At 39.6% G+C, this 139376-nt stretch overlaps 1 protein-coding gene and 1 pseudogene across 9 annotated transcripts; one reads left to right on the top strand and one right to left on the bottom strand.

The window, feature by feature from the left end:
- Positions 1-16361: 16361 nt before the first annotated feature.
- On the top strand, positions 16362-83484 carry TOPBP1 (DNA topoisomerase II binding protein 1). Of its 9 annotated transcripts, none has more exons than XM_034661982.1 (29): positions 16362-16535; positions 17156-17246; positions 19009-19143; positions 20882-21025; positions 24752-24933; positions 26022-26218; positions 27572-27751; positions 28458-28612; positions 30758-30921; positions 31071-31318; positions 43282-43598; positions 44229-44401; positions 48849-49060; positions 50538-50824; positions 57379-57552; positions 57643-57752; positions 61683-61806; positions 62379-62525; positions 62641-62743; positions 64933-65125; positions 66727-66947; positions 67777-67943; positions 68180-68291; positions 70330-70493; positions 71390-71527; positions 73370-73459; positions 73634-73795; positions 79204-79251; positions 82506-83484. In XM_034661982.1, the coding sequence occupies exons 2-29, from the start codon at positions 17163-17165 to the stop codon at positions 82647-82649; spliced, it is 4575 nt and encodes a 1524-aa protein (XP_034517873.1). In that variant the 5' UTR covers positions 16362-16535; positions 17156-17162; the 3' UTR covers positions 82650-83484. The 9 variants fall into 9 exon arrangements, 8 of the variants coding, with proteins under 8 accessions (XP_034517873.1, XP_034517872.1, XP_034517874.1 ...); XM_034661981.1 differs by having other exon boundaries at positions 16363-16535; positions 28443-28612; XM_034661983.1 differs by lacking the exon at positions 82506-83484 and adding an exon at positions 79712-79804 and having other exon boundaries at positions 16363-16535; positions 28443-28612.
- A 42659-nt stretch (positions 83485-126143) lies between these two features.
- Positions 126144-127320, bottom strand: LOC109490360 (annotated as a pseudogene).
- Between the last annotated feature and the right edge of the window lie 12056 nt (positions 127321-139376).

Genomic DNA, 139376 nt, shown 5'->3' on the forward strand with positions numbered 1-139376 from the left:
GCCCCCCCTCCCCCGTCCAAAAGACACGGTTCCCTCAACCCTTTGCCGAAGACTAAGGTCAGGTGAAACGGTGAATCCCAAAGGGCTGCTTCTGCTTGGTCCTGCAGCCTGCAGCGCAGTCCTCCCGAAGTCTGTGAGTTCCACGTGGGGAAAAATTAGGTGAAGTTTTAATGACTTTTGTTGAAGTGTATTAAATATACCTAAAACTTCACACATGTACACTTAGGTGTACACCTTGATGAATTATCAACAGGTGAACACAGCCATATAACCAGCACCCACATCACGGAGCAGAACACTAACAGAGCCGGGATGGCCCCCTGGTGCCTTCTTCCAGTTGCTTCCCATCTCCCCCGCAAAGATACGTATTGTCTTGACTTCTAACAACATAGGCAAATTCTCATTTTTTAACATTATAGAGATGGAATCATACAATATGTACAATTTTGTGTGTCTCTTTTTTCACTCAAGGTTGTATTTGTAAGGTTCCTCTATGTTGTTGTGTATCCCTGTCCTTCATGTGTTCTCAGTGTTGCATATCATTCCATACTTTATCTTTCCTGATGGTGATAGTTTCTACTCTGGGCTCTTATAAAGAGCCAATGAGTGCTGCTATGAACATTCTAGCACATGCATTTAGTACATGTAGGTATGCATTTCGGCAGGGTATTTCCTGGGAAGAGTAATCGGTTGGTCATCAAGTAGAAGTATGTCTAATGCGTACTACCAAACAGTTTTCCAAAGTGGTTGACCCAGTTTATACACCCAACTTAAGAGTGTGAGAGTTTGGTTGCTCCATATTTTGACTGTTTGGGTGGGAGTGTTACTGGTTTTGCACCATAATTTTGAGTTTCTCTGATGACTAATGAGGTTGAGCGTCTTTTTATATGCATATTGGCTATTTGGGTGCCCTCTTGTATAAAGTATTGGTTCAAGTCTCTTGCACTAAATACATTTTAAGTACACTTTCGTTGAATTAAGTTTGGGGACTGGCAATATGATTATTCAAACTACACACCAAGGCTTGTCTAATAAAGCATCCACGTAATTGGGTCTTAAGAATGTAAGACTGTGCTGTATTATTTTAACCCATCATAACTCTTTATTCTGCATCCTCCGCTTGTGTGCAAAGGATGAATCTTTGCTAAGTAAATATTGTTGTTTGTTTCAGCTCCAATGAAGATTGTGACAAATTCTTCCCTCTAGCAGAGACTAACCCTGCCTTCCACTGAGGCCAGAGACAGTCCTGAAGGAGTTAGAAGAGATTGTAAATCACAGAATTCACAAGGTCAAGGGCATGAGACCATGATATACAAACCTGGGCTCTTGTCTTTCTGTAGAACACATGCACATGGGTGCATGTGCACATGCGCACACACACCTCAAACAGCTTATCCTCTTCCTTCTGTACCTTACAGACATCACCATCCTTTGACAACCTGATGGGAGATTGTCCTCATTCCTCTCCCCCTTCACACTGCCTCTAGCCAACCAAGTTTTCAATTTAAGGCACGTACACTGTCCCTCTCTATGTGCTGGATGACTAGGGACAGGGTGGAGTGGGGAGAGGACCTCTCATATCTGGTGACCCTCTGGGCTTTGGAGCAAAGACCAGCTGGAGCCCACTGAGAAAAGCATATGAGCCTCAGTTACACAGGGTCTGCGCTTTGCAGAGAGGCAGTCAGTGTCCCTGCTGACCACAGCCCATCTGCTCTTGAGCTGGAAATAGCTACATCTTTCTGGTCAGAGATTAAAGAAATCTCTAGACCAGTGATCCCAGCTGAAGAGCATCCCAAAGAAAAAAATGAACAAGTTCTCACTTTGGTGAGACGCTCATCAGGATGTCCCTGGCATGGGATTTGTCCCAGGGACTAAGAGGTAAACCCTTACTCTGGACCTGCCGTGATGACGACATACAAAACCTGAAAGCTCCCTGCTTCATCCACCCCATGCTGAAGACACTAGAGGGCAGAGATTCCAAGACAGGTTCCAGCTACTTCTACTTGGAGCCAGGAGTCCTTGGACCTTCAGAATTTCTGAAAATGAGAATAGGAGTCCCTTCTTTTGTCTAAGCTAGAGGAAAAGGAATTTATATAGTTTTAATGAAACCCTTTTATTGAAATTAAACCTACACATAGATAGTGTACAAATCATAAGTGAGCAGCCTATCGATTGGCACAACATGAGTACAACCCACGTGGCCAGGATTCAGATGGAGAGAGAGCATATTACCAGTATCCTACAAACCTTTCCCTCCTCTGCCTTATAGTCACCAATGACCAAAGGTAATTGTTATTCTGACTTTGAACACCATCGATGAGCTGCACCTGCTTTTGTGTTTTATAGAAATGGAATCATACAGTAAGCACTGTTTACTGTCTAGCTTTTCTGAACATAAGAGTTGTGAGCATCGACTCTGCTGTGTCACATACATTCTGAGGCAGACATATTGCAGGTTTGGCTCCATACCACCGCAATAAGCATCATGGTGAAGAGATTCAAGTGAATTTTTGGTCTCCCAGGGCATATAAAAGTTATGTTCACAGTATTCTGTAGTCTATGAAGCATGCAATGGCATCAGGTCTATCAAAATGTACATACTTTAATTAAAAATACTTAATTGCTAAAAAATGCTCTCCATCATCTGCGCTTTCAGTGAGTCATAATCACTGATCCCAGACGACTTTCACAAATATGATAATAATGAACAAGTTTGAAATACTGTGGGAATTACCAAACGAGATACAGAGACACATTGCAAGCAAATGTTGTTGGAAAAAAATGGCATCTGCTGACTTGTTTGACGTGAGGTTACCACAAACCTTCCATTTGTGAAATATGACACAAAGTATCTGTGAAACACTATAAAGCAAAGTGCAGTAAAATGAGGCATGGCTTTATTATAATTCTCATTGCTCTGTGGTATTCCAATGGTGAACATATCATTGAGTATTGATGGAAATTTTTTTCAATTTAAGGCTATTATGAAGTAATACTGCTGTAAAAATTCTTGTATATGTCTGTTGGTGAACATGTGTATGCATTTCTGTTGATATATAAACAGGGTGCAATTGCTGGATTACAGGGTACACCTGTATTCTGCTTTAATAACTGCCAAACAGTTTTTTAACGTGGTTGTACAATTTCCACTCTCTTTCTACGTCCAACAGTGTATGAAAGTTCCAGTTGCCCCGTATCCTTGTTAACACTCAGTTTGGGATGAAGTGTAAATTTATAAATTTAAATCTTATTTAAATGTTAGCTATTCTGGAGTCATTATAGTTTTAATATTGATCAAGTTCATTATAGTTTTAATATTAATTACCCTGAAATAATAAAGCTGAATACTCTTTCATGTTTATTGGCAAATTAGGTAAACTTTTCTGTGATGTGCCCATTTTTCTATTGGATTGTTTGCTTACATTTTTATTGAGTTGTAGAAGTTTTTTTATATATTATAGCTATGAGAACTTTGTTGGATGTATTTCAAATACTTTCTCCCATTTTGTGGCTTACCTATCACTGTCTTAATGGTGTCTTTTGGTAAACAGAAATTTTAAATATTGTCTGTACCAAGTTCAAGAAAACATTGTTTCCTTCTGAAAGCTTCATAGATTTTACCCTCACATTTAGATCTAGAATCCACCTGGAAATGATTTTTTTTAAATAAATAGATTTATTTTCCAGTCAGGTTAAAGAAAAATTAGGTTAAAAGAAGCAGACGACTTCTCTTATTGTGACTTTTTCCTCCCAAAATATTCACTCATTAGGTCTCCTCAGATTTTATTTATTTTTTTTAAAGATTTTATTTATTTGTAGGGGAGAGAGAACACAAGCAGAGGGAGCTGCAGGCAAAGGGAGAAGCAGTCTCCCCACTGAGCAAGGCACTGGATGCAGGACTTGAGCCAAAGGCAGATGCTTAACCAACTGAGCCACCCAGGCACTGAGGTCTCCTCGAATATAACAAATGATTTATAAGCCCTTTAATTTGTGCTGTATAACTATAGTTATAAACTGAATAACTTGGTGAGCTAGCATAATGTCATAGAAGACAAAGCTAAGCCACATGGCCTAGATTTTTTTGGAATTGGTTTCTGAATGGTGTGAGATAGGAGCCTATATCCATTTTTTCTCCCATGCATATGTCCAATGGACCCAACACCATTACTGGAAAGATAATTCTTTCTTCACTGTACTTCAGTATAAACTTTGTTAAAAGTCAGGCAATTGTATATGTGTTTCAGGACTCTCCATTCTGTTCTACTGATCCGTATAGCAATCCTTCCATTTATACCTCACTGTCTCAATTTCTATAGCTTTATTGTAAGTCTCAATATCTCATAACGTAAGTCCTTGGTTTTTTCTTCTTCAAGATGGTCTTGGACTTATTTGTTGTTACTGTTTTGGCTTTTGCAGGCCCATGTAAATTTTAGAATTGACATGTTGATTTCCAGAAAAAAAATACCTGCAGATACTTGATTGGAATTATACAAAAATATAGATTTTGGAGGGATTTGATAGCTCCACAATATTAACCCTTGGAATTCATGAATATGGGATATCCCTGTAATTATTTAGGCCTTCTTTACTCGCTCTTCTCTTGATAATATTTTGTAGTGTTCAGTTTAGAGTCCTTGAACATCCTGACTAGATTTGTTCCTAGAAAGCAACTGGGTTTTGGTGCTATTAAAAATAGGGCCATGATTTTAGTTCATTTCCCATTTGCTTGTTGCTGGTATATGAAAAAACAATTGGTTTTTGTATATCGACCTTGAATCCAATGACCTTAATAAATTATGTTGTTAATGACAAGTTCTTTTGGATTTTCTGTGTAAATCTTTGTGCCTTTGTGAATAATGTTTTTGTTTCTTCTTTTTCAATTTTTATAATTTTATTTCTTTTTCTTGATTTACTGCAATACTAGAACTTCCAGTACATCACTACAGAGAAGTAGTGATAAAGGAGGAAGTTTTCAATAATTCACCATTGGGTAAAATATTTGCTGGTGCTTTGTTTCATTTTAAATACTATTTATCAGATTAAGGAAGCTTCCTTCCCGGTTTGCCTATTTTTTTTTTCTTTAAATCATGAATGAATGCTGAATTTTTATCAACTTTTTTTCTGTACCTATGGAGATAATAATATGATTTCTCCTTTTTCTGTTGATGTGGTGAACTACTCTAACTGACTTTTAAATGTTAATCCATTATTACATTCCTGGAATAATGCCCACTTGGTTGTTATGTATAATGCTTTTAATATACAGCTGTACTTGAATTTCCAACATTTTCTTCAGGATATTTTGCATCTATCTCATCTTTTTTCATGAGAGAAACTATTCTTCAATTTTACCCTTATTTTAATATCCCTGTGTGTTTGGTTTTAAGGTTATGTTAGCTTATAAAATATATTGGGAAATGTCATTTTTCTTATTCTTTGGAATATGTTATGTAAGAGTATGTTATATTCTTCTTAAATCTTTGGAACAGTCCACCAGTGAAGCCACTCATGTCTAGAGTTTTATTAGTGGAAAGATTCTCAGTTCCAGATTAAATGTCTTTAATAGCTAGAAAAATGTTCAGATTTTCTGGTTCTTCAAGTTTTTTCAAGTACTGGTAATTTTGTTTTTCAAAAAATGTGTCCATTTCATCTAAATTTCAAACTTACTGATGTAAAGTTTTTCTCAGTATTATCTTATTATGTTTACCAGTTTATTACAAAAAATATTACAAAGGGTACAGATAAACAGCCAGATGAAGAGCTCATAGGTGAGGTCTGGAAGGATTTCAAACACAGGAACTTCTCTCCTTGAGGAACTGGAGTGCATCACCCTCCCAATACATGGATGCATTCACCAACCTGAAAGCTCTTACACATTTTTAATGTGGGGGGATTTTTGCTACAATCCTCTTTTTCATTGCTGGTATTGGTAATTCATGTTTTCTCCTTTTTCTTGATTCTTACTGCCAGGGTTTTATCTATTTTATTAATCTTCATAAAGAGCCAACTTTTGGCTATATTGATTTTCTCCATTGTAAATTCATTTATTATTTCATTAATTTCTGTTCTTTTGACTTTCTTTTGGTTTTGTTCTTTTTCTAGTTTTTATAAAAGGAACTTAAAATCATTGATTTTCAGGCTCTATTCCACTCTAATACGTGCACTGAAGGCTATAAGTTTCCCTATAAGCAGTCTTTTTCTTGATACATCTTTATGATTATCCAAAATATTTTTAAATATGTATTCTAATTCAATATATATTCTAATTTTCATTGTGTTTTCTTACTGGACTCATAATTTATTTAGAAGTGTATTGCTCGATTTCCAGTGTTTGTCATTTCCAAGCTATCTTTTGCTGTTTATGTCTAGTGTAGTTCCATTATGGTAAGATAACATGCTCTGAATGAGTTGTCTTTTTCCAAAGTGTTGAAGATTGTTTGGTGGCCCAGCATACAGTTACTTTTTGCTGTTTATTGTGCATTTAAAAATAATGAGGATTCTGGGGCTCCTGGGTGGCTCAGTCGTTACGCGTCTGCCTTCCGCTCAGGGCGTGATCCCAGCATTCTGGGATCGAGCCCCACATCAGGCTCCTCTGCTGGGAGCCTGCTTCTTCCTTTCCCACTCCTCCCACTCTCTCACTGGCTGTCTCTCTCTTGTCAAGTAAATAAATAAAATCTTTGAAAAAAAATAATGAGTATTCTATAGTTGTTGGGTACTTTATTTGTATATATAATATAAACATTAATTTACATATAATGTATATTACATATAAATAAAATACATACATATGTGTATGTATCTATATATATGAATATTGTGTTGCTGTTTCCTCTTTGATTTTTTTTACCTGATTTTTCTATTAGCACCAGAGAAAGGTGTGTTAAAGTTCCCTAATATGATTATGGATTTGTCAACTGATTCTTTTAATTCTCATAACTTTTGCTTTGTATATTTTAAAAAACTGTATTTTTGAGTGCCTACCTATTTGGGATTATGATATCTTCCTGGTGGGTTAGTCCCTTTATAACTATGATCCTTATGAAAAGCCTCTTTTTATAGCTAGTAATGTTTCTGCCTTAAAGTCTTGTCTAATATTGGTATAGTTACACTAGCTTTTTTTGGGCTATTGTATGCATGGCATATACATTTTTTTTTAAGATTTTATTTATTTATGTGACAAAGAGACAGCCAGCGAGAGAGGGAACACAGCAGGGGAGCGGGAGAGGAAGAAGCCGGCTCCCAGCGAAGGAGCCTTTGTGGGACTTAATCCCGGAATGCCGGGATCACGCCCAGAGCCGAAGGCAGACGCTTAACGACTGTGCTACCCAGGCACCCCGAATGGTATATATTTTAATCCTTTTGTGTTCAGTGCTGTGTCCTTATATTTAAAGTGTGTCTTCTATGAACAGCAAATATTTTTTAAAATTCTGTCTGACAATCTTAGTAATTGGCATATATGATTTGTTGGCATTTAATGTAATTACTGATATATTTGGGTGTTATCTACCACCTTACTATTTGTTTTCTATTTGGCTAACCTGCTTTATGATCCTTTTTCTCTCTTTTCTCTTCTTTTTTTAATCAATTTTTTTCAAAGATCTTATTTATTTGAGAGAGAGACAGAGCAGGAGCTGGACTGGGGGTGGGGATCTCTGGGGCAGGGGAAAGGGAGAAGCAGACTCCCCACTGAGCAGGGAGCCTGTCTTGAGGCTAGATTCCAGGACTCTGAGATCAACCTGAGCCAAAAGCAGACGCTTAACCTACTGAGCCACCCAGGTGCCCCTAGAATAGTCAATTTTTTAAATTACTCCATCATTTCCTCTCTATTCACTTGTTAGTTATATATTCTTCTCCTATTCTTTTGTGAGTACCCAATAGGTTACAATACTTATGATAGTGTAAGGAACATTATCACTTCCGTAACTTCCTTGCTAATAGTAAGAACTTTATAACATTTAAGTTCATTTACTCCCTTTTGTCTATTGTATTATTGTTACATACTTTTAATTACATTTATCGTTTCAAATGTCATAAAATCAATGTCAATATTTATAAATATTAAGTCAATATTTATTTATATTTAACCACATATTTACTCTCCTCATGGCTCTTTACTCCATCCTCAATTTCTATCTTTCCATTTGGGATCATTTTTATTGTCTAAATAGTTTCTTTCCCTTAGTACAAATCTTCTGGCAAAGAATTTTCTCAGAGTTTTAAATGTTTTTAACTAACAGTTTTGTAGGATTATTTTTCCCACTGAGTATGTTTTACTCTGTTGTTTTCTTCCACATATTTAATAATGTCACTTTACTGTTTTCTTTTACCCATAATTTCTGTTGAGAAGTCAACTGAAGTCAACTGTTGTTCCTTTGAAGGTAACATGTCTTTCTTCTCTGGCTGCTTTTAAAATAGACTCCTTATCTTCTTTATGCTCTTTGGTTTGACTATGGTATGCCTAATTATGATTTTACCCTAGCTATGGGCTATTTTTCATCATTTTTGGAAAATTCTCATTGTTTGTTTAAATATTCCTCCTGTCTGTTCTCTGTTGATTCTTTTATACTTCTATAATTGTGTATGTAGTAATGTTTTAAAACTGTGCACATGTATCATGCTTTTTCTCTGTATTTCCAATCTTTTTTTCTCTCTGTGCTTTGGTTGGCTATTTTATACTGACCTGCCTTCCAGTTTACTGATCCTCTCTTCTTATGCATCTATCATACTGCTAGATCAATTTATTGAGAAATTGCCATCAATTATTGCCTTTTCATGTAAAATCACATAGATTGTTTTTTGGAATAAAAGAGTCTTTTGCCATTTACAAGGCTGTTTCCAAGTTGTAAAAATTTTCTTTCTGTATTTTTGTAATTTCTGTGTTCTGCCATGCAATCTTGGCTGCTCCAATTAGACAGAAAGCATGAGGACGCCTTTTCTTGCATCTATAGTAGATAACTGCCTGCCTCTTTCACTTCTAGAATTTCCACTTGATTTCTTCTTCATAGATTCCAGTTCTCCAATGAAATTTTCAATCTTTTCCAATATTTTCACCATCTTTTCCTCTGTTGTCATCACATTTTTCTCTATTATCTTGGCTCTTTTGATCATAGTTTTTAAAGGTCTGTGTCTGTCTGCTAACTACAATATTTGGCTTATTTGTAGATGTATTTATATGGTTGCTTTTCTGTTAGTTTCTGGACATCTAGTTCTCTTGGCATGCCATTTAATTTTTGTTGGAAGAACTAGACATGTTTATCAGTTTTTTTAGAGGCTCCAGATGATACACCATCATTTCCAAAGCGTGTTCACTCCTTTATACTATTAAGAAGACAGAATGGGGACTGATGACTTTCAACCAATTGCAGTTGGGCTGAATCAAGACAAGATTGTAGTTTTGGTAGGTTTCCATGCCTTCCACTTGAAAACCTGGTACAGTAGGCATAAAAATGCCCCCACAAAGATATGTACTAACCCCATAAACTGTGAATATGTTATGTTACATGGCAAGGGAAGATTAAGTTGTAGATACAATTAAAATTGCTAATCAGGCAACTTCAGGAGAAAGTGATTATCCTTGATTATCTAGCTGGGTGAGACAAAGTAATCACAGGGTCCTTTAAATGTGGAAGAGGGAAGGGAAGAGTTAGTGTCTGAGTGATGTGATGTAAGAGAGTCTCTACTATCACTGGCTTTGAAGATGGAAGGGGATGGAGCCATGAGCCAAGAAATGTAAGCAGCTCTGCTACTGGAAAAAGCAAGAAAATGGATTCTTCTGTCAAGCATTCAGAAAGCAGCACAGCCCTGTTGACACCTTGGGTTTAGTCCAGCAAGACTCACTTTAGACTTCTGACCTATAGAACTGTAAGATAATAAACATATGTTGTTTAAAGCCACTAAATTTGTGGCAATGGGGAACAATCAGCAATAGGAAACAAGCAATCTAGTGTATTCTTTGGGCCCACTCTAAGGTGTGGGATTGTCTTCTTTGCCTCTCATTACACGGAGCTTCAACTTTTGCCAAATATCTTAAGGGGAAAACTGGTCATTTGTCAGAATTAGCTCTCTGCACCAACCTTCTCATTGGGAGCTTGCCTCTATTTCTGTTTCTTCAGCTCTGAGACTGCCATAAATTCTGCCAGCAGTGGCCCTCTGCTCAGGCAAATCCAGAAACCTCTTGCTTTGTGCTAGAAGTGGCAAACTCCCCTGAGGAAATGTGTTTGTAAATGTCATCTCATCTCTCTGTTATCCCTTCCCTTTTCTAGAAATTTGGCACCTCTAGGTCTCTAATGCTCTTAAATATATGTTTTATGGTGCTTTATTCACATCTTCTGATGTACTCAACAAGAGCACAATTCCTGCATTATTAGCTACTTCTTCATGAAAGCGGTACAAGAGAGGACTATGTTAGCTACTAATTTTTAATATTTATTTTAAGATTCTAGTACATTACTACTGGATTTTAATGTGTTTTATGGGTTATTATGCTCATTTATAACTGCTCCAGCTCTTCATTTATTCATAACTTTGTAAGGAAATAGGGTCTATAAGAGCAGACGTCACATTTTTGTCGTTCAACACACTAATCCTAAGGTTGGGAAACAGTGCCTGGTGGGGCGCCTGGGTGGCTCAGTCAGTTCAGTTTCTGACTTCGGCTCAGATCATGATCTCAGGGTCCTGGGATGGAGCTCCATTTCAGGCTCCTTGTTCAGTGGGGAGTGTGCTTGTCCCTTTGCCCATCCCCCTGCTCGTATTCTCTCTCTCTCTCTCAAATAAAATCTTAAAAAAAAAAAGAAAAAAAAATAGAGCCTGATATTATATAGGGCTCAAAACAATTATCAAATAGATGAATAAATGCACATGTGTGTTTGTCTCAAATGGTGGGTTAAGCAATCTTCCCTGCAGGCCTGTGGACAAAAACCAAATAGGGTCAAGAGATGAACATTTCTCCTAAGGTTAATGATCTAACTAAAGCTAACACAGCCTGAATCCAATCGGGCAGAAGCGCCCTCTGACCTCTGAGTGGAGCAAACTCTGAAAATGTCCTATGTACAGGAAAAAAGTCATATTGCAAAGGAAGAATATCCAAAGTGCTAAAACGATCTCTATTGCTTTGGCACAATCTCTCACAATAGCAGAGCAGAAAGTTAGGAAATTATATTGTGGGAAACAATTTAAAGACTTCATGATGACCTTTGGAAAATCAGGAATTTGTAAATTTATCATCAACTGTGTACCAGGCACTGAGATAAGTGCTTTTTTAATATTAATTTATAGGAACCCTATGAGTAGATGCTATTATTATCCCTATTTCATAGACGAAGAAAGTGAAGCAAGGAGAGATTAAGTAACTTGTCCAAGGTCAGGCAATAGTACCTGTCAGAGCCAGCATTCAAACCAGGCAGCCCACTTCCATAGTCTATGCTTTTCCCCATGTGGCCTCTGGCATTTGTCTCTAGAGCAATTTTACTCTTTCTTCTTTCCAAGGGCCTTCGTGGTAATAAAGACAATTTTTGAAGTGGACACACATTTGTTTAAACCTTGCCAAGTTTAGATTGATTAGGTTGGTACCAGTTGCCATAAAAGATGAAGCTCCAAATCTCAGTGACTTGACATAATAGAATAAAGCCCAATTGGCAGCAGTGGTGGTGATTTGTTAGAGAGGCAGGGGTGGAGAGCTCACCTGCACAGCTCTGGTCAGTCATTCAGAGATCAAGACCAAGAGAGGCTTTGCCATTTTCAACATGTGGCTTCCAAGATTACCCTGTGTGATGACATCCAGAGTAAGGAAGTGTGGAAGATAGTACAAGAGGTTTTCTTGGACCACTTCTACCTATATTCTGTTGGCCATAACTCAGTCACATGACTTTGCCTAGATGCAAAGAGGATGGGAACTGCAATCCCTCGCTGGACAACTTCCCAGCAACAACACACACTATGAAAGGGAAACACATGTCTTGCGTCTTTTGTGTCAGTTTGAGTTTCCCCAGAAAACAGACTCTTCAATAAGACTTTTCAAGTGTCTTATTTGATAAGTAAAGAAACACAGGTAAGAGGATGAGAAAGTGGAACAGGGAAAAGAAAAGCACCTACTAACAAGTCAGTTACCCTTGGGAAGCAGGGTAGGGTATCCTAATCAAGAAGCTTGCAAACAAGAGTCTGTGTACAACTGTCAGTCATGGGTCATAATCTCACCCTCTAGCCTACTGTGTAGGTGGTAAAGCAGACTCCTGGCATCAGAGAATGCCTTTATGCAAAGAAACAGAGATGCTGGCAGTTGCAAGTTTTCCAGTGTGCTTTTTCATTGAAGGGATATGTCCGGAACACTAAAGGTCTGCTACAGTCTCTGTCAGAATCTACTTTATGGTCCAGTGACATACGGACTAAAAAGACAAGTTGCTTCCCCCTCCTCACCCCTGCCCAATCACATACTTGATATACAGTGGTGGAGCAGGAACAGAATAACTATAATAAAACTCTCAGAAAGGGGAGGAGTAGAGACCCATAGCTGTTGCTAGTCAGTATCAACTTTGAAGTCCTACTAGGCAGGTATTAGGTGGTTCCTCTGCCTGATTAGATTCAGATTCTGCTCTCTGACAGATTTTTTGTTCATTGTCCTCCAAGGTCTTTGGCATCTCCCTCCGGGAGGGTCTTCCTTCTCCAATATCCTCTCTAGCCACATCTGAATTGGGTATTGAGGCGTTTGTGCTCCTTGGGGGCTGTATGACTTTTCGCCCATTTCCTATTGTGCAAGCTTGAACAATGTGTCAAAGTTTGATTACTCCAGATTTCTGGCTGCCTTCACAAACAATTATCTCAAAACCTTAGCATCCTTCATATCTATTTGCTTCCAATCAGTTTCATGTGTTAGTCATCAACCTCATGCATACAGGGCAAGAGGAAGCCCTGACTGATTAGCCCGGTGAGGATACACGAGACACGTTTAGATAATTTATTACTTCCACAGAGAGTAAAAAAGAATAAGCCAAAGGTGCTAGCTCCTCAGGTCCTTGTCCCACACACCAAAAGGGATGACACTGAAATAAAAGGGCTGAGGACCACAATCTGAGTTGTGGGGAACCCCATCCACAAGAAGCCAAATCTAGGCAGCAGCCAAGTGGTTCTGTTCTGAGGGGGTGGTGCAGAAAGCCCCATACATCATCGGAATCTGGGAGGCCGTGAGAAACTCTCTGATCACAGCCTGCTAAGGGAGGCAGGAAGACAAGTGGGAGGTGGCCTCTGAGCTAGCAGCTCCTTAGAGGCCTCCCATCCTCTCATGTTCTAGCAGGATCACAAGGTGTTTAGATGAGGCACCACCACATATGCTGAAATTCCAAACCCTTCCCTATATGCATACGTGCAAGCTTGCCAGGAAGTCATGGCAGTGCTGTCCCCCCACAGTAGTAGCCACACACAGAGTTCTCCCCTAGACTAACTTTCAAGCCTGATTGCTATCTTGGCCACATCTCTCTCTCTCTCTTTCTCTCTCGGTTGATGGTGCCTATCCAGCTTGGGTGGGACAACCATACTCTCAACTAGATCTTTCCCACATGGATAGGTTGTAATGGACATTTGTGGTGCAAAACCTCTCTCAGGTTTATCTCTTGTTTTTAAGGCCTGCATGTAGGCAGCTTTTCCAAACTTGTAAAACTCTACATTTTTGGATTTTTTAAATTCCCTTTTATTTTTTGCATACAAACAAGCCAATTCTTCTGAGTTTATATCTTTCTTATACCTAATTAAATGCAGCCATTGCAATACATGCCACTGACATTCCATTTTATGTCCTTTTCCCTGCACCTCAGTAGACTCAATATGCTTATGCTTTACTTTCTAGGTTACCGAATACAACTTAAACAAATGTTTTGCCATTGCAAAGATGATTTCTGCAGCAATAAAGATCATTTACTAATCTCATTTTAAAGTTATAATCCCTACATTTATCTATTTACGGCACTAGAAACTTGAATATAAAACCCTATCACTCAAAAAATACAAACTTTTAGTTTATTTTTTAATTTTCAGAAATCTTATCTATGTAGCAAAATATAACAAGAAATACTCACATTCCCTCATCCATATTTTACAAGTAACTTAACTATTCTGTCATATTTGTTTCTTGTGTTTTTTCATTCTACAGTTAAATACCAAGTTCCCTTTAATCCTACTCCAAGCAGAGTTTGAAGTGTCTGACTGTAGATGACAGAAGTGCCAAAGAACGGCTCGGGGTGTGATCCCGGTGTTATGGGATCGAGCCCCACATCAGGCTCCTCCGCCATAAGCCTGCTTCTTCCTCTCCCACTCCCCCTGCTTGTGTTCCCTCTCTCACTGGCTGTCTCTATCTCTGTCGAATGAATAAATAAAATCTTTAAAAAAAAAAAAAAAGAAGTGCCGAAGAAACCTGAAGGTGACCCTGAATGCCAGGGAAGTGAAGGGAAAGTTAATTCTGAACCCCATCTTCTGAGGGAGCTGCCTGTGGGGAAATCACAGTTATTCCCCATTTTCACCAAAACCTTCATGGACCACAACCCATATCACCACTTTCATCCTTTCCTCAGAGATGCTGTTCAGCCAAACTTTTATGTGCGCCAGAATCAGCTGGAGGGCATATTAAAATAGAATGCCAGGACCCACACGCAGAGTTCCTGACTCAGCAGGTCTGAGATTAGGCCCAGGAATTTTCATTTCCAACAAATTCCTAGTTGATCCTTATGCAGCCAGTCCAGGCACTACACTAGATTGAGAAACACTGCCCTGTTTTCCAAGATTAGGTACTTCAGGAACAGATATAGACCCGCCCTGCCTAAGTGGAGACACAGATGGGAGAACTTGTCAGCTGGTCTATTCTAAAGACAAGATCGTCTCCCCTGTTATTAAAATCAGCTGGCCAAAAGCTAAAAGGTTGAGTTCATTCCCCCCCTCCTCTTCGTCTGAGCATCTGTGATTCTCCTTCTCTCGTGAGGCCTCCGCTCGGCCCAGAAGCGCCAGGAATGGGCTCCTGCCTCCTGGGGCAGAGAAGGGCAGGCAAGGAGTAGGGTGGTATGTCAGGAAGGGCAAGGGGTTTCCAGTCACACCGCCTCTTCTCAAGCCCAGGTGCAGCTACTCCCTGGCTGTGTGGCCCTGGGCCTCACTTTCCCCATCTACACAACAGGGGATAATGATGCCCACATCCCAGAGGATTGCTGAGGAGAGTAAACAGGAATCGCGCAAGCAGGAGTCCTTTGTGGCCTGGAAAGAAGCCCACAGACAGTAGTTATCACCACAACTTCAGGACGGATTGGCTCCTTCACAATAACCTGTAGTGGTGGTAGCTCATCCTCCTTCTTGTTTTTATTTTTTTACAGCTCTAGTAACTTTGCTTCATTTTTAAGGCTTTCCTCACCCTCTCCCCAATGATGGCCTTCACCTTTGAGCCCCAGTGTTACTGATTCTGACTCACCTTCCGCGGGTGTATTTACACACATAGACCCATCCTTAGGCACTAAAAAGAAAAACAATCGGGATACACGGCATTAAACTCTCATATTACCCAATCCAAAGTCATGAGCTTCTCAATCTCAAGAGTGAGGAATAAAGTAAGAAGCACTGGCTAAGCCGCTTGTCACTGGTTATCAACAAGCCAAGATTCTGCAGCCCCATTTAACCCCTCTCCCCTGACCTGCCACTTGAATATGAGGTTCCACTCCAGAATCTCCCAACACTCAGGGAGTTACAGAGAAAGAAAATGAGATGCCCTTTGAAGAGGGGCAGAGACCACTGAAGATCTTGACAAAGATCCTTATGCATTGGCTATGTGATTCAAATCATCCTGATATCTTTCTTCGATTCAGACCGTTTGACTATGGTAGGTGTTCACATTCCTACTACATAGGAGGGGAAAAGACCCTGACCGTGGAGTCTGAAAGACTTGGAGGCAGTTCTAATTCTACCACTCACCGTGTGACATCACATCATTTAATTTTTCGAAGCCTCCGTTTTCACATCTGTAAAACGGAGATACTACTATTTGCCTCACAGAGTTGTTTGGGCGATAACATATGGTTTCTCATAGACTGCCTGCCATATGGCAAGTATAAAATACTGATTACGAAAACCTAATTTTCCCCGGGGCTTTATTTTTCGATGTGTTAGGGCCTCCTCTAAGGTACCCCTGGCCTGCTGCCCCATCAGCTGAGCCGTGAGCACTTGGCCAACTCCCAGCGCCCAGGCATCCCCTTCAAAGCCCTAAACCCTGGCAACCCCTAAACCGGCTGGGAATAACGCCACTCCCACCGCCGCCACCACCACCTTTGATATCTCCGCCCTCCTCCCGCACCTGCGAATGGCGTCACTTCCGCAGGAAGAGGCGGGCGCGTCCGCGCACTTGGCGCGAAAGTCGGTTCGCCGCCTGGGCAATTTCCGGGTTCGGCGTTCGCTTCGGGTCCGGGGCGCCGCCGGCTGCGGCGGGTGTGCGCCAGGGTGGCGCCCGACCCCAGCCACCGTCCTGCAGGCCGCGCGCCCCTCCAATCACCTCCGGAAGATCCCCAGGCTCCACCGAGGTGAGTGAGGCACGGAGAGAGGACCCAGCTCCCCCCCCAACCCACTTGGGGGGTGGCGACACCTCCCCTGACCTTTGGGGCCCTTGTTTCCCGCCCGTGTAACCGGCCCTCGGATCGGCGGGTGAGACTTTGACGCCAGAGAGGACGTGGCTGCGGTTGGACCGAGAGCCGGGCCTTTCTGTGGCAGCTGACAAGAGCATTCGGCCTTCTGGGGGCATGACCTTGCTTACCGGCTTCCATTTTTATATTAAAGTCCGTTTACTGAGGGGTGGACAAACGTCAAGGGCCGCGGACAGTTTCGTTCTGTGTATCCTTAAGCTAAGTGCAGTTGAGTGCCCATTGGCTTAGGGCTCTTAGAGCCCCATAACAAAGGCCCTGAACGTATTCAGTTTAGGGACATTAAATTCGTTGTCTGATTTGCGAGGATTGGTGTTGTCACCTTTTTCCTTGACTTTGCCCACATTCCAGCGTTTCTTAGGAACTAACGAACGAATTCATGGGCAAGGCCAGAATGTCTATCTTTGGGCATTATCGTCTGCACAGAAAAATAGCTGCTTTTAACATTTAACTTCATACATGGTGTGTTTTTGTCCTTGTTAATGGTTCCTTTATTTTTACAGTTCAAAAATGTCCAGAAATGACAAAGAGCCGTTTCTTGTGAAGTTTTTAAAGTCTTCAGAGAATTCCGAATGTTTTTTTAAAGCTCTTGAGGTAAGAATAGTTGAAAATGCCTTGTTTGGTGATGTGAATTCATGTTCTCGTTTTTAGTATTTTTGATTTGTTGGACTTTTTATGTCTTAATTTATTTTCGTACTAGTTTTATTGTAACGTACATTAATATAGATGTGTTGTTACATATTTTTGGACTGATGTAAATATATCATTATGTATTTTGGGGAGCATGAAATATATTACATTTTTTTAAAAAGATTTTATTTATTTGACAGAGTGAGAGAGAGAGGGAAGAGAGAGCACAGGCAGGGAGAGTGGCAGGCAGCTTCTCCCTGCTGAGCAGAAAGCCTGACGTTGGGCTCTATCCCAGGACCCTGAGATCATGATCTGAGCCAAAGGCAGATGCTTAACTGACTGAGCCACCCAGTTGCCCTATTATGACATTTATATTGAAAGTAGCAGACTAGCTATTCTTGGAAATTACATTGCTTTCTAGGTCTTCTAACCAGAGTAGACCTTTGTATGTTGAAGAAATTTGAGTCTGTTGTGTATTTTTTACACTTCATTTTTTGGTAATTAAAAGTATGTTTCACTGTGTACAGTGTAATATGGGAAGATGTGGGGTTGTTGTAGAGCCTTTCAGCAGCATCAGTAGAGTTGAAAATGCAGAACCGTGGGCCCAACTCAGGCCGACCAATTAGAATCTACATTTTAACAAGATCATTAGTGTAATTCCTATGTATATTAAAGTTTAAGAAACACTCTTATAGCAGGTTTTTCTTTAAAGTTCATTCAGCAAATAATTATTGAGTGTCATGACCTGTTAAGCACTGTTGTGGTACTTGGGATACATCAGTGATCACAGCAGGCAGAGATCCATACTTTCTCAGAGCTTACATTCTATTTTAGTGGGAAGACCTAGACATAAATTAGGATAAATGAGTAAACTGTATGATATGTTACAGGGTGCTATGGGAAGAGAAAAGAGCAAAAGAGGTTAAGGAGTTCTAGAGGATGTTTGTTGGCAGAGAAGGAAAGGTTACAATCTTAAGTAGAGTGTACTTGGCGAAGGCTTTATGGAGAAGATAATTAAGTACACTTGAAGGAGGTGAGATGGTTAGAGGTGGATGTCTGGGAAGAAGCTTTTAGGCAGAGAGAACAGCCATACACAGGCCCCTGAGAAAGTACTTAAAGTGTCTCTCCAACATTAGTGTGTCTATAGTATTGTGAACAAGGGTTAGGGGAAGAACATTAACAGGTGCTTTAGAGCGTAAGAGTAAAGAGGTCATGTAAAGGGCCTTAAGGGCCATCGTAAGGACTTTGACTTTTTTTTTTTTTTTCATTTGAGCAAATCTGATTGAAGTGAGGGATCAGGTCAGGTGAAGACTGGGAAAATATTTCAGGTAGTGGGAACAAGAGCAGGGCCTCTAATGAGAGTTTGTTCAGAGAACTAATGAATTCATGATTGGCTTGTTCCTGGCCTAGCAAGAAAGTGGGAGTCGCTAGAGAATAGTAAGGAGAGATGAGACGTGAAGGGCTGGGGGGGAGATAGGCAGGGGTCAGACTCATGACCTGATTTGTATCATTAAAGGGATTATTAGTTGCAGTACGGAGAACATTTAGGGCAAGGAAAGGAAGAGGAACCACTTTGTAGACTTCTACAGAGGTCTAGGTGAGAGATGATGGTAGCTTTCAATGTGGAAAAGAGATTGGATTGGAGGTGGATTTTTGAAGATAGAGTTCATAGGACTTAAATACAGGTGAAAAATTTCAGGTGCATTCTTTGATTTTTTTCTTTCAGTCAATAAAAGAGTTCCAATCAGAAGAATATCTTCAGATTATTACAGAAGAAGAGGCATTGAAGATAAAGGAAAATGATAAGTCACTTTACATCTGTGACCCTTTTAGTGGCATTGTCTTTGATCACCTCAAAAAGGTTTGCTAACTTTGCATGTGTTCCTTCTGTAGTCTGATTTTTGTTTTGTTTTTGTTTCACTGTACATAAGTTCTTTACTGACCATGAAGTATTATACAGATTATGAATATAGAGGAATCTTCTGATTTTGGGAGACCAGCATTATATTCTTAAACGCTAATCATGTTACAATAATCTTTTGTTATATGTAATTTTTATATTTCAGGAGATTTAACTTCGCTTAGCTTAAGTGAATGATACAGTAATGAAACATTTTAGTGACAGAATTCTACCGTACTTAAACTCAGTTTGATTGCAAGATTTTCAATAAAGAGTCAGAAAAGATCTCAACATAATGCTTGGTTATTTACTGTCTTTCCTATGTGCTCTTGCACGTAGAATTTTTGCACCTGTACCTTGTAAAGAGGGTCTGAAACATTATATGCCTAAAGTAAGCATTTTGGGAATGAATGTTGCTAATATACCAATGAGCCATCTTATTTTTTTTTGTTGATTCCAGAGTCTACTGACTCATTACTTTTTTGGTGTCTGGACAAGAGAGAAGCATTGAAATAAAAGTAAACTGACTGTAATTCCATCCAGGTTACAAAGAAGTGATTCTTGTTTGAAGGAGAAGAAAACATAGAAGAGTAGGTAGATGCAGTATCTGCACAATTTTTGGAAGGTCTGTGCCCACCTTTGCCAAAAGCATTGTTGGTCTTACCCTCCTTTTGGAAATAACACTCCTTGTCAGATAGAATCAGTAGCATTAAAAACTCAAATTTCCCTATGACTGGACAAAAAGATAGCAATGATTATTTACCGTGTAGATCTTTAAATCAGTCATGCCTTAGTGACCTTGGCAACCATATGCTTTTTAGATCTGGCTTGAATGTACTGATGTTGAGCAAGACTGTCAGCTTTTCTTAACTCAGTTATCAATGAAAATAAAAGGTCATATTTTGAATAACCTGTAATATCTTTGAGAAATACTTACGTAGAAAAACATTGAGTTGAAGACAAAGTATTTAAAGCACAAATGTAGAAACTGCCTAGGATGTGTGTGTGTGTGTGTGTGTGTGTGTGTGTGTGTGTGTGTGAGAGACAGAATAGGTATTTTAGAAGGGGTTAATTAGGCTCTTAACTTTTAAACTGCTTGGTTGGCTGGATACTTCAATTAAAAGTATATATGGATGTTTCCTAATTATTATAGCATAAGACTGTTATTCCTGTAGCTTAGCATTAAGACTGTGTTTGTTTCAGATATTAAAATTTGGTGGCAGATTTGACTAAACGTGGCTCTTGAAGCTTTTTTCTTTTGATAGACTGCATTGTTTAATTTGCATGTGTGTTTAATGTATAGTGTCTCTGAAAAATTATATAATGGTCCTTATTTTTTTCTTATAACAATTTAGTGATTTTTCTGCAGTGGCCATCAACTTCTGTAAAGAATTGCTAAATATTGAGGCGCCTGACTGGCTCAGTAGGTTAAGCGTCTGGCTTTGGCTCAGGTCATGATCCCAGGGTCCTGGGATTGAGCCCTACATCGAGGTCTCTACTCGGTGGGGAGCTTGTTTCTACCTCCCCCTTTACCTGCTGCTCCCCCTGCTTGTGTTCTCTCTCTCTCTCTCCCCCTTTCTTTCTCTGTCAAATAAATAAAATCTTAAAAAAAAAAAAAGATTGCTAAATATTACAAAATGTAATTTTATAAGCGGGAGGTCTTTTCCTACATACTAAACTTTCTCCCCCTTTTTTGTAGCTTGGCTGCAGAATCGTTGGACCTCAAGTAGTCATATTTTGTATGCACCACCAGCAGTGCGTCCCAAGAGCTGAACATCCAGTTTATAATATGGTTATGTCTGATGTAACTGTATCTTGTACAAGCCTGGAAAAAGACAAAAGGGTAGGTGCTAAGAGGAATATCATGATCAATATATTTATCTCCACACTTAATCTTTTTTTTATTATGTTCAATTAGCCAGCATATAGTACATCATTAGTTTTTGATGTAGTGTTCAGCAATTCATTAGTTGCATATAATACCCAGTGCTCATCACCACACGTGCCCTCCTTAATACCCATCACCCAGTTACCCCATTCCCCCACCGCCCTCCCTTCTGTAACCCTCAGTTTGGTTCCTGGAGTCCAGAGTCTCTCATGGTTTGTCTCCCTGTCTGATTTCTTCCCATTCAGTTTTCCCTCCCATCCCTTGTGGTCCTCCAAGCCATTCCTTATGTTCCACATATGAGTGAAACCATATGATAATTGTCTTTCTCTGCTTGAGTTATTTCACTTAGCATGACCCCCTCCAGTTCCATCCATGTCGATGCAAATGGTGGGTATTCATCCTTTCCGATGGCTGAGTAATGTTCCATTGTATATATGAACTACATCTTCTGTATCCATTTATCTGTTGCAGGGTATCTCAGCTCCTTCCACAGTTTGGCTATCGTAGACATTGCTGCTGTGAACATTAGGGTGCATGTGCCTCTTCTTTTCACTACATCTGTATCTTTGGGGTAAATACTTAGTAGTGCAATTGCTGGTCGTAGGGTAGCTCTATTTTCAACTTTTTGAGGAACCTCCGTACTGTTTCCCAGAGCAGCTGCATCAGCTTGCATTCCCACCAACAGTGTAGGAGGGTTCCCCTTTCTCTGCACCCTCACCAACATCTGTCATTTCCTGACTTGTTAATTTTAGCCGTTCTGACTCGTGTGAGGTGGTATCTCATTGTGGTTTTGATTTGTGTTTCCCTGGTGCTGAGAGATGTTGAGCACTTTTTCATGTGTCTTTTGGCCATTTGGATGTCGTCTTTGCAGAAATGTCTGTTCATGTCTTTTGTCCATTTTTGACTGGATTATTTGTTTTTTGGGGTCTTAAGTTTGAGAAGTTCTTTACAGATCTTGGATACCAGCCCTTTATCCATTATGTCATTTGCAGATATCTTCTCCCATTCCTTGGGTTGCCTTTTAGTTTTGTTGTCTGTCTCCTTTGCTGCGCAAAAGCTTTTTATCTGATAAAGTCCCAGAAGTTCATTTTTGCTTTTGTTTCCCTTGCCTTTAGAGACGTGTCTTGAAAGAGATCACTGTGGCCAGTGTCGAAGAGGTTACTGCCTATGTTCTCCTCTAGGATTTTGATGGATTCCTGTCTCACATTTAGGTCTTTCGTCCATTTTGAATTTGTGTATGGTGTAAGAGAGTGGTTCAGTTTCATTCTTCTGCATGTGGTTGTCCGGTTTTCCCAGGACCGTTTATTGAAAAGACTGTCTTTACCGTTGGTTATTCTTTCCTGATTTGTCAAATATTAGTTGACCGTAGAGTTCAGGGTCCATTTCTGAGGTCTCTGTTCTGTTCCATTGATCTGTGTATCTGTTTTTGTGCCAATACCATGCTGTCTTGATGATCACAGCTTTGTAATATAGCTTGAAGTCAGGCATTGTAATGCCCCCAGCTTTGGTTTTCTTTTTCTACAGTCCCTTGGTGATTTGCGGTCTTTTCTTGTTCCATACAAATTTTAGAATTGTTTGTTTCAGCTCTGTGAAAAATGTCGATGGTATTTTGATAGGGATTAAGTTGAAAATATAGATTGCCCTGGGCAGCATAGACATTTTCTTTTTTTATATATATATAATAATTTTTTATTATGTTAGTCACCATACAGTACATCCTAAGTTTTTGATGTAAAGTTCCATGACTCATTACTTGCATGTAACACCCAGTGCACCATGCAATACATGCCCTCCTTAATACCCATCGCCGGCCTATCCCAGTCCCCCACCCCCCTCCCCTCTAAAGCCCTCAGCATAGACATTTTCACAATGTTTATTCTTCCAATCCATGAGCATGGAATGTTTTTCTATCTCATTGTATCTTCCTCAATTTCTTTCATAAGTGTTCTGTAGTTTCTAGAGTATAGATCCTTTACCTCTTTGGTTAGGTTTATTCCTAGGTTATCTTATGGTTTTTTGGTGCTACTGTAAATGGAAATGATTCCTTAATTTCTCTTTCTTCAGTCACATTGTTAGTGTATAGAAATGCAACTGATTTCTGTGCATTGATTTTGTATCCTGCCATGCTGCTTAATTGCTGTATGAGTTCTAATAATTTGGGGGTGGAGTCTTTTGGGTTTTCCACATAGAATATCATGTCATCTGCAAAGAGAGTTTGACTTCTTTGCCAGTTTGAATGCCTTTTATTCCTTTTTGTTGTCTGATTGCTGAGGCTAGGATATCTAGTACTATGTTGAACAAAAGTGGTGAGCGTGGGCATCCCTGTCGTGTTCCTGACCTTAAAGATAAAGCTTTCAGGTTTTCCCCATTGAGAATGATACTCGCTTTGGGCTTTTTACAGATGGCTTTTATGATATCGAGGTATGTTCCCTCTATACCTATATTTTGAAGTGTTTTAATCAGGAAAGAATGCTGTATTTTGTCAAATGCTTTTTCTGCATCAGCTGAGAGGATCATATGGTTCTTGTCTCTTCTTTTATTTTTTTTTTTTTAAAGATTTTATTTATTTATTTGACAGAGATAGAGACAGCTAGCTAGAGAGGGAACACAATCAGGGGGAGTGGGAGAGGAAGACGCAGGCTCATAGCAGAGGAGCTTGATGTGGGGCTCAATCCCATAACGCCGGGATCACGCCCTGAGCCGAAGGCAGACGCTTAACCACTGTGCCACCCAGGCACCCCTTGTCTCTTCTTTTATTAATGTGATCCATCACTGTTGATTGATTTGTGAATGTTGAACCACCGTTCCATCCTAGGAATAAACCCCACTTGGTCGTGGTGAATAATCCTTTTAATCCACACTTAATCTTTCACTGCATAGGAGACACTTTGAAAGACCTTGTACTTGGTGTTCATGACTTAAAGTCATTGTATACACCAACGTATGTCTTTTCTATTTTAACGAATATAGTGGAATCTGTTTTATTGAGAACTGACTACTTGAAAGAAAACTCCCTTTTTCCCCTCTGCAGTTGATGAGTTAGAGTTTGAGTCACATTTTTCCACTACAGATGGTTAATCTTTTTTAAAAAAATGTTGATGGGGTGCTTGGGTGGCTCAGTTGGTTAAGCCTCTGACTTTGGCTCAGGTCATGATCTCAGTGTCCTTGGGTTGTCAGCCTCTGAGCTAAGCAGGGAGTTTTCTTCTCCCTCTCCTCCCACTTGTGCTCACACTCCCTCTCTTTCTCTCTCTAATAAATAAAATCTTCAAAAATTATTTTAAAAAATGTTGATAGGTAGAATGGGCTGTGGATATAGCATTTGCTTCAAGGCAAGAAATGCTTTAATAATGCTATTTAAGAAAGATAAAACACATTTTGTATATAATGTATACAATTTATACTTTTATGTATGCACAGTATATCATAGAAGCAACATGTTAAACTCATGGAGTTGAAAGAAACAACTATAGGGAATAATATATAAAGGTAATTATTTTTAAATTTGTTTATAATTCATATTTATCTTTACCCAAAAAGTAAATTGATCATTTAACTTTATAGTTGTGAGAAATATTTGTGCCTTCAATCTAACAACAACAAAAGATATTTGAGTTTTTGTATAAAAAAATGGAAGAGATATTGTTTGCTTTCGTATTAATGTATTTTCTTTTGTGTTTACAGGAAGAAGTTCATAAATATGTACAAATGATGGGTGGTCGTGTATATAGAGATCTTAATGTATCAGTAACTCACCTTATTGCAGGAGAAGTTGGCAGCAAAAAATATTTAGTTGCTGCAAACCTAAAGAAACCTATTTTGCTTCCTTCTTGGATTAAAACACTTTGGGAAAAGTCACAAGAGAAGTAAGACATTTATGTGTTTTCTAGATTTGAAAAAATGATACGTCAATCATTTTGGCATATTGTGGGTTATTACAGGGGAGGTTTTATGTTGCCCTCTTGGGATTTGTTATTCAGGAACAAAAAATGGGGTTTTTACTCTTCACTGAAAATAAGCACAATCTGCAAGCTCTTATCAAAGTATACGTTGATAGATCGAATAGGCTAGTAATTTAATATTAGCTACAAGGTAGGAAATGCTTTGACAATAAAAATTGTTTGCAGCAGTAAATGCTTGTAAAATAGTTGAGAAGATCACTTGTGAGCTGCATTATTCTTCCACTACTGTGCTTAAGATAGAGAGTAAATTAGCCGTTTTGACAGTAGTATTCCCTCTCAAAGGTGTCTATGTAAAGTTGAATGTAAACGTATGTAAGCCATTAACTAAGATGTGGTCATTCAGTAAATGCTAATCAAGTTCATTTTATGTAATCAAGTTCATTTTATGTACCTGGCCTGAGCGAGGCATTAGACATGCATATTAAGCAAAGCGGAATAGCATTCCTGCCATTGTGGACCTTAGAAATGGGCGTTTTTCCAGTCTTCCTTTCAACACCATCCAGCACATTCTGAACCTGTCTCCTTATTGGTACCTTCGTTCCTAGCACATCTGCCTTACATGGAAAAAGAATGATGATATTTTTGTTAGTATTCTGCCAAAAATCATTGCTTATTATTTATATAGTATAATGGAAGGATACGAAGTCCATTTTTCTAATAAGCAACCAAGATCCTTTGAGTTTTTAAGTAAACTCACACTTAAAATTTTGGAAAATACACCATTTGACCAGCATGAACTCAGAGAGCTAATGAAATAACATTTTCCCTTAAAACAGTTTTATTTGAGAAAGTCTATCTGAAATACTACTTTTTAGTAGTGACATTGTTGAACTAGACGAGCAGTTAGTGCAATTTTGAGTGTCAGTGCCCCTTTTCTAAAAAATGAGGAAAGCATTAGTGATTTCTGTTGTTTGTCATTATTCTTCTGGTAAATTTTAAACCATCTGGTATATTAATGTGTTAATTTTTTCCTTGTTACTTATTTTCCCCAGAAAAATTGCTAGGTATACTGATGTAAACATGGAAGACTTCAAGTGTCCTATTTTTCTTGGTTGCATAATCTGTGTGACTGGCTTGTGTAGCTTAGACAGGAAGGCAGTTCAGCAACTCACAATTAAGCATGGAGGTCAATACATGGGACAACTGAAAATGAATGAATGTACACACCTCATTGTGCAAGAACCAAAAGGTAAAACTATGTTTCCCAAGTGGAAAAATGCAAAATTTTCTCTAGTATTTAACATTTTAAGATCTTTACAGAATAGCTTTGCTTCTGATGTGTTATAAATCTGGTATTTTTTTCCCCCTAAAATCTTACAAAGGTAGTTCTGTTCACAATCTGTAGAAAAATTACATGACTATCCAGGTTTATCCAGATCGTTGAAAAAATATTTTTTTCAATATACAGTGGTTTTTATTGTTGTTTTTTTTTTAAAGTTTCCTGCATAGTTACCAAATACTTAGGAAGCAAGAAATTTGGATGAATAACAAAAAAGCTAATAGATGTAGCTAAATTGCATTTCTTTCTAATGATAAACTTTAAAGGCATGGCTTAGTTTTTAATTGAATGAATCAGCTTTATTGGATGAACTACAAGTTGTAACTTGAAGATACACCTTGCAGAACATGAGGCAGTTAAAAGAAGAAAAATACATAACCAATAAGAATTCCTTAAAATTGTGTTTAATTTTGGTGTCCTGTAACCTTTGTATCTATTTTGGAAGATTTTTTTTTTCTTTACAAATACCCTTAAAATACAAATTGGTGAGAAAAGAATTTTGTTAATGTTTTTGTTATTTCTTTATACTATGTTTTATTAAGCTACCTAGATAACAAAATTAGGGGAAAAAACCTGTTAAAATTAATTAGTAATTGTTCTTAAATCAGAACTTTGCGTATGGCCAATTATGATACTATAATTGTGAGTAGTGTTGGTAACTGCTATTGAATTTCTGAATCTGAAGGCAGTTCATCTTTTAGCTCTTAAGAATGTCCAAAAATATTCTTTTCATGTTATTGTTTACTACATGTTGACCTCAGTTTCTCTATGACATGGTTTCAAAATACATTGTGTTAAAAGTTGTTTTTTAAGGCAATAAAAAGATATATTTCTTATAATATGCCTGTCTATTTGGACTTCAAGTCAAATCCTATTGACATTAAAGTAGTCTATTCAAAGTTGGTATTTCTTATATTACAGACATTTATAATCTTCACAGTGGTTTTATGCAGTCTTACTAAAGCCACATAATTCTGTGAATTATTCCCATGTTACAGATTAAGAAACTGGTTTAAAGAAATTAAGCAGTGGAGGCTATACTCAAACCAAGTCTAATAGTTCAGTTACCCCACATAAATTATGCAATTTTAAGAGATAAACCCTCTTGCATACACTATATAGCTTACTGTTTGTATAAGAATAATTACTGATAACTTGGATTTTGTTTAGGTGAGTTTTTTCCCATAACCTGTCGTACTTTAAATATTTCTACAGAGATAGCTTTTAATGATTTACATTTCTCTCTCTTAATGAATATGATAGGTCAAAAGTACGAATGTGCCAAGAGATGGAATGTACACTGTGTGACCACACAGTGGTTTTTTGACAGTGTTGACAAAGGTTTTTGTCAGGATGAATCCATCTACAAGACAGAGCCTAGACCAGAAACAAAGACTGTGCCTGATACTTCAACTCCTACTGGCCAGATCAACACAGTTGATAGTAAGTTTCAGTGGGATTAAAGTAAACAGTTGTTTTTAACAGTTTTCCACGTAAGAATTGATTTGTAAGTAGGATCAGTGAGATACAGTAGGGAATTCTATCATTTCTTGCTATGCTTCCAGGCATAATTGTGTAATAACTAAATTGTATGAAAATTAGTACAGAACTCTAGATATTTCTTTTTATAATGGATGTATGTTTTCTTTCATACCTTGATTTAATGCAAAAGATGATTAAAGAAATCAAGAGTACTTATAGTAAGAGTAAATAAAAGAGTTTTTCCAAACTTGACTGGTGGGCAAATGTAATACATTTTTATTAGTTTGCTACAATTACAGACCATCTGTATTCATATAAAATTGAAAAACATTTCTATTTTGTAGGTGCCACGTTGGCACTTTAGCAGATGTTACACTTTTTTCTTTCCTGGACCCTACAGCCAGCAACTTCAGATTTTTAATGGAAGCAAGCCACTATTAAAATATATTAAGTATGTTTTATTTGAATAAGATATGAACCTTAGTTTCATTTTCATTTCTCATACTTGGCCACCAAGATTTCAATAAAAACATTTGAAGCTTACTTTGGAAATTATTCACAGCCCTTTGTGTATAAGAAAAATTAATCTGTAGGAAAATAGGTAATCACAATTTTATCTCCATAAATTTCTACATCTTTATTTGATATGTAGGTCGTACTCTTTCAGATGTCAGCCATATTTCCAACATCAATGCAAGTTGCATAAATGAATCAATGTGTAATTCAGTTCTTAATAGCAAAGTGGAGCCTACACTGGAAAATCTGGAAAATCTGGATGTCAGTGCATTTCAAGCACCTGAAGATTTATTAGATGGTTGTCGGGTATGTCTTTATTATGTAATTATGCAGTGATAATGTATATCAATACTTCCTACCCTGACTTTGAAGACCCCTCAGAGTTGGGCTTGTTTCTTATCCATACAAACCCTTCACTCTAGCTAAGCAGATGCAAACATCAGGCCACATCTGTCTACAACTGTCATTTATTAAGTATTTCTAATATCCTAGACTGCACTAATCAGTTCATATATACTGTTAATATGTTGTATATAATCTCATTTAATTCCCACAAATAACTAAAATGGAATTACCCTGAGGCTGAGCAGATTAAAATTCTTGTTCAGGTTCACACAGACATTAAGTAGACAGCCATCTACTCCAAATTCCATGTTCCTAACCATTTAAACCACTACTTTGTTTAATGTCTCTTGGGCTACTCAATTTTTTAGTGTATGAATAAACTATTTTATAAGGTGTCTTGAGAGAAACATCATATGCTATAGATCTCCTAGAGCTGAATACTTACTATATTTCTACTTGAGCGTGAATAGGCTATATATTAGTTGATAAAACATCAGTTTATCGGCAGAACAGAAAGTCTTATATAATCTTTTATCCTAGACTCTACTAATTATGGATATGATTTTTAGTTGTTTTTTTTTTTTAAGATTTATTTACTTTAGAGAGAGAGCACAAGAGGGAGGGGCAGAGGGGAAGGAGAAAGCATCTCAAGCAGACTTTGCGCTTAACGTGGAGCTTGACCTCAGTACCCTCATGACCTGCGCCAAAACCAAGAGTTGGGACTCCCAACTAACAGTGCTATCTAGATGCCCGTGACTTTGTTATTCTTATAGGAAGTTTATGATCCTGATTTTTGTTACAATATCTTCTAATAATAGAGGTTATTTAGTTTGGGATATAAATGCATTTAGGAATATTTTTGCCATTCTTAAGAAATTTTTTTAAAGTCATGTAAAATACAGATGAAGAATCTTTTTATATTTATTAAATTGGCTTAAATACATGCATATGATAGTTAAAAATAAATTACTGCATATGTATTATCCTCAAAGCACTGTCCTCAGCTCAACTCAGATTTTCTTGTGTAATCAACTGTGTAAAAGTATCTCAATTTATAGGTAAGAAAATTGGTTTAAAGAGCCTAAGTAACTAGTTAACCTAAGACTAACTAAGTAAGTCTAAGTAATTTAAATATTAAATATGTAAGAGCCTAAGCCTTACATAACTTATCATAGTCATGTAATTAATTATTGGCCTCTGAACCAAAATTTATCTTTTTATTTATTTATTTATTTATTTATTTATTTATTTATTTATTTTTAAAGATTTTGTTTATTTATTCGACAGAGATAGAAACAGCCAGCGAGAGAGGGAACACAGCAAGGGGAGTGGGAGAGGAAGAAGCAGGCTCATAACGGAGGAGCCTGACGCTGGGCTCGATCCCATAACGCCGGGATCACGCCCTGAGCCGAAGGCAGACGCCTAACCGCTGTGTCACCCAGGCGCCCCTGAACCAAAATTTAAACCCAAGTTTTCTGAATTCAGGTATATAAACTCCAGTTTATTTCTATAATTTAAATTTACAAGTAGTTAAGATCTTTAGAATTTAAGAAGCTACCTACATTTCAGACATTGCTATGCACTAGTATCCAAAAGAGAACTGAATTCTAGCTTCTATTTTATTTAAAGTCTCAAAGTACTTACCCACAGTCTACTGTGATTAATAATGCTATGGGATTGTGAAGAAGTACTTTAAAAATAAAAATTTCAGAATTGTTGGGGCACCTGGGTGGGTCAGTTGTTTAAGCGTCTGCCTTCGGCTCAGGTCATGATCTCGGGGTCCTGGGATTGAGCCCTGTGTCGGGCTCCCTGCTCAGTAGGGAGTCTGCTTCTCCCTTCCCTCTGACCCTTTCCCCAGCTCGTGCTCTCACCTGGTCCCGCTCTCTCTCTCTCAAATGAATTTAAAAAATCTTTTTTTTAAAAAACTCAGAATTGTTAAAAAAAAAAAAAATCAAAGTTTCAGAATATACTCCATTCTTAATGTATTTTAAATATACACAGAGGTGTCTTATTTACACTCAATGCATTTAAATATATATTTTTAATGTTTCTCTTGAGAGAAACCATCTTAACTGCATTAATCTAAAATATTCTTTTTCTTTGCAGATCTATCTTTGCGGTTTTAGTGGCAGAAAGCTAGATAAACTGAGAAGGCTTATTAACAGTGGAGGTGGAGTTCGTTTTAATCAGCTCAATGAAGATGTATCTCATGTTATTGTGGGAGATTATGATGATGAATTGAAGCAGTTTTGGGATAAATCGGCCCACAGGTTTTGTCAGTTTTTAATTCAAAGCAATTTCTACTCTGTAATGATTTTTCTTAAAATCACATATCCATGCAATTATGGAATTTGCATGGCAAGTGGGATGATGGTCTTTATAGTTTAAACTAATATATAATTATGTACTATTTTTGTAGGCCTCATGTAGTGGGAGCAAAATGGTTGCTGGAGTGTTTTAGTAAAGGTTATATGCTTCCTGAAGAGCCATATATTCATGCTAACTACCAGCCAGTGGAAATTCCAGTTTCAGATCAACCTGAGAGTAAAACAGCCCTTTTAAAAAAGAATAACAGCTTCTCTAAGAAAGACTTGGCTTCTGATGAAAAGCATGAACAAGCTGACGAAGATCTGCTCTCTCAGTATGTAAATAATAACCCAACAGTAGGTAAGAAATAGTTGATTAGTATTTATAGTCACTAAGAAATGTTTTAGTAGCAGAATACATACGCATGTGATTTCTGCCAGTTTTTCTAGATTTTAAGTTAAACTTTTTTCTTACCTTAATGTTTTATGTTTGTTAAACTTTTTCTGAATAGGCAAGGCCAGGGGGTGCTGAACCCTCTGAGCCCCTTGTCTCTCTTCAACTCACTGGCTGCTCTTTGATCTGTTTATATGCCAGCATCAGTTTGTTAGTGTGAATTTGTAACAGCATGAACTTTTTTTTTTTAGTTTTTTTTTTTTTTAAGATTTTATTTATTCATTAGAGCGAGCACACGAGGGTGGGGTGGGGGGCAAAGGGAGAAGGAAAAGCAGATTCCCTGCTGAGCATGGAACCCAACACGGGACTCGATCCCAGGACCCTGAGATCATGACCTGAGCTGAAGGCATATGCTTAATTGACTGAGCCAGGCACCCCATGTAACAGCATGAACTTTTATTTTAACCTTGTAATTACCTCTTACTTGGTTATTGTGATCTTTAATGCATGCAGTGCTGCACTGTGTACCACAACCTCTGTATTTAGGCTTCTCATTGTGGGAAGGAAAGTTGCCAGTGAAGGAAGAGTTGTGAGCAGAATTTCTTCTTATTTAAGAAAAAGTTTTTGTGAAATATTTAATACATTGAAAAAGATGTCAAGAATAATGTGATGAGTAACCATATACTACTACATAGGTATAAAATAGAATATTCCTCTGGGGCGCCTGGGTGGCACAGCGGTTAAGCGTCTGCCTTCGGCTCAGGGCATGATCCCGGCGTTATGGGATCGAGCCCCACATCAGGCTCCTCTGCTGTGAGCCTGCTTCTTCCTCTCCCACTCGCCCTGCTTGTGTTCCCTCTCACTGGCTGTCTCTATCTCAATAAATAAATAAAGTCTTTAAAAAAAAAAAAAAGAATATTCCTCTGTACCAAAAGCCTCCTGTGAGTCTCCATTTTCCTTATAGTTTACATGTATATATATCTATATGCAATATAGATACTCTCATTTTGTGTGTATTTTAGCTTATATAGATGACATACGGTATGTACTCTTCTGCTGTTCTCCTCCAACCATGAGAGATATTTATTAATCCAAGTAACTGGTTCAATATACCACAGTTTATCTGTTTTCCCACCTATAGGCATTTTTATTATGTCGTTTTTTTTTGCCAGTGCAAACTGTACTGCGGAGATTGTTCTTTTCCATGTCTCTGTGATTGCTTGGAGGTTTCTTTACACGTGCATGATACCAAGTTTGGTCTGCTCTGTGTGAATTAATGAAACAGGTGTGTTAAACTCCTTCACTGTAATGGTGGCTTTGACAGTTTCTCCATGTAGCTCTATCAGATTTAGTTTTTTAATATATTTTGATGTTTTATTACATGATGATCTTCATTTTCCTAATTTTTTTCCTTAAAATCTGTTTTGTCTGATATTAATAGAACTGTCCCTGCCTCATGTGTTATGGTATTTATCTGATATGACTGACTTTTTCTTTAAAACTGCAAATTTGGTCGATTTACATTTGTTACTTGTGATACATTGTTATTATTTTATACCATCTTATTTTGTGCTGTTTGCCCCAGTTTTCTGTGCTTCCTTGTTTAACATTTTTGCTTCCTTTTGGATAGCTTGGGCTTGTCCCCTCTCACTCCAATCTCCCATCTTCCTATCTTCCCTCTACTGATGTGGAAATTACATCTATTTATATTTTCAGTGATTACTTAGAACTTGAATGTGCATCATAACTTGAAATTTAAAGTTAATCAGAACTTTTATCTTCATCTTCAATAATACAAGAACTTAATAACACTATCTTCAACAGCACTGTTAATCATCCCCCCCTGCATATACTAATACACTCAATTTATGTGATTTGGGCTAGTATTTTCATTATCTTTTTTAATCTGACAATTAGACACTTATTGTTTTATATGGTTCATACTTGTTTTGATTTACCAACGTGTTTAGAGATTTCTTTGCTTCCCATTCCTTATTGTATCTGAGAACTCTCTTCTGGAATAATTTTCTTTTCTCCTGTAAAATATATCCTTTAGAAATTCCTTCAGTTTCTGTTAATCTCTTTATTTTTGCCCTTGTTCTTAAAAAATAGTTATGCTAGGAATACAGTCCTAGACAGTAACTTTGAGGTCCCTGAGATGTTATTTCATTGTCCATCGCTGCTGGGTGAGAAATCATTCAGTCTAATTGTTATTCTTTTGTAGGAAATCTTTTTTTTTCTTGGTGTTTTTAGTATCTCCTTTTTATTGCTGATGTCCTAAAGTATTACCGTGTGCTTGTCCTACTTGGAATTCATTGTGCTTTCTTTTCTTTATTTATTTATTTATTTATTTATTTTAATTTTTTAAAGATTTTATTTATTTATTTGACAGAGATAGAGACAGCCAGTGAGAGAGGGAACACAAGCAGGGGGGGTGGGAGAGGAAGAAGCAGGCTCATAGCAGAAGAGCCTGATGTGGGGCTCGATCCCATAACGCCGGGATCACGCCCTGAGCCGAAGGCAGACGCTTAACCGCTGTGCCACCCAGGCGCCCCATCATTGTGCTTTCTGAATCTATGGGCTAGTGAGGGGTTTTGTTTTTTGTTTTTCATTCTAAAAAATTTTCATCTATTATCTCTGAATATTGCTTCTTCCCCACTCTCTATATTCTCTAACTCCCATTAGCTCTGTGTGTGGATCACTTAACCCACCCTTCTGATTTCATCTTTGTGTCTTTTTGTGATTTATTATGTGTAATTTCTTCAGGATTTCCTTCCATATTACTGTTTCTCTGTTCAGCTGTTGCCTACTGTGGTTAACCTAGCCATTAAATTTTTTATTTCAATAATTATTTTTTCAATTCCTAGAAGTTCTAGTTCACTTAATAATCTGTTATTCTGTATTCTGTATTATTTCTTGAAACACATTAAACATACTGTAACATCTGAGTGGAAGGGAGGGGTAATTATTGTTCATGGTGCCTAGATTGTTGTTTTTGTGATATTGTAAACTCATTCGTATTAGGACTGTGGCAAGTCTATAAGTCTATAAGAAGCTTGAGGTGAAGCTTGAGGGTTTGTTTCTTTAGAAACGGTTCATGTTTAAATCTGCCAGAAGTCTAGTTTGAGTTTTCCAACTCCAGACACTTCTCGGTTTGTTGGCTGGATTGTTTTTGGACCATCAGGTTAGTGTAAATTTGTACCCTAACCTACTTTCAGGACCAGCCTATGAGGACAAATTCTCAGGAGAGATGTTTTTCCCCCTTGACCCATTTTTAACTTTTTGTTATTTCCTTTATAGGGTAGATTTTTGTTGTTGTTTGGTTGATTTGGGACTATATTGTAACTAAAGGCATTTATTTCCCTTTAGGATTTCTGGGTTTGTTTCCTCAGCATATACTCTGCCCCACGTCTAATTTGTGTGAGACCAAAGACTTGACTCTGTTTCCCTCCATGTGATGTCCTTAAATTCTGAGGGTCTAAGTTTCTGCCAAAATAGTTTCAGATTCAGGGTAACCATTAGTTTTAGTGACCACATAACGCTCTGCATTCATTACTACTACTTCATTTGTACTGATGCCTTTAGTATTTTATCCTATCAAGTACTTGATAGTGAGAGGGTTTCAAATGTCTAGCTACCATATTTCTAGAAGGGAATTTCCAGTATTTCTTTATGTTTTTACTTTAATTCCAGTTAGTTAACACACAGTGCTATATTAGTTTCAGGTGTACAATGCAATGATTGAACAGTTCCATACATCACTTGGTGCTTATCATGGCAAGTGCACTCCTTAATCCATATCACCTGTTGAACCCATTCCCCTCACCCTTGTGCATTAGATTGTTCTCTATAATTAAGAGTCTGTTTCTTGCTTTGTCTGTCTCTTTTTTCCCCTTTGCCTATTTGTTTTCTTTCTTAAATTCCACATATGAGTGAAATCATTTGGTATTTGTCTTTCTCTGACTGATTTATTTTGCTTAGCATTATGCTCTCTACCTCCATCCATGTCATTGCAGATGGCAAGGTCTCATTCTTTCTTATGGCTAAATAATATTCGTGTGTGTGTGTGTGTGTGTGTGTGTCTGTACACATACACTACATCTTCTTTATCCATTCATCAGTCATTAAATACTTGGGCTGCTTCCATAACTTAGCTATTGTAAATAATGCTGCTATAAACATAGGGGTGAATGTATCCCTTTAAATTAGTGTTCTTGTGTTTTTTGGGTAAATACCTAGTAGTGCGATTGCTGAAGCACAGGGTAGTTCCATTTTTAACTTTTTGAGGAACCTCCATACTGTTTTCTACGGTGGCTCCACCAGTTTGCATTCCTGCCAACAGTGCATAAGGGTTCCTTTTTCTCCACATCCTTACCAACACCTGTTGTTTCTAGTGTTTTTTATTTTAGTCATTATGACGTGTGAGGTGATACCGCATAGCAATTTTGATCTGCATTTTCCTGAGGATGAGTGATGTTGAGCATCTTTTCATATATCTGTTAGCAATCTGTGTCTTCTTTGGAGAAATGACTGTTCCTGTCTTCTGCCCATATTTTAACTGGATTATTTGGTTTTTGGATGTTGAATTGTATAAGTTCTTTATATATTTTGGATACTAACCCTTTATCAGATATGTCATTTGGAAATATCTCCTCCCATTCCATAGGTTGCCTTTTAGTTTTGTTGATTGTTTCCTTCACTGTGCAGAAGCTTTTAATTTTGAAGTCCCAGTAGTTTATTTTTGCTTTTGTTTCCCTTGCCTCCAAAGACCAATCTAGAAAAAAGTTGCTATGGCCTATGTTAAAGAGGTTACTGCCTGTATTCTCTTCTAGGATTTTTATGGTTTCAGGTCTGAAATTTGGGTCTTTTATCCTTTTTGTGTATGGCATAAGGAAGTGGTCCAGTTTCATTCTTTTGCATGTTGCTGTCCAGTTTTCCCAACACCATTTGTTAAAGAGACTGTCCTTTTCCCATTGCATATTTTTTCCTGCTTTGTGGAAGATTAATTGACTGTATAGTTAATGGTTTATTTCTGGGTTCTCTGTTCTGTTGCATTGATCTGTGTGTCTGTTTTTGTAACAGTACCATACTGTTTTGATTACTACAACTTTGTAAAATAACTTGAAGTCTGGAATTGTGATGCCTCCAGCTCTGCTTTTCTTTCTCAAGATGTTTTGGCTACGGGGGGTCTTTTGTGGTTCCATACAAATTTTAGGATTGTTTGTTCTAGTTCTGTGAAAAATGCTGTTGATATTTTGGTAGGGATTGCATTAAATGTGTAGATTACTTTGGGCAGTGCAGACATTTTAACAGCATTTGCTCTTCCAGTCCGTGAGCATGGTATGTCTTTCCATTTGTTTGTGTCGTCTTCAATTTTTCTCATCAGTGTTTTATAGTTTTCAGAGTACAGGTCTTTCATCACTTTGGTTAGGTTTATTCCTAGGTATCTTATTTTGGGTGCAATTGTAAATGGAATTGTCTTTTAATTTCTCTTTCTGCTGCTTCATTATTGGTGTATAGAAATGGAACAGATTTCTTTACATTGATTTTGCTTTTGTTGTTGGTTTTTGTTTTGTTCTGTACTTTGATTTTTGTTTTGTTGTTGTTTTGGGGTTTTTAATATTTTACTTTCCTTTTATGTAGGTTCTACACCCAACGTTGGGCTTGAACTCATGACCTTGAGCTTAAGAGTCGTATGCTCTACTGACTGAGCCAGCCAGGCACCTTGTATGTTGATTTTGTATCCTGTGACATTACTGAATTTGTTTATCAGTTCTAGCAGTTTTTTGGTGGAGTCTTTAGGGTTTTCTGTATATAGTATATCATCTGCAAATAGTGAAAGTTTTACTCGTTCCTTAGCCGATTTGGACGACTTTTCTTTTTGTTGTCTGATTGCTATGGCTAGGACTTCTAGTACTGTGTTGAATAAAAGTGGTAAGAGTGAGCATCCATGTCTTGTTCCTGATCTTAGGGGAAAAGCTCAGGTTTTCCCTACTGAGTATGATGTCTGCTGTGGTTTTTTCATATAGGGCCTTTATTATGTTGAGGTATGTTCCCTCTAAACCTACTTTGTTGAGGGTTTTTCTCATGAATGAATGTTGTGCTTTGTCAAATGCTTTTTCTGCATCTGTTGAAATGATCGTATGGTTTTTATCCTTTCTCTTATTGATGTGATGCATCACGTTGATCTGCGAATATTGAACCACCCTTGCATCCCAGGAGTAGATCCCACTTGATTGTGGTGAATGATGTTTTTAATGTATTGTTGAATTCGGTTTGCTAATATTTTATTGAGGATTTTTGCATCTGTGTTCATCAGGGATATTGGCTTGTAGTTCTCTTTTTTAGTGGGTGTCTTTATCAGGTTTTGGGATCAGAGTAATGCTGGCCTCGTAGAATGAATTTGGAAGTTTTCCTTCCTTTTCTATTTTTTTTGAGTGGTTTGAGAAAACTAGGTATTAACTCTTCTTTAAATGTTTGGTAGAATTTACCTGTGAAGCCACCTGGTCCTGGACTTAATGTTCGTTGGGAGTTGATTACGGACTCAGTTTCTTTCCTGGTTACCCATCCGGTATTTCCTTTTTTTACCCACACTATTTCTGTTAATGGTATACTGAAAAATGGATTTTTGTGAGATGATTTGCTTATGCTTTAGTAGTACATTATGTCAGGAGATTCTCATAATTTTCCAGGATGTTCTGATATAGAAAAGCCACACATTGACTCAAAGCAGTTTTATGCACTATCCTTTAGCAGGGGTACTTGGTAGAAGCAAGTGATTAGTTTCTCAAACCTTCCTTTCTCCAGTAGCTAGTGGTCTTTGAAAGGGTTTAGTGACCATGAATCTCAGGGAATCCCCAGAGAATATAGTCACGTGTTCTGCAGGTCTTAAAGCAAAATTATTTTTGAGAGAGCTTAATCAATACTAGACTTATCTTATGTTGGACTTAGACTTATGTTGGGCTTCTAAATAAGAGCTGTTTGCAAAGGGGGTTTTATTCAAATAAAAGAAAGGACTGCTGTAGAACATCTAATTTATTCTGAGCCTCTTAATAACTTCAGGGTTTTATGACAGTCTTGACTCTGGGAAACACTGAGGATTGCAGAAGGGGAGATGGGAGGAATGGGGTAACTGGGTGATGGGCATTAAGGAGGACACATGATGTGCTGAGCCCTGGGTGTTATATGCAACTAATGAATCATTGAACACTACATCAGAAACTAATGATGTAATCTACGTTGGCTAATTGAATTGAAATAAATAAAATTGTCAAAGAAATTAAAAAAATAACCAGGGCTTTACTTGCAGTTTGTAAGAACTTAGTATTGCTAGTTTGTTTTTATAGTACTAGTTTAAAATTCCACATGGTTTCCATCTTCCCTCTCACCAGCTGTATATAGGCATTAAACAAAATTGTTTTCCTTTGCCTTCTGGGTGTGATTACAAAGTAATTATAAAGGGAAAAAAACTGTTTTTGCTTTTTATATTAAGAATAGCTATTTTATTTTTAAAGATTTTATTTATTAGAGAGAGAGTACACGAGCAGTTGGGGGGGGTTGGGAGAGGGAGAAGCAGACTCCCCGCTGAGCAGGGAGCCCAGTGTGGGGCTCGATCCCAGGACCCCAAGATCATGACCTGAGCCAAAGGCAGCTACTTAACCAACTCAGCGAACCAGGTGCCCCAAGAATAGCTATTTTAAAAACTACCTTCCAGGATATTTTATATTATCACCTTTGTGTATCATATCACCTTTGTTTCCATCTAAGCTTATTCATCCTCACATATCTCTAAAATTATAAATACAATATTGTCCCTAATTCTTTATAGTATGAAACTGAGGTCAAAGAGTCTCCTGACCTACAGACCAGTAAATGCTTTAGATAAAACTGTGCTTCTTCAGAGTGTCAGTAAGAGTGATCTGAATACTTGTATGAAGTAGGAAAGTTTTGTTCATGAGGTTTTATAAGTTTTTTTAATGTGGCAAGAATTAGTTTAAAATTTTAAGTGTTAATGTCTGTTGGAGATGAGGACAGAAATAAGGTGGCACTTACATAACATAATGTTATGGGCTCTGAAGTCAGACAGCCTTTGGTTCATATCTCATTTCTACCACTTTAACTATTATGGCTTTAGGCAAGTTACTTAACCTCTTTAAGCCTAAGATTCCTTTTGAAGAAGGGGTATAGGTATACCAAAATGGCGCGCCTGGGTGACTCAGTTGGTTAAGCATCTGACTCTTGATTTCAGCTCAGGTCATGATGTCAGGGGCTTCAGGTCGAGCCCTACGTCAGACTCTGCACTCATCGGGGAGTCTGCTTCTCTTCCTCTTTCCTCTGCCCCTCCCCCCTCTCGTGTGCGTGCGCTCTCTCTCTCTCTCTCAAATAAGGTTAAATAAATCTTTAAAAAAAAAAAAAGATAAACCAGTAGTATCATTATAGTATCACGAGCACTAATCACATGCATGTAAAGTACCTCAGCACACTGCCTGTGTAGGTGAATAAATGAAGAATCCTTGAATAGCTTCCAGGCTTGCTGAGATCTCATAAAGCAGGGCTTGGCAAACTTATTTTGTGAAGGACCAGACAGTAAATATTTTAGTCTTTGTCATACACATTCTGTCTCTGTACATATTCTATTTTGTTTGCGTTCTGCTTTTTACTACCATTTAAAAACATAAAAAAACATTCTTTTTTTTTTTCTTAAAGATTTTATTTGTTAGAGAGGAGGGGTTTGCAGAGGAAGAGGGAAAAGTAGACTCCCTGCTGAGCAGGGAGCCCAACTCTAGCCTCAGTCGCTGGACTCCAGGATCATGACTTGAGCCAAAGACAGACGTTTAACTGACTGAGCCAGCCAGATGCCTCATAAAACCTTTTTTTTTTTTTTTAAGATTTTATTTATTTATTTGTCAGAGAGAGAGCACAAGCAGGGGAAACAGCAGGCAGAGGGAGAAGCAGGCTCCCCGCTGAGCAAGGAGCCCAATGCAGGACTTGATCCCAGGACCCTGGGGTCATGACCTGAGCCGAAGGCAGATGCTTAACTGACTGAGACATCCATGCATCCCCCATAAAAACCATGTTTAACTCAGGGCTGCAGGCCCAGTTTGGCCCCTAGGCTGTAGTTAGCCAGTCCCTGTACACAGCACCACTAGAGCTTTCAAGAACTAAGTTTTTACCTTTTTTTTAAATTTAAATTTTAGTTAGTGAACATACAGTGCAGTATTGGTTTCAGGAGTAGAAGTCAGTGATTCATCACTTACAACACCCCATGCTCATCACAAGTGTCCTCTTTAATACCCATCTAGCCCATCTCCCACCCATCTCCCTCCATCAACTCTCAGTTTGTTCTCCGTCCTTAAGAGTCTCTTATGGTTTATTTCCTTTTCTTCTTTTTAACTTTTCCCTGTTCCCATATGTTCATTTGTTTTCTTTCTTAAATTTCACATACAAGTGAGATCATGTGGTATTTGTCTTTCTCTGACTGACTTATTTCACTTAGCGTAATATGCTCTAGCGCCATCCACATCTTTGCAAATGGCAAGATTTTGTTTTTTTGATGGCTGGATAATATTCTATTGTATATATATACACCACATCTTTATCCATTCATCTGTCGATAGACATCTGGGCTCTTTCCATAGTTTGGCTATTGTGGACGTTGCTGCTATAAACATTGGGGTACAGGTGCCCCTTCGAATCACTACATTTGTATCTTTGGGGTAAATGCCCAGTAGTGCAATTGCTGGGTCATAGGGTAGCTCTATTTTCAACTTTTTGAGGAACCTCCATACTGTTTTCCAGAGTGGCTGCACCAGTTTCCATTCCCAAAAATGTAAGAGTGTTCCCCTTTCTGTGCATCCTTGACAACACCTGTCGTTTCTTGGTTTGTTAATTTTAGCCATTCTGACAGGTGTGAGGTGTCTGATTGCAGTTTTGATTTGTATTTCTCTGATGATGAGTGATGTTGAGCATCTTTTCGTGTGTCTGTTAGCCATCTGGATGTCTTCTTTGGAAAAGTGTATTCATGTCTTCTTCCCATTTCATTACTGGATTATTTGGTTTTTTGGGTGTTGAGTTTGATAAGTTCTTTATAGATTTTGCATACTAATGCTTTATCTGATATGTCATTTGCATATATTTTCTCCCATTCCATAGGCTGCCTTTCAGTTTTGTTGATTGTTTCCTCCGCTGTGCAAAAGCTTTTTTATCTTGATGAAGTCCCAGTAGTTCATTTTTGCTTTTGCTTCCCTTGCCTACAGCAGTGTGTCTAGTAAGAAGTTGCTAGGCAAAGGTCAAAGAGGATGCTGCCTGTGTTCCCCTCTAGGATTTTGCTTGTTTCCTGTCTCAACATTTAGGTCTTTCATCTATTTTGAATTTATTTTTGTGTATGGTGTAAGAAAGTGGTCCAGTTTCATTTTTCTGCACGTTACTGTCCAGTTTTCTTTTCCAAACACCGTTTGTTGAAGAGACTTTTTTCCATTGCATATTCTTTCCTGCTTTGTCAAATATTAGTTGACCATATAGTTGTGGGTCCATTTCTGGGTTCTCTGTTCTGTTCCATTGATCTATATGTCTGTTTTTGTGCCAGTACCATACTGTCTTGATGACTACAGCTCTGTAATACAGCTTAAGATCCAGAATTGTGATGCCCCCAGTTTTGTTTTTCTTTTTCAGAATTGCTTTGGCTGTTTGGGGTCTTTTGTGGTTCCATACAAATATTAGGATTGTTTGTTCTAGCTCTGTGAAAAATCTGGTGGTATTTTGATAGGGATTGCATTAAATACATAGATTCCTTTGGGTAGTGTGGACATTTTCACAATGTTTATTCTTCCAATTCATGAGCGTGGAATGTTTTCCATTTCTTTGTGTGCTCTTCAACTTCTCTCATAAATGATCTCGTTTTCGGAGTACAGATCTTTTACCTCCTTAGTTAGGTTTATTCCTAGGTATCTTATTGCTTTTGGTGCAATTGCAAATGAGAGAGATTCCTTGATTTCTTTTTCTGCTCCTTCATTGTTGGTGTATAGGCATGCAACAGATTTCTGCACATTGGTTTTGTATCCTGTAACTTTGCTGAATTCACGTATTAGTTCTAGCAAGTTTTTGGTGGTCTTTCAGGTTTTCTGCATATTGTGTCATGTCATCTGCAAATAGTGAAAGTTTGACTTTTTCCTTGCCATTTTGGAGCCTTTTATTTCTTTTTGTTGTGTGATTGCTGAGGCTAAGACTTCCAGTGGTATGTTAAATAGTACTAAGTTTTTACCTTTTAAACTTTTACCCTTGATTTGCCAGTGTTTATTGCATATTCGGGATTATATATGTGTTACTGACATTTATGGGTTTTTTTCTGCCTATCAGCCAACTTGACTCGGAAATCCAATAGTTGAGACTATTTGTTTGGGTCCTTTATCATTTCTCTTAAATCCATATTTGTGGTAGCTAAGCAGCTGTAATCTCAATATGAAAATTGTAGGAGTTTTTGAAAGATAAGGAACCACAAAAAGCAATAACCTTAATTCTCTTATTATATTTATATGGTTATTTCCATGTGAAGGGCTTGACCACTTGGGCTATTCTCTTTTCTTCCTTAATGATATTTTCTCAATTCTGTTGTGAATTACCAAAACCGATTTTGGGACTGAGATAGGTCTAGGGGAGTTATTGGAGCTTCTTAATTTTCAATTAATTGGAGTTTCCAGTGTACTAGGAATACCTAGAACAGTGACATGATTGCTGTTGTCATTCCTAATGGAAGGTGGGAATAATGACAGTACTCTTCGTAGCCAAGAAGATGGGATGGGTTCGTATCCTTTCCTCATTGTGTACTTACTGAGCCTTAGTTTTTGTGAGTGTAGTCACAGTTCTCAGGCTTCATGTTACTTTTAAGTATAAGATAAATTACCTGCTAGAAAACATTTCTTTTTCTCTTTCAGTTGAAGCTGTGAAGTCTGAAGTTGAGCCCTTTAATGACTCCACTCGTATTTCTCTGCAAGAAGAAAACCAGTCTTCTGTCACTTGTTGCCTCCCTGATGCTTCTACAATTACTGAAGAAGGTTTATTTAGCCAAAAGAGTTTCCTTGTTTTGGGGTTTAGTAATGAAAATGAATCTAATATTGCAAATATTATAAGAGAAAACGCTGGAAAAATCGTGTCCCTTCAGAGCAGAATTGTTGCTGACTATGCTGTGGTTCCTCTGCTCGGGTGTGAAGTAGAGGCAACAGTGGGAGAAGTTGTCACAAATACATGGCTGGTAAGAAAACCCTGGAGCAGTTGAAAGATGGTGTTGAAGGATCTCGGATGCTGAGAGTGTTAATGTTTGTTTCATTTTAGGTAAATTGGTGTTTGAGCAAGGTTTAGATTTTGCCTTTAGCAAAGGGAATTGTAAGATAGGAAAATGGTCAAGCTTCTTGACCCTGATCCTGGCCGAGTAGCGCTTATTTTTTCCCTGGGGTCACAGCCGCAGAAGTTACCCCAGGTCATCTCATACTATTTCAGGCCTCCCTGTTTTCTCACAACCAAAGCATGCGTGCACTTTTGTATTGTTCTTTTTTATTGGCTGAACACTGGTAATTTCACCATTTTTTTTTAATTTTCCAAGAGTTAAGAGGAAAATTTATAAATAAATACTTGGGAAGAAATTAAATTTACAGCAGTATTTAGTAAGTTAAATGCTAAACCTGCCTGATCTTAATATCCTGTATAATGAATTGATTTTTTAAATATAATATGAAATGTATTGAGAATGAGCATACACACAAGGTTATATTGAAATAAATTTGCTTTTCCTGTAAACTAAAATTACTGCTCCTGTAAGTAAACCAGTGTTAACCACTGGTTGCTTATTTCAGGTTGCTGTTCTTGTGTCTCTTTTTTTTAAAAGGTAACTTGTATAGACTATCAGACTTTAATTGATCCAAAGTCAAATCCTCTCTTCATGCCAGTCCCAGTAATGGCAGGAATGACTCCGTTAGAGGATTGTGTTATTTCATTCAGCCAGTGTGCAGGAGCAGAAAAAGATTCTTTGACATTCTTAGCAAATCGCCTTGGAGCAAGGTACGTAGTATTTTTCGTGCAGCTGCTATCATGGTGTACTTTTATCTGTTTTGACTTATTGGTGAACATTCAAACTGGAATTGGGCTGGGTGTCTTTATAATATTTACAGGTAGTGTGTAGTGTACCTTAATGATGGCTCAGTACTACTAGATGGATACCTGGCAAAGGTTCAGACCACGGGCATTAGTGCTTACCTACCAGGAGAGGGAATACGTAAGGCTGATATGAGGGCCATTATTGAATTTTGCACATTCCCTTGTATGGGCCATATGGGCGATTTATTCTTTTTTCAGTAATGAATACTTGCAAAGGAAAAAAAAATGAACTTGAAAGTTAATTCCAAAATCCAAATTAGCCCAGCCCCTAAGTGAACCTTAGGTGGTGATTGTTTTAAAAGGAAGTATGTGACTATTATATCAGTAAATGTAAATGAACTAGGCTTTTATATTTAAAAAAAAAGTTCTTTTAGATTCGATCTTGCAGCAACACTTAAAATGACTTTAAAGAGACAAACCTAAAACAAATTGATTCAGAACATCTGAAAAAAAAAATGGGCAAAGGTAAGTCAAAGAAATGACAAACAAAAGGAAAGGAGGGGTTGCAGTTCTAATGTCAGAGAAGTTTGGATTCAAATGAAAAGGCATTAAGTAAGAAAAAGAAGAGTGCTGTAAATAGCTATTCACACTGAAGTTAAGATATATATATATCTATCTTATCAAAAAGAACATGACTGTCGTTCATAAGACAAAAACAATAGGAGATACAAGATGCAATCAACAAAAATGCGTTACTTGTAGGAGACTTTAATTCCCATCTTTTACTTCATAAGGAATCACATAGAAAACAGGGAAGGATCTAGATTTCAGTAGTGTGATCTACCTTGAAACAGTAAAATACTTTTTTGAGTGCCTGTAGAACACTTATAAACATTGCCTATAAAGAAATTAGCCACAAAGAAAACCTCAGTAAATTCCCTAAAGTAGAAAGAGTGCAGTCCATACTCTCTAATCATGCAAAAAGACTAGAAGTGAATAGTATAAATAGAAAATGAAAAGACCTTATAAACTGGACATTTTAAAACTATTTCATAACTCTTGGTTCCAAGAGGAATTCAAACCCATTTATAAGCCTAGAAATCATCAACACAATGGTAATAAGCAATCCCAGTGCCCAGATTTTGATCCTAAAATACCATTTCCTGCTAAAACAAACTAAAATGTAAAGAAATGATTAATTCCAGGGGCACCTGGGTTGTTCAGCCTGTTAGGCGTCTGCCTTTGGCTCAGGTCATGATCCCAGTGCGCTGGGATCAAGCCCCACATCATGCTCCCTGCTCAGTGGGGAGCCTGCTTCTCCCTCTCCCCCCTCCCCCCACTCGTGCTCATGCTCACTTGCTCTCTCTCTCGCTCTCTACTCTCTCTCTCAAATAAAGTCTTTTAAAAAATATATTCCAGATCTGGGGCAGAAAATGTGCCCGTGAGCCTGGAACATTTTGTCAGGCCGGATAGCAAGGACTACTAAGGAAGTTGTGTCAAAAGGACCTCCACTGGCCAAAGACAGGAAAATTTAAATATTACTAGGGAGAGTGATGGCAGTAGATCCAAACACATCAAATAATGTTTAAATCATGATTTCGTAATGACACCAAACAAAGCTAATTGGTCACATTTGAAAGATGCTGGAAAACCAGCCCATTATTTTGAAAGCTGTCAGATAAGACGAAAGGATCAAGTATTTATCCTGCCTTTCCTATATAATCTGTATCAGAGTACCATAATAATGGGTAAGACAAAGTTTCCCTTTAAGAGGTATTCCAACAAATAAATTAAAAAGGATAGGGCTATAATTCCTAATGAATGAAAAACATCTAGGCCCTGAAAATCAGTGGTCACGTAATAAAGAGGAAAACAGACATTATATGTCTCCTGCTGAAGAACACAGTACCGCCTTAAAGTGGCCTTACCCAAATGATAAAACCTCAATCTGATGAAGCCTCTAGATTCAAATACTAATTTATACGAAGTAGGAGAATAACATGTTAAACTATAGCACAGAAATGCAGTTAGCAAAATCCAGACTCTGAGATAACTTTTGTTATAAACAATACAGTGTCTTCAACAAATATATATGAAGGGGATAGGACGGAGGACAGAGCCTATAAGCTAAAAGACAAAAAAAAAAAAAAAAAAAACCTGTATAAGAATGCACTGTCTGATAAAACTAAAGAAAGGTAAGGAGATGATTGCCAGAAATATCCAAATAGTGGCTACTACTAAGAAGGGAGTTAAGGAGGGGTTGAGTAAGGGACACATTGGAGAGGTTCTAGAGTGGCTGGCAAGATTCTGTCATCTGATGTAGGTGGTAGATACAAAGGTTTTCACTTTATAATAATTCACTGAGTTTTGTATTCCCTTTTTTGCATGTTCTGTATTTGAATTATGCTAAACAATAAAAAGCTTTTTGGAAAAAACTGAAGTTGCAGAAAATCTAGAAAGTAACAATAGCAAAAGTATGACACCAAGTTCCATGGGGTAAACTAAAGCAATGCCTGGAGGAAAGTTCAGTGAAGTGGCTAGGTAGCAAATTAATACACAGAAATCATTGACCTTCATACAACCAGTTAGAAAAGCTAATGAAAGCCAAGTTTACAGTGAGAGAGAAAATACCTACCAACAGGTTTAATGTGAAACTTGGAAGAGCTACAGAAGCTTATAAAATACTATTAAGATAACAGTAGAAAAGATACCCGTGTTCTTGGAAAAATTATAAAGAAGTTTCTTTTGTCTCTACATTAATGTATAAATTTAACATCCCAGTTAAAATGCCATCCAAATATTTTCGGGAGGGAAAAAGCAAACTAAATTCTTGAGTTCATAAGAAAAGTTTAGCAACTAGGAAAATCATGAAAATTCTGAAACAGAATAGTTATTTAAATCTATTTTGTAAAACCTCACTAAATAATAGTGTGCCTTTAATAAGTTGCAGAAAATTCTGTGAATGAACAGAAAGTCTAGAAATAGACCCAAATACAAACAGGAATTTAGTGTATGATAAAAGTGATATCCTGGGGCGCCTGGGTGGTGGTTCAGTCAGTTAAGCATCTTCCTTCAACTCAGGTCATGATCTCAGGGTCCTAGGATTGAGCCCACATCAGGCTCCACACTCAGTGGGGAATCTGCTTCTCCCTCTCCCCTTCCCCCCTGCTCGTGCTCTCTCTCTCAAATAAATAAACAAAATCTTTATTTAAAAAAAAAGAAGTGGGGGCCTGGGTGGCTCCATCAGTTAAGCTTCTTCCTTCAGCTCAGGTCAAGATCCTAGGGTCCTGGGATCGAGCCTGGCATTAAGCTCCCTGCTCAGTGGGGTGCTTGCTTCTCCCTCTGCCTCTCCCCCTGCTTGTGCTTTCTCTCTTGCTCTCTCTCTCTCTCTGTCAAATAAATAAATAAAATCTTTTTAAAAAAAGTGATATTCCAAGTCATCGAAGAAGAGAGATGGCTTATTCAGTAAATAGGATTCAATCAAGTTAGAGCCACATCTCGTACCAAAATACGTACCAAATGGATCAGTGAGTTAAATGTGAAAAATGAAACCATGAAAGTGCTAGGAAAAATGTGGGAGATTTAAAGAATCTTAAAAGTGGAACTAGAGCGTAAAACCCAGAAGTTGTTAACAAAAAAAATCTGTTCATACGTCAAGTGGCAGACTTCTCTTTCTGCCCCCATGGTCTGTGTGCTTAATATTCTGTGATCTTGCGCAAGTCACTTAATTGTATCTTTTCCCAGGTTGTATCTTTACAATATTTTGTAAAAGAGACACCTGGGTGGCTCAGTCTGTTAAGCGTCTGCCTTTGGCTCAAGTCATGATCCCGTGGTCCTGGGATCAAGTCCTGCATTGGGCTCCCTGCTCAGCGGAGAGCCTGCTTCTCCCTCCGCCTGCTGCTCCCTCTGCTTGGTGCACACGCGCGCACACTCTCTCTCTGACAAATAAATAAAATCTTTGAGAAAAAAACCCAATATTTTGTAAAATACTGGTATTTCACAAATATTAAGGGTATCAAGTGAGATTATGTCTGAAAATGCCTTGGGAAGACAGCAGACTAGAAAGATACAGTATGTTATTCATACTCTTTCTGTGCTCCCTAGCTATTCCACACCTCCTCTTGGGAAGAAGGGCCAAGGTGGGTAGGTAATGACTAATTAAGGAGGTAATTTACCTGGTTACTTCTTGAGAGTCTAGTTTAATTTGCTTATTTTTTTATTAAAGGTTTACTGCAGTAATACATTTTTATCTTAGAGTAAGCATTTGTAAGAGAATTAGTAAATACATCAACTTTTCATCAGCGAGTATTGTACATAGAACTCTAACAGCAGTTGTATTAGAAACTTCCTTCTTAGCTTGCTCGCTAGTTGTGTATATGACCATTTACTTCTATTTAAATATAATTTTCAGCGTTCAAGAATTCTTTGTTCGCAAATCCAATGCAAAGAAAGGCATGTTTGCCAGTACACATCTTATATTGAAAGAACCAGGTGGTTCTAAATATGAAGCTGCCAAGAAGTGGAATTTACCAGCAGTCACCATATCGTGGCTGTTGGAGACTGCTAGAATGGGAAAGAGAGCAAATGAAAGCCATTTTCTGATTGAAAAGTCAACTAAAGAAGGTTAATACTTTTATTTTGTTCTTTTATATGTATTTTTACAATTTGATGGTTTCTGGAATACAAATGTGTCAAAGCTTATCTTTAGAAAAGGTCATTGATTTCTACTTTTCACATTGAGTGTCGTGCACATCTGCTGAGCATTCCTTATTAGGTGGCAATATAAATGTGTTCATAGCACAGGTATTTAATTTGTATCTGCTCTCTACTGCAGGCACTGTCCAAAAGCTGGAAGATAGAAAACAGTCTAGAAGCATACTGGGGTCTCAGTGTTTGAAGTCTTAAAATGTGGGCTAGGATCTGGTTTACTGTTCCTTCTGTGGCTCACACTGACGCACCATTTCATTTGTGTGCTCTCTCTTCCTCTCATCTTTGGACTGCTGTGTCTTTTGTCCAGCCCACCTCATACTTGCCTCTTTGTCCTTATCTTTCAGTTCTCAGCTTGGATGTCACTTTCCCTGGGAAGCTTTCCTTGACCTACCAAGTATGGCCTTTGTCTTGCCAAAACTCCCTTCATATTATCCCCTTTAAACCTTTGATCCCAGTGTTCTAGTTCTAGTTTGTTTTCACATCTCCCTACTCAGTTACAAGCTCTGAAAGGGCAAAGAATATGCATGTCTTGTGCATTATATATTTCCGTTGTCTAGCATTGGACCTGGCATGGCATAGCCATCTAATAAGTGTTTTTGTTAAATGTTGAAAAAAAGGCTGGTGGGAGGACACAGTACCCCCTCTTCTAAGATGATGGCATCCCTAGGCAAACTTCAGGGACAAGTTAGTAGCTTGGGGACAGCTCTCAGAGCCATTATTGCTTACCCAAAGGAAATTTTATAACTGAGGCAAAGTGACATTTAGATCATATTAAAATTTCACTAAGAACTTTGTAAAAACTTCACTGTGGTTGTTAACTCAGAGTACATGTAATTGGGTTTTGTGTTTTGTTTTGTTTTGTTTTTTGTTTTTTTTTAACTCTGCCGTTGACTAAGATGACACATATAATATTTGGCAAATCATGAGGTTTATTATAAATATTTCAAATTAGGGGCACCTGGGTGGCTTAGTCAGTTAAGTGTCTGCCTTTGGCTCAGGTCATGATCCCAGGGTCCTAGAATCAAGCTCCTCATTGGGCTTCCTGCTCAGCAGAAAGCCTGCTTCTCCCTCTCCCTCTGCTGCTCCTCCTGCTTGTATGCTCTATCAAATAATGAAATCTTTAAAAAAAAAATATTTCAGGTTACAATAAGATGAAACAGGAAATCTAATTTCATTAATTGTTTCAGTTGATGTGCTTTGTCTAACTCAACATATATTTTAATACATCATTTGGTTTCTTGGAAAGTAGGTCTATAACTTTGTGCTTTAAAGTATATTTGAGAATTCACATGAAAACTAACAAGATATAAAAATATCACTTTGTGTATGCTTCTGGAGATAAAAGATGACCTCAGTGGCTCACATTTGTGTCTTTTCATTTTAAATTTAGAGCAAAGTTTGGAAACTGAAATAACCAACAGGGTGAATCTAAATCCAGATACTCCGGAGCATCCTGTTGCACACCTGGAAACTCACAGGAAAACAGCCATTACACCTTTAGATATGAACCGCTTCCAGAGTAAAGCTTTCCATGCTGTGATCTCACAACACACCAGACAAGTTTCTGTTTCCCCACCAGTGGGACAGCCACTTCAGAAGGAGCCCTCCTTACATCTGGATACACCATCAAAATTTCTGTCCAAGGACAAACTCTTCAAGCCTTCCTTTGATGTGAAGGTAAGGTTTATAGAAAACGGTCCTGGAGTTAATTAACAATTCGTAGTACATTAAAGTTAAAGCTCCAGATTTTGCATCACCTCTATAAAGTTTGTGGTAGTAAGTTTTTCAGAGATACTGGCAGGTAGATTCATATTATCGAGTCCCACCATATATTTAGGGTTGAGATAACAGCTGGAGGTAAAATGGTGTGAAATCAGGACTGGATTCAAGTCCTAGATCTGTCGCGAACAGTATGACTCTAGACAGATCATTTAACATATCCAGGCATAAGCTTTTTCTTTTGTACAAAGAGGATATCACTTGCTCTGAAAACTCACGGATTTATCTTAAAGATCAAATGAAATGGTGTGATGAAATAATTTTATAAACTATGATATAAACCCATTGCTACTTATGTTTTGATTCTAGCAGTACACTCAGTGCTTGCTCTCCAAGAATGTGTCTGTTATCACCTTATTTTGAAGTCATTTCCCTTGAAAAGTTAAGTTAAGTCTGCATCTTTGTTTGATCTCCTGAGCACTGGAGGATGGCTCCCTTTCTGAGAAATTCATTCATAAATCAAGAGCTTATTTGACAATAAATGGTTTCCTCTTATCCCCAAAAATGATTTTCTTCACTATTTGTACTTGTCATCTATTGGAGTTTTGCTGATAGGGTATTAAGAAGCAACATTCTGGGGTGCCTGCGTGGCTCAGTTGGTTAAGTGTCTGATTCTTGATCTCAGGGTCAGGAGTTCGAGCCCACTTAAAAAAAAAAAAAAAGCAACATTCTAATAATTTTTACTGATGTGTTTAGGAGTCAGTTTATAAAATTTACAGATTGTTCACTTTCAGAAAATAAATATAAAATGATACTTTGGCTAGTTTTCACCAAGCAAAACCTTTGCTCGATAAAGTAACATTTTGTACTACAATTAACACTGCTCATTATGCCTTAAGAAATAGAGAAAAACCACTGGTTTGAGAACTGAGATCTAGAATCAGGCTTCTGCTTGGCTTCTTGCTGCTTAAGGCAGGTCAACCTCTTTGGGCTCCATTATCCCCATCTATAGAATCATGGAGTGTATCTAGATGATCTCTAAGGTCTCGTAGCTCACAGACTCTTTGAATAGTAAATGAAATGATACTAAGAGGCAAGAAAACAGCAGAAATATTCCCAGTCATTGACACCATTCTTCTTTAGATACCTTGCAGAAAGGTGATGGTTCTAAAATAGTCTCAGTGAAGGCACAAAACACATTTAAAAGTTTTATCATTTAGAGTCATAGTTTACTTAGCTGTGTTTTTCTTCCTTTTGGGGGGGGTCGGTTTGGGGGGCTTTTTCTTTCTTTTTTTTTCTTTTTGGTAATACATAAAATGGTACCTCATCTTACATTCCAGTGGTTCTTCAAATTGATGTAATATGGTATATTGAACTTTTTACTCTGAAGACAGAAGGGCCCATGAAATAATCTCAAAATTGAACACATGTTAGACCTCATATTTAAATAATCTCCTATTTAATTTTTAATTGACATACATCAAAAAAGTACAACAAATGTGCTGCTAAATGAAATGTTAGAATTAACAGGTGGAAAATCACTGTACATGTTCAGAAAGAGATCATTGCCAGTGCCATAGAGCCTTCTTAATGCCTCTCCTTCATCGTTTCCTCCTTCCTCCCAGATCACTCCTGACTTCTAACACTAGCTTTGTTACGCTTGTTTTTTTTTACTTTTAGATATGAAATTATAATATATATTCTTCTGAGTCTTTTTTTGTTCAGCCTTTGTTTGAAAACTGTGTGCATGTTCCTGTAACTTTAGTTAATTGGTTTCATTGCTGCAGAATATTCCATTAAATGGGTATGCCACAATTCACATATCCTTGTTGATGAGCATTTAGATGGCTACTAGATTTTTGCTCTTACCAATCACGTAGACATTCTTGTGCATGTCTCTTGGAATATGTGTGCATGCATTTCTTTTTGGTATATGCCCAAAAGTGAAATTGCTGGGTCATATTGTGGTTGTACCAGTTTATACTCCTACTAGTAATGTGTTGAGCACCCAGTGTCCCCCATCCTTGCCAACAAGGAATTTTAAGTTGGTTTTGTTTGTTGTTGTTGTTTTACTTTTCACTTGGAAATAATTCTGACTTACAAAAAGCTGCAAAATAAAAATACTAGAAGGAATACTCAAATACCCTTTATTCAGAAATAGAGTTTTCGGGGCGCCTGGGTGGCTCAGTCGTTAAGCGTCTGCCTTCAGCTCAGGGCGTGATCCTGGGATTCTGGGATCGAGCCCCGCATCAGGCTCCTCTGCTGGGAGCCTGCTTCTTCCTCTCCCACTCCCCCTGCTTGTGTTCCCTCTCTCGCTGGCTGTCTCTCTCTCTCTCTCAAATAAATAAATAAAATCTTAAAAAAAAAAAAAGTTTTCAAAACTTTCCAGATGGACTTTGTTTTGTTTTTAATTTCTTGTTTTATTACATTGTGATCAAACTGTCGTTTGTAATATTTCTACTTCATAGTACTTACTGATCTTTATGCCCTGATATATGATCACTTTTTGAGAACATTTCTTGATTTTTGAGAACATTTTATGAGAAGATATATTCTCCAACATGGATAGTCTTTGCTACACACACACACACAGACGATCTGACTTACTGATTATGTTGTTTAGATCTTTTATATCCTTTCCCATTTTTTGTTCATTTAACTCATCTCATACTAAGAGTTATTTTCAAGTATCCTAATATGTTGTGTTTCTGTTCCTTGCATCTCATGTGGTTTTGTTTTAGATGGGTGATGGCTGTTTAATTAGTGCATAGATATTCATAACTATTAATGTGACTTGGAATGTGTTCTTTTTCTCATTTAATACTTTTTGGCTTGAAGTCTACTTTGGTATCAGGATTTCAATCCGTACTATCTTTTGATTTTCATTTGCCTTATAATCCTGTGCATTCCTTCATTTTAGCCTTTGGGGATTGCTGTATTTTACAGGTAGAATTGAGCATAGAATTGAGTTTTGCTTTCTGAGCCATTTTAAAAATCTTTTTCTTTCAACCAGGTGACTTAAGCCCATTCACATTTAATGTGATTTATATTTGGTCTCAGTTCTGTCATATATTGTGTTTATGTTATGTATGTGTGTGTGTTACATGTTTCTTCAGGTATTGTGTCCTCTGCTTTTGTTTTTCCTTTTCTTATTTAGGAAAGGGTTTGTTAGTTTTATTCTTACAGTGCCCTTAAACCCCCTTCTTACTTAACCTTTCGTCAGTTGTAAAGTATATGTTTTGACCCCTACTTATTGCTTCTGTTGCAGTCAGTGATCTTATTGTTTCTCCATTTTCTCTCTTCCACTGTTCTTAATTAAATTTATCTACTTTCTCAGAAAATAAATTATTTATATATATTTTTTAACCCATGGACCTCATTGTTGTTCAGTCTTAACTCTACAATCAAATATATGAAATGCTCACTGTCAGTCCTTTGCGAAGTTTCCCTGTCACGTGTTGGTAGGGTGATCCTCTAGAAACTCGGGAAGGACACACGTGTACAATATTTCTTGAGTTCTGCACATTCAAAACCTTTACCAAAGCCTTGATTGTTCAACAGATTGTTTGGATGTACTGTTCTTGGTTTGCATTTTTTTTTCCTTGAGTTTCCTGAAAATGCTACTCCACTGCCGCCTTTCTTTGTATATATTGTTGTCGAAAATTCTGATGCCAGTCTAACTATGTTGTTTTGTAAGTTATTTCATCTTTTTTGCCTGAAGGCCATGTGGAGTTTTATCTTTAAAGTGTAATAATTTTACAAGGGTATGTCTAGGTAATGATTGTTCTCCATCAGTTTTCCGTAGTACATGGCAGCTGTTTAAATGTTTGGAATTTGAATTCTCCAAATTTTTGGTCTGAGAGTTTAGAAGACTGGAGCTGATAGTCAGCTGAGTTGAATGGAACAGGTTGGGATCAGGGCCTCAGATCAAGAATTTGTATTTTTGACACATAAAATTTGAGATGTCTGTTAGATATCCAAGTACTGTTGTCAAATAGGCAGTTACCTACATAGCTTGAAGTTTGGGTAATGATCTGGGCTAGAGAAAAATTTGGAGATTCGAGTTCGTGGGTAATATTTAAAGCCATATGAGAATAGATGCCAAGAGAGCAGGAGAGAAAAATGTCCAAGGAACACTCTGAGGGGTTCACATTTAGAGGAGGAACCAGCATGGGAGACAGAAGGAACCACCATTGAGGGAAGAGAAAGCCTAGAGATTGTCTTAGAGGCCACATAAGAAAATATTTGAGGAAGAATAATTAACTGTGTCAGATGCTGCTGAAAGTCAAGAAAGGTGAGAACAGAAAATTGACCACTGGATTTAGCATTATGGAGGTCACTGGTGATCTTAACAGAAAGGGTTTTCATGACATGGTGGAAGTGGAAGCCAGTATAGATTCATATGGGAATGAGAGAAGTTTATAGACATTGAATAGAAACAGTGCATTTGAGGAATCTTACCTGTAAGGATGAACCAAGAAATGGGGTGGTTGCTGTAGAGCACAGTAGAGTCAGAAGGACGTTGTTTTGCTTTCAAGATAGAAAAAATAACTGTAGGGGTCCCTGGGTGGCTCAGTGGGTTAATAAGCATCTGCCATCGGCTCTGGTCATGACCCCAGGGTCCTGGGATCGATCTCCCACATCGGGCTTCCAGCTCAGCAGGGAGTCTGCTTCTTCCTCTCCCCCAGCTCTCTCTCTCTCTCTCCCTCGCTTGCTCTCTCAAATACATAAAATCTTTTTTTAAAAATCTGAAAAGAATAATTGAGGGTAGGCACTAGCCCTATGAGTTATTCAAGCGTTGTGTGAAGTTGCAGTAATTGAAGCAGTGTGTCATCACATGAGTACTCCTATTAATACACAGGATTACACCCCCATAGATAGGAGAATGTGTTATATGATAAAGGTGGCATTCAAATCAAGCAACTGTGGGCAACCATCTGAGAAAACAGTTGCAATGAAAACTCACGCCTTACATCAGAATACATTTCAGAGGATTAGATATTTAAATACAAGAAAAGAAGGCATAAAAATTATAGAACAGGTCATGAAAGAGTTAGTTTTTCAATAATCCCAGCATTAGGAAGGCCTTTCTAACTATAATATGTTATAGTTATATACCTCAAAGGAAAAAAAAGATTCATATGAATCTGATAGCATTAAAAAATTCTCCACATTCAACTGCAGATTTTATAAATACACAATAAAAGTATTTAAAAATTCTCCATGGCAAAAATTTGACAACAGATTGGGAACAAATGTGTGTATATCTCAATGGATATGTATACATATAAACTCATACAAATATATTCAGGCAAGTGAGTTAAAAAAAAAGACAAAGCGGGGGCGGCACCTGGATGGCTCAGTCCATTAAGCGTCTGACTCTGGATTTCAGCTCAGTCATGAGCTCAGGGTGGTAGGATCAAGCCCCATGTCTGGCTCGTGCTCAGTTCAGAGTCAGTTTGAGATTCTCCCTCTCCCGAGCCTGCATGCTCAGTCTCTCTCTAAACAAATAAAATCTTTTTTTTTTTAAAAAAAGGTCCAACCAATGGGGAAAATGGACAGAAGTTAGAAGAGTTAGCCGTCACAAAAAAATTGAATAGAAATATTATACATGCATAAAGATGTTTAATCTCATTTAGTATAACAGGGTGGAAAATTAAAAGCATACAGTTAAATTTTTAACCTATCAGATGGGCAAAAAAGAAAAATCCGATTACCCACTGTGCTGTCAAACATGTTGGGAAACACTTTAATGCTTTGCTCACAAGAATGTCAACTTTGTTACATAAATTTTGCTTAAATGTTTCCCTTTACTCTTACATGTAAAAATGGTGTGTGTTTGTTGGATCATACTGGCAAAAGGTTGTTAATCTAAATACTCCTCAGTTGAGCAGTGGTAAATACAGTCAGCTGTGCGCGTGGAATACTATACGGATGGAAAAGAGAATGAGCAGCAGTGGCGTGAATAACAGTGGCCCCTTCTCATGAGGGAGCTGTGGGTGGCTTGGGAACAGGAATATATTTTGTCCTTTTGAGGATTTTTTGCAATTCTCAGCTCAGTCGACTTATTAACCTTACAGTTCAGATCTTGCCTGTATCCATCCTTGCTTGTTTCCTTCTTTGTTTATTGTTTGTTCATTTTGCTTTTTGGTGTCCTTAATTTTAACTGCACCTCCTACTCTAAGATTCAGCCAAATACGGTGAGCACAGCTGAGCATGTTATTAGTCTCTTCAAACCCATTTGCTGGACAGTATGAAATTTTTTTTCTTTATTATGTTCAGATGCAGATAATATTTCATTCTTTTGTTTGGAGGAAAACTGGAGGAGACTAAAACTGTAATCCAGTTAATTTTGAGGTTTATCTCTCTTCTCTCTTCACCTCTCCTTTTTCTCTTTCCCTGTACTGTTTATCTCCCTTTTCCCTTCTGTCCCCTCTTCTTTCCTTCTGTCCTTTTCTCCTCTTCCTCCTACTTTTCTTTCTCCCCCTTTCTCTCCCCTGACACACATATAGGATGCGCTTGCAGCCTTGGAAACTCCAGGAGGTCCTAGCCAGCAGAAAAGAAAACTGAGTACGCCGCTTTCAGAAGTCATTGTCAGAAACTTGAAACTTGCTTTGGCAAATAGCTCTCGAAATGCTGTTGCTCTGTCTGCCAGCCCTCAGCTGAAGGATGCCCAATCGGAGAAGGTAGAATTAGATCTCTTACTAAAAGCAAGTCGTAGATAAAATATTTCAAACAATAATAGTTGATCTGTTTCTTTTCTTTTCCATGGACAGGAAGAAGCCCCAAAGCCACTTCACAAGGTAGTGGTATGTGTGAGTAAGAAACTCAGTAAGAAGCAGGGTGAACTGAATGGAATTGCAGCCTCTCTAGGAGCAGATTACAGGTAGTTGACTTGGGTTCCATGAATTATGAGTACAGTCTAGAAGGATCCTTGCCTAATACATTTAATAAAAGATTCATAGGACATTCACTCATAAGAGATAAGAGGTGTGAGGGTAAACGTATTTGTACCTTAGTGAGTTTCGGAGTAGAGCTCTTCTGTGAGCAGTACTGCAGCCCTCCTGGAATCCAATGGTCATTTGTAGAATGGTTTAATTTCTATTCATTTTCACTATTTTGGAGACATACATTATCAGATCTGCCCTCCACCTGACAGCCAAGCTAGAGATAGGCCTCTAGCATAGGTGGCATGTGTGCCAGGGATTGAGAGAGCGTTACCCGTGCCAGCCAGTCCTGAGTCCATCGTACTCCACTGTCTGCGGTGCTAGCTTTCTTGATCACTTGTATTCAGCCATTTGTAGATAGCATAAATAACGATTGGTTCTATAAGTAACAGACAGTTTGAGAAATAGGTTTGGCTTTATCTTCCCCTTTGGGAAGTGTTATTTTGGTTAGCTTTCTATTTGATAAATAAGATCAGGAGAATAAAAATAAAATGTAAAATGTATCTGAGGTAGTTATAAGCATCTTAATGTGTTTAATGTGTTGTAGAAAAGAAAAGCTTTCTTACTTGTTAGAATATTTGTATTACCTGTTCTGTATATTATTATATAATACCTACTATATGATTACATATTATTATATTCATATTACCTTTTACCAGTTGCTGAACTCTTAGTATGACCCATGCTTTATCTCATTTCATTCTCACAAGAGTCTTGTGAGGGTGTATATATTTGTCAAAATTGAATGCTTTATTCTATATTCTCTTTGCATGTGGACTTGATATAAGACATAAAAGGAACCTATAGAACTTGAATTTTAATAAGACTTAAAATGCCAGTCCTCTCAGTGTGAAAAATACAATCTGTTGCTGAAATTCCTAAATAAGATTTAGCTGATTAAAAGTTTGCTTAAATCTATTCCTTGGGGGGCACCAGGTGGTACAATCAGTTAAACAGCCATCTCTTGGTTTTCGCTGTGATCTCAGTGTCATGAGATTGAGCCCTACATCGGGCTCTGCACTTAGCAAGGAGTCTGCTTAATACTTTGTCTCCCTCTCCCTTTGTCCCTCCATCTCCACCTTGTGCACATGCTTACTCTCTAAATAAATAAATCTTTTTTAAAAAAATCTATTCCCGAGGGGCGCCTGGGTGGCACAGCGGTTAAGCGTCTGCCTTCGGCTCAGGGCGTGATCCCGGCGTTATGGGATCGAGCCCCACATCAGGTNTCTTCTGCTGTGAGCCTGCTTCTTCCTCTCCCACTCCCCCTGCTTGTGTTCCCTCTCTCGCTGGCTGTCTCTGTCTCTGTTGAATAAATAAATAAAATCTTTAAAAAAAAAAAAAAAAATCTATTCCCGAAAGGGATTTCTCAGACTGGTGATACTTGAGAGAAGAACACTTTAATATGTAGAGGTTACAATTTTTATATGTTCATAGAGTAACCTGTTCTCAACTGAAACTGTCCCACTCGTTCCCATCCATAAGCTAGAACCTGAACATCCTGAAGAGATCATCTGACACTGCCTCCCACTTCCTACAGTTAAATGTCTAGGCCAGATCTCCTCAGCAGGTCAAAACATTACCTCTTCTAAAAGGATTTCACAAATACAACAACTCCTTTTTTTTTTTTTTTTAACTGGGTGCCATGCCCAGTGTGGAGCCCAATGCAGGGCTTGAACTCATGACCCTGAGATCAAGGCCTGAGCTGAGATGAAGAGTCGGACACTTACCAACTGAGCCACCGAGGCAGCCCATAACTTAACTACTTCTATAATTTTAAAAAATGAAAGTCATCAGAAGGCACATAATCATAGAATATATGTTTAGTACATAAATGCCTGTGCCTGATGACAATGGAAGGAAACAGAGTATTCATATGTTTACATACATATGTAAAATCACTTAAAATGCTGCAGCCACAAGGCTAAAACAGATACAGAGACTTAAGATACCATGAGCAGCATTTCTGTCGGTAAGAGGACTTTACCAAGAGTTGTTCACAATTTGGCAGAGTTATAAATTAAGCAAAGTTAGTCTTCCATCAGTTGCTTAGTAGTTGAATGTTGGATATATTAGTGTATATTTAAACTGGAAAAAAAAAACCCACTTAGTATAAGTAAAACAGGCCTCAGACTCATCTAATTATAAACAAATTTTTTTTTTAACCTCTGAATTTGTGTCAGGACATTAGAAGATCATGCAAGATAAGGGATAACTATATGTATAACTGTTCCTCAGAATTTCTAGCATTCCTTGACCTTAAACACATTATTGTAACAACCAAAATCACTCCCACAAATTTACAAAATAGCTTGTGAAGTAACAATTTTGCTGAAAGCACTGGTCTAGATCAGAGGGTCAGCCATCTGTTTTTGTGAGGTTTTATTGGAACACAGCCAGGCCTGTTAGTTTACATATTATCTATGGCTGCTTTCATATGAGGCAAGCATTGAGTAATTGTAACTTTTTACAGTTACAACTGTAACAGCTTTTTGCCCTGAAAAACCTAAAATATTTATCATCTGGCCTTGTAAGAACAAAATTTGCTAATTCCTGATATAAATCATTTATGACCATTGACAATCTGTCGTTAGCTCTGAAGATTGAAACACACAGTTTCCATATCATCACAGTGAGACATGAAGCAAGATGAATCGGGCAGAAATGTTCCTCCTATTTTTTTAAATTATCTTCATAATTTATTTAACTTTGTATTGTTTTCCCTAACATCAGAAGTGGAAACAACTATTACACCTAACAACTAAATTAGGCAAGGTGTTCTTTACTGTTATTTCTAAGGAAACACAGACAATAGAGTAGGAAATAGAGATGTTTATAATATAATTTAGAAGCAAATGATGCCTTCTTAATTTGTTTAACCTGGCTATTAAAAAGTTCAAGTATTTCTTATTTAGGAAATGGAAAGTATGTTAAGTGTCCATAATGAGAAACCTCTGTTTATCTTGGTTATTATATTCAGAAATGTAATTTTTACTTTCTCTTTGGTGTTTACTTGATTTTAAGAAGAATAGTATATATTTTACAATTTTTAGATTATTTTCCTAGGTCAGGAAACTATTACATGGGAAAAATTAGGAGATTGTAGGTAATGTAATAGTTAAGAGTATGGGTTTTGAAGTCAAAACTGTCTCTACCACTTACTGAATATCCTTAAATATGTTACTTAACCTTCAGTTTTCTTATCTGTAAAGTGGATATAGTAATATCAGTGTGTTAGGATTGTTGAGAGGAATGGGTGAGATGTGTAAAGTACATAGTTTGTTTTTTTTTTTTAATAATAATATTTTTTTATTATGTTAGTCACCATACAGTACATTCCTGGTTTTTGATGTAGAGTTCCATGATTCATTAGTTGCGTTTAACACCCAGTGCACCATGCAATACGTGCCCTCCTTTCTACCCATCACCAGCCTATCCCATTCCCCCACCCCCTCTTCTGAAGCCCTCAGTTTGTTTGCCAGAGTGCATAAAGCAAATACACAATACGAACTGCCGGTAACTGGAGGACAGATTGGATGCTTTGCCTATTTTATTGATTTGAAAATGCCGTTATTGTTACTATAAAGTGATAGTCATTGTATAAAAAGAAAATTTAAATGACTCAAAAAAGTATAAAACAAGTAGTATTTTTAAAGATGACCCTCCAGATCTCTTTCTGAACTTATATACCTAGAGATACATATGTAAAGTTTGACGCCCCCCCAAGCGGAGCCTGTCATTTAATGTCCATGTTTACTCTAGATTGTGAAAGTTTTGTGAAGGTGAATATATTCTATTCATAGAGAGTAATGATCATCTTAAACTCTGATATTTCTCTTAGTTATTTGTTTTTTAAAATTTGGTTGTTTCAGATGGAGTTTTGATGAAACAGTGACTCATTTCATTTATCAAGGCCGACCAAATGACACTAACCGAGAGTACAAATCTGTAAAAGAAAGGGGAGTACACATCGTTTCAGAGCACTGGCTTTTAGAAGTAAGCAATTCTTTTTTTCCTTCCCTTTCTATTAAATGAGAATGTATACAAACATTGTTTCAAGATGCAAACCAGTTTCCATGTACGTAAACAAGTTTAATAACCTTAGTTAACAGTGTACATTTCATTTCTTTGGCATTAAAAACTTTAGGGATCAGTCCCTAAATACTTAACAAGTCTTTAATGGGTACTCTTTCCAATTTTTCTGATTCATTTCACTAATTAAAAATGATGTGAAAGATAATGTCATAGTAATTGAAGGATTAATTTAGTATGCCAATGCAGTTTAGAACTGTTTCTTTTCTTTCTGGGTATTCCAGGAGTTCATATGAATGATACCTTGGCAAAAGCACAGGAATGAATTAGATCTTATTCTTCAGTGTATATGGCATTAGAGCAATTTTGTCATTTGTGTGATGGTATGTTTCAGTGTCCCTACTTTTCAAAACTTTAATTCTGCAAACTTTTGCCATCTTAGGACATAATGTATTGGTCGTCCTTATTCTACTTAACATAATTTATTCACTAAGATGTTTTTCAGTCCTTTTTTAAAGCATGCCGTTGTATTGCAGTGTGCTCAGGAGTATAAACATCTTCCTGAATCTCTTTATCCACATACTTACAATCCCAAAATGAGCTTGGATATCAGTACAGTGCAAGACGGCAGACTCTCTAATAGTCGACTCCTGTCAGCGGATTCAACAACAAAGGATGATGAGGTAGATAATATGGATAACACATGTACCCTTCCTTAAGCTGAATGTATAATCATAGGTGCTGTGAAACTATGCAGTGACTTGGTTTAAGAAATTGTAACTTTTTCTCCCTGAATAGCCAGATCATTTGCCCGTAGAAGAAAACGATATAGACAATATGACCACCAATAATAAAGAATCAGCAACATCAAATGGAGATGGAAGGAATGACTCTAAAGGAGGTAAAATATTTTGAATTACAAAAAAAAAATTTGTTTATAAATATATATCTTTCATACAGAATGCTTCCTTTGCATGGAAAAACAAAGTTGTTTTCTCTGTCACTATAAAGCATGTATTTGAGGATGGAAGTTCCATGCCAATCATTAAGTAATAATATGCAGAGCTTTCATGATTTATAAGTGTCATTCTTTTGAAATCTGTGGAACTAGGTATTTTACAGAGGTAGTGTGATAGAGCCCTATCTTGTTTTTTTTTTTTTTTTTTAAAGATTTTATTTATTTATTCGACAGAGATAGAGACAGCCAGCGAGAGAGGGAACACAAGCAGGGGGAGCGGGAGAGGAAGAAGCAGGCTCATAGCAGAGGAGCCTGACGTGGGGCTCGATCCCATAACGCCGGGATCACGCCCTGAGCGGAAGGCACACGCTTAACCGCTGTGCCACCCAGGCGCCCCTAGAGCCCTATCTTGTTAAATGTAGGTGGAATCGGTGGTTTTGTAAAAATTTGTTCTTTGGTTCAGTTCTTTTCAATAACTTTCAAAAAGCTTTAGTATGTGTATATTTTAACATATGCACACGGTTTAAAAGTATGGAAGGATGCATGAAGAGTTTCTCCCACCCTTCCAATGTTTTTAGTTTCTTGGGTGTCCTAGGGTTTTATGCATACATAATTATAAATACATATGTTCTCCCCTTCTGCACTTAAAAAAAATGTATAAAGGGTGAACATACTATATGTGCTGTTTTATACTTTGATCTTTATCCTTTTGCTTAATAGTTCAGCTTTTGGAGTGTTTTCATATTGGTACATGAGCTTCTTTGGTCTTTTTCTTTTTCTTTTCTTTTTTTTTCCAGCTATATAATATTCATTGTGTTGACCAAGAAGAAGGCAGTAAAGCAACCAAAAGTGGTTATTTGGGGTTTTCAGGATTGCAGTCCAGATGATATAGTCCACTGAAATTCCTAATTGCAAGCAGGGAGTACAGGCTTATATAGACAAAAACCTCACAAGGTTACATAACTTGCTTTGAAAGAAATATGGTTGGTGCTGTCAGAGTTTATTTTAACATTTTATTTATTAGAGAGGATGCACCAGCCAGGGGAGGGGCAGAGAGAGAGGGAGAAGCAGGCTCCCCACTGAGCAGGGAGCCTGATGTGGGACTTGATCCCAGGACCCTGGGATCATGACCTAAGCCAAAGGCAGATGCTTAACCAACTAAGCCACCCAGGTGCCCCGATGCTGTCAGAGTTTAAACTGACTAATAAAAGGTTATTATTTGGCTAACAGGTAATAACATCTCTCTTTCAATCCAAAATAGAAGGATATCTCATTTGGAATGGATTCTAGGTGATATAGGTATTCCAGAGTTTGCAATTAACAAGTCACAGTTGACGGAAGTTAACAGTTCGTGGTGTTCTGGGAATTGAAACAGGAGACTGTGTGAAGGCCCTACTTCCTCAGTGTCCTTTGACTCTGTTTTGAGTGACTCTTTTAGTGGTGCTTCATTTTGAATCTTCTTTCACAATTTGATGAATGGCCATTTAGCCAGTCCCTTTTATGGGCATCCATGTTATTTCTGATTTCTTGCTATTACAGAGAGTGCTGCAATGAAAAACTTTGTACCTATAGATGTCCTGCATTTAATGGATTAATGTTTTCTATTTTCCTTACTCATCTTACCCTACTGGAGCTTTCCTTATGTCTTGCCTATTTAGTTAAACCCACTCAGGTCATTCTAAAAATGTTTATTTCGTACCTATTTCTGCATTTAATCTACAGGGAAACCAAAGATAAATATATTGTCTGTTTTCAAGGACCACAAGGGAAAATCACATATGTTAATTCCTGTAATGCACCTCAGAGTGTGGTACATAACACAGGAGAGGGTCAGAAGCAGGCAGAGAGCTCTACAAAAGGGATAATCACCAGGTCTTAGCAGTGTGTCTTAATAGAGTGTCTTGATTTTTTTTTTCACACACAGCTGGTCCTGGGAAGGACTTCCTTTATGTTCTGCAGTGTTCCTGGTCTTAGTACATTACTATAGTCTGTAGTAAATATTCAGTAAATGTCAAGTTAATAAGTTTGTGTTCTACTAGATCTAGACGAAACAGTTAATGTGAATGAGATGCGATGAAAAAGAGAAACTTAAAAAGAGAGAGAGACTTAACTGGTGTATTTGTGTTTTCAAGCTCTGACACAAACCTTGGAGATGAGAGAGAACTTTCAAAAGCAGCTGCAGGAGATAATGTCTGCAACGTCGATAGTGAAACCCCAAGGGCAGAGGGCTTGCCTTTCACGAAGTGGTTGTAACAGTGCTTCTTCAACCCCTGATAGCACTCGCTCTGCCCGCAGTGGGAGAAGTAGAGTCCTGGAGGCACTGAGGTACGTATCTGTCACTGGTGGCAGAAAGGAGTGACTCGGTGACTTGAGAGAAGGGTGGTAGGTCATTATTTAGGTTCTTGCTGGCTCAGTTCCATGAGTTAAGCCTAATTTGGCACCTTGGGGGTGGGGGGGCGATCAATAAAGCAGAAGACTAGAATATCAGCACCAGAAAAAGGGTTATACTACTGGGCTTTATTTAGCCCATACTATAGATATAGATATAGATATATCTATATCTATATCTGTCTATATATATATATATATATATATATATATATATATATATTGGTTGTGTGGCCTTTTACTGGCAAGCTTTTCCTTCCTCCCTAGTTTTTTCTCCTTCCCTCCCTTGTTCCCAGCAGTTTTAGAATTCTCACTCTGGGGTGGGAAGCAGACAAAGGTTTGTTCCATACCAAGCAACGGCTTCACATGGTAGTGTGATTAATATTTTATATTACCTCCCCTGAGAAAGAAATGATTTTATGATCCAGTTTGCCTCATGTGGAATGGATTCATTGGGCAATTCTCTCTTTTCTGTCCTGTTAGTATTAAATAATATTAATTCTAAATTAAAGTTATCTCTTATTAGAACTACATGTATTTTGCATTCTCTTTACAAGTTTATCTTCATGGAAAGGTGATTATAGATCTCAGTGTGATATGACTGAAGTTCAGTACTATAACTTCACCTTTTTTCCTGATAGAAGAATCCCCAATTGTATGATGAGTGTTAGGAGACTTGTGTCTTGAATTGATTGATAGAACTGTGCATCTGTCTTAAGCTACCTATATATTTCATGAGGCCAATTCTATATCTGCACACTGACAGTGGCTTTTTGTTTAATGTACTTCAGATCATGTGTTGTCACGACACAGACCCTAAATCTTGTGCCAGGTCAGAGTAGATAAATAAACTCAGAATAAAAGGCTATCTCCTTTGGGATTACCATCAGCTTTGGTAAATTATATTTGCTAAGATTCCACTTACATGTATATACATAGAAGGAAAATAGTTGGAATTATATTTACTCTCTAGTGGAATTTTTATAATTTTGACATAAAACACACTTCACTCTAGTTCAGTATATGGCTGGTCTATCTTAGACTCTGAGAGGTTTGGTTACCAAGAACCAAAGGGACCTTCTTTTAAGGCAGCTTTTATAGTACCCTTCCTGTGTAATTATAGTTCTTATTATTTCAAGTGATAAAAATACAACTACTCATAAGCAAAGTAACCAGTTTTCTAAACATGTTTCCCTAAGCCTGTATAATTAAGAGAAATTCCATTTTTAAATATAGCAATCATTTTAGAATTTTAAAACAATTTCTTGACAGTAAACTTTCCCTTTTGAAGTTTTAAATAAATGTACATTTAGTCAAAGTAGATGTTTTCTAACTACTTTGTGAGTTTCTGGAAGAAATATTTTAAAAAGAAAATATGTCCCAAAGTGCAGTTACTCAGTATTTTGAAGTAGGTTACTCTTTGCTAGATGGTGGGCATATAAAGGTGAGCCTCAAATTTGTAATCTAACCATGGAATTTATGAGTGGAGATTTTGTTATAGTTATCTGTTTATTAAAATTGTCACTTTTATTCCTTAGGCAGTCACGTCAAACAGTACCTGATGTCAACACAGAGCCCTCCCAGAATGAGCAGATCATTTGGGATGACCCAACAGCCAGGGAGGAGAGAGCAAGGCTTGCCAGCAATCTGCAGTGGCCTAGTTGTCCCACACAGTATTCTGAGCTTCAGGGTGACATTAAAAAATTGGAGGATTCTCCTTCCCAGGAGCCTTTACATGATTCAGAAATTGCTGAACAGGGTAATGAGAAGAAATCTATCCATTTGTTTGCATTAAGTACATGTTGACTTCTTAAAAATAGATAAGCACATTGCCGTTCTCTGAATTAACACATGCAAACAAAAAACTTACTAGATATTTCTGATTTTACTTTAAATGTAAGAGAAAAATAATTATAAATTGAGGTAACTTATCAATAAAAGTGAAAAATATATTTTGGTTCTTAATTCAATTTGGAAATTGAGGATTGGGCAGTTTTTTCCAGACATAGTTTTCACTATTATTCTTCCTCTCATTCTCATCCTGTGTTTCATTTGTATCATTAATGTTTGTTTTCTTCCCATCTTATTTTCATCTCAGTCTTCTAAATTCCACCCAGCAGGTACCTACATTTGTTCTTTGGATTTGTATGTGTTCCTTTTTGAATTCTCCTAGTTTTTTCCCCTTGGGCTTTACCTTAAGGACAAAATGATTCCTGTCTTTCATCTTTGGTCATCTTTTCCCCCCATTTTCTCATATCACATGATTACGTCTCTGCACTAGGTAGATTTTCTCCAAGTGCAACATTGCTTTCATTGTACAAATTTGGGTTACATTTTACTGATGAAAGCTTGGTATTTAAAGAAAGATTTGGGAAAAGCCCACAGGTAACACCATCTGCCTTTTTAAAAAGCTATTTAATCGCATTTATTTATAAGCTTTAGAAATAGGCTGTTTCTTTTGCATGTGCTTTTTACATTCCAGAATTCGGTTTAATTTCATCTTGGCTAAGACAGATGAGAATATTTGCCTGAATTTGTTCTTAGTTGTATTTGGATAACATCACACTGAAGCATTTTATTGCCCTCAGCTGTCTGTGATCCTGGAAACATGTGTGGGACTGAAGTCCCAAAACACCCAATCTCTGAAGAACTGGAAACACCGGTAAAAGACAGCCACCTGATCCCTACACCTCAAGCCCCCAGTATTGCCTTCCCCCTAGCCAACCCACCAGTGGCTCCACACCCCAGAGAAAAGGTTAGTTTATCCTTAATATGATGATATACCTTTTCATACTGCTGTTAATGCTGCATTAAAAATTTGCTGATACCACTATCAAGAGTTCACAAATGTTGAAAACTGCATTGCTTTGCATCCTGTTATTTCTGTATTTGATAAGTCAAAAGACTAAAGATGTCACTTTAAAAACCATGTACCTGATTGATAACCTTTTTAATGTTAATTTTTGCTAAAATAAAACTCTTCCATTTCAGATTATAACAACAGAGGAAACACATGAAGACTTAAAAAAACAGTATATATTTCAGTTGTCATCTCTGAATCCTCAAGAACGTATTGACTATTGTCATCTGATTGAAAAACTAGGTACAAGTATTTTACTTAAGTCAAAAATGTAACCTTCCTTGGAAGTCAGTGAAGTCGGTATTTGTAAGGTGTACAAATTCAGAGAAAAAAGATGGGTGGGGCACTTGGCTGGCTCAGGTGGTAGAGCATGCAGTTCTTGATTTTGGAGTCATGAGTTTGAGCCCCATGTTGGATGTGAAACCTACTTAAATAAAGTAAAAAATGGGTAACTTGTTTTAGGCAGTATGTATTGACTCAGCATTAGAACTTTGATTTTATGTAGGTCTAAATCTGAAGTCATAGGATTTAAATATTTAAAGATTTAAATTGAAACCAACCATTAAGATGATTTAAGAATCTCTTGTGCTGCCTTGAGCTTTTGTTCACTGATGAAATCATTGAAATTATAGACTTAAAATAAAAACTTCATTTTCGTGAAGCTGAAGGTGTAGTAATACCCAGACAGGAGCTCCTTCTTATGTAACATTCTTACTCCATTATATCAGACTCTCCATCTGACAGCATTCTGGAAGCAGCATACTAGACAGGTAACCTGGTGCTCTAAGCAGTAGAGCGCCAATAGAAATTGTCCAGTAGAAAGATAGCAAAAGCTACATATGTAATTTTAAACTTAGTAGTTAGCCACTTTTAAAAAAGGAAAAAAAATCAAGTGAAATTAATAAAGCATATATTTTATTTAACTATACACAAAATATTGTATTCAACATGTATCAGTATAAAGTATCAATGAGATTTTACCCTGTTTTTCCTAAGTTTTTGAAATCTGAGGTATATTTTGCATTCTAGACACCTCACTTTGGCCTGGCTGTGCTTCAGGTGTTTGATAGCCATGAGTGGCTAGTGGCAGCTGTATCAGACAAAGCAGTTCTGCAGAGTTAGGGAGAGTATAGGAAGAGAACTCAATCTGACAGCTTCATACAGAGGAAACATTAAATAATGGCTGTTTTTGATGATGGCCCTGAGTCATCAAGAGAAGATTAAATGTTATTTAGTGCTGTCCTTTTAAGAATGTGGAAAACTAAGATAGATGTTTTTTTAAAAGATTTCTGTCAAATACAGTCATACAGTTGAGAAGCTATGTTTCTTGGAAACTGGACTCGTGTGGAACACTGTTCCCCGGTCACCCAATAAATTAGAGTTGTAAGTCAAAATTGTTCAGCTTTACCTTCCAGAACGGAAGAAGCTGCTTCATGAGTCTGTCTCCTGTATTTTGTCCCATCTTTGTAAACTATGGACGAGAGTAATATCAACTAGCAGAGAATTGTCTAGAAGAGGACAGAAGAGAGGCAGATGAGGCCAGATTGTGCTGGAATTGAGTCTGAGTAGAAAATTTTTGATACTAACCAATAAGTTAACTTCTAAAGTATAAATCAAAAATCAATCAAAGCCATGCTTTACATAAGTTTATGCCTTCTTTCCTCAAAGTCAGGCATTGTACAGCTGTATCTGAGAGGAGGGTTCAGCTTCCACCTGCTGCTTCATCTGTTTCCCTAGCGTGTGGGTTTTCCTCCCAGGCTTCTGTGTTGTTGGGCTGCTGACCTTATTTCCACTCACAAAAAATTTTCTTCTGCTTTTAGTCTATAGAAGCCCCTTTTTTACTTCCATCTCCTTGGTTACCCATATTCAGTGCTTGGAAATTGCAAAAGTAGTTGAGACTTAAAGAAATACACCAACAGGAGTATAAGGCCTCTATTTATATTGTTTCTTTTTATTATCTTAATTGTAGCAAACCAAGTGCAAACAGCACAGTTTGAATAAGGATTTTGTATTGAAATAGCAAAGAATTTTTGTTAATTATATTAGATCTGATAATGACATTAGGGCTGTATAAAGAAAATTACCATGTGTTTTAGAGATGCATACTGAATGGATGGGGTAGAGTAATGTGATGTGTAGAATTTACTTTAAAATAGGAAACCCAAAAGGGGATAGACTGAAATAAGGATGGCAAAATTTTGATAATTTTAGAATCAGTGTATAGGGTTTTGTTTTACTATTTTTCTATTTTAAATTAAGTATCAATTTTTCTCTACTTCAGGTGGATTAGTAATAGAGAAACAGTGCTTTGATCCCAATTGTACACACATTGTGGTGGGACATCCACTTCGAAATGAGAAGTATTTAGCCTCAGTGGCAGCTGGGAAATGGGTGCTTCATCGCTCCTACCTGGAAGCATGCCGGACTGCTGGACACTTCGTGCCGGTCTGTATTCAAATTAATATGAAAGATAGTTTTTCGTTAAAAGTAATTATCCTAATAATTGATTCCAGTATCTACACTGACTTTTCATATAATTGAAATAACCAAATATGACCAATTAGATTATGCCAATTTTATAAGGTCCACATTAACAAAGCAAAAAAATTTAGAGATCACAGACCCAGATTCTCAGTTTTGTTTAATTTTAATATGGGCTTTTTGTTCCCCCCTCTTTGGAATAACATTAGAAAATTTCAGGATTTCCTCACTGTAAGCTTTTATCTTTACTGCCAGCCTATTAAATATTAAATTGGGGACACCTGGGTGGCTCAGTCAGTTAAGCATCTGTTTTCAGTTCAGGTTCCTGGGATCAAGTCCCTCATCGGCCCCTCTCCCCTGCTCTTGCTAACGCTCTGACAAAATCTTTTTTAAAAATTAAGTCTGAAATATTTTGGCCCCTAACTAACCATCACAGTAATATCTATCATATAATTTTTGAAGTTTTTAATCAAGATCCCTTAGGGATCTGATTTCTATGGACAGGTAATCAAGCTGTTAACACGTACCTCCACTGAGAACATGTCCTTCTGTGAAGTTCATCTTAGAATAAATAGATGAAGCCCAATAATCTGTGTATTACCAATTACTAAGGTGTAGTTATCTGTATTTCTTAGAAATGTATGCAGTATTTTTCTGATTTTTAAATAAAAGCCAGATATACTTGACCCTCCTATGAAGCCAGATTAATGTACATTTCCTTCCTCTGTGCTCATAAACTGATGCTTATTTTGTGCTATTTATAACAATTGGATATATAGCTTTTAACTCTTACATGATTGTGGACTCCCTGAGGACATGTTGCAGGACCAGCTCCAAAGTTTGTTGTATTACTTGTCTAGGAAGAAGACTATGAATGGGGAAGTAGCTCAATACTCGATGTTTTGACTGGAATCAATGTACAGCAACGAAGACTAGCGCTTGCAGCAATGAGATGGAGGAAGAAACTCCAGCAAAGACAAGAATCGGGCATCGTTGAGGTATTAACATATAGAGAGATATGAACGGCATTCAGTATCATGACTATTATAGATTTTAAGAGAATGTGCTTATTAACAAAGTAAGAATAGTTGTCTTTTATGTCTTGGTTGATACACTTAGTCTGGACATTCTAAATTGGGCTTAATGTTAATTCCTAATTCTTATAATGATGATGGCTCTTTAAAAATATATGTGTAAATGGAGTGCCTCGGTGGCTCAGTCGGTTAGGCATCCAGTTTTTTATTTCAGCTCGGGTCGTGATCTCAGATCGGGTGATGAGACTGAGCCCCACCATCAGACTCCTCGCTCAGCCGGGAGTCTTCTGGAGATTCTCTCTCCCTCTCCCCCTCTTAAATACATAAATCTTTTTTTAAAAAAAGAAAAAAAATGGTAAAAATAATTTAAATATATGTGTGTGTAAAATGTGACCCACACTGTATCTCTTCCAAAGCCTCTTCAGCACCTACCTTCAGGGGTTCTTACATGGGGTCCACAGACTCTCCCAAAGGAGTTGTAGATCAGATTCAGGAAGGCTGTTTATATACTTCGGATGGGGTGGGGGAATACATCCTTATTTTTACTAACCTCCAGTTGAAAATATTTCCTTTTATCATGGAAGTCTAGGTAACAAATCACAACACTATTAATAGTACCTGTGATTTTACCCCAACAGAAATAAGATTGCTTTGCATTATAATTCCAAGTATCTTGAAATACTCCTTATATTCATCACTTTTTTTAATTGAAACATAGTTGATGCACTGTGTTACATTAGTTTCAGATGTGTAACAGATCTGACAACTATACATTATGCTCACAACTGTAGCTACCATCTGTCTTTTTTTTTTTTTTTTTTTTTAAGATTTTATTTATTCATCTGACAGAGAGACAGCCAGCGAGAGAGGGAACATAAGCAGGGGGAGTGAGAGAGGAAGAAGCAGGCTCCCAGCGGATGAGCCTGATGTGGGGCTCGATCCCAGGACTCCGGGATCATGCCCTGAGCCGAAGGCAGACGCCCAACGACTGAGCCACCCAGGCGCCCCCCTTCTATATTTACTACTATAAAATTATAATAGCTATCCAGCTACCACTGAGTCTGTTATTTAATTCATTACTACAGAAGCACATCTATTATGTCACAAATTTGTAAATATTTTGATTATTTTTAATTTTTTTTATGATCCTTTACACTGTTCAAACCAGTATTTTAAAACATTGTTCATATGGCACAGAAATTACATTTCAATAAAGGTGTTTCTTTAAAAGAGTTACTTAGAAAACAGGTCCATAGGTTTCATTGGACTGTCAGAGAGGCCCATGGCTCACAGAAAGGTTAGAAACCCAAGTTAAATAATCTTGTGTGTTGTATTCGGAGTTCTCTGCTGTGTCCAAGCCCTTATTAGCCTTAATTTCCTTCTTTTAGAGTAATTCCACTGGCTTTTGTTATTATTCCCTAGTGAAATATTTTATATTTCTGACTTGCAAACATTTTCAAGAGAAATATAATGGGGGCATCATCTAATCTAAGAAGTTGTGCATTAAGTTCTATCCTGGATTAAGTATAAGAAAAAATACAGGCCTAAACAAAAGTCAAGTAGCTTTGTTTTTATGTTAATCATTAAAACATTTTCCTTCTTCTTCAAGTATTCATTGATGGCCTACTGTGTGCCGAACACCATGGCTATGTGTTTCAGAGTATTCTGACCAGAGACAGTTACCGCTGTGGCAGATGTAAAGGTTATGATTATTTGTTGACGTAAAACTAAATTTACAGATTAGTAATGTATTGTTTGCATTTATTTCCCAAATAATTTCAACACTGATTATTTTTTTATTTGTAGGGGGCATTTAGTGGGTGGAAGGTTATCTTATATGTTGACCAATCCCGAGAAGCAGGATTCAAACGCCTTCTTCAGTCAGGAGGAGCAAAGGTTTGTATTGAGTCAACTTATAGAATTTTTTACGTGAATTATTTTCCAACCAAGATTGCTGTGATCAGTTCTTGATTTTCAGTACTTTGGGAGATGGCAGTCCTTAAGTACCGATTATACAGTTGAACTACTTTGGGACATTGTGATCCTTCTTGTTTCTTATTTTTTCTTTAGGTACTACCTGGTCATTCTGTGCCTTTATTTAAAGAAGCCACACATCTCTTTTCTGACTTCAATAAACTGAAACCAGATGACTCAGGAGTTAATATAGCAGAAGCTGCCGCCCAAAATGTGTACTGCTTGAAAACAGAGTACATTGCTGACTATCTGATGCAGGTTTGTGAGATTTCGTCCTTGATCTCCTCCTCACCAGAGACAGGCTTATATGATAGGGATGTACCTGCACAGCAAAACCCTTGGCTTGTTTATTAACAGACTGTTCGGTGCCAGTTCTCCTCTATACAATCCCTTTCAGTTTCATTCTATTCTTTATAATAATGAATATATATGTAAACATTTAACTTGGAGTTAAATGAGGCAGGTATAAAAATCTAGGTGCCTCTGAAAGCTTTAAAAGTGCCCTTTATAATGTTGGAATATTGCTGTTCACAAATAGCCCAAGTTTTGATTTGAATGGGCAAAGAAAAATCTTTGATGCCAGAACACCTAAAATGCCATCAGGAATCAGCAAGGTATGACAGATAATAGATGTCTTACTGCAAAGGATTTCAAACATAATGGAATAGAAATAAGAGGAAGCCAAAACTCAGCCTGCTGTGCAATTTTTGCTGTGTTTGGGAGTTGTTCAGGATATGTCGAAAGAATGGCTAAAGCATAAACATAAAACCTTTGTCATAAAGCAGTGGGATATACTGATTAGGAATTAATAAACCAATACTAGCTCCTAGAAACACCTAAATAACTTTTTAAAAAGCTCAAGTTTTTTTGTTCCCTGCCTTTCTCAAAGTTGTATTTTGTGTCAGGCACTAGATATCTGGAGGAGGGCAGTGGGGGTGTGGGCTGCTCTGTATTTCTACGTCTGAGCTCATCATTGCCTACCTCGCTCTCAGAAGTAGGTCAAAACAGAACATTTCTGTGGGGACAAAGCAGCAGACTAGGGAAGGGAGAGTAGTGACTTCACGTTCAAGTTCACTGTCAAGATAAGCCAAGTACAAGTAAGACTCTTGAGATAGGCCCACCCCAGTGTTCTGACCTCAGGTTTTTGTTTTGTTTTAAATATTTTATTCATTTATTTGAGAGAGAGAGAGAGTGCACACAAGCAGGGGGAGTGGCAGGCAGAGGGAGAAGCAGACTCCCCACTGAGCAGGGAGCCCGATGCAGGACTCGATCCCAGGACCCTGAGATCATGACCTGAGCCAAAGGCAGACGCTTAACCTACTGAGCCACCCAGGCATCCCTGACCTCAGGTTAAATGCAGGGGGTGGGGGGAGGATTAATTAAAAAGCTGGGTACAGTGGCCACAGGAATCTTAGTGATGACAGCTTTCAACATGTCCTTAGCCACACTGCTCCAGTCTGGATGGTCACCCTCTGCTTCTACACACTGCTGTCATCCCAGGATCTCCATTCACCATCCTTTCTTTTCTCTGTTGGATCTCCTGGTTCTGTATCCCATGACATCCTGATCTGCTCTCATTTTGTTGAAGGTCATCTTACAGTAACTTCTTGAGAAAGCACATGGGAGATAAACTGAGATTTTCTATGTGTGAAAATTATTTTTTCTGTACTTGGATTTCTCTTATCTTTTGGTTGGGCATCAAATTCTAGGTTGGAACCTGTTTTCTCCTTAGTCTTGTGATTGCTTATCTTCTTGCTTCAAGTATTGCTGTTGAGTAAAGCCATTTTGATTCATAATCTGTTATATATAACTGTAATCCAGTAGGAAGCTCTTTTTGTCCCTAGTTCTCGGAAATTTCAAAATAATAGGGTATCATGAGGGTCTCTTTTTATTATGCTGCACGTGGTTAGGCCTCTTCTGATCTGGTAACTTGTATCTTTCAGTTCTGGGAACTCTTGAATTATTTCAGTGATTTTTTTTCCCCCTCCAATTTCTGTTTTCTCTAGTACTTCTAGTATTTCTGCTACTTGTATATTGGATTTTCATATTTAACAACTATTTTTAATCTTCACTTTTTGAGATGTTCCCTCAGTTCAGTCTTCTTTTATCAGCTCTTCATTTTGCTATCATGTTTTTAATAATGAAGACCTTTTTTAGTGTTTCTGAATTTACATTTTAGTATTTTAATAACATCTTTTTTGCTTCATAGATGTATTACCTCCTACTGGATCTCAGAGGATTTACTGATTTTTTTTTTAAACTTATTTCTGTATATTCTCTATTCCTCTTTGTATGGGTCTTAATCTGATAACTTCCTCTAATATGGAAGATAAAGAGTAGAGGATAAAAAGCTGATTGGAAGTACTGAGCACACAGTTGGGTCTTGGCAGTTTTGGTCCGGATGCAAGAGTCTTGGTGGTCTAGTTGTTGGGGACTGTCTTCTGGGTTCATACTTGCCTGTACTTCTTGAATTGTTTCCATTTATCCAAAGAGGAGTCTTCCAGTCAGCCCGAAGGAGGAATCCGGCCACCTTTTTTTTTTAATTGAGATATAATGACATATGACATTAATTTCAGATGTTCAGCTTACAGTTGTATGTATTCATGACTATAAATGCAAAATTATCACTATACGTAATGACAGATTTTCTTTCTTGTGATAAGAACTCCCAAGATTGAGTCTCTTAGCAACTTTCAAATATACCATACAATATTAGCAACTGTAGTCACCAGGTTGTTTATTACATCCTTGGGGCTTATTTATTTTATAACTGGAATTTTGTACCTCTTGTTCACCCTTACCCATTTCCCCCAGACTCACTCTTGCATCTGGCAGCCCCCAGTCAGTTCTTTGTATCTGTATCTAACTACACCCACCTCCTTCCCTTCATTCTCTTCAACGTTTGGGGTTTTAGGGCTTTCTGTTTTGTTTTTTGTTTTATTTTTTTGTCGTTATTTTTTTAAGATTTTACTTATTTATTAGAGAGAGAGCACAAGCAGGGGGAGTGCAAGAGGAAGACAGAGAAGCAGGCTCTTTGCTGAGCTGCGGCACGCAATCCCCAGGATCCTGGGATCATGACCTGAGCCGAAGGCAGATGCTTAACTGACTGAGCCACCCAGGTGCCCCTGTTTTTTATTTTAGGTTCCACTTGTAAGTGAAATCATCTAGTATTTGTCTTTTTTTTTTCTGACTTATTTCACTTAGCATCATGCCATCAAGGTCCATCCATGTTGCTGCAGTTGACAGAGTTTCCTTGTCTGAAATGTTTTTATGGCTGATTAATCAATCCATTGCATGTGTGTGCATGTGAATTTTCTTTATCCATCTGTCGGTGGACACTCAGGTTTTCATACCTTGGCTTTTTAAATAATGCTGCAATGAACATAGGAGAGCAGATATCTTTTTGAATTAGTGTTATTTCTTTTGGTTAAATACATAGAAGTTGGAACTGTTGAATCATAAGGTAGCTTTTTTAAGATAGTACTTTTTAAATAATCCCTACACCCTACTTGGGGCTGGAACTCATAACCCTGAGATTCAGAGTCACATGCTCTACCTCCTGAGCATGTTGCCCCAAGGTAGTTCTATTTTTAATTTTTTAATTGAAGTATAATTAACATAGTGTTATTAGTTTCAGATGTGCAATATAATGATTCAACAATTCTGTACATTGCTCAGTACTCATCAAGCTAAGTGTACTCTTAAGGTAGTTATATTTTTAATTTCTTGAGGAAAAAAATAATGGCTGCATCAATTTACATTCCCACTAAAAGTACACAAGAGTTCTCTTTTTTCCACATCCTCATCAACACTTGTCTTTCTGATAACTATTCTAACGTGTTCGGTAATATCTCATTATGATTTTGATTTGCATTTCTTTGATGATTAGTGATGTTGAACTCCTTTTTGTATACGTGTTGACCTGTCTTTGGGAAAATGTCTATTCAGATCCGCTGCCCATTTTTTAATCAGATTGTTTGGGATATTAACCCCTATCAGATAGATGATCTGCAAATATTTTCTCCCTTAGGTTGCCTTTCTTTTTGCTGATGGTGTCCTTTCCTATGCATGAGCTTTTTAGTTTGATGTCTCCCCACATGTTAATTTTTGCTTGTGTTGCCTTTCCTTTTGGTGTGAAATCCAAAAAATTTTTACCAAGACCAATGTCAAGGAGCTCATGATGTATGTTTCCTTTTAGTTCTATAGTTTCATGTCTTAGGTCTTTCATCCAAATCTTTAATCCATTTTGAGTTTTTTTTGTGAGTATGGTGTAAGACAGTGGTCCTGTTTCAGTCTTTTTGCATGTAGCTGTCTAGTTTTTCCAACACCATTTATTGAAGAAACTGTCCTTTTCCTATTGTATGTCCTTGGTGCCTTTGTAATTGATCATGTATGCCTGGACTTATTTCTGGGTTTTCTGTTCTGTTGATCTGTGTATCTGTGTGCTAGTACCATACTGTTTGGTTATCCTAGCTTTGTAATATAGTTTAAAATCAGGGAGCATGATTCCTCAAGCTTTATTCTCCTTTCTCAAGATTGCTTTGGCTATTTGGAGTCTTTGTGATTCCATACAAATTTTAGGATTGTTTTTTCTATAAAAAATGCCATTGGAATTTTGATAGGGATTGCACTGAATTTGTAAATTGCTTTGGGTAGTGTGGACATTTTAATAGTGCTAATTCTTCCAGTCCGTGAGCATGGAATATCTTTCCATTTATTTGTCATCTTCAGTTTCTTTGCTCAGTGTCATCTAGTTTTCAGTGTACAAGTCTTTTATCTCCTTGATTAAATTTGTCCCTAGATATTTTTATTCTTGATGCAATTGTAAATGGAATTTTCCTTTATATTTGAAAGGGCCATCTTTTAAAAAGGTTACTATTAGGTCTTGCTTTTTTATTATTTAGAATGTTTACTCCATCATGTAATTATTGATATGATTGGATTGAGAGTTTTTTGCAGTTTGTTTTCCATTTGTCTTTGTTCCTGTGTTCTTCCCTTCTTGCCTTTTTGGTTGGAGTGGGGTGTGTTTTGCTTTGTAGATTACAATATACTTAACTTTTCATAGTCTAGCTAGAATGATACTGTGCCACTTCACATAGAATGTAGAAATCTTGCAGTCATATAGATTCCTTTACTTCCCCTATCCTTTCAACCAGGGGCCAATAAACTGTAGCCCACAGGCCAAACCCTGTCCACTGCGATGTTATAAAGTTTTACTGGAACACAGCTCCATTCACTCATTTACATGTTCTCTCTTCTGCTTTTGTACGACAACAGCTGGGCAGAGTAGTTCCAACAGGCTCTGTCCCACACAGCCTGAAATAGTTAATGTCTGGTCCTTCAACGTAAAAGCAGGGGCCAGCAAACTTTCTGTAGACTTGTCATATATTTTCCATCCGTCTCTTACATTTCTACAGAACAGTGTTCTGCCTTAAAGCAAAACTTGCTTAAATACAAAAAATGTATTTAGAGGAAATTAAAAGGAAGAATATAGTCTTAAATTTATCCTAACTGGTATCAGTTTTCCTTCAGCCCAAAAAACTTTGTAGTACAAGTCTGATGGGACCAATTCTAATTTTGAGAGTGTCTATTTTACCTTTATGCTTGAAGGATCTTTCTGTAGGGCATAGGATTTGGGGTTGATAGTGTTTTTTCTTCCACTGAAGACTCCACTTTCTCTGCTGGCCGCCATTGTTTCTGAGAAGTCATCAGTGGTAAGTTGAATTCCTCTCCCGTATGCAGTGTGGTGTCTTTTTTTTTTTTCTGGCTGTTTCATCTTTGATTTTCACCATTTTTGATATTTCCAGGTGTGGTTTCTTTATATTAATCCCACTTGGTATCTGCAGAGCTTCTTCAGTCTGTAAACACCCCCGTTCATCTAATTTGAGAAATTTTGACCATCACTTCTGGTCCATTCTTGCCTATGTGGGAATTTAATCACTCTTACCTTTTGATATTGTCCCTCAGGCCATGTTTACTTTGCAGTCATTTTTCTGTGTTTTTCTGATTAATTCCTATTTATCTGCCTCCAACTTCACTGATTTTTTCCTATTTCCATTCTACTCAAGCCTATATTCCATGAGATTTTTTAATTTAGATATTAAATTTTTTTATGTCTAGAGTCTCTGGTTCTTTTTTATAGTTTTTCTGCTTTTTCATTTCACTCATTTCAAGGATGAGAGCTGCGTTAGTAGCACTGTCTGCTATTTCCAACATCTGGGTCATGAGCAAGATGTGCTGCTTTTATTTTGAGGTAATTGTAACTTTCCATGCAATTGTAAGAAATAATATGGTTTCCCCCAGTGGATAACATCTTGCAAAAATATAGTACAATATTGCAGCCAGGATATTGACCTGATGCAACCCACGCTTATTCCGATTTCCCCACTTCTTCACGTGTCTGCCACCACAGTCAAGATACAGAACACTCTGTCACTACGGCAGTCCTTCATTTTGCCTTTTCTTAACTACACCCACCTCCTTCCCTTCATTCTCTCCTCCCAGCGGTCTCTTACACCTGGCAACCCCTAATCTGTTGTCAGTTTCTTTAAATCTTGAATCAATATAGTGTAATCTTTTCGAATTGGCTTCTTTTTTTAAGCAGATTTCTCTTGAGAATCATCAGGTGTTTGCCTGTATCAGTAATTTTATTACTTTTTATTGCTGAACAGTTCAGATATACTACAGTTTAACCATTAACCTATTGAAGGACGTCTGGGTTGTTTCTACTTTGGGGCTGTTGTGAGTAAAGTTGCTTTGAGCATTTTTTGCACATGTTTTGTGTGAAAATAAGGTTTCATTGCACTGGGATAATTTCCTAAGAGTGTGTTTCCAGAGTGGTCCTATTTTACATTCCTACCAATGTTGTAAGCGGTCCAGTTTTTCTGTTTCCTCATTGGCATTTGTCACTTTATTTTAGCCATTTCAGTTGGTATGTAGTAATCTCTCATTGTGGTGTTAATTTGCAGTTCCGTAATGGCTAGTCAGGAGTGAACTCCTTTGGTGTGCTTTATAAATTTCATATGAGGTGTGAGGGTTTCATAGAAGGTATGAAGTTTAGGTCACAAAAAATTTGTCTGAGAATGTCCAGTTGCTCCACCATAGAAGAACTATCCTCCACTGAGTTGCTTTTGCCCCTTTGTCAAAATTCAGTTGGGCATATGTTGGGGGTCTATTGATCTAGGTCTTTCCCTCTGCAATAGCATCTTTCTTATTATATACGTAGTAAGCCCTGATATTAGGTACCGATTCCTCCTTACTCTTCTTTTTCAACATCGTTTTAGCTTTTCTAGGGCCTATACCTTTTATGTAATTTTTTAAATAAGCTTATTTATATGCCTTTGAAAACATCTTGCTACAATTTTGTTAGGAATCACATTAAGCCTACAGGTCAGTTTGAGTGAGTCGACATCTTCACTATGTTCAGTCTTTCAGTCCATGAACACAGCATATCTATTTAGGTCATCTTATTTCTTTCATGAACATTTTGTAATGTATATCTTTTTTGGGTTTTGGATTCTGATTGTTTTTTCTTGAGAATGGGTCACGTTCTTCAGATGTGGAGTAATTTTGTGTGCGTCTAAGTTGTAAAAACTAGATTCTATTACGTTCCTCAGGAGAATGCCATTCTATTTGCTTCACAGGCCCCTTCTGCAGTGAGTGGGGCCTCAGATCTTTAGCCTTACCTTGAGCCTCCTCTGCGCATCCCTGGTGGAAGGGCAAAGATTTGGGCAGAGTTCGTAACCGAGTTTGGGCCTCCCCACCTCAGTTTCCAGTGACTGTGGTTTCAGGCCGTGTTTTCTGTTGCGGCTTAGCCAGCCCGCATGGTACAGACTTCTTAGCACAGAAACAAAAAAGTGAAGAGAAATTCACTCCCTGCCCACTGTCAACCCCTCTGGTATTTGCCTGATCTCATTTCCTCTCCAGTGTCTTGTGGTAGTTGCTTTTAATATATTTGGGTCAGAGTTGTCCAGGGAAGAATTGAATCAAAAGGCACTTGTCCAGTATTTTATGGTGATTCATTTTCATGTTAGCCAGTCTGCCATCTTGCTAGAAAATTAAGTTTCATCACACTTATAGGGGCGCCTGGGTGACACAGCGGTTAAGCGTCTGCCTTTGGCTCAGGGCATGATCCCGGCGTTGTGGGATTGAGCCCCACATCAGGCTCCTCCGCTATGAGCCTGCTTCTTCCTCTCCCACTCCCCCTGCTTGTGTTCCCTCTCTCGCTGGCTGTCTCTCTCTCTGTTAAATAAATAAATAAAATCTTTAAAAAAAAGTTTTATCACACTTATAATAAGGAGGGAAAGGTCATTTTCGGTTGGAATATGGTTGTGAGGAAGAGAATTGCAAGGGTTTTGGAGGCAGTGTATGAATTTTGGCTTTGCCACCTGCTAGTTATATGATGTTATTTCACCTTTTTTTAATCTTATCTGTAAAATGAGGGGGGAAACCCCTACCTCACATGTTTAAAGATTAAATAAGATTTTTAAAAATCGACACTAAGTATAAGGTGTCACTTGTTAATCATACTTTACAAATGAAACCATTATCAAGATCTGAGCTGGCCCCCTTCCACCTGAGCTATAAATTTATTTTTCTGATAAAAGGTGAGATGTTGTCACACAGGTTCTGTTCCCTAAATGTGATAAGTGCTAAGTAGCATACCTTAAAAGACAGATTTTAAATGTTTTGGTTAAAAAGCACAGTCAAGGGGCGCCTGGGTGGCACAGCGGTTAATGTCTGCCTTCAGCTCAGGGGTGATCCTGGCGTTATGGGATCGAGCCCCACATCAGGCTCCTCTGCTATGAGCCTGCTTCTTCCTCTCCCACTCCCCCTGCTTGTGTTCCCTCTCTCACTGGCTGTCTCTGTCTCTGTCAAATAAATAAATAAAATCTTTAAAAAAAATAAAAAATAATAAAAAGCACAGTCAAGGAAAAAAAAATCAACAGTGTTTTTTCCCCTTTAATAGGAATCCCCTCCTCGAGTAGAAAATTACTGTCTACCAGAAGCGATTTCATTTCTTCCAAATAATAAGGAACCTGGGCCTGGATTATCACAGAAGAGGAAAGCTCCTACAGAGAAAAATAAAATGAAACGACCTAGAGTAAACTAATCGCGTTTACTCTTTAGTCACCAAACATTAGTATTTTAAAGCCTGAATGTTACAGTCCTGGATTTGCAAAGTAATTTAAAGATGACAAGTGTCTGAAGAATTATTCAGCTTCAGAATGTAAAGATGACTTTGCTTGTAGTTTTTAACACCTGAAATTTTAATCACTGAAATATTGTTTTACCTGAAATAACAAAACACAAATCCTCAGCTAGCTTGTCATTAAACAACATTGAAGTGTGTAAGAGGCTGTTTATTTATTTTCTTGTAAATATCTGAGGCTGTATCTTAGTGGAAGTTTTAGTAAGATGACGGATTTTACCTTAAAATGCCTGCTTTAATTTGTAACAATAAGGAAGTTGTCAATTGGGGTTTATTCATGTTTTCCCTGATTCTTCTCACCCCTTTCCCTCTTTTTAACAGGAGCCTGAGTACAAGGTTTAATGAGGAACTGAGGCTTTAAACTTAAGTACGTGTGAGTGTATATATGTATATGCATGTCTGTACAGATCTCCATGATGTTTGCCAAGTTTGGGCGCTAAAACTTGGAAAATAAAGACAAAGAATAAAAGTGTCTCAAATTAGTTCAGATAAGTTTTTAAATGCAAAGCATTCTGGTGTCCATTCTCTTGTTTAAGCAATACATGATTTGTAAAATTTAGCTTAAAAAGCAAATTGCTGGGGCGCCTGGGTGGCGCAGGTCCTTGAGCATCTCTGACTCGTGGTTTCGGCTCCGGTTATGGGATCAAGTCCCAAGTGGGGCTCAGTTCAGAGTCTGCCTGGATTCCCTCTCCCTCTACCCCCTGTCCCTAAAATAAAGAACTCTTTGAAAAAAAAATGGCTAGTTATATTTCTGATGGTTACTTTTGTAGGATATTATATTACTGGATTAAAAAACCCTTTTACGAACTACAAAATTGCATTAGCCTTTATTAATCTAAACCTAAACACCAAATGCTACATGTGTTATCACAGTCCTCTGAATGTAAAGCTACCTCATTTTGCTGAAAGGAGGAACCAGAACCATGATTTTGATGTAAATGCTCCCATTTCATAATGATTGATTGTTTGAAGGGTGCTTAAATGGTGAAGGGTCGAAGTTCTTAACCTGGACACAAAACCCTTCAAGTTTTTATGAGATCTTCCTCTGAATGGAGGGAAATAGTAGTGGGGGTTATCCTGGCCCTTAAAGTGTTTGGCTTTGAACTAAATTCACAGCTCAGGACGAAAATTCCTACACAGCCAAATAGCATGGTCATGTAACCAGGCCCCTCCCCAAACAAAAACCACCTGACCTGGTTTTACTGGGGCCATTTGTGTGAGAGGTGTCTCTTCGCTGGCAGCTTGCAGTAAGTTTCCCTGAATTTCACCCCTTAAATTCTTTGAAATAGTCACTATTGTTCAAAACAACTTCATGAGCACTGTTAGATCCTCTTTCCCTCTAGCCCAGATAAAATTACATAATGTACTGTGTTCTTTTCTGCCGAGATTATGAACGGTTTTTCCAGTCAGTTCTTAAACACATAGTTTATAATTTTAGGACTCCAGAGCTCACCTGCTCCTGACTGTCCAGAATCTCTACATCAGCCATTTCAGCTTTGGCTTCCAGTCTCAGATTCTCAATGTCCTAATGCCAGCAAGGCCTTACATGCAAATAGTTCTAAGCACAGAACGTTCTCTCCTTTAAGAAGGAAAAAAAAGCTTTCCTTGATTATTCTTAGTTTCTCCTCAGAATTGCTATAGTATCTTAATGTGACACTTAAATTAGAATCTTAACATTCCTCCGTGGATTTTCTTGTGCATTAGTCTATGACCAGCATTCATTAATTCAGCAAATATTCCTTAGCATATAAGTGGTACACAGGATTCAGGAGCAAACCACCTTTAGAAAGCATACTTTCTCACAGAGATTAAAAAGGCAAGATCTGTATTACAGACTGAATTGTGTTGTACACACATACACACAGATTCCGAGGTTGAAGCCTACCCCCAAGTGACAACCTGGAGATAGGGCTTTTAAGGAGATAATTAGGTTAAGCAAGATCATATGGCCGGTGCCCCCCTTCTGGCAGCTCAAACAGGGCTAATATTACAGTGCAAAGATTCTTAACCTGGGGCCATAATGGCTGGAATGGACAGAGGCACAGTTTGGTATATGTGCATTTTTAGGGCAGAGCTCAGTTTTACAACTCAGATCTGTGACTTCCCACCCAAAAAAGACAAACCACTGTCGTAATCCAAACCTACTATTTCACAGGTACACATTTCACCCAGCGGTGCTTTAATACACATTCCTTTATATCGGGAGTTGGCAAACTTTTCTGTAGAAGTCCAGAGAGTAAACATTTTAAGCTTTGTGGTCTGAGTCTTTATGGCGTTTTTTCCCAACCATTCTTAGCTCAAAGTCATACAGAACCAGGCAATAGGCCATAGTGTGCTGATTCCCACTCTCTAGTCCTAAAAATACTTTTAATCTACGTCTATCAACAAACCAAGCCACCCAGCTCGTTTTCCACATTGCAGCATAAACCTCATCTCTGATGCAGCAGTCCACGACCGGGAGGGAACTCATGACCCTGAGCTTCTCCCTAAAGGGTGAAGGGTTTGAACCCCACATCTGGCACCCCACCTTTTAAGACCTGCCCCTCAGAGGAGCCCCCAAAACTACTAGCTTAGAAAGCCAAAGGAGCTTGCTTACACGAGACCCACATGCACACAGCAACCCAAGAAACAGCTCTTAGAGGGCTGAGATGGACCCATCCGCTCCAGGGCCCGGAGCAGACGTAGCAGACCAGAGAGTGCCCAGTTGGACATTTTGTGAGAGCGGCCTAATCGCTTATCTTAAGGCTTCAGCCTGAGGAGCAGGCATCCAATTTAAAACACGAAGGACCTACTGAAATACTCTCCCAAGTCTGAGGCCTGGCAGGCGCCATCTTGCGCTCTCCCTCTGCCGCACTCCCAGCCACCGTCTCCCAGAAAGGAGCTTGTGCACACATCTGGTGCCCTGCTTTTATGTCTGGTGCCCCAGTTTTTGCAGCAGCTGCCACGCAGGGGACACCTCTTGATCACCTGGCACGAGTGGCTTACATTTGTGGATCCCACCGGACTGTCACAAAAGCAGAAACGGTTCTTAACTGGCTCTTGCCCCCAGGGCATAGTGCTGGGCCAGCCGACTGAAACTCAGCCCCAGACTTCATGTGAAGGAGGCCTGGCTGCTTATCTTAAGGCTTCCGCCTGAAGGACAGGCTTCTAATCTGACACATCTAGAGGCCTGTGTGCACTGCTCCTGCCCCCTCTGCCTGCCCCACTCCAGGTTACCGGCATCCCCCAGGAAGGAGCTCATGCACACCTCTGGTGCCCGAGTTTGCGTGGCTCCTGTCCAGAGGACATCCCTGGTCACCTGGCTCTGGTGGCCAGCAGGGCTTACGTTCACAGGTCCTGTTTTGTAACAAATGCAGAAAGAGTTCTCCACTGGCCACCTCCTGGGACACAGTACAGGGACAGCAAACAAACCCCAGTCTTTCTGTGAGGGGTCTATTAGCTTAGCTTTATAGCTGTGGTCTGAGGGGCTGGCTTCTAATTAAACATGCATCTCAGGTAAGGACCAACTACAGTCCTCCCCAGAGACCTCAGGACTGCAGTGCTGTCTTCACACTCTGCCTCGGCCTAGCTCCAAGTCGCCAGCATCCTAACAAGGAGCTTGTGCACACATCTGGGGCCCCAATTTCCAGCTACTTCCTGGGAGACAACCCTTGACCACTGGGGTCTAGTGGCCAGCAGAGCTTACATTCACAGGTCCCTTGGGCTTTAACAATCCCAGAAAGAGTTCTTAGCTACCACCCTCAGGGCACAGCCCAGAGAGCAGACTGAAACACACCCCGTCTTACTGTGAGACACCAATTAGCTTCGTTATAGCTGTGGCCGGAGGAGCTGGCTTCCAGTTAAATACACATCTGGAGGCCAACTACCATCTTTTGCAGAGACCAGGAAAGGGGTCCAGTGGGCACCATATTCTCATCCTCCTTCTGTCTCACCCCAGGTCACTGGTGGCTTTGAGAAAGGAATTTGTCCATACATCTGGTGCTCCAGCATTTACGGCCACCACCCAGAAGATACATCCCTTGATTGCCTGGCTCTGGTGGCTGGTGGGGCTTCTGTTCACAGGTTCAATTGGACAAATAGCAACAACAACAAAAAGGTTTTAACTGGCTATCATCCCAGAACTCAGTGCACAGGGAGCAGACAAAAATGCCCATTTCCCAGAATTCCCCTGAAAAAGGTATATTTGCATACTTTAAAAGCTACTGTATGAGGGTCTGGCTTCCAATCAGCCTGAATCTAGGTGCTGACCAAAATCCTTCACTTGGGGACACTGATGTGCTCTGGCACACTTCAACTACCAGGAGTCACTGATAATAAAATAGGCTGCTTGGACAATCACAAAGGTTCAAGAGACACCCAAGAGCTGGGGCAGGGTTGAACACTAAGGATCATCTCCTACACAAGACCACTCCTTCAAAACTGAAGGAGGTAGCTGTGCTGTCTAATGCACAGAAACTAAAACCAAGAGTCAAAGAAGATGAAGAAAAGGAAGAATACATTCCCAAAGAAAGAACAAGATAAAACCTCAGAATAAGACCATAATGAAATGGGGATAAGTGATTTACCTTGCAAAGAGTTCAAAATAATGGTCATAAAGATGCTCACCAAGCTCAAAATAATGAACAAAGTGAAAATTTCAAAGAGAAAATATAAAGTACCAAACCGAAGTCACAGACTTGAAGAATACAATAACTAAAAAGGTACAGCAGTGGGGCGCCTAAGTGGCTCAGTCCGTTAAGCATCTGACTCTTGGTTTTGCGGGTCATGACCTCAGGGCTGTGGGATCGAGCCCCGTGTCTGGCTCTGCACTGGGTGTGGAACCTGCTTAGGATTCTCTTTCCCTCTCCCTCTGCTCCTCCCCCACCCTCTCCTTTTCTGGCAAAAAAAAAAAAAAAGTACAACAGAGAGGTTCAACAGGAGGCTAGATGAAGCAAAAGAAAGGATCAGTTGGAAGACAAAAGACAGGACAGTGGAACTCACTGAATCAGAGTAGCAAAAAGAAAAAAAGATGAAAAAAAAGTGAACATAGCTTAAGGGACTTTGAGTCTGACATCATTAAGAAAACCAATATATGCATTACAGGGCTCTCAGAAGAAGAGAATATGTATGAAGAAATAATGGCTGAAAACTTCTCTGACCTGGGGGAGGAAACCGACATCTAGACAGTAGAAGCCCAGAGTTCCAAATAAGAGGAGCCCAAAGAGACCCAGAGGAAGATACATTACAATTAAAGTGTCAACAGTTAGAGACAACAAGGGGGAACTTGCAAAGATGGCAGAGTATGAGGATCCTGAGCTTACTTCCTCCCACAGACACGTCAAGACTACAGCTAAGTATAGTGCAACTCACTCTGAAAATGGCATGAAGACTGGCAGAACAGCTCTTCCACAGCTAAAGACATAAAGAGAAAGCCATCTCAAAAAGGTAGGAGGGCAGAGATGTGGTCAGGAACCAAACCTCCCCGTGTGGTGACCCACAAGTGGGGAACCACCAACAGGAGGATTATCACAGGTACAGAGATCCTCCCTGAGGAATGAGGGAAACAAGCCCTCCTCCAACACACCCAGCCCTGGGCATCTGCACTGGGAAGACAAGCTCCCATCATCTCTGTCTTTGAAAATCAGCAGGAGGGCTAAATTCGGGAGATCCAGAGGGATATAAGAAATGGAGATTCCACTCTTAAAACACACTATATCACTCACTCCAAGACCCGTCACAGAGGCAGCAGTTTCAAAAGCATCTGGGTTATATGTGAAGGAGATTCACTGACCACAAGGCAGGTACCAGAGGGGCAGGGATCTATAAGAACTTTCTCCAGGGATGGAAGCGCTGGCACACACCATTTTTCTTGCCCTCCTTCAACCTAACTGCTCCAGTGCTGATGGGAGCCAGTCCTACCACTCTACATCTACCTAGCTAGCACAACTCACCCCACCCCAGCAGTTCCCTCCAGCCCCACCTCCTCACCCTGGCAAGGTTCCCCTCCAAAGGAGCTCCTGCCCAGCCAACCCAATTGACAGCTCTGGCTGAGATCAGCATCCTTTCCAAGTGCCTATTACTCTAACACACATGTGAGACAGCCCTTGCCAGGACCGGCAGGGACAGGGAGGCAGCCCTGCCCACAAACACATCACCAAGACTTGTAGCAAGGACTCTCAGGGAGCTGCACGGGAGACTAAACTCACCCAACAGCACACGCAAGCCGCTACGGCAAGGCCTCTCAGCAGGCTGTGTTGGAAGCCAGCCCTACCCACCAGCATGTCTGCAGCACTTGCGGCCAAGTCACAACAGGAGGACGCACACGGTCCACACGTGGGAAACCCTGGAGCGCCTGGTTCTAGTGAGGGGAGGATTGAGCTACTAGGTACCACAGGCTGCCTTCCACATAAGGCCACTACCTTCAGGCCCAAGAATACAGTTGACCTACTTAATACACAGAAACAAACACTCAGTGTCAAAGTGAGAAGACAGAGGAATATGTTCCAAATGAAAAAAAAAAACAAACAAGAAAAAACCTCAAAAGAGATCAAAACAAAACCAAGATAACCAATCTACCTGATAAAGATTTCAAAGTAATGGTCATAAAGATGCTCATCAGACTTAAGAATGGATGAACTCAGTGAGAACTTCAAGAAATAAAAAATATAAAAAGAACCAATCAGAGCTGAAGAATACAATAAGTAAAATGAAAAATACACTTAGAGGGAATCAACAGTAGATTAAAGGATACAGCACAGATTCATGATCTGGAAGACAGGGTAGTAGAAAGCAACCAAATTAAACAGCAACAAGAAAAAAATTTAAAAACTGAGGATAGGTTAAGGGAACTCTGTGACAATGTAAAATACACTAACATCCTATTACAGGGGTCCCGGAGGGAAAAGAGAAAGGGGGCCAGAAAACGTATTTGAACAAATAAGAGCTGTAAACATCCTGAATCTGGGAAGGGAAACACAGATCCAGAAGGCACAGAGATTCCCCCATCAAGTTCAACCCAAGGAGGTCCACACCAAGACACACAGCAATTAAAATGGAAAATATATATATAGTGATAAAGAATGTTACAGTTTGCAAGGGGGGGGGGGGAAAGACAGTTACATACTAGCAAACCCCGTAAGGCTATCAGCTGTTTTTTTCAGCAGAAATTTGCAGGACTGAAGAAAGTGACCTGATGTCTTCAAAGTGCTAACACAGACAGATCTGCAGCCAAGGACACTCTATCCAGCAAGACTATCATTCAGAATAGAAGGAGAGATACAGAGTTCCCAAACAAAAATTAAAGGAATTTATAACCACTAAACGAGCCCTACAAGAAATGTTAAGGGGGACTCTGNGTTTTATCACACTTATAATAAGGAGGGAAAGGTCATTTTCGGTTGGAATATGGTTGTGAGGAAGAGAATTGCAAGGGTTTTGGAGGCAGTGTATGAATTTTGGCTTTGCCACCTGCTAGTTATATGATGTTATTTCACCTTTTTTTAATCTTATCTGTAAAATGAGGGGGGAAACCCCTACCTCACATGTTTAAAGATTAAATAAGATTTTTAAAAATCGACACTAAGTATAAGGTGTCACTTGTTAATCATACTTTACAAATGAAACCATTATCAAGATCTGAGCTGGCCCCCTTCCACCTGAGCTATAAATTTATTTTTCTGATAAAAGGTGAGATGTTGTCACACAGGTTCTGTTCCCTAAATGTGATAAGTGCTAAGTAGCATACCTTAAAAGACAGATTTTAAATGTTTTGGTTAAAAAGCACAGTCAAGGGGCGCCTGGGTGGCACAGCGGTTAATGTCTGCCTTCAGCTCAGGGGTGATCCTGGCGTTATGGGATCGAGCCCCACATCAGGCTCCTCTGCTATGAGCCTGCTTCTTCCTCTCCCACTCCCCCTGCTTGTGTTCCCTCTCTCACTGGCTGTCTCTGTCTCTGTCAAATAAATAAATAAAATCTTTAAAAAAAATAAAAAATAATAAAAAGCACAGTCAAGGAAAAAAAAATCAACAGTGTTTTTTCCCCTTTAATAGGAATCCCCTCCTCGAGTAGAAAATTACTGTCTACCAGAAGCGATTTCATTTCTTCCAAATAATAAGGAACCTGGGCCTGGATTATCACAGAAGAGGAAAGCTCCTACAGAGAAAAATAAAATGAAACGACCTAGAGTAAACTAATCGCGTTTACTCTTTAGTCACCAAACATTAGTATTTTAAAGCCTGAATGTTACAGTCCTGGATTTGCAAAGTAATTTAAAGATGACAAGTGTCTGAAGAATTATTCAGCTTCAGAATGTAAAGATGACTTTGCTTGTAGTTTTTAACACCTGAAATTTTAATCACTGAAATATTGTTTTACCTGAAATAACAAAACACAAATCCTCAGCTAGCTTGTCATTAAACAACATTGAAGTGTGTAAGAGGCTGTTTATTTATTTTCTTGTAAATATCTGAGGCTGTATCTTAGTGGAAGTTTTAGTAAGATGACGGATTTTACCTTAAAATGCCTGCTTTAATTTGTAACAATAAGGAAGTTGTCAATTGGGGTTTATTCATGTTTTCCCTGATTCTTCTCACCCCTTTCCCTCTTTTTAACAGGAGCCTGAGTACAAGGTTTAATGAGGAACTGAGGCTTTAAACTTAAGTACGTGTGAGTGTATATATGTATATGCATGTCTGTACAGATCTCCATGATGTTTGCCAAGTTTGGGCGCTAAAACTTGGAAAATAAAGACAAAGAATAAAAGTGTCTCAAATTAGTTCAGATAAGTTTTTAAATGCAAAGCATTCTGGTGTCCATTCTCTTGTTTAAGCAATACATGATTTGTAAAATTTAGCTTAAAAAGCAAATTGCTGGGGCGCCTGGGTGGCGCAGGTCCTTGAGCATCTCTGACTCGTGGTTTCGGCTCCGGTTATGGGATCAAGTCCCAAGTGGGGCTCAGTTCAGAGTCTGCCTGGATTCCCTCTCCCTCTACCCCCTGTCCCTAAAATAAAGAACTCTTTGAAAAAAAAATGGCTAGTTATATTTCTGATGGTTACTTTTGTAGGATATTATATTACTGGATTAAAAAACCCTTTTACGAACTACAAAATTGCATTAGCCTTTATTAATCTAAACCTAAACACCAAATGCTACATGTGTTATCACAGTCCTCTGAATGTAAAGCTACCTCATTTTGCTGAAAGGAGGAACCAGAACCATGATTTTGATGTAAATGCTCCCATTTCATAATGATTGATTGTTTGAAGGGTGCTTAAATGGTGAAGGGTCGAAGTTCTTAACCTGGACACAAAACCCTTCAAGTTTTTATGAGATCTTCCTCTGAATGGAGGGAAATAGTAGTGGGGGTTATCCTGGCCCTTAAAGTGTTTGGCTTTGAACTAAATTCACAGCTCAGGACGAAAATTCCTACACAGCCAAATAGCATGGTCATGTAACCAGGCCCCTCCCCAAACAAAAACCACCTGACCTGGTTTTACTGGGGCCATTTGTGTGAGAGGTGTCTCTTCGCTGGCAGCTTGCAGTAAGTTTCCCTGAATTTCACCCCTTAAATTCTTTGAAATAGTCACTATTGTTCAAAACAACTTCATGAGCACTGTTAGATCCTCTTTCCCTCTAGCCCAGATAAAATTACATAATGTACTGTGTTCTTTTCTGCCGAGATTATGAACGGTTTTTCCAGTCAGTTCTTAAACACATAGTTTATAATTTTAGGACTCCAGAGCTCACCTGCTCCTGACTGTCCAGAATCTCTACATCAGCCATTTCAGCTTTGGCTTCCAGTCTCAGATTCTCAATGTCCTAATGCCAGCAAGGCCTTACATGCAAATAGTTCTAAGCACAGAACGTTCTCTCCTTTAAGAAGGAAAAAAAAGCTTTCCTTGATTATTCTTAGTTTCTCCTCAGAATTGCTATAGTATCTTAATGTGACACTTAAATTAGAATCTTAACATTCCTCCGTGGATTTTCTTGTGCATTAGTCTATGACCAGCATTCATTAATTCAGCAAATATTCCTTAGCATATAAGTGGTACACAGGATTCAGGAGCAAACCACCTTTAGAAAGCATACTTTCTCACAGAGATTAAAAAGGCAAGATCTGTATTACAGACTGAATTGTGTTGTACACACATACACACAGATTCCGAGGTTGAAGCCTACCCCCAAGTGACAACCTGGAGATAGGGCTTTTAAGGAGATAATTAGGTTAAGCAAGATCATATGGCCGGTGCCCCCCTTCTGGCAGCTCAAACAGGGCTAATATTACAGTGCAAAGATTCTTAACCTGGGGCCATAATGGCTGGAATGGACAGAGGCACAGTTTGGTATATGTGCATTTTTAGGGCAGAGCTCAGTTTTACAACTCAGATCTGTGACTTCCCACCCAAAAAAGACAAACCACTGTCGTAATCCAAACCTACTATTTCACAGGTACACATTTCACCCAGCGGTGCTTTAATACACATTCCTTTATATCGGGAGTTGGCAAACTTTTCTGTAGAAGTCCAGAGAGTAAACATTTTAAGCTTTGTGGTCTGAGTCTTTATGGCGTTTTTTCCCAACCATTCTTAGCTCAAAGTCATACAGAACCAGGCAATAGGCCATAGTGTGCTGATTCCCACTCTCTAGTCCTAAAAATACTTTTAATCTACGTCTATCAACAAACCAAGCCACCCAGCTCGTTTTCCACATTGCAGCATAAACCTCATCTCTGATGCAGCAGTCCACGACCGGGAGGGAACTCATGACCCTGAGCTTCTCCCTAAAGGGTGAAGGGTTTGAACCCCACATCTGGCACCCCACCTTTTAAGACCTGCCCCTCAGAGGAGCCCCCAAAACTACTAGCTTAGAAAGCCAAAGGAGCTTGCTTACACGAGACCCACATGCACACAGCAACCCAAGAAACAGCTCTTAGAGGGCTGAGATGGACCCATCCGCTCCAGGGCCCGGAGCAGACGTAGCAGACCAGAGAGTGCCCAGTTGGACATTTTGTGAGAGCGGCCTAATCGCTTATCTTAAGGCTTCAGCCTGAGGAGCAGGCATCCAATTTAAAACACGAAGGACCTACTGAAATACTCTCCCAAGTCTGAGGCCTGGCAGGCGCCATCTTGCGCTCTCCCTCTGCCGCACTCCCAGCCACCGTCTCCCAGAAAGGAGCTTGTGCACACATCTGGTGCCCTGCTTTTATGTCTGGTGCCCCAGTTTTTGCAGCAGCTGCCACGCAGGGGACACCTCTTGATCACCTGGCACGAGTGGCTTACATTTGTGGATCCCACCGGACTGTCACAAAAGCAGAAACGGTTCTTAACTGGCTCTTGCCCCCAGGGCATAGTGCTGGGCCAGCCGACTGAAACTCAGCCCCAGACTTCATGTGAAGGAGGCCTGGCTGCTTATCTTAAGGCTTCCGCCTGAAGGACAGGCTTCTAATCTGACACATCTAGAGGCCTGTGTGCACTGCTCCTGCCCCCTCTGCCTGCCCCACTCCAGGTTACCGGCATCCCCCAGGAAGGAGCTCATGCACACCTCTGGTGCCCGAGTTTGCGTGGCTCCTGTCCAGAGGACATCCCTGGTCACCTGGCTCTGGTGGCCAGCAGGGCTTACGTTCACAGGTCCTGTTTTGTAACAAATGCAGAAAGAGTTCTCCACTGGCCACCTCCTGGGACACAGTACAGGGACAGCAAACAAACCCCAGTCTTTCTGTGAGGGGTCTATTAGCTTAGCTTTATAGCTGTGGTCTGAGGGGCTGGCTTCTAATTAAACATGCATCTCAGGTAAGGACCAACTACAGTCCTCCCCAGAGACCTCAGGACTGCAGTGCTGTCTTCACACTCTGCCTCGGCCTAGCTCCAAGTCGCCAGCATCCTAACAAGGAGCTTGTGCACACATCTGGGGCCCCAATTTCCAGCTACTTCCTGGGAGACAACCCTTGACCACTGGGGTCTAGTGGCCAGCAGAGCTTACATTCACAGGTCCCTTGGGCTTTAACAATCCCAGAAAGAGTTCTTAGCTACCACCCTCAGGGCACAGCCCAGAGAGCAGACTGAAACACACCCCGTCTTACTGTGAGACACCAATTAGCTTCGTTATAGCTGTGGCCGGAGGAGCTGGCTTCCAGTTAAATACACATCTGGAGGCCAACTACCATCTTTTGCAGAGACCAGGAAAGGGGTCCAGTGGGCACCATATTCTCATCCTCCTTCTGTCTCACCCCAGGTCACTGGTGGCTTTGAGAAAGGAATTTGTCCATACATCTGGTGCTCCAGCATTTACGGCCACCACCCAGAAGATACATCCCTTGATTGCCTGGCTCTGGTGGCTGGTGGGGCTTCTGTTCACAGGTTCAATTGGACAAATAGCAACAACAACAAAAAGGTTTTAACTGGCTATCATCCCAGAACTCAGTGCACAGGGAGCAGACAAAAATGCCCATTTCCCAGAATTCCCCTGAAAAAGGTATATTTGCATACTTTAAAAGCTACTGTATGAGGGTCTGGCTTCCAATCAGCCTGAATCTAGGTGCTGACCAAAATCCTTCACTTGGGGACACTGATGTGCTCTGGCACACTTCAACTACCAGGAGTCACTGATAATAAAATAGGCTGCTTGGACAATCACAAAGGTTCAAGAGACACCCAAGAGCTGGGGCAGGGTTGAACACTAAGGATCATCTCCTACACAAGACCACTCCTTCAAAACTGAAGGAGGTAGCTGTGCTGTCTAATGCACAGAAACTAAAACCAAGAGTCAAAGAAGATGAAGAAAAGGAAGAATACATTCCCAAAGAAAGAACAAGATAAAACCTCAGAATAAGACCATAATGAAATGGGGATAAGTGATTTACCTTGCAAAGAGTTCAAAATAATGGTCATAAAGATGCTCACCAAGCTCAAAATAATGAACAAAGTGAAAATTTCAAAGAGAAAATATAAAGTACCAAACCGAAGTCACAGACTTGAAGAATACAATAACTAAAAAGGTACAGCAGTGGGGCGCCTAAGTGGCTCAGTCCGTTAAGCATCTGACTCTTGGTTTTGCGGGTCATGACCTCAGGGCTGTGGGATCGAGCCCCGTGTCTGGCTCTGCACTGGGTGTGGAACCTGCTTAGGATTCTCTTTCCCTCTCCCTCTGCTCCTCCCCCACCCTCTCCTTTTCTGGCAAAAAAAAAAAAAAAGTACAACAGAGAGGTTCAACAGGAGGCTAGATGAAGCAAAAGAAAGGATCAGTTGGAAGACAAAAGACAGGACAGTGGAACTCACTGAATCAGAGTAGCAAAAAGAAAAAAAGATGAAAAAAAAGTGAACATAGCTTAAGGGACTTTGAGTCTGACATCATTAAGAAAACCAATATATGCATTACAGGGCTCTCAGAAGAAGAGAATATGTATGAAGAAATAATGGCTGAAAACTTCTCTGACCTGGGGGAGGAAACCGACATCTAGACAGTAGAAGCCCAGAGTTCCAAATAAGAGGAGCCCAAAGAGACCCAGAGGAAGATACATTACAATTAAAGTGTCAACAGTTAGAGACAACAAGGGGGAACTTGCAAAGATGGCAGAGTATGAGGATCCTGAGCTTACTTCCTCCCACAGACACGTCAAGACTACAGCTAAGTATAGTGCAACTCACTCTGAAAATGGCATGAAGACTGGCAGAACAGCTCTTCCACAGCTAAAGACATAAAGAGAAAGCCATCTCAAAAAGGTAGGAGGGCAGAGATGTGGTCAGGAACCAAACCTCCCCGTGTGGTGACCCACAAGTGGGGAACCACCAACAGGAGGATTATCACAGGTACAGAGATCCTCCCTGAGGAATGAGGGAAACAAGCCCTCCTCCAACACACCCAGCCCTGGGCATCTGCACTGGGAAGACAAGCTCCCATCATCTCTGTCTTTGAAAATCAGCAGGAGGGCTAAATTCGGGAGATCCAGAGGGATATAAGAAATGGAGATTCCACTCTTAAAACACACTATATCACTCACTCCAAGACCCGTCACAGAGGCAGCAGTTTCAAAAGCATCTGGGTTATATGTGAAGGAGATTCACTGACCACAAGGCAGGTACCAGAGGGGCAGGGATCTATAAGAACTTTCTCCAGGGATGGAAGCGCTGGCACACACCATTTTTCTTGCCCTCCTTCAACCTAACTGCTCCAGTGCTGATGGGAGCCAGTCCTACCACTCTACATCTACCTAGCTAGCACAACTCACCCCACCCCAGCAGTTCCCTCCAGCCCCACCTCCTCACCCTGGCAAGGTTCCCCTCCAAAGGAGCTCCTGCCCAGCCAACCCAATTGACAGCTCTGGCTGAGATCAGCATCCTTTCCAAGTGCCTATTACTCTAACACACATGTGAGACAGCCCTTGCCAGGACCGGCAGGGACAGGGAGGCAGCCCTGCCCACAAACACATCACCAAGACTTGTAGCAAGGACTCTCAGGGAGCTGCACGGGAGACTAAACTCACCCAACAGCACACGCAAGCCGCTACGGCAAGGCCTCTCAGCAGGCTGTGTTGGAAGCCAGCCCTACCCACCAGCATGTCTGCAGCACTTGCGGCCAAGTCACAACAGGAGGACGCACACGGTCCACACGTGGGAAACCCTGGAGCGCCTGGTTCTAGTGAGGGGAGGATTGAGCTACTAGGTACCACAGGCTGCCTTCCACATAAGGCCACTACCTTCAGGCCCAAGAATACAGTTGACCTACTTAATACACAGAAACAAACACTCAGTGTCAAAGTGAGAAGACAGAGGAATATGTTCCAAATGAAAAAAAAAAACAAACAAGAAAAAACCTCAAAAGAGATCAAAACAAAACCAAGATAACCAATCTACCTGATAAAGATTTCAAAGTAATGGTCATAAAGATGCTCATCAGACTTAAGAATGGATGAACTCAGTGAGAACTTCAAGAAATAAAAAATATAAAAAGAACCAATCAGAGCTGAAGAATACAATAAGTAAAATGAAAAATACACTTAGAGGGAATCAACAGTAGATTAAAGGATACAGCACAGATTCATGATCTGGAAGACAGGGTAGTAGAAAGCAACCAAATTAAACAGCAACAAGAAAAAAATTTAAAAACTGAGGATAGGTTAAGGGAACTCTGTGACAATGTAAAATACACTAACATCCTATTACAGGGGTCCCGGAGGGAAAAGAGAAAGGGGGCCAGAAAACGTATTTGAACAAATAAGAGCTGTAAACATCCTGAATCTGGGAAGGGAAACACAGATCCAGAAGGCACAGAGATTCCCCCATCAAGTTCAACCCAAGGAGGTCCACACCAAGACACACAGCAATTAAAATGGAAAATATATATATAGTGATAAAGAATGTTACAGTTTGCAAGGGGGGGGGGGGAAAGACAGTTACATACTAGCAAACCCCGTAAGGCTATCAGCTGTTTTTTTCAGCAGAAATTTGCAGGACTGAAGAAAGTGACCTGATGTCTTCAAAGTGCTAACACAGACAGATCTGCAGCCAAGGACACTCTATCCAGCAAGACTATCATTCAGAATAGAAGGAGAGATACAGAGTTCCCAAACAAAAATTAAAGGAATTTATAACCACTAAACGAGCCCTACAAGAAATGTTAAGGGGGACTCTGAGTAGAAAGCAAAAATCGTAAGTAACAGTAAGAAAAATAGGAAGCACAAAAGCAAAAAAATTAAGTAGACCTGTAAAAATCAGTCAAGAGGAACACAAAATAAACAATGTAAAATATGGTAACAAATACCAAAATGTGGAGAGTAAAGAATGATTCAAAATTAAGTGACCATCAGCTTACTAGAGACTGCTACAGGCAGAAGATGCTATATATAAACAGGATGGTAACCACAAATCAAAACACAGTAATAAATATGCAAAAAATAAGGAGTAAGGAACCTAAGTATATCACTAAAACAAAAACAAAACCCAGCAAACCATGAAAGGGAGAAAAAGGATCAGAGAAAAACTACAAAACCACAGAACAAGTAACAAAATGGCAACAAATATGTATCTATCAATAATTAGTTTGAATGTAAATGGACTATATTTGCTCCAAGCAAAAGACATGATGACAGAGTGGATAAAAAGAAAATCAAGACCCAACTATATGCTGCCTACAGGAGACTCATTTCAGACCTAAAGACACCTGCAGACTGAAAGTGAGGGGACAGAGAACCATTTATCATGTAAATAGGTGTCAAAAGAAAGAGGAGAAGGGCACCTGGCTGGCTCAGTCGCCCCATGCTGGGTGTAGAGATCACTTAAAAATAAAAATCAAGAAGAAAAGGAAAGAGAAGAGAAGAGAGAGAAGAAAGAAAAGAAAGCCAAGTAACAATATTTACATCAGACAGAAAAGACTTTAAAAACAAAGTTTGTAAAAAGAGACAAAGAAGGACGTATATAATAATAAATAATAATAAAGGGGACAACCCAACAAGAAGATATAACAATTGTAAATACTTATGCACCCAACTTGAGAGCACCCAAATACGTAATACAGTTAATAACAAGCATAAAGGAACTAATCTTAGTCATGCAATAATAGTTGGGGACTGTAATACACCACTTACATTGACGGACAGATCATCCAAACAGATCAACAAGGAAACAGTGGCTTTGAATGACATACTGGACCAGATGGGTTTAACAGATGTATTCAGAACATACCATCCTAAAACAGCAGAATACACATTCTTTTCAAATGCCCATGGAACATTCTCCAGAATAGATCACATANTAATAAAAAGCACAGTCAAGGAAAAAAAAATCAACAGTGTTTTTTCCCCTTTAATAGGAATCCCCTCCTCGAGTAGAAAATTACTGTCTACCAGAAGCGATTTCATTTCTTCCAAATAATAAGGAACCTGGGCCTGGATTATCACAGAAGAGGAAAGCTCCTACAGAGAAAAATAAAATGAAACGACCTAGAGTAAACTAATCGCGTTTACTCTTTAGTCACCAAACATTAGTATTTTAAAGCCTGAATGTTACAGTCCTGGATTTGCAAAGTAATTTAAAGATGACAAGTGTCTGAAGAATTATTCAGCTTCAGAATGTAAAGATGACTTTGCTTGTAGTTTTTAACACCTGAAATTTTAATCACTGAAATATTGTTTTACCTGAAATAACAAAACACAAATCCTCAGCTAGCTTGTCATTAAACAACATTGAAGTGTGTAAGAGGCTGTTTATTTATTTTCTTGTAAATATCTGAGGCTGTATCTTAGTGGAAGTTTTAGTAAGATGACGGATTTTACCTTAAAATGCCTGCTTTAATTTGTAACAATAAGGAAGTTGTCAATTGGGGTTTATTCATGTTTTCCCTGATTCTTCTCACCCCTTTCCCTCTTTTTAACAGGAGCCTGAGTACAAGGTTTAATGAGGAACTGAGGCTTTAAACTTAAGTACGTGTGAGTGTATATATGTATATGCATGTCTGTACAGATCTCCATGATGTTTGCCAAGTTTGGGCGCTAAAACTTGGAAAATAAAGACAAAGAATAAAAGTGTCTCAAATTAGTTCAGATAAGTTTTTAAATGCAAAGCATTCTGGTGTCCATTCTCTTGTTTAAGCAATACATGATTTGTAAAATTTAGCTTAAAAAGCAAATTGCTGGGGCGCCTGGGTGGCGCAGGTCCTTGAGCATCTCTGACTCGTGGTTTCGGCTCCGGTTATGGGATCAAGTCCCAAGTGGGGCTCAGTTCAGAGTCTGCCTGGATTCCCTCTCCCTCTACCCCCTGTCCCTAAAATAAAGAACTCTTTGAAAAAAAAATGGCTAGTTATATTTCTGATGGTTACTTTTGTAGGATATTATATTACTGGATTAAAAAACCCTTTTACGAACTACAAAATTGCATTAGCCTTTATTAATCTAAACCTAAACACCAAATGCTACATGTGTTATCACAGTCCTCTGAATGTAAAGCTACCTCATTTTGCTGAAAGGAGGAACCAGAACCATGATTTTGATGTAAATGCTCCCATTTCATAATGATTGATTGTTTGAAGGGTGCTTAAATGGTGAAGGGTCGAAGTTCTTAACCTGGACACAAAACCCTTCAAGTTTTTATGAGATCTTCCTCTGAATGGAGGGAAATAGTAGTGGGGGTTATCCTGGCCCTTAAAGTGTTTGGCTTTGAACTAAATTCACAGCTCAGGACGAAAATTCCTACACAGCCAAATAGCATGGTCATGTAACCAGGCCCCTCCCCAAACAAAAACCACCTGACCTGGTTTTACTGGGGCCATTTGTGTGAGAGGTGTCTCTTCGCTGGCAGCTTGCAGTAAGTTTCCCTGAATTTCACCCCTTAAATTCTTTGAAATAGTCACTATTGTTCAAAACAACTTCATGAGCACTGTTAGATCCTCTTTCCCTCTAGCCCAGATAAAATTACATAATGTACTGTGTTCTTTTCTGCCGAGATTATGAACGGTTTTTCCAGTCAGTTCTTAAACACATAGTTTATAATTTTAGGACTCCAGAGCTCACCTGCTCCTGACTGTCCAGAATCTCTACATCAGCCATTTCAGCTTTGGCTTCCAGTCTCAGATTCTCAATGTCCTAATGCCAGCAAGGCCTTACATGCAAATAGTTCTAAGCACAGAACGTTCTCTCCTTTAAGAAGGAAAAAAAAGCTTTCCTTGATTATTCTTAGTTTCTCCTCAGAATTGCTATAGTATCTTAATGTGACACTTAAATTAGAATCTTAACATTCCTCCGTGGATTTTCTTGTGCATTAGTCTATGACCAGCATTCATTAATTCAGCAAATATTCCTTAGCATATAAGTGGTACACAGGATTCAGGAGCAAACCACCTTTAGAAAGCATACTTTCTCACAGAGATTAAAAAGGCAAGATCTGTATTACAGACTGAATTGTGTTGTACACACATACACACAGATTCCGAGGTTGAAGCCTACCCCCAAGTGACAACCTGGAGATAGGGCTTTTAAGGAGATAATTAGGTTAAGCAAGATCATATGGCCGGTGCCCCCCTTCTGGCAGCTCAAACAGGGCTAATATTACAGTGCAAAGATTCTTAACCTGGGGCCATAATGGCTGGAATGGACAGAGGCACAGTTTGGTATATGTGCATTTTTAGGGCAGAGCTCAGTTTTACAACTCAGATCTGTGACTTCCCACCCAAAAAAGACAAACCACTGTCGTAATCCAAACCTACTATTTCACAGGTACACATTTCACCCAGCGGTGCTTTAATACACATTCCTTTATATCGGGAGTTGGCAAACTTTTCTGTAGAAGTCCAGAGAGTAAACATTTTAAGCTTTGTGGTCTGAGTCTTTATGGCGTTTTTTCCCAACCATTCTTAGCTCAAAGTCATACAGAACCAGGCAATAGGCCATAGTGTGCTGATTCCCACTCTCTAGTCCTAAAAATACTTTTAATCTACGTCTATCAACAAACCAAGCCACCCAGCTCGTTTTCCACATTGCAGCATAAACCTCATCTCTGATGCAGCAGTCCACGACCGGGAGGGAACTCATGACCCTGAGCTTCTCCCTAAAGGGTGAAGGGTTTGAACCCCACATCTGGCACCCCACCTTTTAAGACCTGCCCCTCAGAGGAGCCCCCAAAACTACTAGCTTAGAAAGCCAAAGGAGCTTGCTTACACGAGACCCACATGCACACAGCAACCCAAGAAACAGCTCTTAGAGGGCTGAGATGGACCCATCCGCTCCAGGGCCCGGAGCAGACGTAGCAGACCAGAGAGTGCCCAGTTGGACATTTTGTGAGAGCGGCCTAATCGCTTATCTTAAGGCTTCAGCCTGAGGAGCAGGCATCCAATTTAAAACACGAAGGACCTACTGAAATACTCTCCCAAGTCTGAGGCCTGGCAGGCGCCATCTTGCGCTCTCCCTCTGCCGCACTCCCAGCCACCGTCTCCCAGAAAGGAGCTTGTGCACACATCTGGTGCCCTGCTTTTATGTCTGGTGCCCCAGTTTTTGCAGCAGCTGCCACGCAGGGGACACCTCTTGATCACCTGGCACGAGTGGCTTACATTTGTGGATCCCACCGGACTGTCACAAAAGCAGAAACGGTTCTTAACTGGCTCTTGCCCCCAGGGCATAGTGCTGGGCCAGCCGACTGAAACTCAGCCCCAGACTTCATGTGAAGGAGGCCTGGCTGCTTATCTTAAGGCTTCCGCCTGAAGGACAGGCTTCTAATCTGACACATCTAGAGGCCTGTGTGCACTGCTCCTGCCCCCTCTGCCTGCCCCACTCCAGGTTACCGGCATCCCCCAGGAAGGAGCTCATGCACACCTCTGGTGCCCGAGTTTGCGTGGCTCCTGTCCAGAGGACATCCCTGGTCACCTGGCTCTGGTGGCCAGCAGGGCTTACGTTCACAGGTCCTGTTTTGTAACAAATGCAGAAAGAGTTCTCCACTGGCCACCTCCTGGGACACAGTACAGGGACAGCAAACAAACCCCAGTCTTTCTGTGAGGGGTCTATTAGCTTAGCTTTATAGCTGTGGTCTGAGGGGCTGGCTTCTAATTAAACATGCATCTCAGGTAAGGACCAACTACAGTCCTCCCCAGAGACCTCAGGACTGCAGTGCTGTCTTCACACTCTGCCTCGGCCTAGCTCCAAGTCGCCAGCATCCTAACAAGGAGCTTGTGCACACATCTGGGGCCCCAATTTCCAGCTACTTCCTGGGAGACAACCCTTGACCACTGGGGTCTAGTGGCCAGCAGAGCTTACATTCACAGGTCCCTTGGGCTTTAACAATCCCAGAAAGAGTTCTTAGCTACCACCCTCAGGGCACAGCCCAGAGAGCAGACTGAAACACACCCCGTCTTACTGTGAGACACCAATTAGCTTCGTTATAGCTGTGGCCGGAGGAGCTGGCTTCCAGTTAAATACACATCTGGAGGCCAACTACCATCTTTTGCAGAGACCAGGAAAGGGGTCCAGTGGGCACCATATTCTCATCCTCCTTCTGTCTCACCCCAGGTCACTGGTGGCTTTGAGAAAGGAATTTGTCCATACATCTGGTGCTCCAGCATTTACGGCCACCACCCAGAAGATACATCCCTTGATTGCCTGGCTCTGGTGGCTGGTGGGGCTTCTGTTCACAGGTTCAATTGGACAAATAGCAACAACAACAAAAAGGTTTTAACTGGCTATCATCCCAGAACTCAGTGCACAGGGAGCAGACAAAAATGCCCATTTCCCAGAATTCCCCTGAAAAAGGTATATTTGCATACTTTAAAAGCTACTGTATGAGGGTCTGGCTTCCAATCAGCCTGAATCTAGGTGCTGACCAAAATCCTTCACTTGGGGACACTGATGTGCTCTGGCACACTTCAACTACCAGGAGTCACTGATAATAAAATAGGCTGCTTGGACAATCACAAAGGTTCAAGAGACACCCAAGAGCTGGGGCAGGGTTGAACACTAAGGATCATCTCCTACACAAGACCACTCCTTCAAAACTGAAGGAGGTAGCTGTGCTGTCTAATGCACAGAAACTAAAACCAAGAGTCAAAGAAGATGAAGAAAAGGAAGAATACATTCCCAAAGAAAGAACAAGATAAAACCTCAGAATAAGACCATAATGAAATGGGGATAAGTGATTTACCTTGCAAAGAGTTCAAAATAATGGTCATAAAGATGCTCACCAAGCTCAAAATAATGAACAAAGTGAAAATTTCAAAGAGAAAATATAAAGTACCAAACCGAAGTCACAGACTTGAAGAATACAATAACTAAAAAGGTACAGCAGTGGGGCGCCTAAGTGGCTCAGTCCGTTAAGCATCTGACTCTTGGTTTTGCGGGTCATGACCTCAGGGCTGTGGGATCGAGCCCCGTGTCTGGCTCTGCACTGGGTGTGGAACCTGCTTAGGATTCTCTTTCCCTCTCCCTCTGCTCCTCCCCCACCCTCTCCTTTTCTGGCAAAAAAAAAAAAAAAGTACAACAGAGAGGTTCAACAGGAGGCTAGATGAAGCAAAAGAAAGGATCAGTTGGAAGACAAAAGACAGGACAGTGGAACTCACTGAATCAGAGTAGCAAAAAGAAAAAAAGATGAAAAAAAAGTGAACATAGCTTAAGGGACTTTGAGTCTGACATCATTAAGAAAACCAATATATGCATTACAGGGCTCTCAGAAGAAGAGAATATGTATGAAGAAATAATGGCTGAAAACTTCTCTGACCTGGGGGAGGAAACCGACATCTAGACAGTAGAAGCCCAGAGTTCCAAATAAGAGGAGCCCAAAGAGACCCAGAGGAAGATACATTACAATTAAAGTGTCAACAGTTAGAGACAACAAGGGGGAACTTGCAAAGATGGCAGAGTATGAGGATCCTGAGCTTACTTCCTCCCACAGACACGTCAAGACTACAGCTAAGTATAGTGCAACTCACTCTGAAAATGGCATGAAGACTGGCAGAACAGCTCTTCCACAGCTAAAGACATAAAGAGAAAGCCATCTCAAAAAGGTAGGAGGGCAGAGATGTGGTCAGGAACCAAACCTCCCCGTGTGGTGACCCACAAGTGGGGAACCACCAACAGGAGGATTATCACAGGTACAGAGATCCTCCCTGAGGAATGAGGGAAACAAGCCCTCCTCCAACACACCCAGCCCTGGGCATCTGCACTGGGAAGACAAGCTCCCATCATCTCTGTCTTTGAAAATCAGCAGGAGGGCTAAATTCGGGAGATCCAGAGGGATATAAGAAATGGAGATTCCACTCTTAAAACACACTATATCACTCACTCCAAGACCCGTCACAGAGGCAGCAGTTTCAAAAGCATCTGGGTTATATGTGAAGGAGATTCACTGACCACAAGGCAGGTACCAGAGGGGCAGGGATCTATAAGAACTTTCTCCAGGGATGGAAGCGCTGGCACACACCATTTTTCTTGCCCTCCTTCAACCTAACTGCTCCAGTGCTGATGGGAGCCAGTCCTACCACTCTACATCTACCTAGCTAGCACAACTCACCCCACCCCAGCAGTTCCCTCCAGCCCCACCTCCTCACCCTGGCAAGGTTCCCCTCCAAAGGAGCTCCTGCCCAGCCAACCCAATTGACAGCTCTGGCTGAGATCAGCATCCTTTCCAAGTGCCTATTACTCTAACACACATGTGAGACAGCCCTTGCCAGGACCGGCAGGGACAGGGAGGCAGCCCTGCCCACAAACACATCACCAAGACTTGTAGCAAGGACTCTCAGGGAGCTGCACGGGAGACTAAACTCACCCAACAGCACACGCAAGCCGCTACGGCAAGGCCTCTCAGCAGGCTGTGTTGGAAGCCAGCCCTACCCACCAGCATGTCTGCAGCACTTGCGGCCAAGTCACAACAGGAGGACGCACACGGTCCACACGTGGGAAACCCTGGAGCGCCTGGTTCTAGTGAGGGGAGGATTGAGCTACTAGGTACCACAGGCTGCCTTCCACATAAGGCCACTACCTTCAGGCCCAAGAATACAGTTGACCTACTTAATACACAGAAACAAACACTCAGTGTCAAAGTGAGAAGACAGAGGAATATGTTCCAAATGAAAAAAAAAAACAAACAAGAAAAAACCTCAAAAGAGATCAAAACAAAACCAAGATAACCAATCTACCTGATAAAGATTTCAAAGTAATGGTCATAAAGATGCTCATCAGACTTAAGAATGGATGAACTCAGTGAGAACTTCAAGAAATAAAAAATATAAAAAGAACCAATCAGAGCTGAAGAATACAATAAGTAAAATGAAAAATACACTTAGAGGGAATCAACAGTAGATTAAAGGATACAGCACAGATTCATGATCTGGAAGACAGGGTAGTAGAAAGCAACCAAATTAAACAGCAACAAGAAAAAAATTTAAAAACTGAGGATAGGTTAAGGGAACTCTGTGACAATGTAAAATACACTAACATCCTATTACAGGGGTCCCGGAGGGAAAAGAGAAAGGGGGCCAGAAAACGTATTTGAACAAATAAGAGCTGTAAACATCCTGAATCTGGGAAGGGAAACACAGATCCAGAAGGCACAGAGATTCCCCCATCAAGTTCAACCCAAGGAGGTCCACACCAAGACACACAGCAATTAAAATGGAAAATATATATATAGTGATAAAGAATGTTACAGTTTGCAAGGGGGGGGGGGGAAAGACAGTTACATACTAGCAAACCCCGTAAGGCTATCAGCTGTTTTTTTCAGCAGAAATTTGCAGGACTGAAGAAAGTGACCTGATGTCTTCAAAGTGCTAACACAGACAGATCTGCAGCCAAGGACACTCTATCCAGCAAGACTATCATTCAGAATAGAAGGAGAGATACAGAGTTCCCAAACAAAAATTAAAGGAATTTATAACCACTAAACGAGCCCTACAAGAAATGTTAAGGGGGACTCTGAGTAGAAAGCAAAAATCGTAAGTAACAGTAAGAAAAATAGGAAGCACAAAAGCAAAAAAATTAAGTAGACCTGTAAAAATCAGTCAAGAGGAACACAAAATAAACAATGTAAAATATGGTAACAAATACCAAAATGTGGAGAGTAAAGAATGATTCAAAATTAAGTGACCATCAGCTTACTAGAGACTGCTACAGGCAGAAGATGCTATATATAAACAGGATGGTAACCACAAATCAAAACACAGTAATAAATATGCAAAAAATAAGGAGTAAGGAACCTAAGTATATCACTAAAACAAAAACAAAACCCAGCAAACCATGAAAGGGAGAAAAAGGATCAGAGAAAAACTACAAAACCACAGAACAAGTAACAAAATGGCAACAAATATGTATCTATCAATAATTAGTTTGAATGTAAATGGACTATATTTGCTCCAAGCAAAAGACATGATGACAGAGTGGATAAAAAGAAAATCAAGACCCAACTATATGCTGCCTACAGGAGACTCATTTCAGACCTAAAGACACCTGCAGACTGAAAGTGAGGGGACAGAGAACCATTTATCATGTAAATAGGTGTCAAAAGAAAGAGGAGAAGGGCACCTGGCTGGCTCAGTCGCCCCATGCTGGGTGTAGAGATCACTTAAAAATAAAAATCAAGAAGAAAAGGAAAGAGAAGAGAAGAGAGAGAAGAAAGAAAAGAAAGCCAAGTAACAATATTTACATCAGACAGAAAAGACTTTAAAAACAAAGTTTGTAAAAAGAGACAAAGAAGGACGTATATAATAATAAATAATAATAAAGGGGACAACCCAACAAGAAGATATAACAATTGTAAATACTTATGCACCCAACTTGAGAGCACCCAAATACGTAATACAGTTAATAACAAGCATAAAGGAACTAATCTTAGTCATGCAATAATAGTTGGGGACTGTAATACACCACTTACATTGACGGACAGATCATCCAAACAGATCAACAAGGAAACAGTGGCTTTGAATGACATACTGGACCAGATGGGTTTAACAGATGTATTCAGAACATACCATCCTAAAACAGCAGAATACACATTCTTTTCAAATGCCCATGGAACATTCTCCAGAATAGATCACATATTAGGCTATTAGGCTACAAAACAAGCCCCAACAAACACAAAAAGTTCAAAACTGTACCATGGGTCTTTTCTGACTACAATGCTGTGAAACTAGAAAGAAAACCACAAGAAAAAGTCTGGAAAGACCATAAATACATGGAGGTTAAATAACAGGCAGTTGAACAATGAATGAGTCAACCAAGAAATCAAAGAAGAAATAAAAAACTACATGCAAATAAATGAAAATGAAAACAATAGCCCAAAACCCCTGAGATGCATCAAAAGTGATTTTAAGAGGGAAGTTTATAGCAATACAGACCTACCTCAAGAAGCAAGAAAAATCTCAAACTTTACACCTACATGAGCTAGAAAAAGAACAAACAAAACCTAAAACCAGCAAAAGGAAGGAAATAATAAAGATTAGAGCTAAATAAATGATATAGAAACTATAAAAACAATAGAACAGATCAATTAAACCAGAAACTGGTTCTCTGAAAGGATCAACAAAATTGATAAAACCTCTACCCAGACTCATCAAAACACACACACACACACACACACACACACACACACAAAACACAAAACAGAGAGAGAGAAAAGGACTCAAACAAAATCACAAATGAAAGAGAAATAACACCACAGAAATACAAACAATATTATGGAAAACTATATGCCAAAAAATTGGACAACCTAGAGAAATGGAAAAATTCCTAGAAACATATAAACTACCAAAACGGAAGCAGGAAGAAATAGAAAATTTGAACAGATCAACTGCCAGCAAGGAGATTGAATTAGTAATAAAAAAAATTCCCAACAACAAAAAAAGTGCAGGACCAGATGGTTTCACAGGCGAATTCTACTAAACATTTAAAGAAGAGTTAATACGTAGTCTTCTCAAACCACTCAAAAAAATAGAAAAGGAAGGAAAACTTCCAAATGCATTCCATGAAATCAATATTACCCTGATACCAAAGTCAGATAAAGACACCACACAAAAAAGAAAACTATAGGTCAACACCTCTGATGAACACAGATGCAAAAATCCTCAACAAAATACTAGCAAACTGAATCCAATAATACATTAAAAAAATCATTCACAATCAAGTGGGATTTATTCCCAGGATGCGAGGGTGGTTCAATATTCACAAATCAATGTGATACATCACATCAATAAGAGAAAGGATAAAAACCATATGATCATTTCAATAGACGCAGCAAAAATATTTGACAAAGTACAATATCCATTCATGATAAAAACCCACAACAAAGTAGATTTAAAAGGAACATACCTCAACATAATAAAGGCCATATATGAAAAAACCACAGCAGACATCATACTCAGTGGGGAAAACTTGAGCTTTTCCCCTAAGGTCAGGAACAAGACAAGGATGCTCACTCTCATCACTTCTATTCAACACAGGAAGTCCTAGCCACAGCAATCAGACAAGAAAAAGAAATAGAAGGAATCCAAATTGGTAAGGAAGAAGTAAAACTCTCACTATTTGCAGATGACATGATACTATTATACAGAAAACCCTAAAGACTCCACCAAAAAACTACTAAAACTCATAAATGGATTCAGTAAAATGGAGGGATACAAAATCAATGTGCAGAACTATGTTGCATTTCTATACACTAATAATGTAGCACAAGAGAAATTAAGAAAACTATCCCACTTATAACTGAACCAAAAATAATAAGATACTTAGGATAAACCTAACCAAAGAGGTTAAAGACCTGAAAACTGTAAAACATTGAGGAAAGAAATTATAGACACAAAGAAATAGAAAGACATTCCCCACTCATGGATTCAAGGAAGAAATATTGTTAAAATGTCTATACTCCCCAAAGCAATCTACAGATTTAATGTAATCCCTATCAAAATATCCAATCATATAGTTTCACAGAACTAGAACAATCCTAAGACTTATATGAAACCATAAAAGACCCCAAAGAGGCAAAGCGATTTTGAAAATGAAAAGTAAAACTGGAATAGAACTATACTATGATCCAGTAATTGCACTGCTGGGTATTTCCAAAAAAAACCACACACACAACAAAACAAAACACTAATTCAAAGGAATACACGTACCCCTGTTTATTGCAGCATTATTTACAATAGCCAAAATATGAAAGCAGCCTGTGTCCATCAGTAGATGAATGGATAAAAAAGATGTGGTATGTATGTGCGTGTGTGTGCACACACACACAAATATTATTTAGCCATAAAAAATGAAATCTTGCCCTTTGCAACACATGAATAGAACTAGAGTACAGCGGCACCTCAGTGGCTCAGTGAGTTGGGCATCTGCCTTTAGCTCAGGTCATGACCTTGGGGTCCTGGGATTGAGGTCCGTATTTGGGCTCCCTGCTCAGCAGGAACTCTGCTTCTCCCTCTCCTTCTGACCCTCACCACCTCCCACTCATATACGCACTCTCTCTCAAATAAATAAAATCTTTTTTAAAAAAAAGAACTAGAGGGTCACCTGAGTGGCTCAGTCAGTCAAGTGTCTACCTTCAGCTAAGGTCATGATCTCAGAGTCCTGGGATCAAGTCCCACATCGGCTCCTTGCTCAGTGGGGAGCCTGCTTCTCCCTCTGCCTGCTTTGCCTGCTCTCCCTGCTTGTGCTTTCTCTCTCTCTGATAAGTAAGTAAGCAAATAAATAAATAAAATCTTTAAAAAAAAAAGAACTAGAGTGTATAATGCTAAGAGAAATAAGTCAATCAGAGAAAGTCAAATAGTATATGATCTCATTCATATGTGGAATTTAAGCAAGCAAGCAAGGGGGAAAAAAGAAAAAGAGACAAAACAAGAAACAGACTCATTTTTTTAAAGATTTTATTTATTTATTTGACAGAGACAGTCAGCAGGAGAGGGAACACAAGCAGGGGGAGTGGGAGAGGAAGAAGCAGGCTCCCAATGGAGCAGGGAGCCTGATGCAGGGCTCGATCCCAGAACCCTGGGATCATGACCTGAGCCAAAGGACAACGCTTAACAACTGAGCCACCCAGGCACCCCAAGAAACAGACTCTTAACTATAGAGAACAAACTGGTGATTGCCAGAGGGGAGGTGGGTAGGGAGATAGGTAGAATAGGGGATGGGGATTAAAGAGTACACTCACCGTGATGGGAAAAAAAAAAAAGTAACCAAATTATCCTGAAGTCATATTAAAGAAAACAAGCTAATTTTCCCCTTGTTTGGGCTTTTGATTCTTTCATCATTTGGGTCTGCAGTTGGCATGTATTTAATCTTTTATTTAGAGTTTGCCATGATTCTGGAGAATGGCATTGGCAAAATTTCCATCACAGACTGAGGCAGGGCATTTTAACTTTTTCCCATGAAAATGTAAATCATTTAGCTACGAGAATTTTGCATTTGAAACTCTATGAAAATTTTTGCATGCTATAAAATCACTTTGGGTTTTTAAATTATTCTAATCTAATAATATTTATAGGCTGTCAGTTAGCTCTCATTTTAACATGTTTGAAAGTGCTATTGAATTATCCTAACATTGGAAGCACACATACATCCATGTACACAGACAACGATCAGCAATTCTTTGAAGATGTTGCTAGTATTTTTTCCATGATTTTTTATTATATTGCTAATCCAACTTAAAAAAAAAAAAAANCCCAGACTTCATGTGAAGGAGGCCTGGCTGCTTATCTTAAGGCTTCCGCCTGAAGGACAGGCTTCTAATCTGACACATCTAGAGGCCTGTGTGCACTGCTCCTGCCCCCTCTGCCTGCCCCACTCCAGGTTACCGGCATCCCCCAGGAAGGAGCTCATGCACACCTCTGGTGCCCGAGTTTGCGTGGCTCCTGTCCAGAGGACATCCCTGGTCACCTGGCTCTGGTGGCCAGCAGGGCTTACGTTCACAGGTCCTGTTTTGTAACAAATGCAGAAAGAGTTCTCCACTGGCCACCTCCTGGGACACAGTACAGGGACAGCAAACAAACCCCAGTCTTTCTGTAAGGGGTCTATTAGCTTAGCTTTATAGCTGTGGTCTGAGGGGCTGGCTTCTAATTAAACATGCATCTCAGGTAAGGACCAACTACAGTCCTCCCCAGAGACCTCAGGACTGCAGTGCTGTCTTCACACTCTGCCTCGGCCTAGCTCCAAGTCGCCAGCATCCTAACAAGGAGCTTGTGCACACATCTGGGGCCCCAATTTCCAGCTACTTCCTGGGAGACAACCCTTGACCACTGGGGTCTAGTGGCCAGCAGAGCTTACATTCACAGGTCCCTTGGGCTTTAACAATCCCAGAAAGAGTTCTTAGCTACCACCCTCAGGGCACAGCCCAGAGAGCAGACTGAAACACACCCCGTCTTACTGTGAGACACCAATTAGCTTCGTTATAGCTGTGGCCGGAGGAGCTGGCTTCCAGTTAAATACACATCTGGAGGCCAACTACCATCTTTTGCAGAGACCAGGAAAGGGGTCCAGTGGGCACCATATTCTCATCCTCCTTCTGTCTCACCCCAGGTCACTGGTGGCTTTGAGAAAGGAATTTGTCCATACATCTGGTGCTCCAGCATTTACGGCCACCACCCAGAAGATACATCCCTTGATTGCCTGGCTCTGGTGGCTGGTGGGGCTTCTGTTCACAGGTTCAATTGGACAAATAGCAACAACAACAAAAAGGTTTTAACTGGCTATCATCCCAGAACTCAGTGCACAGGGAGCAGACAAAAATGCCCATTTCCCAGAATTCCCCTGAAAAAGGTATATTTGCATACTTTAAAAGCTACTGTATGAGGGTCTGGCTTCCAATCAGCCTGAATCTAGGTGCTGACCAAAATCCTTCACTTGGGGACACTGATGTGCTCTGGCACACTTCAACTACCAGGAGTCACTGATAATAAAATAGGCTGCTTGGACAATCACAAAGGTTCAAGAGACACCCAAGAGCTGGGGCAGGGTTGAACACTAAGGATCATCTCCTACACAAGACCACTCCTTCAAAACTGAAGGAGGTAGCTGTGCTGTCTAATGCACAGAAACTAAAACCAAGAGTCAAAGAAGATGAAGAAAAGGAAGAATACATTCCCAAAGAAAGAACAAGATAAAACCTCAGAATAAGACCATAATGAAATGGGGATAAGTGATTTACCTTGCAAAGAGTTCAAAATAATGGTCATAAAGATGCTCACCAAGCTCAAAATAATGAACAAAGTGAAAATTTCAAAGAGAAAATATAAAGTACCAAACCGAAGTCACAGACTTGAAGAATACAATAACTAAAAAGGTACAGCAGTGGGGCGCCTAAGTGGCTCAGTCCGTTAAGCATCTGACTCTTGGTTTTGCGGGTCATGACCTCAGGGCTGTGGGATCGAGCCCCGTGTCTGGCTCTGCACTGGGTGTGGAACCTGCTTAGGATTCTCTTTCCCTCTCCCTCTGCTCCTCCCCCACCCTCTCCTTTTCTGGCAAAAAAAAAAAAAAAGTACAACAGAGAGGTTCAACAGGAGGCTAGATGAAGCAAAAGAAAGGATCAGTTGGAAGACAAAAGACAGGACAGTGGAACTCACTGAATCAGAGTAGCAAAAAGAAAAAAAGATGAAAAAAAAGTGAACATAGCTTAAGGGACTTTGAGTCTGACATCATTAAGAAAACCAATATATGCATTACAGGGCTCTCAGAAGAAGAGAATATGTATGAAGAAATAATGGCTGAAAACTTCTCTGACCTGGGGGAGGAAACCGACATCTAGACAGTAGAAGCCCAGAGTTCCAAATAAGAGGAGCCCAAAGAGACCCAGAGGAAGATACATTACAATTAAAGTGTCAACAGTTAGAGACAACAAGGGGGAACTTGCAAAGATGGCAGAGTATGAGGATCCTGAGCTTACTTCCTCCCACAGACACGTCAAGACTACAGCTAAGTATAGTGCAACTCACTCTGAAAATGGCATGAAGACTGGCAGAACAGCTCTTCCACAGCTAAAGACATAAAGAGAAAGCCATCTCAAAAANTATAGCTGTGGTCTGAGGGGCTGGCTTCTAATTAAACATGCATCTCAGGTAAGGACCAACTACAGTCCTCCCCAGAGACCTCAGGACTGCAGTGCTGTCTTCACACTCTGCCTCGGCCTAGCTCCAAGTCGCCAGCATCCTAACAAGGAGCTTGTGCACACATCTGGGGCCCCAATTTCCAGCTACTTCCTGGGAGACAACCCTTGACCACTGGGGTCTAGTGGCCAGCAGAGCTTACATTCACAGGTCCCTTGGGCTTTAACAATCCCAGAAAGAGTTCTTAGCTACCACCCTCAGGGCACAGCCCAGAGAGCAGACTGAAACACACCCCATCTTACTGTGAGACACCAATTAGCTTCGTTAGAGCTGTGGCCGGAGGAGCTGGCTTCCAGTTAAATACACATCTGGAGGCCAACTACCATCTTTTGCAGAGACCAGGAAAGGGGTCCAGTGGGCACCATATTCTCATCCTCCTCCTGTCCCACCCCAGGTCACTGGTGGCTTTGAGAAAGGAATTTGTCCATACATCTGGTGCTCCAGCATTTACGGCCACCACCCAGAAGATACATCCCTTGATTGCCTGGCTCTGGTGGCTGGTGGGGCTTCTGTTCACAGGTTCAATTGGACAAATAGCAACAACAACAAAAAGGTTTTAACTGGCTATCATCCCAGAACTCAGTGCACAGGGAGCAGACAAAAATGCCCATTTCCCAGAATTCCCCTGAAAAAGGTATATTTGCATACTTTAAAAGCTACTGTATGAGGGTCTGGCTTCCAATCAGCCTGAATCTAGGTGCTGACCAAAATCCTTCACTTGGGGACACTGATGTGCTCTGGCACACTTCAACTACCAGGAGTCACTGATAATAAAATAGGCTGCTTGGACAATCACAAAGGTTCAAGAGACACCCAAGAGCTGGGGCAGGGTTGAACACTAAGGATCATCTCCTACACAAGACCACTCCTTCAAAACTGAAGGAGGTAGCTGTGCTGTCTAATGCACAGAAACTAAAACCAAGAGTCAAAGAAGATGAAGAAAAGGAAGAATACATTCCCAAAGAAAGAACAAGATAAAACCTCAGAATAAGACCATAATGAAATGGGGATAAGTGATTTACCTTGCAAAGAGTTCAAAATAATGGTCATAAAGATGCTCACCAAGCTCAAAATAATGAACAAAGTGAAAATTTCAAAGAGAAAATATAAAGTACCAAACCGAAGTCACAGACTTGAAGAATACAATAACTAAAAAGGTACAGCAGTGGGGCGCCTAAGTGGCTCAGTCCGTTAAGCATCTGACTCTTGGTTTTGCGGGTCATGACCTCAGGGCTGTGGGATCGAGCCCCGTGTCTGGCTCTGCACTGGGTGTGGAACCTGCTTAGGATTCTCTTTCCCTCTCCCTCTGCTCCTCCCCCACCCTCTCCTTTTCTGGCAAAAAAAAAAAAAAAGTACAACAGAGAGGTTCAACAGGAGGCTAGATGAAGCAAAAGAAAGGATCAGTTGGAAGACAAAAGACAGGACAGTGGAACTCACTGAATCAGAGTAGCAAAAAGAAAAAAAGATGAAAAAAAAGTGAACATAGCTTAAGGGACTTTGAGTCTGACATCATTAAGAAAACCAATATATGCATTACAGGGCTCTCAGAAGAAGAGAATATGTATGAAGAAATAATGGCTGAAAACTTCTCTGACCTGGGGGAGGAAACCGACATCTAGACAGTAGAAGCCCAGAGTTCCAAATAAGAGGAGCCCAAAGAGACCCAGAGGAAGATACATTACAATTAAAGTGTCAACAGTTAGAGACAACAAGGGGGAACTTGCAAAGATGGCAGAGTATGAGGATCCTGAGCTTACTTCCTCCCACAGACACGTCAAGACTACAGCTAAGTATAGTGCAACTCACTCTGAAAATGGCATGAAGACTGGCAGAACAGCTCTTCCACAGCTAAAGACATAAAGAGAAAGCCATCTCAAAAAGGTAGGAGGGCAGAGATGTGGTCAGGAACCAAACCTCCCCGTGTGGTGACCCACAAGTGGGGAACCACCAACAGGAGGATTATCACAGGTACAGAGATCCTCCCTGAGGAATGAGGGAAACAAGCCCTCCTCCAACACACCCAGCCCTGGGCATCTGCACTGGGAAGACAAGCTCCCATCATCTCTGTCTTTGAAAATCAGCAGGAGGGCTAAATTCGGGAGATCCAGAGGGATATAAGAAATGGAGATTCCACTCTTAAAACACACTATATCACTCACTCCAAGACCCGTCACAGAGGCAGCAGTTTCAAAAGCATCTGGGTTATATGTGAAGGAGATTCACTGACCACAAGGCAGGTACCAGAGGGGCAGGGATCTATAAGAACTTTCTCCAGGGATGGAAGCGCTGGCACACACCATTTTTCTTGCCCTCCTTCAACCTAACTGCTCCAGTGCTGATGGGAGCCAGTCCTACCACTCTACATCTACCTAGCTAGCACAACTCACCCCACCCCAGCAGTTCCCTCCAGCCCCACCTCCTCACCCTGGCAAGGTTCCCCTCCAAAGGAGCTCCTGCCCAGCCAACCCAATTGACAGCTCTGGCTGAGATCAGCATCCTTTCCAAGTGCCTATTACTCTAACACACATGTGAGACAGCCCTTGCCAGGACCGGCAGGGACAGGGAGGCAGCCCTGCCCACAAACACATCACCAAGACTTGTAGCAAGGACTCTCAGGGAGCTGCACGGGAGACTAAACTCACCCAACAGCACACGCAAGCCGCTACGGCAAGGCCTCTCAGCAGGCTGTGTTGGAAGCCAGCCCTACCCACCAGCATGTCTGCAGCACTTGCGGCCAAGTCACAACAGGAGGACGCACACGGTCCACACGTGGGAAACCCTGGAGCGCCTGGTTCTAGTGAGGGGAGGATTGAGCTACTAGGTACCACAGGCTGCCTTCCACATAAGGCCACTACCTTCAGGCCCAAGAATACAGTTGACCTACTTAATACACAGAAACAAACACTCAGTGTCAAAGTGAGAAGACAGAGGAATATGTTCCAAATGAAAAAAAAAAACAAACAAGAAAAAACCTCAAAAGAGATCAAAACAAAACCAAGATAACCAATCTACCTGATAAAGATTTCAAAGTAATGGTCATAAAGATGCTCATCAGACTTAAGAATGGATGAACTCAGTGAGAACTTCAAGAAATAAAAAATATAAAAAGAACCAATCAGAGCTGAAGAATACAATAAGTAAAATGAAAAATACACTTAGAGGGAATCAACAGTAGATTAAAGGATACAGCACAGATTCATGATCTGGAAGACAGGGTAGTAGAAAGCAACCAAATTAAACAGCAACAAGAAAAAAATTTAAAAACTGAGGATAGGTTAAGGGAACTCTGTGACAATGTAAAATACACTAACATCCTATTACAGGGGTCCCGGAGGGAAAAGAGAAAGGGGGCCAGAAAACGTATTTGAACAAATAAGAGCTGTAAACATCCTGAATCTGGGAAGGGAAACACAGATCCAGAAGGCACAGAGATTCCCCCATCAAGTTCAACCCAAGGAGGTCCACACCAAGACACACAGCAATTAAAATGGAAAATATATATATAGTGATAAAGAATGTTACAGTTTGCAAGGGGGGGGGGGGAAAGACAGTTACATACTAGCAAACCCCGTAAGGCTATCAGCTGTTTTTTTCAGCAGAAATTTGCAGGACTGAAGAAAGTGACCTGATGTCTTCAAAGTGCTAACACAGACAGATCTGCAGCCAAGGACACTCTATCCAGCAAGACTATCATTCAGAATAGAAGGAGAGATACAGAGTTCCCAAACAAAAATTAAAGGAATTTATAACCACTAAACGAGCCCTACAAGAAATGTTAAGGGGGACTCTGAGTAGAAAGCAAAAATCGTAAGTAACAGTAAGAAAAATAGGAAGCACAAAAGCAAAAAAATTAAGTAGACCTGTAAAAATCAGTCAAGAGGAACACAAAATAAACAATGTAAAATATGGTAACAAATACCAAAATGTGGAGAGTAAAGAATGATTCAAAATTAAGTGACCATCAGCTTACTAGAGACTGCTACAGGCAGAAGATGCTATATATAAACAGGATGGTAACCACAAATCAAAACACAGTAATAAATATGCAAAAAATAAGGAGTAAGGAACCTAAGTATATCACTAAAACAAAAACAAAACCCAGCAAACCATGAAAGGGAGAAAAAGGATCAGAGAAAAACTACAAAACCACAGAACAAGTAACAAAATGGCAACAAATATGTATCTATCAATAATTAGTTTGAATGTAAATGGACTATATTTGCTCCAAGCAAAAGACATGATGACAGAGTGGATAAAAAGAAAATCAAGACCCAACTATATGCTGCCTACAGGAGACTCATTTCAGACCTAAAGACACCTGCAGACTGAAAGTGAGGGGACAGAGAACCATTTATCATGTAAATAGGTGTCAAAAGAAAGAGGAGAAGGGCACCTGGCTGGCTCAGTCGCCCCATGCTGGGTGTAGAGATCACTTAAAAATAAAAATCAAGAAGAAAAGGAAAGAGAAGAGAAGAGAGAGAAGAAAGAAAAGAAAGCCAAGTAACAATATTTACATCAGACAGAAAAGACTTTAAAAACAAAGTTTGTAAAAAGAGACAAAGAAGGACGTATATAATAATAAATAATAATAAAGGGGACAACCCAACAAGAAGATATAACAATTGTAAATACTTATGCACCCAACTTGAGAGCACCCAAATACGTAATACAGTTAATAACAAGCATAAAGGAACTAATCTTAGTCATGCAATAATAGTTGGGGACTGTAATACACCACTTACATTGACGGACAGATCATCCAAACAGATCAACAAGGAAACAGTGGCTTTGAATGACATACTGGACCAGATGGGTTTAACAGATGTATTCAGAACATACCATCCTAAAACAGCAGAATACACATTCTTTTCAAATGCCCATGGAACATTCTCCAGAATAGATCACATATTAGGCTATTAGGCTACAAAACAAGCCCCAACAAACACAAAAAGTTCAAAACTGTACCATGGGTCTTTTCTGACTACAATGCTGTGAAACTAGAAAGAAAACCACAAGAAAAAGTCTGGAAAGACCATAAATACATGGAGGTTAAATAACAGGCAGTTGAACAATGAATGAGTCAACCAAGAAATCAAAGAAGAAATAAAAAACTACATGCAAATAAATGAAAATGAAAACAATAGCCCAAAACCCCTGAGATGCATCAAAAGTGATTTTAAGAGGGAAGTTTATAGCAATACAGACCTACCTCAAGAAGCAAGAAAAATCTCAAACTTTACACCTACATGAGCTAGAAAAAGAACAAACAAAACCTAAAACCAGCAAAAGGAAGGAAATAATAAAGATTAGAGCTAAATAAATGATATAGAAACTATAAAAACAATAGAACAGATCAATTAAACCAGAAACTGGTTCTCTGAAAGGATCAACAAAATTGATAAAACCTCTACCCAGACTCATCAAAACACACACACACACACACACACACACACACACACAAAACACAAAACAGAGAGAGAGAAAAGGACTCAAACAAAATCACAAATGAAAGAGAAATAACACCACAGAAATACAAACAATATTATGGAAAACTATATGCCAAAAAATTGGACAACCTAGAGAAATGGAAAAATTCCTAGAAACATATAAACTACCAAAACGGAAGCAGGAAGAAATAGAAAATTTGAACAGATCAACTGCCAGCAAGGAGATTGAATTAGTAATAAAAAAAATTCCCAACAACAAAAAAAGTGCAGGACCAGATGGTTTCACAGGCGAATTCTACTAAACATTTAAAGAAGAGTTAATACGTAGTCTTCTCAAACCACTCAAAAAAATAGAAAAGGAAGGAAAACTTCCAAATGCATTCCATGAAATCAATATTACCCTGATACCAAAGTCAGATAAAGACACCACACAAAAAAGAAAACTATAGGTCAACACCTCTGATGAACACAGATGCAAAAATCCTCAACAAAATACTAGCAAACTGAATCCAATAATACATTAAAAAAATCATTCACAATCAAGTGGGATTTATTCCCAGGATGCGAGGGTGGTTCAATATTCACAAATCAATGTGATACATCACATCAATAAGAGAAAGGATAAAAACCATATGATCATTTCAATAGACGCAGCAAAAATATTTGACAAAGTACAATATCCATTCATGATAAAAACCCACAACAAAGTAGATTTAAAAGGAACATACCTCAACATAATAAAGGCCATATATGAAAAAACCACAGCAGACATCATACTCAGTGGGGAAAACTTGAGCTTTTCCCCTAAGGTCAGGAACAAGACAAGGATGCTCACTCTCATCACTTCTATTCAACACAGGAAGTCCTAGCCACAGCAATCAGACAAGAAAAAGAAATAGAAGGAATCCAAATTGGTAAGGAAGAAGTAAAACTCTCACTATTTGCAGATGACATGATACTATTATACAGAAAACCCTAAAGACTCCACCAAAAAACTACTAAAACTCATAAATGGATTCAGTAAAATGGAGGGATACAAAATCAATGTGCAGAACTATGTTGCATTTCTATACACTAATAATGTAGCACAAGAGAAATTAAGAAAACTATCCCACTTATAACTGAACCAAAAATAATAAGATACTTAGGATAAACCTAACCAAAGAGGTTAAAGACCTGAAAACTGTAAAACATTGAGGAAAGAAATTATAGACACAAAGAAATAGAAAGACATTCCCCACTCATGGATTCAAGGAAGAAATATTGTTAAAATGTCTATACTCCCCAAAGCAATCTACAGATTTAATGTAATCCCTATCAAAATATCCAATCATATAGTTTCACAGAACTAGAACAATCCTAAGACTTATATGAAACCATAAAAGACCCCAAAGAGGCAAAGCGATTTTGAAAATGAAAAGTAAAACTGGAATAGAACTATACTATGATCCAGTAATTGCACTGCTGGGTATTTCCAAAAAAAACCACACACACAACAAAACAAAACACTAATTCAAAGGAATACACGTACCCCTGTTTATTGCAGCATTATTTACAATAGCCAAAATATGAAAGCAGCCTGTGTCCATCAGTAGATGAATGGATAAAAAAGATGTGGTATGTATGTGCGTGTGTGTGCACACACACACAAATATTATTTAGCCATAAAAAATGAAATCTTGCCCTTTGCAACACATGAATAGAACTAGAGTACAGCGGCACCTCAGTGGCTCAGTGAGTTGGGCATCTGCCTTTAGCTCAGGTCATGACCTTGGGGTCCTGGGATTGAGGTCCGTATTTGGGCTCCCTGCTCAGCAGGAACTCTGCTTCTCCCTCTCCTTCTGACCCTCACCACCTCCCACTCATATACGCACTCTCTCTCAAATAAATAAAATCTTTTTTAAAAAAAAGAACTAGAGGGTCACCTGAGTGGCTCAGTCAGTCAAGTGTCTACCTTCAGCTAAGGTCATGATCTCAGAGTCCTGGGATCAAGTCCCACATCGGCTCCTTGCTCAGTGGGGAGCCTGCTTCTCCCTCTGCCTGCTTTGCCTGCTCTCCCTGCTTGTGCTTTCTCTCTCTCTGATAAGTAAGTAAGCAAATAAATAAATAAAATCTTTAAAAAAAAAAGAACTAGAGTGTATAATGCTAAGAGAAATAAGTCAATCAGAGAAAGTCAAATAGTATATGATCTCATTCATATGTGGAATTTAAGCAAGCAAGCAAGGGGGAAAAAAGAAAAAGAGACAAAACAAGAAACAGACTCATTTTTTTAAAGATTTTATTTATTTATTTGACAGAGACAGTCAGCAGGAGAGGGAACACAAGCAGGGGGAGTGGGAGAGGAAGAAGCAGGCTCCCAATGGAGCAGGGAGCCTGATGCAGGGCTCGATCCCAGAACCCTGGGATCATGACCTGAGCCAAAGGACAACGCTTAACAACTGAGCCACCCAGGCACCCCAAGAAACAGACTCTTAACTATAGAGAACAAACTGGTGATTGCCAGAGGGGAGGTGGGTAGGGAGATAGGTAGAATAGGGGATGGGGATTAAAGAGTACACTCACCGTGATGGGAAAAAAAAAAAAGTAACCAAATTATCCTGAAGTCATATTAAAGAAAACAAGCTAATTTTCCCCTTGTTTGGGCTTTTGATTCTTTCATCATTTGGGTCTGCAGTTGGCATGTATTTAATCTTTTATTTAGAGTTTGCCATGATTCTGGAGAATGGCATTGGCAAAATTTCCATCACAGACTGAGGCAGGGCATTTTAACTTTTTCCCATGAAAATGTAAATCATTTAGCTACGAGAATTTTGCATTTGAAACTCTATGAAAATTTTTGCATGCTATAAAATCACTTTGGGTTTTTAAATTATTCTAATCTAATAATATTTATAGGCTGTCAGTTAGCTCTCATTTTAACATGTTTGAAAGTGCTATTGAATTATCCTAACATTGGAAGCACACATACATCCATGTACACAGACAACGATCAGCAATTCTTTGAAGATGTTGCTAGTATTTTTTCCATGATTTTTTATTATATTGCTAATCCAACTTAAAAAAAAAAAAAAGCAAAGCTAGAGGTATCACAATTCCAGACTTCAAGTTATATTACAAAGCTGTAGTATTCAAAACAGTATGGTACCACTATCGGGATGCCTGGGTGGCTCAGTCAGTTAAGCATCTGCCTTCAGTTGGGTCATGATCCCAGAGTCCTGGGATCGAGCCCCACATCAGGCTCCTCCACTGGGAGCCTGCTTCTTCCTCTCCCACTCCCCCTGCTTGTGTTCCTTCTCTCGCTGGCTGTTTCTCTGTCAAATAAATAAATAAAATCTTAAAAAAAAAAAAAACCCAATACATTAAAAGGCTCATTTGCCACCATCAGGTAGGATTCCTGGAATACAAGGATGACTCAATATCCACAAAATCAACATAATAAATCCACATTAACAAAATGAGTAAAACTTAAATAATCATTTCAGTAGATGCAGAAAAAGCATTTGACAAAATTCAACATTCATCCATGGTTAAAACTCTCAACAAAGTGGGTATTGAGGGAATTTACAGCAAAATAAAGGTTGTATATGACAAAGCCACAGCTAACATCATACTCAATGATGAAAAGCTGAGAGCTTTTCCTCTAACATCAGGAACAAGATAAGGATGTCCACTCCCAACACTCATTCTACAGAGTACTGGAAGTCCTAGCCACAGCAATCATACATGAAAAATAAGAAAGAAGTAAAACTGTTGCTATTTGCAGATGACATACATAGAAAACCCTAAAGACACCATCAAAAAGCTATTAGAACTAATAAATGAATTTAGTAAAGTTGCATGATACAAAAATCAATATGCAAAGATCAGTTGTGTTTTTATACACTATCAGATCAATAAAGAACTATTAGAGAAATTAAGGAAACAGTTCATTTACAACTCCATCAAAAGAATGAAATAGGAATAAACTTAACCAAGGCAGTGAAAGACCTGTATACTGAAAACTAGAAGACACAATGAAAGAAACAGAAGAGGACACAAATAAATCGAAAGATATTCTATGCTCATGGATTGGGAGAATTAACACTGTTAAGGCCAGAATTCACATTGTTAAATGTGAAAACCTAAAGCAATCTATGGGTTCAATGCAATCCCTATCAAAATCCCAATGGCATGTGTCAAACAAATAGAACAAACAATCCAAAAATTTGTATGGAACCACAAAAACACTGAAAAGCCAAAGCAATCTTTAAAATTTTTTTCTTTTATTTGTGTATAGTTGACACACAATGTTACATTAGTTTCAGGCATACAACATAGTGATTCAACTTCTCTACATGCTCTGGTAGGCTCACCACAAGGGCAGCTCCCATGTGTCACTGTGCAATGCCATTACAGTGTCACTGACTGTCCTCCCTCTGCTGAGGTTTTACTCCCGGGACTTATTCCATAATAGAAGCCTGTGTCTCTTCTCCCCCCTTTCCTCTGGCAACCATCAGTTTGTTCGCTGTAATTATAGGTCTGCTTCTGCTTTTTATTTTTTAGTTTCCACGTATGAGTGACATCATATGGCACTTGTCTTTCTCTCACTTATTTTGCTTAGCATAATACCCTCTAGTTCCATCCATGTTGTCACAAATGGCAAAATCACATCCTTTTATGGCTAATATTTCAGCGTGTGTGCGTGTGTGTGCATGCACACACCACATCTTCTTTATCCATTCATCTATTAATGGACACTTGGGCTGCTTTCATATCTTGGCTATTGTAAATAATACTGCAATAAACATTTGGGGTGCATACATCTTCTTGAATTAGTGTTTTCATTTCTTTGGGTAAGTACCCAATAGTCGAATTATTGGATATTTCTGAAAGATTTTTAAGTAATCTCTACAGCCAACATGGAGCTCAAACTCACAACCCGGAGATCAAGAGTCACATGCCTACTGACTGAGCCAGGCGGGCGTCCCTGGATAAGATATTTCTATTTTTAATTTGAGGAACCTCCATACTATTTTCCACAATGACTGTAACAATTTACATTCCCACCAACAGTGCAGAAGGGTTCCTTTTGCTCACATCTTTGCTAATAATTGGTATTTCTTTTCTTTTTGATACTAGTTATTCTGACAGGCACGAGGGGATATCTCATTATGTCTATTGGCCATCTGGATGTCTTCTTTGGGAAACTGTCATCAAATCTCTACTTGATTACTACAGCTTTATAACATATCTTAAAATCTGGAATTGTGATGCTTCCAGCTTTGTTCTTCTTTCTCAAGGTTGCTTAGTCAAAGAAGAAACAAGAAAGAAGAACAAAGCTGGAAGCATCACATTTTCTATGCTCCAACTGTATTATGAAGCTGGAACAGACAGTATGGTGTTGGCATAAAAACAGACACACAGATTAATGGAACAGAGAGTCCAGAAATAAACCCATGTATATATGGTCAATTAATTTGACAGAGGAGGCAAGAATATACAATGGGGAAAGTACAGTCTCTTCAATAAATGGAGTTATGAAAATTGGGCAGCCACATGCCAAAGAATGAAACTGGGCCACTATCTTACACCACACACAAAAATTAATTGAAAATGATTTAAAGACTTGAACATAAGATCTGAAACCATAAAACTCCTAGAAGAAAAGATAGGCAGTACATATCTTGACATTGGTCTTGGTGAGGAGTTTTTGGATTTAACACAAAAAGCAAAAATAAACAAGTGGGACTACATCAGACAAAAAGCTTCTGCACAGCAAAGGACACCACCAACAAAAGGAAAAGGTAATCTAAGAAAGGGAGAAGATATTTGTAAATCATATATTTTTTCCCCAACTCCATTTATCAGTTCTTATTCTTATTGTCTGATAGCTGGCATCATTAATAACTTAGCAAAACCACTTAAAATTAGCCGAATATCTAAGATAGTAACATGTACAAAAGATATACAAATTAAAGCCATTTAAAAAGTAATAGACATCATAATTTGTACTTGACCATAACTTCTATATTCAGAAATGATTGTAAAATTAAAACCTTAGAGAGGCGCCTGGGTGGCTCAGTCAGTTACACGACTGCCTTCGGCTCAGGTCATAATCCCAGGGTCCTGGGATCCAGCCCCACATTGTTGTTGGGTTTCCTGCTCTGAGGGGAGTCGGTTTCTCCTTCTCCCTCCACCCCTCACCCCCGCTCCTGTGTGTGAGCTCGTACTCTCTCTCATAAATAAAATCTTTAAAGAAAAAAAAAGTTAAAATCTTAGCAAAACTATACACCGTGTACTCAGTGATTTACGTCTTAGAAAAAGGCTGTNTGAGCTCGTACTCTCTCTCATAAATAAAATCTTTAAAGAAAAAAAAAAGTTAAAATCTTAGCAAAACTATACACCGTGTACTCAGTGATTTACGTCTTAGAAAAAGGCTGTTTCACTGTTACACACTTAGTGTCCCTGGAGGATTGAGGAGAGAAACACCATGACACTTTGAACTTTTACACTTTTGACAGTTGCTCGAGCCCTGGTGCTCTGAGGTAGGTCCGGCCAAGGTCCAGGAGACAAGGCTGAAGACTTTCCAAGGCGTATGCATTCTTTTGAACTAAAAATTCAGGCCGGCTTTGCCCTGTGGCTGTGCAGGGTGCGAATGAAAGGCCGCTCCAGCCATGACGGACGGCAAGTACTTCAGGTAGGGGTCAGCACCTCTCAAACTTAGTTCGCCCCCAAACATGGCTCAGCTGTCAGCTTTGCAGTTGGCAGGCTGCTGGTGCAGCAAGAACGGGGTAAGACACGGATGTGCTGTTGGTGCAGCTAGGTCGAAAGCGAGCACCTTCAGAACTCGGGTCGCCTTCCCACGACTTGCTTCTCGGTGTGGGCACCGTGAGGGACGCACGCGCACTGCCGCTGCGGCCGTGGTGCCGCCAACGCCGAGGCCAGCAGCGCAGCGGCAGTGCCCGCGAGCCCAACTTTTCCTCTCACGCAGACATCGATGAAAGGAAGCTACCGAGGCAGCAGCTCATTCTGTATTTTATCTTCTCCTACTTCAGCTCACCAGTCCCCAAGGACGGCCCTCGGGCTGCTGGTCACGTCCGGCTGTTTCTTCACGTAGCCCATTCAGGCTTACGTTTCACCTCCAGGTCGCTAAGGGGCGTGCGAACGAGCTCGCGGCAGTCCGGACTTCACTGACGTCGCGGCTTCCGTCTTCTGCTACAACTGATTCGTCCATAGGATGTGGCCGCCCAAACTACCGTCTACCGGACCGTCGAGAGGTACCCATGGTTTTCTTGGTCCAGGTAAAGTAATAGCTGAATTAAAAGCCCGGACATGTTCATGTTCTGTTTTGTTTTGTTTTTTTGTAGATTCAGCCGACCTCTTTTGAGCCTCTCCTTCTGCGTCATACACATGAACGGTAAATGCAGGCTGTTTATGGTTTGCTTTCCAGGGAGGAACAGTGATGCGCTCATCGTTTATAGGAAGACCCTTAAAAGATGCAGCCCATCCTGTCTTAGGCCTCTGCCGTGGCGCTAGAAGGTTCCTGGCCTTTAGTACCGCCAGCCTGGGGCAGATGGGGGTTGCTGGGTGGGTGCTGCCTTCTCAGGGTTGTGGTGATTTTTTTTTTTTTTTGAAGACACACACACACACACACACACACACACAGAGCACCAGGTGAGGGGCAGAGGGAGAGTCTTAGGCTCCATGCCCAGCGCAGAGCCCGATGCAGGGCTCAATCTCACAACCGAGATCATGACCTGAGCCAAAACAGAGAGTCAGAGGCTTAACCCACTGAACCACCCAGGTGCCTTGGGGTTGAAGTTCTCCTGGTCCTCTTAGGGCACCAAATGCCAGACTTAGGTCTGGACTCAGAGCTGCCCACCACCACTGCTCCCAGGGTTGTGGCGGAATCAGCCTGTGGCACCAAGCAGCATGGACTCTGTCCCGCTGACCCCACCAAGAAATGTTCCAGCCATAGCCACTGCTGCAGCGCAGGTCAGCCTGCCCACTGGGGATCACACAGTTCTGAGGAAGTTGTAAAAGCGGTAGGCAGGAACTGCCAGGTGTGGAGGGCTAAAGTTGCCCCCTGTAAATCATATATCTGAGAAAGGGCTAATATCCAAAATGTATAAAAACTCCTACAACTCAATAGCAAAAAAGAATCAATCCAATTAAAAAACAGGCAGAGGACCTAAATAGACATTTTCCCCAAACAAGACACAGATGGCCCATAGGTATGTGAAAAGGTGCTCAGCATCACTAACCATCAAGGAAACACAAATCAAAACCACAAGGAGCTATCACTTAACCTCTGTCAGAAAGGCTTGTATCAAAAAGACAAGAAATAACAAGTGTTGGCAAGCAGGTGGGGAAAAAAGGAAACTTCCTGCATTATTGGTGGGAATATTAATTGTTACAGCCATTAGGGAAAACAGTATGGAGATTCCTCAAAAAATTAAAAATAGAACTGCCCTATGATCCAGCAATTCCACTTCTGGATATGTATCCAGAGGAAACAAAAACAGTAGCTTAAAAAGATATCTTCATCCCCATGTTCATTTTAGCATTATTTAATGTAAGCAACCTAAGTGAAAGTCCACCCATGGGTGAAAGGATAAGACACTGATGTATACACATACCCGAACACCCACACCAACACTGCACAGGAAAACTATTCAACCATAAAAACAGAAGGAAATCTTACCACTTGTAACATGGATGGACCTTGAGGGCATTATGCTCAGTGAAATAAGTGACAGAAATACAAATACCAGATCTCACTTACATGCGGAATCTAAGACAACCCCCCCAAACTCATAGATACAGACAACAGATGGGGGGTGACCAGCTGTAGGGAGTGGGGTAGGAGAAATGAGTGAAGGGGGTGGAAAGGCACAAACTTCCAGTTATAAGCAAAGTAAGTTCTGGGGACGTAGTGCACCGCGTGGTGACTATGGTTACTAACTCTATTGCATATCTGAAAGTTGCTAAGAGAATCAATCTTAAAAGTCTTCATCACAAGAAAAAAATTTTATAACTATGCTGACAACAGACATTAACTAGACTTACTGTAGCGATCATTTTGCAATACATACAAATATCAAATTATGTTGTACACCTGAAACTAGTATGTTACATATCAATTATACCTCAATATAAACAAAAACAAACAACACAGGCTACCACTGAGTCCAAGCTCTGGTGGCCAACCAAATAAGCTGTTAGTATCTTGAGAGGTAATACTTTCAATCCAGAATCTCTAGTAAGTGCACCCCTATCAATGAATTCATCTCCATTTAACGTTACATTCTGTTCTCCTGGCTTTAACCCTTCAAATACACTCCCACGCTTATTCCCCAGATTTCTGCCAATATATGTTAGGAAAAGCGCTTTCCTTTCCCTCACTCTAGCTATGGGTGTAGTGGTAACAAAGACGTTCTCGAGAATGAGCATGTCTTTGCAAAGCAATCTGTCTCAAGTGGGGAATCTCAGGATTTTCAAGAAAAGGTTAGCTTTCTCAGCTACCACAGGAGGGCAAACTATGTCCACTGGCAAGGAAAGCTCAGAGAGATCTGAAGGTTGTTGTTGGTTTACATTTTATTAAATCCAGTTTAGTTTTTTTTTTTAAAAGAAGCTCTATGCCCAACGTGGGGCTCTAACTCACGACCCCGAGATCAAGAGTCTCAAGCCCTTCCGCCTGAGCCAGACAGGAGCCCTGAGGCTTGAAGTTTTAAAACTCTGTTTAGTCTGAGTCCAACCAGATGTTGCCGTTCCAAGTTGCAGGCACCGTCTTTCCCAGTCAATATCCTAAATGTCACATGAGACACTTACTGAGGTTGTGAATTCAACTGATGTTGTAATTCTGCCTTGTGCACAATTTCGTTTGGTTTCAGGAACATCAATCAGTCCCCCAGCTACATGAAATGATTCTAGTAGGTCTGGCCTGGAGGCTCTCTCGTCCCTGGACTGTGACTTGAGCTGAGAGTTTAAGGACCTGAGCCTGCCATTTATTCTCAGAGACACTCCAGGGGGTGCAGAAGCAGCCCCTCCTGGGTCCTGGCAGACATCACTGCTGTAAAGGTCAAGTGCAGCCCAGCTCAGGGGCTCCCAAGGCCCCTGCTTAATCACCAGCAGAAGTAGCACCTTAACTGTATTGCCATGGCACGTCATGGATCATAAGCAGCCCATTCCCACTGGCAGGGAGCTCATCATTTCACTTGAATCCAGTGGCACCAGCAAACCAAACCCCAAATCCAAACTTGGAAGTTTTTTCACCTGAGACCATTCCTGGTACCATTTCATCAGCAAGTATTCAGCCAGGAAACAAATTAAACCAGTATATGTAACAGGAAAACTGTAATATAAAGAATTATGAACTAGTAAAACGTTTGGTGAACTGCTAAGCAGGGTGAAAGGGTACGTAGGTAGGTGTAAGCAGTAGCGACGCAGACAGCAGGCCCCGCCCCCACAGCTGAGGAACAGTGAGCCCCGAGGGAACCTGGAAACTTGGAGCTGGGGGCCTGCTCAAGGCCGAGGCTCAAACCCGTGAGGGGAGAACGTGGTTGCCACCGCAGTACCCAGCCTGACCTTGGCAGAGAAACTTGGGGTCGTGGCTGAACGCTGAGGGCCGCTGAGGTGCACGCGGTCGGCCCCAAACGCCGATCTGCCAGCCGCCCTGCAGACCCGAAGAGGGGCCTTGCTGACTCACAGTGTGGCTCTAGCGCCCTCTGTTGGCAAAGGAGAGATGTGCACAGGGTCCGGAGTTCCTGAGTCACAACGCAGCGCAAGGACGGGCAGCTTTGGAAGCCGGACGCAATCAATTAATGCCCGACCCACGACTCCCAGGAAATCTAGGAAAGCAACCCGCTAAATTAAGAATGTGGAAAACTCTACAAGCCAAGTGAGCAGGTTTCTTCAATAACTGAACGGTAAGAATAACATGGGGAAATCTGGGAGGCTTAGAAAACTAAATGCAACAGGTCATCCTCCTGGATTCTATTTCAAACAAACCAACTGTAAAGCACCAAGGAAACGAGAGACTGTGAACACCAACTGGCTGTTTGATACTAAGAAAACGTTAGGTTTTTAGGTGTGGTCATGCTATTATGGTTAAGTCTTTATCTCTAGGTGAAGTATTTATGGATGAAATTGGTCTGGGTTTAGCTTTAAAGAACGGAGGGGGTGTTCATAAGTGAAAGGAGAGTGGCTGCAAGTTGATATTCATGGAAGGTGGGTTATGGGTTCCAGGGCATCTATTACACTATTCTTTGGACTCCTGTATTTGAAAATTTTCCTTATAAATAATCCTAAGAAAAATAAAACCCCACCCCCAGCAAGTAAATAAAAGACAGTACAGCTCACCTCCACGTTGGGAAGTCTGTACGCCACTGCTCTGAGAGCCAGGCAGTGGAGAAGCCAGGCTCCAGTGCGTCCACACTGACCTTGGGATGGCAATACGGCAAAGGGCATTTTCAAGTCAAACGAGAAGAAACATTTCTCTCCCACCTCGCTTCTCCAGCCTTAAATCCAGTTAGAGGAGTGGAAGCAGAGCCTCATGGTTAAGAACGTGCTGGAGCCAAAACACCTGGGGTGGAATCCTCGCTCCTTCATCACCAGCCATGGGATTTAGGCAAGCTACTTAACCTCCAAGAACCTATTTTCTCATCTTGAAGGGACCGCCAGGGATTAAATGAGCAACACTTGCTCCTGTTTAGAAGCGCGCCTGGCCCAAGGTTAAATACTGTATGAGTACTTTTTTTTTTAAAGATTTTATTTGTTTGTTTATTTAGAACACGAGCAGGGGGAGGGGCACGGGGAGGAAGAGCGAGAACCCCACGCAGATTCTGCGCTGAGCAGGGAGCCCAACTGAGGGCTCAATTTCACGACCCTGAGATCATGACCTGATCTGAAATCAAGAGTCAGTTGCTTAACCGACTGAGCCACCCAGGCACCCCACTGTTTGAGTGCTTTTTAAAAATTCCAATGAATGATTTGCTATTTAACACTTTAATGATTTTTTTTTTAAACAGCCCCCAACTGGAGCTAAGGTTTAAAAGAAAGAGAAGGAAGAAGCGAATGTCAGGGAAGAACAAAGGAATATAATGGAAGTTTGCAACCTTCTTTCACCCCCATTGTCATGGTGCTGTTGAGGGTGGGAGTTCCTGATTTCCAACTTTAATTCNAGGCACCCCACTGTTTGAGTGCTTTTTAAAAATTCCAATGAATGATTTGCTATTTAACACTTTAATGATTTTTTTTTTAAACAGCCCCCAACTGGAGCTAAGGTTTAAAAGAAAGAGAAGGAAGAAGCGAATGTCAGGGAAGAACAAAGGAATATAATGGAAGTTTGCAACCTTCTTTCACCCCCATTGTCATGGTGCTGTTGAGGGTGGGAGTTCCTGATTTCCAACTTTAATTCGGGTTCTAATTAAAGACATACATTTGAACTGTAAAATCAGAGAAACCCAGGAAGAAAATCGCAATGGTGCCAAAACGTTAAAGCCAAAACCAAGCCTAAGAGGACTCCTCTCTGTGCCTACACGCCCTTAAAATGGATGCGTAAGTGCAACCCATCTGACCCTTAAAAGGAAAGAGCTGGTGAGTGAAGTAAATCTCAGGCCAAGAGTGTGGGTAGCAGACGCGGCTGAGGTTCCAATTCCTAAGTAGATGAGCTGTGGGATTCTGCAGTTGCTGATGCTTATCTCTTGCAAAGTTAATTATGGTTCATCTTGGAGTCATCAGGGAGAACTGCATGATTCTAAAGAAATCTGTAAAACCCAGAGGTGTTGTAACTGGGCAGCATAATGGAGGAGCAAATTAAAAGTAGCCACGAGCAGGGTAGGGCAGATTAACAATTGCAGGGAGTAAATTCTGGAACAGTCAGATTTACTGTCAAGACACAAGGCCAGCAGAATAAGATCACTGCATAGAGAAGGAAAACAAAGTAATTGCAATAATCCTGTTAATGGTGAGATCATTTTCTAAGAGATGGGAAATATTAAAAATGGTATTTGTATCGATAATTCCTGAACTATAAAAAGGTATATATGAAAATCAAAAGAATTTACTATTTGAGCTTACAGCCCCCTCCCCCGCCCATTTCAGTTGGAATTTGCCCCCATTTCAGAGTATCCAAGAACGTGCTTACAGACGTGATCATCCTTTCTGGGCTCAGAATACAACTGAAAACATTTTCTACATTTCTCTAGCCCTGTGACTTTTCCAACTCAGTCACAGAGAGATCGTCTGTCTCTTATTTTGAAGTAACCCAGTGGGTCCCAAACTTTGCTGCACATTAGAATGAACTAGGGAACATAAAAAAAACACGAATTCCCTGTGGGCAAGTCACACGCAAACGGAGTAAACTAGAATTCCTGGGGAAGGGAGGGGGCGCCGGACTCTGGCATCAGTTTTTAAAAACTTTCAGGTTATGCCAAAATGCAGCAGTTTGAGAACCATTGACATCACCTGTAGTCACCCTGCTTCCTGTAAAGAAAGTTGCTCACCCAGGATAAAAACTTCAGCGGCAGGCTTTTTTAGGGAGGAGAGACTATAAACTTCAGGCATTAAAAAGGAAGGACTCGGTCTCTGTCCTCAGGTAATGTTTTGTTTCCATATGCCAACATTCAAAACAATAGTTTATTTTGTATGTAAAGATGAAAAAAGATTAAAAAATCAAAGTTTTCTGAGTTTTCCCGGGAGAAAAAGGTAAAATCATCCAACTGGTGTTAACAGAGGCTATAGAAAATTTTTGCCGCTTTGTCCTAACAAGGTAAGAAATGGTAAAATCCGCTGGTTTAAGATTAAACCTTCAGAGCTTGGGGTCAAAAACTGCTCAGGTCTAAAGGAAGACAAAAGCAGAAGACTGTTTCCTGAAATATCACTGGAAATTGTGGAACATTTAAGTATTTGCAAGAAAGTTTTAAAGTTATTCCCTGTTAAATCTGCTACCCCTTTAAGTGGGGGAATGAGTGCCTCCCACCTAGTTAACCCAGCTTCTCACACGTAGGAAAGCTGTCTGCTCAAGCATTTAACAGCTACGATGGCTCCTGAACGGGACTTGGTGTCCCTCGGACTTACAGACTTACACACTATTTTCCATTGTATTTGGAAACAAAGGANTACCTAGTTAACCCAGCTTCTCACGTAGGAAAGCTGTCTGCTCAAGCATTTAACAGCTACGATGGCTCCTGAACGGGACTTGGTGTCCCTCGGACTTACAGACTTACACACTATTTTCCATTGTATTTGGAAACAAAGGAACTCACCCTTACAGAAGTTTCTTGCTGCATGCTCTGATGGAATCCCTGGAAAGTTCAGTTGGGGGAGGGTGTTCCCAGGTGAAATGAATTGACAACTGAAGCTCGACCCAGCTCCTGTGTTACTACCTACACCCAGTAGTCACTGAAAATTGTAGTCTCATTTGGCTCCAATGTCAAAAGGCTACCTTAATGACTATATATATATCTCCTAAATCCTTAATGTGGACATTATTCCTCTCATTTTAGATAATAAAACTGCTTATTTAAAGCAGTTATTTTTCTTGGATTAATGTATCCTTCATAATATTCATTACCTTTCTATCAAGCTCAGAAGCAATTTATAATTGGCCTGCATTCTGCAGGCCCCATTAATGCCTCGTTACATAGACGGGTGATGAATTAAAACCACCATAGACCTGCAGTTTCAGACTAGTTGTTAGACTATCTGCCTATATGATTCTCTACTCTGTTGCTCCTGCCTTGCCAATTACCCCACTAACTTCTTTTTTTTTTTAGCTTCATAACTTTTTAATAAAGTCATCCTATTGTATACTTACATTTATTTTTATTTATTCATTTTATTATTTTTTTATGATTTTTTATTATGTTAGCCACCATACAGTACATCCCCGGTTTCTGATGTAAAGTTCGATGATTCATTACTTGCGTATAACACCCAGTGCACCATGCAATACATGTCCTCCTTACTACCCATCACCGGTCTATCCCATTCCCCCACCCCCCTCCCCCCTGAAGCCCTCAGTTTGTTTCTCAGAGTCCATAGTCTCTCATGTTTCATTCCCTGTTCTGATTACCACCCCCTTTCTTTATCCCATTCTTCCCCTACCGATCATCCTAGTTCTTATGTTCCATAGATGAGAGAAATCATGTGATAATTGTCTTTCTCTGCTTGACTTATTTCACTTAGCATTATCTCCTCCAGTGCCGTCCATGTTGCAGCAAATGTTGAGAATTCGTTCTTTCTGATAGCTGAGTAATATTCCATTGTATATATGGACCACAGCTTCTTAATCCAGTCATCTGTTGAAGGGCATCTCGGCTCCTTCCATGATTTGGCTATTGTGGACAATGCAGCTATGAACATTGGGGTGCATATGGCCCTTCTCTTTACTACGTCTGTATCTTTGGGGTAAACACCCAGTAGTGCAATGGCTGGGTCATAGGGTAGTTCAATTTTTAACTTTTTAAGGGACCTCCACACTGTTTTCCAGAGTGGCTGTACCAACTTGCATTCCCACCAACAATGTAGGAGGGATCCCCTTTCTCCACATCCTCTCCAACAATTGTTGTTTCTTGCCTTGTCTATCTTTGCCATTCTAACTGGCGTAAGGTGGTATCTCAGTGTGGTTTTGATTTGAATTTCCCTGATGGCTAATGATTTTGAACATTTTTTCATGTGTCTGTTAGCCATTTGTATGTCTTCATTGGAAAAGTGTCTGTTCATATCTTCTGCCCATTTTATGATTTGTTTATTTGTTTCTCGTGTATTGAGTTTGAGAAGTTCTTTGTAGATCTTGGATACCAGTCCTTTATCTGTGGTGTCCTTTGCAAATATATTCTCCCATTCCGTGGGCTGTCTCTTAGTTTTTTTGACTGTTTCCTTGGCTGTGCAGAAGCTCTTTATCCTGATAAAGTCCCATAAGTTCATTTTATCTTTTATTTCTCTTGCCTTTGGAGATGTGTCGTGAAAAAGGTTGCTCTGGCCGATGTCATAGAAGTTGTTGCCTATGTTCTCCTCTAGAATTTTGATGGATTCCTGTCTCACATTGAGGTCTTTCATCCATTTGGAGTTTATTTTTGTGTATGGTGTGAGAGAGTGGTCAAGTTTCATTCTTTTGCATGTAGCTGTCCAATTTTCCCAGCACCATTTATTGAAGAGACTGTCTTTTTTCCACCGGATGTTTTTTCCTGCTTTATCAAAGATTAGTTGCCCAAAGAGCCGAGGGTCCATTTCTGGGTTCTCTATTCTGTTCCATTGGTCGATGTGTCTGTTTTTGTGCCAGTACCATGCTGTCTTTGTGATCACAGCTTTGTAGTACAGCTCGAAATCCGGCATTGTGATGCCCCCAGCTTTGTTTTTCCTTTTCAACAGTTCCTTGGAGATTCGGGGCCTTTTCTGGTTCCATACAAATTTAAGGACTATTTGTTCCAGTTCTTTGAAAAATGTCCTCGGTATTTTGATCGGGATAGCATTGAAAGTGTAGATTGCTCTGGGTAGTATGGACATTTTAACTATGTTAATTCTTCCAATCCATGAGCATGGAATATTTTTCCATCTTTTTATGTCTTCCTCAATATCTTTCAAAAGTGATCTATAGTTTCTAGCATATAGGTCCTTTACGTCTCTGGTTAAGTTAATTCCAAGGTAACGCATGGTTTTTGGTGTTATTGTAAATGGGATGGATTCCCTAATTTCTCTTTCTTCAGTCTCGTTATTCGTGTATAGAAATGCAACTGATTTCTGGGCATTGATTTTGTATCCTGCCACCTTACTGAATTGTTCTATAACTTCTAATAGTTTGGGAGTGGATTCCTTTGGGTTTTCCATATAGAGTATCATGTCATCTGCAAAGAGAGACAGTTTGACTTCTTCTTTGCCGATTTGGATACCTTTGATCCCTTTTTGTCTTCTGATTGCTGTTGCAAGGACTTCTAGTACTATGTTGAATAATAGTGGCGAGAGTGGGCATCCTTGTCGTGTTCCTGATCTTAAGGGAAAGGCTTCCAGCTTTTCCCCATTGAGAATAATGCTTGCAGTAGGCTTTTCATAGATGGCTTTTATGAGATTGAGAAATGTACCCTCTATTCCTACACTCTGAAGGGTTTTAATCAGGAAAGGATGCTGTATTTTGTCAAATGCTTTTTCTGCATCAATTGAGAGGATCATATGGTTCTTGAGTCTTTTCTTGTTGATATGATGTATCACATTGATTGATTTGCGAGTGTTGAACCATGCTTGCATCCCAGGTATGAATCCCACTTGGTCATGATGGATAATCCTTTTAATGTACTGTTGGATTCTATTAGCAAGGATCTTGTTGAGGATTTTGGCATCCATATTCATTAGAGAAATCGGTCTGTAATTCTCCTTTTTGAGGGGGTCTTTGCCTGGTTTGGGGATCAAGGTAATATTAGCCTCATAGAATGAGTTTGGTAGCTTTCCTTCTGTTTCTATTTTTTGAAATAGCTTTAGGAGAATAGGTATTATTTCTTCTTTGAATGTTTGGTAGAATTCCCCAGGAAAACCGTCTGGGCCTGGAGTTTTATTATTTGGAAGGTTGTTTATCACTGACTCAATTTCTTCATAGTTAATTGGCCTATTTAAGAAATCTATTTCTTCCTGTTTCAGTCTTGGTAGTTTATAGGTTTCCAGGAAGGCCTCCATCTCTTCCAGATTGTTTAGTTTTTTGGCATATAGCTGTTGATAAAAGTTTCTAATAATCCTTGCAATTTCAATGGTGCTGGTCGTGACCTCTCCCTTTTCAGTCATAATTTTAATAATCTCAGTCCTTTCTCTTTGTTTTTGGACAAGTTTTGCCAGTGGTCTATCAATTTTATGGATTCTCTCAAAGAACCAGCTTCTAGTCCTGTTGATCTGCTCTACTGTGGTTCTGGTCTCTAATTCATTGATTTCTGCTCTAATCTTGGTCAACTCCTTCCTTGTCAGTGGGTTAGGCCTGTCCCTCTGTTGCTGTTCCAGTTTCTTGAGGTGAGAATATAGAAACTGCATTTTAGATTTTTCTATTCTTTTGAGTGAGGCTTGGATGGCTATGTATTTCCCCCTTAGGACTGCCTTTGCAGTATCCCATAGGTTTTGGACCGTTGTGTATTCATTCTCGTTGGTCTCCATAAATTGTTTAATTTGTTTTTTGATTTCCTGGTTTATCGAGTCATTCTTGAGCAGGATGGTTCTTAGCCTCCAAGTGTTTGAGTTTCTTCCAGGTTTTTCCTTGTGGTTGAGTTCCAATTTCAGAGCGTTGTGGTCTGAGAATATGCAGGGGATAATTTCAATCTTTTGGTATTGGCTGAGACCTGTTTTGTGTCCCAGAGCATGATCTATTCTTGAGAATGTTCCATGGGCATTTGAATAGAATGAGTATTCTTTGGTTCTGGGGTGTAGTGTTCTATATATATCTATGAGGTCCAACTCGTCGAGTATGGCATTCAAAGCCTTTGATTCTTTGCTTAGTTTTTGCCAGGGTGTTCTGTCTATTTCTGATAGTGGGGTGTTGAGGTCCCCTACTATTACTGTGTTCTTATCTATATGTCTCTTTATTTTGGTTAAGAGTTGGCTTGTGTATCTTGCTGCTCCCCTGTTGGGGGCATATATATTAATAATTGTCATATCCACTTGTTGAATACTTCCTTTAAGAATAATATAGTGCCCTTCTGTATCTCTCTCTATGGCCTCTAGTTTAAAATCCAGTCTATCTGATATGAGAATTGCTACTCCAGCTTTCTTTTGAGGTCCATTTGCGTGGAAGATGGTACTCCATCCCCTTACTCTAAGTCTGAATGCATCTTTGGGTTCAAAATGAGTCTCTTGTAGACAGCAAATGGATGGGTCATGTCTTTTTATCCAATCTGCAACCCTGTGGCGTTTTATGGGAGAGTTTAAGCCATTTAGATTGATAGAGATTATTGACAGATATGATTTTAATGATGCCATTTCTCTTTAAAGTCTTTGTATCGGTTGTGACTTGCTGCTCTGTATCACTCTTGGGGCCTTTTTACCTTTATAGAGCCCCCCTTAATATCTCCTGTAGGGCTGGTTTCGTGGTTACGAAATTGGTTAATGATTGGCGATTTTGGAACGTCTTTATTTCTCCATCAATTCTGAATGACAGCTTTGCTGGATAAAGGATCCTTGGCTGCATGTTTTTCTCTGAAAGAGCTTTAAAAATGCCCCCCCAAGCCTTTCTCTCATTCCAGGTCTCTGTAGACAGGTCTGACGTAATCCTGATACCTTTGCCTTGGTACGTGAGAAATTTCTTTGCCCTGGCCGCTTTCAATACTGTATCCTTGGATCTAATATTTGCGAATTGCACTATGACATGCCGTGGCGTAGGTTTGTCCTGGTTGAGCTTGGATGGGGTCCTCTCTGCCTCTTGGACACGAATGCTTGTTTCCCTTGCTAGATTAGGGAAGTTTTCAGCTACAATTTGTTCAAATATCTCTTCTAGACCTCTGTTTTTCTCCACCCCTTCAGGGATGCCGATGATTCTGACATTGGATCGTTTCATAGAGTCAGTAATCTCCCGTAATCTACATTCGTGGGCGTGGATTTTTTTAAGACCAGCTTCTATTTTCGTTTTTTCTTCTACTAACCCATCCTCCAATTCGCTAACGCGTTCCTCTGCCTCGGTGACCCTGGCCGTCAGAGCCTCTAGTTTTGACTG

Source organism: Ailuropoda melanoleuca, chromosome 6, assembly GCF_002007445.2.
Source record: "Ailuropoda melanoleuca isolate Jingjing chromosome 6, ASM200744v2, whole genome shotgun sequence".
NCBI lineage: Eukaryota > Metazoa > Chordata > Mammalia > Carnivora > Ursidae > Ailuropoda > Ailuropoda melanoleuca.

Bases quoted from the DNA above. Each gene is read 5' to 3' on its own strand.
- TOPBP1 (XM_034661981.1), top strand. From the start codon at position 17,163: ATGTCCAGAAATGACAAAGAGCCGTTTCTTGTGAAGTTTTTAAAGTCT. The intron at 44,402-48,848 runs GTACGTAGTATT...TATAATTTTCAG, and splicing joins GCAAATCGCCTTGGAGCAAG to CGTTCAAGAATTCTTTGTTC. The intron at 57,753-61,682 runs GTAGTTGACTTG...TGGTTGTTTCAG, and splicing joins TCTCTAGGAGCAGATTACAG to ATGGAGTTTTGATGAAACAG.